The sequence below is a fragment of the Anopheles ziemanni genome, chromosome 3 (assembly GCF_943734765.1).
Source record: "Anopheles ziemanni chromosome 3, idAnoZiCoDA_A2_x.2, whole genome shotgun sequence".
In the NCBI taxonomy this organism is placed as follows: Eukaryota; Metazoa; Arthropoda; class Insecta; order Diptera; family Culicidae; genus Anopheles; species Anopheles ziemanni.
In genome coordinates this window covers 38,682,544-38,826,722 of record NC_080706.1, presented here as the reverse complement: position 1 = coordinate 38,826,722, position 144,179 = coordinate 38,682,544, and the positions used below count along the sequence as shown (strand labels likewise).

At 46.3% G+C, this 144,179-nt stretch overlaps 1 protein-coding gene across 1 annotated transcript; it reads right to left on the bottom strand.

The window, feature by feature from the left end:
* Nucleotides 1–27,384: 27,384 nt before the first annotated feature.
* LOC131286975 (GATA-binding factor C) lies at nucleotides 27,385–114,848 on the bottom strand. Its single transcript, XM_058315986.1, has 9 exons — nucleotides 114,662–114,848; nucleotides 75,639–75,952; nucleotides 75,482–75,578; nucleotides 60,905–61,050; nucleotides 49,649–49,657; nucleotides 36,114–36,248; nucleotides 27,876–28,059; nucleotides 27,560–27,747; nucleotides 27,385–27,408 (listed from the first exon to the last, which is right to left on the bottom strand). Exons 1-9 carry the CDS (start codon nucleotides 114,846–114,848, stop codon nucleotides 27,385–27,387), a joined length of 1,284 nt encoding a protein of 427 aa, XP_058171969.1.
* Between the last annotated feature and the right edge of the window lie 29,331 nt (nucleotides 114,849–144,179).

Here is a 144,179-nt window from a genome sequence, read left to right as displayed (position 1 = left end):
ATAAATTTCCGTACTAATTATAGTAAATTAGGCAGGTTTTAGCAAAAAATTAACTAGAGTGAGTAATTACCAATACTCACATACCAATATTTCTATTAAAAATGGTGAAAACCAAGGTGGTCTTATAGCAACTGGACAGAGTGTATAGTAGATTTTTATTGAAACTTTCATTTTAGCAAATTATAATATTTACATCAGTGATTTAAATTTATAGGCAATAATTTTTTTATTCCACCTTAAAATAGCTTCAGTAAAATCATATCCTAGCTTCCACCGGTAGATTTCAGTCCAGCAATGGTGGAAAACACTTGATACGAACTTCATGGCCTCTTTCTTTTAACCATTAGGAGTTGTTTTATATCGGTCTTAAAACACTACATTCAAAAAGCGCACAAGCAGTGCATCTCACAACATGCAGTATCGAACGGCTTGAAACGAAAACGTAACAACCCTAACTGCTATTGTCTTCGGTGATCATAATTTCTCGTCGGGTGTTTCTTTTAACGACACCACGGGTGAACTCATCCCAGCTTTAGCTTCACGAAAACCGTGCCTGGATGTAGATGATTAGCAAGTCAATTTCTCACCCGAGCCGAGATATTAAAATGTTTGCCATCGATAAAATAAATGCACCGCGAGGCAGCAAATCATATGTTTTAACACTCCAAGCGCGGGTCGTTTGAAAGATAAAAGAATTCCCCCTCCCCACAAGACGCCTGGCGGGGAGGGGAGGTTAGAAGGGAAAGAAAAAGTGTACCAAACAAAAATCTTGTCTTATCTTTATGGCGCATATACCATTCGCCATCGGAATGGAAAGTGAATAAACGGGCCGGTATCATCATCCATGTTTACACGAGTGTGAACAGAGGCAATATTTTATGCAGGTGAACATTAAGCATTTTTCTTTGTTAGGGAAAAATTTAATCTATTACACCGTGCCGCGGAACCTTGCGATGAACAGAGGGTAATGGACGCATTTGCTCCAAAGGTGGTCAATTTTTACGACGAAAGCGCCTATAAAACGTCCACCCCGTCCTGCGATAGTAAATACCTCCAATTAATAGACCCTCGTTTAGAGGTTCAAGTGCGGAAAAAAGCGAAACCCACGGGCTTCCGGGAGTGAGTTCGAGCTTTTTTCTAAAAAAAAAAAAAATCCTTCAACAGATAACATTTACGGTTACCTTCGCACATCTTCCGTGAACGATTACGCTCGGCTCGTGGGAGCGGGTGTGGGGTGATTTGCACTGGAAATTAGTGGCCCAGAAGGCCATTCCATGAGCTTGGCTTTGAAAACCATCGTAAAACAACCGCACTCCGAACGCCAAGTTGTCTGCAAAAACAAATTTGTTCAAATGCACAACCCCGAAGCACCCCTGGGTTCAACTTTGTGACTGTGCGTTTCGTTGGTGGTCCCAAGGGAGAGGGGGTGGCGGCACCAAGGAGGGGGGGAGCGTCTTAGATGATCTAGATTTGTGTCCCATCTTTTCCACCTGCGGCCAGCAGCTTCTTTCCGGTTGGTGACGACTGCGGGGATTACGCTTTGTTTACGAGTGAGTTGATCCTTTTCATTCCGGGCAAATAATAACTAAAGCATACAACAGATAATCTTTATATCATTTCAGAAGCTCGTATAAAACTCGCCAGCGGTGGGCAAATAAAAATTTGCAACCGAAATAAAACCGAGCAAATCCTTCCGAGCGTGCACGGAATGGACCGAGCGGGGCAATAAAAAAGGGGCAAAAATAAAGAAGAAAATAAAATCGAAATGCAAAGAAGGCAAAATAAATCTGTACCGTATACAACAGGAACAAAAAAAACTTCGCTTATTCACACACACACATACATACTCGCTGAGTTTCATTATACACCTCGGTTGCGGTGCCAAGGCAACGAAAAAGGCAGGGAAAATCTTTTTTCCTTCTCCTCCGGGAATGTTGCTTATCAGCGCCGACTGAGGGTTTACGACTGTCCAGTGAAGGGAAAAATGCAGAACAAGACAGCTCGTCCGGAAAACAGACAGAGATAGGCAGAGAGAGAAAGGGAAAGAACGAGTGAGAAGCTCGGAAAAGGTCGTATAATTTCTAAGAAAATGAAATATACGACTTTTATTCATCACATTTTCTACACCCGGCACCGCTGCGCCAGTGTCTCCCGTGCCGTTCTTTTTATATCCCGGAGGTCCTCGGTGGCGCGGACCGTGTCCTGGTGATATGGGCGGGGTACCACCAAGGGGGGGTGGGGGGAAAGGGCCAATGAAACGGGGGAAAGGTCCGTACGATGGTCATCGTATAAATCACTCCATGGATACGACGTGCGATTTCAGTTTTATTACCTTTTTCCCGAGTTATAGTCGCCGTAGTTATTAAAATCAGAGCCGTAAAAAAAGGAGAAGCTCGGCCGCAACCCGGGGAGCTTAGTTTCAAGATTCAGCCCACCATGATCACCGCCCCACACCGCTTCTCCCCTCCCCGCCCGTCCCAGTGTGTGGGAGTGAAAATGAAAAATTCATACTATTTTCATCATCACCCATCGGCCATCGTTCCCGCCGCCGTACACACTCGCTGGGCGGTTCCTGCGCTCCTAGAACGTCCTTCGCATTCGCGTCAGATTTCTGCACGCCATGGGACGCGCCAGGAACGCGGGCCCAGCCCTCCACCGGCCGCCATGCGCCGTGGACGGGAAATGAAACGACGACGATGCGCCACGACGCTGGGGACAGGTGATGAATGGTCCAGTTTAGAGGTAGTCATGTTTATTCGTGTGTTTTATTACTCCCAACCCGGGGCGCCCGGTCCGTTTTCGCTACTTCCCACCCTGCCACCATTATGCCCGCGCTACGAGAGTAAGCTCCTCCGAGCACGTAGAATGTTGTCTAGTTGTCCAGTTGTCAGAGTCCAATTAATTTACTATCACCCGGGTGTTTGGTGGAGGGAGGGAGGGAGGGGGGAATGGGCAAACGCAAGAGGAGGAGCCAGTGGCATTTGACTGAAATTGTCAATCTATCGGCAACAATGTGCTGCCACGGCACAATGGCATGCACGGGCGCATTGGGGTCAATTTTGCCACCGATGCAGAAAACTCCAGCCCACGCTGGACCAATTAAAAGATACTGATTTGGTGATTGGGAGGTTTTCGGAATTTCCGACGACTAAATAGAAATTGTTGCAGAAGAACGAATCCTTCTTTGGAATATTCATACTCTCATTTAGATAACGATATAAAGCTATATTTTTTTGACTAAATCGGTAAACATTTATTTATAATGATTAGTTTTAATTGTATATAATCATTTTTTGAATGATCATAGAAGCTGGTTTCAGTTGTTAGTGGAATATTATTTTTATGAAAAAACCTTACAAGTAGTAACAACAACAACTTCAAAAATTATAATTGATAGTTATTGAACAATAAGTTAGTGAACAGTAATTTTTACAGCATCAATTCATTGTATCTGTTGTTGGTTATTTGTTTAACATGTATAAATAATGGAATTTATCATAACACTGTTAGAAGAAGTTCTTAGCTGCTTGGATAGAATGTATAAACTGAGTTTCTGAATCTTTACTTTAACTGAAGCTTACAGCATTTTCACTAAGATTGAAATCGTTTATTTCAAGTGTACCTGCTTCGAAATCACGTTCTTATGTGTTTGTAAACTTTTATTCATATATTTCATTTTATACATATGTTTGACACTAACCGATGCAATTGAACAAAAGTTTTACTTCTTCTTTTTCTTCTTGGCGTAACGACCTCTTGGTCATGCCTGCCCGTTAAGGGCTTACGAGCCTTGTTTCCCTGTTGTAGTACGTGGATAGTCAGTCCTCTCGTACAGGGAAGGGTCCGGTCGCGAACCCATGCCGTCGAGATGGTGAGCCCCGGCGCTCATGGACCGATTTTCTAACCGGCGCTACCGCTCGGCTGTCGCGGACCCCTTTTAAGTTTTTCTTATTTTATGCAATTTATTGCTGATTCAAGCTGACCATCATTTTATCAATAAAATTCAATTTTTTTACGAAATTATTGTTTTTTCAAAAACAATACAAAAAAGAAAAAAAAAATTTTGAGCCATTTTCTCAAATTGGTAGGACTGTGAAGGGGTTAAAGAGTAGAAAGTATACCGTCTTTACTTTTGAGATTGTCAATACTAAAATTTCAAATATCAAATTGAATCAAATATATATGTACCATTTTTTCTCATAAATATTTGATTTAAAATGTAATGATACAGAATCTTTCCCAAACATGCAAGAATAAGTGACACTAAACGGGAAATTTAACTAGGTAAATTGCCTTCTGTGTGATGTGTACACTAATCCTGATTGATAAGTAAACGCACAAAGCGATTTGAAATAATTAATTTATTACAAAGTAGCATTATTCCTGTATTATGGGAACATTCGGGAAACTTATAATGTTCCTACTTTTCGAATCCGTTGTTCGCACTTGTAGAACACCAGGCAAGCACCTTCAGAGGTGAAGCAATTTAAATCGCATAATGACAAAATAACAAGCATACGCTTGCCGTTTCTGATAAGCGTTGTTTTGAAATCTTGACTGATCCCAATTTGACACACCGTTTCCGGTCACACACACAAGCGTTGTGGCCTGGCGAATGGAAACCCCGTGAACTCTCTAGGTTAGGTGCGTGACACGGGACCTTCCAGAAGCCTACACACTGCATTGTTTCACATGCATAAGCTTTTCCCGCTCTTGCGTACCTTTCCCCCGCGTGTGCTCCCGGGCCTTGCTTCCAGTTCCCAAAAATGCACAGCCCACCCGGCCTAAAGGACCCCGAGCCGACCGTTGGCCACCTAGAACAATCTACACTCAATTTCCGAGCATAAATTTGCTTGTCACCACAGCGCTGGCCGGTGCATGACATCGACACAATGTTTAATATACTGCAACCATGCAATCACCCCGCTCCCGACCCTTCCTCTGGACCGTGGCCACTCTCACGTTTGTGTGTTTTCCCCTCCCGTGCATCTTCGGACGGAAGCGGATGCCAGTGATGAGGTTCGACACGTCGCACAACAACGCCGGGTGTCGGGGTCCGGCCAATGTTTGCGTATGTGATTTGGTCAAGGCCAGCGTGTGAATTACATTTTGAGGCGTACGAAAGCAGAAACAAAAAAAATGAAACTTTGCTACATGAAACCCCACCGCGGAAAACTCTTCTCTCCCACCCGAACGAACGGACGGAGCGATGCTGCAGCTGTACGCTTCAGTCGTCCGGGTTTGATGGCAATCAGTGAAGGAAAATCATTTTCCACACACGAACGGGCGGGCGCCTCCGGGTGTGGCAAGCAAGCTGACGCGATTGTTTCGCGAAACGGATATGCAATTATAATCCCCCACCCGCCAACCAACCTCACCCTCCCCCCACGCAGTTCCCGCCAATCGGACAATCACATTGACTGCCAGCACACATCCCGCCATTTGCTAAATTTAGCGGCCATTTTGCTACCGGCTCGCGGGATGCGCGTTAGTGGGAAGACCCCCTGGCCGGCTACCTGCTAATTAAAACTGACCTACAATAACGCACCCCGCACGCCAACACTCTATGATTGCGCGATAATTAAACGGTTGCCGCGCCGATGATGATGTGGCCGATGGTGTTGCACTTTCGACACCCATCGGCCCCGGTCACCCTCCCGCTCGCCAGTGGGTCCCTTATCCGCCGACGCCGATGCGATAGGATCGTTGCAAGATTTCCTTTTTTTGCTTTGACATCGGATGAAAACATGCAAACAATAAAAATTGAACAATAACAAATACAGCAAAAACATGCTTAGAAAAAAACGCAGTCTTACAGCAGCTGCGCGCGGCGAGTTGATGATTGGTGCGGATGGATTGAGATCCTTATCCAAACCATCCGTTCGGAAAGCGTGTTAATTACGCCCGGTAACTCCTGGTTTATGATTTCAACTTCCCGTATGGCGATGCCGTTGGAGGTTGGGAAAATATTAACAGGTGGATAGCATATCTCCTCTCCACTTGTTATTACTTTCCCACCTTCAACGGTATCGTAATGATGTGTAGTGTTTTAAGATCTCTAAACAACTGTGATATAGAATGATGATTGAACATTTATATTTATTATAATAAAATGTCGTCGGTTATTTTTACAGCATTTTCACAGTCAATTCGTTGGATTGAATCTGTTTTATTGTATAATCAAATTTATTGTCACATGATTTGATTTTGTATTTAGTTTGCGAGATGTTGCTGTTTGCACGTAGGGAAATTTTAAACCACACCATTGAACACAATATTTATACGGATAATTCACTTATTGATAGGGACAAACTAACTGGTTAACACCGGCATATTAAAATATATTCCATATTTAAAATACAATACAAATCATTAAGGGTCCTTTGGTCAACTTTGATATGCGGTACAGTAGATTACTTGAGTCTCATATTTCATTTAATAAAAGATTGCAAAACATAAATAGAGATTAAAATGTACATATCGGCTAAATTTATTGACTAGTTGAGTACTTATTCCTCCTGAATAAGAATGAAGTGTAAACAATTATAAGTGAATGTTTCCAGTTATGGGCGGGGCCTTTTTGTAGGCCACGCTAAGTAACTTTTGAACTTTAACACATACGGCTAATTTAAATGGTGTCAAACTTGTACTTCACGAGTAATCAGACCAAATACCAAGCAAACACTCTCATTTGATTTTTTGTGAGAAGCTTCTGATTTTTTCAGCTTAAAGTGTGTGTTAGGCCATAAAACGGTAAAATATTGTTGTTGCTTTTTTTTTCTTTCAAAATTTAACACTATCACGGAATCCTTGTTCTCATAGATTTTTAGATTTAAAAATAACTAACAGATTAAAAAATTTATTGAACCTGTTTCTAGATTTCAAAAACTAATAATTCGTTACTTGAACAATTCGTTAAATATAAAATTTTGTGTTCGTGTAAAATAATAAAGCTATTTCACAGAACAATTAGGTAAAGTCTACAGCTTTCCATTGGTGTTCATAACATTGCATAATGTTGATTAGGTTGTCCCAAAACCGAATACATTTCAATGTGTTAAACAGTTATGGACGGGTTATTATTTTTAGAATTTCTTGCCTCAAACTTTCTAGCAAATTAAATTATATTTAATGCCAAAAAGTAAACCAAAGATCTAAAACTACAATCTTCTGTTTATATTAATTAGATATGCAAGGATCTGTACATAAATATCACTCCTCGACATCTTGTTGTTTGGTATCGATTTAATTCGAAAATTATCCATGCTGCAATAATTAATGAACCGCATTTTCGTTTCCTTTCAGTTTGCTTAGCATATTTAATATTTAATGATTTTTGTTTCCAGAGCGTCTGTTTAATGGTTCGCTGGAAATTATTCACCTTCAGCACATTCCACTGGCATCCGTTTGTGTGATTTCATCTCAAATTGATAGTTCAATCTGTAAATTTCTCCTTGCAGCTCCAGCCCCCGTACAGCTCCAATGAAGCTAATCAAGTGTGAATGACTTCCTAATCCTAATTCTATTCTCTATTTTATGTGATCTCGTTCTCGGGCGTTTTGTCTTACCACGCTCCCAATCGCCCGAAGCGACCGCTCGTCATTCGTTGTTTCGTGGGTTCAATTTAATGCTCTTCAGGAAGGTAGAATGCTTCTAAATATGGTACCAACATCGAGCAATCCTTACGAGTGCCCTCCGAACACAGCCAGTGTGATAAATGAAATATCAATATAGTCCCGTGATTGTCCGTTTATTAGCCCTCGTAAATGTGTTGTTTGCTGATTAATAGATTAACGATGACTTGCACCCGGGAAGGTGTGTTCCGTTTAGTGTTCCGAGACGATCCATCGGCTCTCCAGGAACTCTGCCGGGCGTAGATTGCATGCCGTCTGATGTCGTTGTCTAGTTGTCTCTCTTCCATTCCTGTTTGTGATTCGACGGAACGATCGTCGTCGAGACGAACGCTAGGATCGTTTTGGGTTTCATAATTTTTCATTTCCATACCGTGTGGCAGGTTCCTTGGCTTTCGCTGCTTGTGACATCGTACACATTCGTTATTACGATTTCTCTACACAGGATATTCCCAAGAGTTAAGAGTCCCTGGAGAACAGACGCCCTCAACTCGGACCTTTGAATGCATCTCGGGTAAAAGAGAGAAGTGCTGCTCAAGAAATCTTTGCAATCCATGTGTTGGAGTCTTTTTCGGCTTGTTTCCCTCCAACCGAACTCCATATAAAAGCCGATTAGAATAAAATGCTCATTTTATGAGAAAGAGGTCGCTTTTTATTGGCCATCGATGATTCTCCAGATGTTACCCCTCGTGCACGGATTGCCTTGTTCCTTCTTCGGTTCCTCGCAGGTCATAACATAGCCCCTTTCCAAAGGAATTGGTATGTTTTGATGGGTTTGAGAGGAAATACTAGACAATCAAGGTCTCCAACTCTAGCGGAACGTGTTCAACAGTATTTCCATTTCGTTTCTCGAATCTCATCGCGAAGGATCCCCTCGGTACCAATCAGTGTGAATCTTCTCGCAGAGCCACGATATTCATCAGCCGCTACATACTGAGGCTCCTGCCCCGTCTTTCCTCATCCTCTGCCCGCACACGACCCACAACGGGGCCCGATTCGATTAGCTTCAGTCCGCGCAGTCCCATTTTCCCCCTTCCGAGCAATTGTCCGTTTCCTTTATTCGGTAATTATAAATCTCGTAATCAGCTTCATTCCCGATCGGTTTCGCCATTTGTTCGGGCGCAATGGACATGTGCAGGGCCGCACGAACATATGTATGCTCATCGATCGGACGATCGATCGATCGATTGATCGAGTGAGAGCCGATCGGTTTCATCGATTTCACCGATGTGTCCGATGTCGGGACGGCCGCTGCTGGTGGGGCGCAAATGAATCGTATCGGACCCGCGAGGGCCGCATTGTATCACCAGCATAGATCACCGATGCCCGCCCCCACCTTTTTCCCCTGATACCCGGGACGGTTTTTGGGACGCCATCCACCCCGCTGTGCGCCGAGGGGGAGAGAAAACGCTCTCCACCGCGGACTTGACGGCGACCGTGGCGCTTTTGTTCGAACGGCTTTTCCGGCCGTTGTTTGGGCCGCGGTTTTCTTCCCCCGGGGTCGCATGTGCCGACGGCTGGGAACCGTGGAATCCCGCGGACCCATGGGAAGATTGGAATTTGCTTATATCATTGTACCGTAATTCAGTGTCGGTACAATACCGGGGCTTTAACGTATCGCCCGGGGAAAGTGGAGAATCATTTCGAGGGTACATTGTAGTTTGCGAGGATCGTGGCTTAGTCGGACATGTTGATGATGGAGCGGGAGGAAAACACTTGTCATGGCATTGATGGTGGTTATGTTTCTTTCAGCTAAGCAATGATGCGGTGACTATAAACAAGACACAATAAAACATCGATATATTTCTAAATCACTGTACGAAGAATAGATTTCGTCCTACCAGATTTTGGTTATGAGTTTAAAATATTTCAAACAGGGTTAGTGAGGGAGTTTTGGCCTATTAGAAAGGAGATCAATTATTACACTGATTTCAAACAATAATGCGCCCTAACCTTTTTTATAGTGTTACTATGGATTTAATCTAGTTAAATACCAAATTTGGGAGCGATTGTATAAATATATTTCGAGAAAATCATGAAAACCTACGAAGCTGTCTATTTGTCAACATATCATGCTGTAACCAGTTAGATTGCCTTCTTTGAGATATAAGCAACCACTGCGTAAAATAATCGGAATTAACGTTTTTCTTAAGGAATTGTTTTTTCTTAGGAATTATCAACAAGTTACTTGAATTGTTTGTGCACGAGAAATAATTTTAATTTTGATGTAAAAGTGGGCCAACATAGTTGCAAAAAAATCTGATTTCGACTGAAACGAAATTGTATCGATTCTGACGTTGACAGCTGATTGTCTAAAACATTCTAAACGAAAACAATTAAAACATTCTAAACCCTAGAATTGTGAATATTGACCACAGAAATGAGCTTAAAACTTATTCATTGTACGTGATAATGTTAATTGTATGGAGTTTCATACCCTGTCATTTTAACTTACGAAATCATAGAGTTAGTTTTCTCCTCAAGTATGTAAATAAGCCAGTTTTTGCATCTGTTTTTTTGCACCTGAATGTGATCGCTCTATGTTCATTCTTGTCAATGATGATACAATGGTTTTTTACGAGTTTTATTTTTAAGATTGCACAGGATAACCATATTAGTTGCTAACTCATATTCTTCTGGATGTCCTGGAAAAACATAATAAAAATGAGGATGAAAACCATTATGAATGATGATTTCAGAAGTCGAAAGCGTACATACGGAAGTTAACACCAGGATGTTAAGAAAGTATGTTCTTATGGTCTGCAGTTAAATGATATATTTAATAATATGACGAACCGTACCATACCTCGGTCTGTACTCAGAACTGGTTGCAAAACCGACTGACATTTTTGGGGAAGGAGGAAAATTGATTAAAAGCACATTTTCAAGACCTGTTGTGCGATAAACCCACGCGATAAATGTTTAACATCGTTAAAGGCTGCGAAAAACATCTCCCAAAAAAAACAAAAGAAAAACGAAAGAAACATCAAAAATAAAATCGTAGAAATTTGTTTAAATCTTTACATCACTGAATGGTGCAAACATTATCACGTATACGGTTATTCTGAAATTATGACACAAGAACAGATTATTAGCAAAAAATCGTATATTTTTATGAAACGTTCACTTTCAGAATATTTTTAATTGCAATTGGTAAATGATACCAGTGATTTTCAAATAACACATTTTTCGGATTTAACCACGACCTCTTAAACTATTGTTGATACTGATATTTAGCAGAAAGATATAACATTTGGAATCTGATTCCTAACAAACAATTACTGCAATATCGCTCAATTTTATATGTATAATTTTGATGAAATATTGCTTGATAGAACACATTTCGTGTTGGTTCTTTTTCTTAGTGTCAAAAATGGTGTAGCAACTCTAAGGAAACAAATAAAGTCCACGGCGTCTAGGTCTAAACAGCATCAAAGCCAACACAGCAATGCACAAGACCCTATCTGGCTCCATGTCAGGACCCATGTGTAAGTGCATACCGATGCACCGGGCTGGATTTACCACCACCACCACCGGAAAACCCCACACGGCGTACCAATCAGCCCCAGTCACAATAGTGCGATGGGTGAAAAAGTAAATTACTGGATTCTGCACGCTTGCTTGGCCGCTGCTTCTGCTTCGTCAACTCCTGAATGGCATTATGCACTTCAGCTCCTGTGCACGTGAGTGCACGGCCGGGAGAACAATAGAACTGCAGGCTGCCTCATTCCCCGTTCGTTGCGTCGCTAGTGACAACCGTTTGCAGGCCAACCCCGCACGAACGCCATTGCGGTGCAGTACAGTTTCCTCATCGATCGTCTGATCGCTGCATCGGGGAAATGCAGGGAAAATGGAGAATCCATGGGTTTTTTCAGCCCCTATTCGTGCACCCACTCTCCAACCTACCGGGTTGGCAACCGTTGCTGAATCTTCGAGCATCGCCGGTCATATCGGTGGATGACAATGAACATTTCGAAACATAGACAAAAACGAAGTATGTGCAACGCGAAATTTATGAATACCACCAACGAACGCGACGGTACATCGGGCGGTCGGAGCTGGTTGCTATTTTGTTGCAGGCGCGGGAAAAGGATTTTCCTAACCACCACCAGCCGTGTCCGTGTGTTCGATGCCAGCGCCAAGCTAACGCTGTAGGGACGATGCTTGGGGAAAATGTATCAAAACAGCCGGTAATAATAAAAACGCACACTCGCAACGGGTGCGAGATGCATCATCATCGTCATAAGCTCGGTACGCACCACACTCGGTGTACGGGTTTGCCGATGCAGAATGCGAACTCGACTGAACAATTCTTTTGTGTTTGACAATTTGTGCGAAAATGAACTGATGCACCCGTTTTGATAATCGTAAATATTATGTTTTTATGAAAATAATGAGTATTCTGCCCTTTTATCACACCACCAGCCCTTCGGGCGGACTTTCTGGGCTGTGGTTGCCAACGGAATGTGGCAGGAATGGCTCGACTTTGGTTTTGGATATTTGAGGGCAAACGCATCGTTGCACCTGCTGCATTCGACCACGGTGCGAACGATAGTCGACGTTGGTGGATTCGATTGGATTAAGGTTCTTTTTCCATTTAAATAATTTTTGTGTTCTAATTTCATTATTTTTGTTACGATATCTTTCAACGCAACACACTATGAGTGACGCTGTATGGTTTCCATCGTGAAAATAAAGCTCGCCTTATCGGTTATTCGACCCAGCATTTGAAAATCAATTGTTTAGTTTGATAATATTCTTTGCACATGAACAAACATTTCAACTATTTGGAATGAAAAAGAGGACACACTGTCTGTAGTTAAAGGAGAAACTGATGGTCGGTTGTAGTTTTACATTGTTATTCATAATTTCGGTATTAAAAATATACTTTTACACTTTTGTAAATGTCTGCATTTTCAACACAAAAATAATCGTTTCAAAAACTCGGTTGATCGTACCTACTTGAAGGAACAATACACTAGTTACAATAAAAACTTTCAACTAAAGTATCGCCTGCCATCTTTTAGATGCTGAAGATGCATCATTTGTTATATTTTTAGTTCTCTTTTACTTCGTTAAGTACAGCATTTTTAAATTTGAGATGACTTTCTCCTATTCTCTATGAACTGAAAAAAAAGAAAAACTAATTTAACAATGTTTCCAGTGTGGTTTAATCAATGATACATTTTTTCCCAAATTATGCAAAATTATGTTATTTTTATTCGTGTGTTTTTGCGTACTATTTTGCATATATGGTATGATCTCCTCCAATAATCTGTTGCTGTTAAGTACATCTCATTTTTGTTACATTTGATAATATAAAACTTCATCGGGACAATTTTACACAAATCACCATCATCAAAATCCTTGTTAATTGTAACATCTTGTTGTATATAGTAGTTGATTCAATAACGATATTAGTCTTTAAAAAAAGGCACGTGCATTCTGGCTCATAAGAATGAACAATAAGACCAAACCATCTTGGCACAGAACACACGACCACCTCGAGTCAATAATAGCATAGCAAATAGCCCACTAATGATTCTTGTCATCGACTCCATCATCGACTCCGATGTACATCGAGCATCACCGTTTGCATCGTGATTGCACTGCGATAGGTGTCATGTTTGATGCGGGGTTCCTTACTCCCAAAATTGGTCAACGGTGGTGCAAGGAAACGAAAACAAGACGAAACAACGGCGTCGCGTGTGGCAAACACAATGCTCAATCGATCGTCGCCGGTTTGCGGCCAGGCAAAGTTCGCTCACAAACGTCACAAACCATTTTATCGTCAACCGTTCCTGTTGTGATGGAGCTGCCTGTTGTTTCTGGTGTCGCTCGGTTGCCGATGTAGCGATATGCTAAAATCATAAGCTAACATGACCGCAACACCGATCGCACACGCTAAATAAGGACGTTCTTTTGGATGCACGCAGCTGCATTGGGTCGTGTATTGGATCGGTTCTTTCATAAATTATGCACCGTAGCATCGCTCGATGTTGCCCCTCCAGCAACATAGTCATCTGGAGGATTTTTTCAAACGCGCTCTCATTTATTCTGTATGAAAATGTGCGTTCATTTCGAGCTATCCATAAATTGTGCAGCGTGAGCCATCGATCAGGATATCAAAACCACTGGCACTGTAGAAGATTGTAGCTCGATCGAAGAGGTGAAGCGAGCAGTTTACATGACCAAAAATCTGTGTCCGTTCCTCTTCGGGAACCGTCTCCGATCATCGGTCAATTACGGACGACGTGTGAGAATACCATCAGCCCTACATGACTAGCAACACATTGGCTTATCAGGCGTGCTATCCACGGCAAACGACAACACGGAACACCTTACGAAATGGGTAGAACTAGCCAAGTGGCAGAATCGCCACTCACCTAGCGCTCGATGGTATCTCTTACTTACTTCGGAGGAGGCTTCGCCCGAGGCACCCGGTATCCAGATTCAGTTGTTTCGACCGTGGCCCGCGTGCCGGGCAGCGTGAAGCATGCGGTTATTGCTGGCAAATCTTTACGGAGCAATAAATATTACTTATCAACTACATTTTTCAAGCTCATCTCTTCCCCGCGTGGCGCAACTTCCTTGCGTCCTCAGGGCAGGGCCCGCTCGCTAGCGGCTCGCCAAGAATAAGTCGTCCCGCATGTCGCCCGTGGAAACCGTGCGCGCTAATTAATTATTCATTTCTGAAGTGATAAAAGTCACCGATATATAAATGGAAAACGCAGCCGCAGAAAAATGGTGGCCCTTCTGCGGGCCGGGGGTGGCTGTTTTTCTCGTTTGTTTCAACAAGTTACGGTAAGTTTTACGATGTCAATCCATCACTTTTTTATAGCACCTACCGGAAGGAAAATGTACTGGAACTGATATTTCTATTTCCATTGCCGGGCCGCTCGAGCCGGGCGCTGCGATTGATAGCCGCCCCCTTCCGTGTATTTGTGTACGTGTTCATATTCATATTCACGATTATTTTGCTGCATTATTCCGCGTTTTACCGACGTTGATAGTGGACGCTTCAGTCCACCTTACGGCCCACGGGGGAATGTGCTATTTTTATGAGATTTTAACCTGTACCGATTGCTGCCGTTGTTCTGCGGCGACTCGTTCGTACGATGGGGTAAGTCGCTGTGTTCTCGTCATTTGTGAGCCAAATAAAAATTAAGAGCAAAAGCTCAACCGGCTAAGAATGATGTTGTAATGGGCGGTTAAATTTCTTTAAGTACTTCATTAAATCTTCCCGAGGGATGGACGGTAGGTTTGTGGGTTTGCTAAGTGTTCTTTCGGAACATCTTAACTCTTGCCGATTCTTCTCACGGCAACGAAGTTAAAACTTATTATTATGGTACTGGACATTCTTTCATGCTCACTCATTTGATGCAACAAACAACGATTTACGTTGTAAATAAAATAGTTTTTCACTTATATTGCACAGTTTAGTTTAAGTTTATTTTTAATTCACTTTATTTTAAATTAATTTTATATAAGAATAAACTAAAGGGGAAGTTCAATATATCTTTACAGGTTTGAATGCACTTTTTACGAATATTTGATTGCATTCAATTGTCATCAGCTGTGTTAAATCCTTCTTCCTTTTTTAAATAAATGCTTGCTTGAAAGTTTTTAGCTTAAATTTTCGAAGAGAAAAGCTTATTAGTTATTAGTTTTTCTTCTGTATCGTTTTAAAATCATATTAAATTAGAGAATGTCCAAACCTGGTTCAGATAGCACATCAGCATAACATTATATAAACTGCTGGAGTCGGATTTTCGACCTATAATCAAATCTACAATCCAAACACTAAGCTTTACTTCACGATGCAAGGATCATGCAAAATTTATTCGTGTAAAATAATGTCAGTTTTTGTGTCGTTGTGAAGGAAATAGAAGTTTTATTAGTTTTTAATTAAATTATACCATTACAAATTATTACTACTATCTAACTATCGATCTAATTGTTTAGGCCAATGAACTTGAAAGGATAATTGTTATTGGTTTTTTTTTTAAATTACAAATCCCCACACTCGCCAAAAGAGGATTACTTTTACAACACTATCATATAAATTTTGAAAACAAATGGGAAAATCATACCGTACACACACTTCCACCGCAACGGACATTTGCATTCCTTGCTTCATTCCGACGGTTGAGCAATTTCCGGTCGTTGTCCTCGAATGCATCCCTTCGCAGAAGACGTACGTGCGTCGCTAGTGGTCCGATGAATATTCGGGAGTTTCCGGTCGAGCTTGTACGCAGCCGAACGCAACATGACAACATAAATCCCTCACCTGCCCGAAAAGCCAACTGCAGCCCTCCCCTAGGGCAAAGCCCTAACGTCTTCCCCGATTTTATTATGCCAAGAATGCGTCGCTAGCGGAGCGACCGGATAGGCCCGGCGGGTTTCGGCGGGGCCGGACAAGATGTTTTCGGGCTGCGGCTGTCCGCTGCCACCTTTTCTTTTTTTCCGTCTGGCTCTTAATGCATGGAGTGTAAATTTTATGGCTTCATTAAAATTAATTTTAAATAAATAATTGGTAAATAAAGAAGCATTATCGCTATAAATTGGAGTTTTCGTGGCGTTGCGCGCGCCGGGCGTCCTTCATTCGTCACATTTTCTGGAAAACAGGGACCCCGGGAAATGGTCTACGCTGTTAGAACGCGCTCGTACCCCTTTCTTGGAAAATGTCGTTGCGATCACACGCACCACGGGTTGGGTACGCTTTCCCAGCGACCAGGCAACAGCTTACCTGGACACCCTCCATTGTGGGCCGAAGAAAATATTTCGGTTTGTTCGACCCCATCTGGTGACAGGGGTTTCTCAGGCGGCGGGCCGAAAGGGCTAGTTAATCCATCCACCGGCAGTCAAACCGACGACAAAGCACACATAAAACCCCTCGTAAAATGAACCACCAACGCAAAAAACAAAAAAATGCAGCCCCAAGTGTGTGCAGGCCTCCCTACTGCGGAGGGACAATTTTCATCCGTTTCCATTCGTCAGGGTTCGTCGCCTAAAGTCGGCGGGTTTTTCGTTTTTCCTTCCAGCGAAACAATACACACTTCCGCTTCGGGGTTGCAAATGGCAGATTTCGTTGCGAAATGTTCGCAAATTCGCGATGCATTCAGCTTCACCGTGTTTTTGCTTGTACTCTCCACCGTTTACCTTTCTCTTCGAAGCGTCGGGACTTCGGGCGGGAGCGAATGTGGGAACGGGTGGCAGGCGGGAGACGCTTCGTTGCAAATGAGCATAATTTTAATTTATGTACGAACAAATTTTTATAACGTATGCATACATATGTAGGACTGTAAGGGCATTCGCAAGGCGTCATGTTGCTCGAGGGGCCAGTTTCGTGGAAATTGTTTGTGCGTGTGTGTGTGCGTGTGTGTGTGTATGTTCGTGGTTTTTTTCTATCTCTCCGGTGGTATTCTTGCTGTCCGTTGTACTTGCCATTGCTGGGGCCGCCGTTGTTTTGTTTTGTTTTCTAATTTGAATGTGTTAAACCGCACATGTCTCCTCACGAGGGGAGGGTGTGGAATGGGGGGAGGTACAAGGGGGCCGCGACAGCCGAGCGGTAGCGCCGGTTAGAAAATCGGCCCATGAGCGCCGAGGCTCAGCACCTCGACGGCGTGGGTTCGAATCCCAACCGAGACCGGACCCTCCCCTGTACGAGAGGACTGACTATCCACGTACAACAGGGAAACAAGTCTCGTAAGCCCTTAACGGGCAGGCATGACCAAGAGGTCGTTACGCCAAGAAGAAGACAAGGGGGCGCTGGTGCATGCACACACATATTTTATGCGAGCCGTTGATCGGACGGGTCGGTTTTTGGTCGGACGCAAGGGTGTAAAAGGCGCAAAACATAAAGAAACATAAAACCAATTCCGAGCCACACGCGCCGGACGAAAAAAAAACACACAGGCGTGAGGAAAAAGCGGCGCTCGTCGCGGAAACGCAGTATGCAAACGCAAAACGCACGCACACACACACACACATGGTGTGGGGTGAAGGATTGTCCCTAATCGGGCCCGGGAAGCGAAAGAAGGCAGCACGGAAGAGCGCAGAGTTCAAGTGTTTGTCCACGGGCGCTTCGAAAGGGCGGACAAACGGAGCTCTATGTTGAAGTATTTCCATCGCCACACTGCACCGCCGCTTCTTAAGCCGCCCCCCTACCCACCAAAATTACTCACAGATAGTTACTCACCACATACAGACACACAAAAACCCCTTATCGGGACAATCTTCTCGCTCCGCTGGAACCCAAGCCGAACGGAGGCTATTCTAGGCGTAGGAATACGCGCGTCGGTACCGTTTGGCCGTTTGTACGGTTTTCGCCGTTTTTCTTCGGCCCGTCTGGTTTCTACAACTGGCCGCTGCTGACGTTGCTTTTTCCAGGGCTTCGTTTTTGGTAGCAACTCCTCTCACTGGCGTCCGCAACGTTCCGCCCTTCCCCCAACGCGTTCTATTTCACTAATTACCATAGACTTTAATTTTCGTTTAGTGCATTACAAAGAGAGCCCCCCAAACAGGGGGGAAAAGTGCGCCAGGCGGGAGGAAGGAACACCGCGAGGGATGACGATAAAAACAGAAAATCAAGCAAACGCAAAAAAAAGCAACAAACCCAACGTTTGCATCTGTCCCTCGGAAGGCGGTGCGATTTTTCCATCCGGTGCCGTTTTGCAGCAGAAGGCGAAGAGATTTTCGCGCTACACCCCCAAGGTCGGCCGTGGGCGTGCGGGTCGCGGAGGAAATTTGCATCCACCGTTGCCGACGAAAACGCACCGTGTGCACTCCTACCTAATCTAACCACCGAAAGGGAGAGATTGGGGGCGATAATCAGCGATGGCGATGCACATCGAATTAATTTTCACCGTGGCCTCGACACACTGTCGTAAATTATGCTTGAATAATTAAAAATAAACCGAAGGTATTTCTGCATGAAGGTTCTCCCTGTCGCTGCTGCTGGTGTGCACGGGGAAAACTCGTTTCTGCTAGATGCTATGCTGCCGGGTTTGTTTTCTTACGGTTTTCCCGCTGTTGGAAAATAATAAAAGATCCACAAGCAGAGGAAAGCCTAAAGCTGGTTAATGGTTTTTAGAAGTGCAGGAATGTTGGATGGTGCTTAATGAGTAACGATTAACATTTATCTCGGTTCGGGGTACCACGGATTTAAAGATTGAGATCTTCTGACCTACTTCAATGATACTGTTCCGCTTTGGTATGGAAAATTGCTATTATTTACCATAGATTAATTCCAAGAACCATTTGAAACTCCTTCTACAAACCTGTCTCTTAAGAAGATATTTTAAAACGTCATAATATGTGCAAAAAAGTTCATAATATATTCAACGTGAGTTTTAAAAAACACTTCATGTTGTAGAAGCGTATGCATTTTCTTATGTATGTTCCATGACCTATTGCTTGCAAATATTCCGATAAAATTAGTTTGAAGACCTCACATGATCAAGTTTTTTTGTGACTTATTTTTAACATTTTAAAATTAATTCATAACTTATCCGACAACATCAAAAAATATTTAAATTCATTACTATTGTACGCAAAACTAACTATCACAATATCATAGCAAAAAATATCATTTATGTTCTAGTCTAAACTTTCGGTCAAAATTCAATCGTTTATTCTATAATCATTATTGCAAAAGTGAATTTCATAATATTTACCTTGTTTGTTACTTTTATTTATAATGTTGTGTTTACTTTCCTTTTGTATGCATGTTTTCTATTGTAATCAAGATGGCAGTTATTGAAGGACTTTCTATAAATATTTCGTATAATATTCAATTGATAAATCATATATCTTCAATTTAACTTTTATATTTAACAGTTGGAAATGGTGAGATTTAGCTATTTATGCTATACCTGAACGGTAGTCGTCGTTCAAGTATAGCATAAATAACTAAATCCATCGAAAGCAAAGTTTCTTTATCAAATTTGTTATATTTATGCTAATGAACTTGTCATGTTTATGATTTCAAATAATTTTATAAATTTTCTAGTGGTCTTTCAAATGATGGAATGATTTAGAAACGTAGAATGATATAAAAGGCTATGCATGTTTTGCTTTTCAAGTATATCAATTTATTGAATTGCCACAACCTAGTTAGCAGTAAATTAAAATCCTTCATTTTACTTGAGTTTGTTTTGAATTCTGGTTTGTTTTGTTTGTCCTAGCGTTCGATGAAACTCAAAATTTCCTTTTGATACTGACCGTAGACGGTTGTTTACCGATTAACAAGCGCATATTTACTTAAAAACAAGCTTTATTCTATAACAAAACTGTCGTTTAAAAGTCATTATGTGCCACCAAGATTAATGAGCGACACCCGCCCCGGCCGTGGTCTCATCTCACTTTCATTTCCGGTAATTGTCTGCGTGTAAAACAAGTTAGTCGTTTGGTTGGTTTGGTATTCATTTTCCCTGTTCAGTTTTAGGTAACTGCCAAACCAGACCCAACGCTCACAGAACACTGATTAGTTCAAGTGGTAGAGACGCTTCGTTGCACCCGTGTGATTTCGTATTATATCACCCTGATCGCCTGCATCATCATCATCATCATCACCAACAGCATTGCCCGGAGTCGTTACTGCCGTCTTTGTAACGTAACGTCATCCGTCAAGGTATCACTATTCAAAACGCCCATCCCGGTCTCGTTTCCGGAAACCCGCCCGTTCGACTAACAAGATAGACAGGATTAGAAATCACTCCATTGCCATTCAAAACGAACGCAGTGTTAGGGATCGCTAGCGTCGGCGGTAGTAGAACTGAATCCTAGCGGGAGTCGCCAAGAAAGGCACTCTTCGGCAGAGCGATGGCCATTCACGGTCGCCCCGAAAGTCACCCCTGCGGAAAATCAGATTTTTAACTTATCCACCAGCCATGTGGAAAATTGTCTTTTTATTATATTTTTTCAATCAAACATATCTCGCCTCGGTTCTGGTGATCCCGGGCCGAATCCATCTCGTCTCGTGCCCGGACCGGTGCGTGCGTGCTCGGGCACGAGTCCTTGATAACATCCCCGGTACCCCTCCCGGGATCGACCCGAGAGAACGCCAGGAATCGTTGATGGTTGATAGAAAATTTGATGCGGGCCGGGACCGCTCCGATGTTAAGTGGTGTGGAAACGCCGGTAATGGTTTGGCCTGCGTTTGACTCTGCTTGCGATAACGATATGTTTTGCTGCTTGCTTCCGACACCCTTTTGCGCCCTCCACCCGAAGTGGATTCTCTTTCTGGTTTAGCCATGCATCAAGACGAACGATCACATCAAAGTGTTTCTGTTCGGAAGATGCAAAGACCGATGCGGACGTTCGGTGTTATGGATGTTAGTTTTGAGTCTTTTGTAGAGTAGATCACTCACCGTTAGGCACGTGATGTTGGATGGATGGTACAGTTCGATGGATTGCGATCTAGAAATCAACCCAAAATGGTGTCTATGATGAAAGCGATGTTGATGATGATGATGATGAGCGTGTTGGTATCACGCAGTATCTAAAAATCCGACGACATTCATTGAGAGATAAATTACTCATTTTCAGGCATATTTTGTCTCGAACCAGCTTATAATGAGATATTTGGTTGATTAAATATAACATTGTGTTGGCTTATACCAACATTATCAACAAAATCGTCGGTCATTGTTTGTTGAAATATTATTCTTTCACACTCTTATTTCATTTCAAACGTTTCAAACAGGTATGAAACTCCTTGAAATTTTCTTCCTCTCTCCAATAGTGGATTCTTACGCAAGAACGCACATTCTTTTTAAGATTTCTTACGTATTTCATGCAAATCACTCAGTAAAATCCCTCCAATCCATGGTTAAATCGTGCAATAACTTGTTCTAATCTCTTCGATCGATATCCGCACTCCGTTTGTTCAATGGCATCAAATACACCCTCAGGTCCGGTTAAGACTTCACTTGTCCCAACCGGCGGTGGAAAGCCCTAAATTTTCCAGTATATCCTATCGTAAAAATAATATCACCAAAGTTCCAAAATCTATTCCACTGGACAAGGGTCAGCCGGGTTTTGGCGATTCGGTGCGCTTTGCAGCGTCCACCGAAGGGTCGCCCTATTTCATGCTTGATTAGAGGCTTCACGCCAAAAGTATCATCATTTACGCCAGGGATAGAGTTAAGTTGAAGAAAATAAGTAATCAATTCAGATTTATGGCCTTGCGGATGAAGAAAAAAAAGTTCAAGAAATATGATTACGGTTTGCTTTGGCGAAATCTTTGCAGAAAAATTTTAAAAATAAACGTGTTTATAAATCGTCCAGCTTCTTGAGGTCAGAATAAAATTGAATCAGTGTATTTGTAGCCCATTTGTACCGCAATCGAATACAATATGGTGATGCAATAAGCCGCAAAGAAAGGCAAATACTTACGGCTTTCGATATTGAAGGCTCAGCAAACTGTTTCGACAAATGATTGTCAAATAAAAATCGTAATACAATGGTGTGCAAGAATGCATGTTTTATGCACATTTTTAATGCATCGGCTGCCTTCACGGAACCGCAGCCAGGATCATTTTATTATGATTTCCCTTTCGTTGCTGCTTCCACTCACGACAGAAGCAGGTGAAAACTCTCCAGCCGCTCGTTACAAACGGTTTCTTCCGTTTGTGTGTGTTCCGAGTAAGGAAGTCCATGAATTCCGGGGCCCAGAATAAGGCTCGGAAGAAGGGCCAGGCAACAAGAATTATGATGAATGTTTGTAGCAACATAAATGAAAAATGGGCCATGGTTGTAAAGAAGTGGTTTCAAAAAAAACCGTAGCAACAAACGATAGGTACAGGATCGTTGCTTTGTGAAGTTTATTTTACCGGGGTCTCTGCGCTTGCGATGGGTTCACGTGTACCGTGGACAGTTGCACCGGCCTCCAGTGGCACGTGGTCATCCAAAACTGACCTGGGTGCGTTGCACAACACCGGGCCGCAATCACAAGCGAACAGGTTGACGTACGGATTAAGGTCGCTTGTAAAAATACCTCTCCGCTGGTTGTAGCTTTGCGTGTCGTCTCCGTTAAAAAGACGCGCCGTCAAGCGACCTCGTAAAGTTGGTTAGGTTCTGCCAGATGAAGCCTTCTTACTGTGTACGGCTCGCTTCGGCTCGTGCCAGGGTGCACGGTGCTTAATTATGACGAATCGCGCTACGTTACTACGGGAGAACGAGACCATTGCGTGATTTGATGAAGCGTGCGCTAAAGATCGTACTAAGACAACGAATTGTGCTCACGCCAAACGATCAGCTGGTGAGTTTCGGGATTCCTTTTTCCTTGCCACACTTCGGGAAGCTCCTTGTGGCGGCAAGGAACTGTCGGCTTTGAGCAGGCGTTTGCTTACGGCCCGAGGGTACATGAGCCCCTTCCGAAGAGTCGAACCGAAAGCGGGTATCCTGCCGGCAGAGGTCCGCACACCTGCCAAATTATGATATATCTTCAACGTTTAAAGCCTTACCATTCGCGTTCGAAGACGGGACAGCGAACGGTGCGATCCGTTTCAATGCCTGGCTCTTCCGGAGAGGTTGGATAGTTTTTAACGTCCTTCCTGAAACGAGACGATACGACAAACCAAACGGGCACGTTGTGCTCCATTCAGTCGTAAAGAATTACCCCGGCATGACATAACTTTGCTTCATATGTACAGGTGGTTATCTTCTTTTCATTCTAGCTTTACAAAACGTAAAAATAAAAACGTTGCCTTAACCCCCGCCACGTTTTCGAAAGTGGTTCATTTTAAATTTAATTTACAAGATAAACGAAGAAACAGATCAGCAGATGCAGCACTTGCCTACGCATCCAAACGAAGAAGAAATGCATCGGTGCATGCTGCAACCGAATAGATGCACACGTCGTTCATTAGGAGCCCATATCGCACTCGACAATCGGAATACGGAAATATGCATCCGTTCCCTTCAGGCACGTTTGGACCCGTGCCAGATTTTAAAGCTAATGTGATATTAATCAAGCTACTACATTGTACGATACTTACACGAGAGTTGCTGAAATGTGTTTAAGAAAACCGAACCTTTTTTGGTGAACATATTTCAAATTTTGTAATATTTTGGATGTAGTTTCTTGACACGCAACACCTTGGAAATATGTATGTATTTTTGTACATTTGTATTTTTTTATTAATATTTTTTTTCGTAATATTACATTCTTTCTTCCATTTTTCTGATATTAATTACAATACTTTGTTTGTTTTGCGCCAAATGCCGATGTTTCACCTCACAATAACGTTTTTCGGCACACGATTCTACAACGGGTTCGGTCTTACGCCTAAATGTCTCCCTTACCTGCGTGATCTCTTTTTATATAATTTACACATTTATATTTATACTGTTTTTTCCATATACGACTATACGCCTATTTATAGAGACCGTTTCATTGTTTGCTTGTACGAGGTGTAGAGTAAAGGGGAAGGTGGGGGCTCGGGTACGAGGATGAGGATTGGGTGCGGAAGTGGATGTACGGGAGTTTTGTTTGCTTGTGTTGTGCCGCGGTGCTCCAATCTTCTTACCACAAAAGTACACAGTAATACTATTGTATAGTAGTCAACACATCAAAAAAGACATTGTGTAATGAATGTTACTATGTGCGTTATCAACATTAATCAGCGATGGCTGAGTTGAGCTTTGTGTGTTTAATTTCTTGTTTTTTTTTGTTACTTTTGCTCGCTCATATTGGTTGCTTTTTTCCGTTTTTCTCAGCTTGGCGGGTATCATGTCGTCTTCGGTTTAGCAGGATTTTTTGCCAAGTTTCGCTTCACCTTACGGTGTAAATCAATTTCGCTTACTGCTCGTTTGGTTTCAAACGCTCCACTGTTTTACTTATTAAATACGCTTTTCTGTTTGCTCTTGTTTTGCTTGTCTTATCATCGCTACCATTGATTCCCTTAGCAACTAGTATTTACAATAATTTGCGCTAAAAGTTTTTGTGGCCTTAGAATAGGTGTAATATAACCCTTTCACAAACTTTCTTACCCTCTTTCTTTGTTTGCTGGTTTTGTGTTCATCTGTGAATTTGTTTTTGTTGATCACTTTCACATCACTGCCTTTGCTTCTGCAGTTTTTTTTTTTCTTTATCGTGGGCTTTCCCTTACTTTTTCCTCAACTCGTCATTTACATACACAACAAACAAACTTCCTTGCCATTAAAGGTATAGTTTTTGTTCTTTTTCTCATTCATTCAATTTAATGGTGTGTCTGTACATAACATTGTCCGAATGTTGCGCTCCCCCACCCAAGACGAACGTTTGCAAATTTTGTTTTTGTTTTTGCCGATCTATTCGATCATAAATTTTACAGTCTACTTATTTATATGGCATCTGCTTCTGTATTTTTTATGGTTGATTTTTTCCTTTTTTTTAATTCCACTATTACAGTATGAAATTTGGTTTGCACCAGTGAAGATGCAGCGTAATGCAACGTGCGTTGCATGTTGCACTATGTTTTCAAAAAATAAATTTTAAAGAAACACATAAATCGTACCGAATGGCTCCCTCTTCGTTCTTGGAATCGGTATTACAACCAGCTGCTTTGATGTCTAGCAAGTTGGGTTCCATTTTGCAATAACTTTTGCGTGCGTTTTTGCAACTCATCGAGAGCGGTAAGGTGTCCGCAAAACAACGACTGGTAATAAAATAATGTCGATAGATAAATAAATAAAACTAACTTAAACGAGGCGATCGCCCGGTTCATGCCACACGTTTCCAGTTCAGCCCGTGAAGCTTCCTTCCTGCTGGCTAGAATACGTCAACCGGGCAGTATAAGAATAAAGCAATACTTATGCCGGTTTACGATGTTACTGAACTGGTTTTCTTCTACATAATTCAAACTAAGAAAATTGCACTTTTCTCCACGTTCTGGTTTGCGGTTTGGCTCCTCTCGCGCCCGGGACAGATTTGGTTGGCATTGTGTTTTTGTTTTGTATCGGTTGAAATCATCCGTTGAAATTTGTTGTTTGTTGAACTCCTTGAGGCCACTACAGGCATGTTTACTGGTTGAGTTGGAAGGTCTATTTTGAGTGTGTCGATAGATAGTGTTGCAGTTTTCTGCACCGTTTGTAACTGCTCGGTTATTGATTTTGTTTTCTTTGCTCGTTGAAACATGACTTGCCTTCTTTCTTCGCTTGAAATTTGTTCGACTCTGAAATATTTAATTTCACTATTTCCTTACCGCTAATCAATTGTTACTTACATCACTGTTTGTTTGTTGTGTTGTTGTTTTCCATCTTTTTTCTTTAACTTTCGCGAACCCAAGCCATCTCAATCCAAACGAGGAATGTACAGTTGTTTTGCATGTTTTTTTTTTTGCTCCTTCACCATACCATTCCATTGCTTTCTGCCCCATATCTTCCGATCATTTCCCAGTATTCTTACAAAACCCCGTTTTTTTCTGTTGTTGCTTCCTTTCTTGATATTTTTTGTTGCTACTTTCGGTTTGCGCCCCTGGACCGCGTGCTTCCCGTGCGCCAACTGGTGCACATTGGTAATTTATCTGATTTCAAATCTTATTTACAAGCCACGGAACCTTCAACCGCTGCAGGCTGCTCGTTCCCAGCACACACTCAAACACACACACACACACAGTTTCGCTCATTTCACTACTGACTGTTTTTTCTTGTTTGTTTGTTTGTTTGTTTCCGCCATCCCGTTTGTTTACACTCGTGTTCATCTTCATCCTGCGCTCCAGCTCTCGTAGCGATCGGTTCCACCTTCGCCACGTTACCGGCATTAAATTCGTTTTGCTTGCGCCCTATGGCTTCCAATGGCCACTGGAACCACCGGTGGGAGGGGGTGGAGAGGGAACCTTGGTTTCGCATCGTCCAACAAGTGAAATAGGCGTCATTCGCACCCGCCCGTGGGGTTCCAAACCTCCCCTATTCACCCGAACGTTTCCTAGCACCTTTCCGCGACACGTATGCGTACGCCTAGCCTATGAAAATCATGAATAATACTGAACCGGTGCACGATCGTCCTTCTTTGTATGTTTTTTTTGTTTGTTCGTTTGAAAAGGTGTAGCGCTCCATGAACAAAAAACTTTGCAGAACGCTTGCAATCGTCAGCTGACGTGACGTAAATTCCTTGTCAGGTTGTACTATTTCACTCGGACACTTATGAGAAGCTTGCACCATGCGATCGCTGTGCAAAAGAAAAACAATCCCAAAAAGCTGTGAAATGGTAGGATTTGGTGATCGCAACCAAAGGTAATCGGTGTTAGCGGGCGGGGGGGCCCTAAGCAGTCACCGACGCTCGCAAGTATGACTAGTATGACTGACGCATATGCAGAGCGTTCGGTGCTGGCTCCGGTGCTGCTGCGTGGTGGATAACGGGAGCTAGGGGATATTAGATTTGTACTTGACTTGCGGTCGCTAAATGCAGCTGATGCGGATGAAGGTGCAGCTGGCTGGCGGCGGACTCGTGGTGATGGTCGTGCAGCTGATGCAGCGACCCCAGGTGATGCTGTTCCAGCAGGGAGGCCGCATTCGCTATCGACGACAAGGACGAGCTGGACGATGGTGACTGCTGCTGTTGCTGCAGCTGATGGTGGGTTTGCTGATGCTGTTGCTGCAGAAGCTGTTGTTGCTGCTGCTGCTGTTGTTGCTGCTGATGTTGCTGCTGCTGCTGTTGCTGTTGGTGTTGCTGGGATTGCTGCTGTTGGTGCTGTTGATGCTGTTGCTGAAGCTTCGGCGATGTGCTGAACTCGAAGAGGTTGGTGTTGAAGTTGCTAGCACTCCATCACGTGTACTCCGAGCGCCAACTCTGTTCGACGCAAACAAAAATGAACAAGAATCAAACAGAGGATATATGAGAAATTATATATTTCGAGTTTTTTTTCTAAATCTTCCTACGAATAATTTTACCAAAATATGCAGTTATCTACTCCTGAATGTAATTGAACCATAAGACTTACCATTGAATTTAGTCCTAGATGGTAGGATTGCGAATGCGGGACGACACCGCCACCTAGCGAGCCAGCTCCGCCGAACCCGTTCTGGAGTCCACCGGAACTTCCGAGGGCTCCCATGCCGGTCGTGTACCAACCGCCGTGCATATGCGTATGGGCCGGATGCAGTCCACCGGAAAGATGACTATGTTGTCCTGTTCGATACAAAAAAAAAGCGACGAGAGAAAAAATAATCAAAGCAATTAGTAAGAATATTCAACTCACTGGCATGAACTCTGTAAAGTGCAATATAAATGAACTCCACAGTGGGAGGTTAACTTACCCATAGAGCCGGGGAATCCGCCGGGGAAGGAGGGCTTGTGGTCTAACGGTTTCATGAGGTCCCCAAGATGGCTGCCGAGCGGAAGACACGAGCCGGGGATTCCTTTCTTCTTTTTCGACTTCGACGAGAGCTTGCGGTTTCGCGTCTGGATGCCTTCCTTCTTCATCGTGAGCGGTCGATTAACCTGCGGGGAGAGGGAGGGAAGAAGGACACATACACACATTAGCAAAAACGGACAAGAATATGGCGCACATAATGGGTCTGTCTATACGCGCGTTAATCATATGAACTTTTATGAAGAAATTGTGGGATATTTTGGTTCCTTGTTAACAGCGGCTTACGCGAAATGCAAAATTAACCAGATCCCATAAAGATTCGTCTCTCCATCGTTCCTATATCGACAGCGTCGGGCGGGACCTCCGAAGTGGACCACATCGGTCGGCTCGGCAAAAAGGGCACGTGTGTCCCGGGTCGCTGTAGCGGCACGGCGCGTTCCGCTCGATTTAGCCGGACGAAGGGCCCCCATTTCGTACGAGCGAGCGCGTGCTAGGAATGGGTGCACGCGCCACACAGATGCATCGCTTTATCCGCATCCGCCGAAGGTCCACCGCGGTGCAAATGTGGCGTAAACCGTACAACGTCTATGACGAGAGATCGTTGTTGCTGTTGCGGGCGAATTCTGGGAAATCTCAGCACTCGCTTCTCAATCGGGTCGATTCTTTCAACTATCGCGCCACACGCAAATTCGCGCCCCGCCTTGCCAACGTCCCACCGGGGCCGGGGGTGAAGGGGTGGGTGTCCCGGGAGTCATAATTAGCCGCAGTAGCAGCCGTTCAAAACCCGGCCGACCATCCCCGTTAACGGGCCGCCCAGGCCGACGCAAGGCAGGCGAAATAAATCTTGATGCAAATCAGCATTCCGCCGAATGCGAATATTCCCGAAACCAACCCTCCCCCCCACTTCCCACCTCTCCCTACAAACCCGGCTCCATCGCGGGTGAAATCGAGCGAAGTTATTAAAGCGTTAATTGGCGTTCTGTACGCCACATCTAACTTCATTACCAGAATCGGTCTCGGTGCACTTTCGGAGTTCTGGTGGCGGTGACTTTCTCCATCTGGAAGCAGGGGGCCACCGAAAGAGGGCGGAGGGCTGCAGATGGCACCGCAGCGGGATAAATGGTTCTGATGATTTTCCGAAGATAAATTGAATCATTAAAAATTTCTTTAATTACGAAAACCTTCCGCCCGAAAATAGCCGCCAAGAGTTTGCCCGGAGCGATGTTTGCCGAATGTCGCAAGCTTATTATCGAGTTTACACTCGTCCCTAAAACACCCTCCCTTCTTTCCCATGAGCCTCCTTCAGCCGATTGTGGTCACATTTTTCGTCGGCAGCGTAATGCAACTCCTCGATCGCGATCGGATAGGGCCTTCGGATAACGATCTACAACCCGCGGAGTCGCCAATCTCCATCGCATCTCGCTACTGCACAAATGCACTCCTTTTCGACGCTGGAGTTTCAGTTTTCCTTCCCCTCCCCCCTCTTTCGCTCCCACTCACCGTGGTGGCGCGTCAGGTTCAGATTTCACCGGGCCAACCTGGGCAGGATGGCGACAAATCCCCGATTTGCTTAATTTTCGGTCATTTGCTGTTGTGCAAGTGCATTTTGTAAGCGGTTGTGGAGCGGGTTTTTTTCTTTATTTTGTTTTATTGTACCACCCGATTGGGGGCATTGGGCAGAGCGAAAAATGGAACCATCCGCAAGGGATCCATTTTTAAACATTTGATCTATAAGAAGTCCGTTCCAAACCTGCACCGGGCAAAGGTGAACCCCATAACGTGTACCTTTCTCGGAGGGAACCCACTCTGAGCCGGTGCGATTGCAATCTTCTGCAATTCTTCATTTCCTGCCGTCTTCAGTCAATCGTCAAACGCAACGATCGCAAATTTGCTTGATCTTTTTTTTCCTTTATTTATATTTTGCGTTGCTTACTTTCGTTCTCCCTTTCCCTCGACGCCGGGTAGATCCCTCTATTGACGGATTGGTTTGTGCGAAAAAGGAACCGTTCCCGCCTGTTTTGGGCGGGTTTTTCCGGATGAAACTTAACGTGAGGGGTTGTATTATGTTTGTTTAACAAAACCGAAAAAAAATCCCATACCCACACACACAGACACGGACATGGCCATTAATGAATGGTTGAACAGGTAGGGATCGCTCGAGAGGTGAATGAATTGAAACCACTTATCGATGTCACGGGAACAAGCGCGGCTTAAGCGAGAGGCAGCGAGTCCTTCCGCTTTCCGAAAAGGGGATTGCCGGATAATACCGTTTGCAATTGAAACTGTTTCTGTTCCGAGGGAGAAAAGTCCGATGTGTCCCTTCCGTTCCCTCCGTGGATCGAGCCGCTTTTGTTGCCAAAAATTGTCATTTTCCTTTTCTTTTCCTAAGGATTTCGTTACCACCACAAAGGCATCGGGTTCGTTTGCGCAAGGGTATCAATTACATTGGCGAGTCACTTACTACTGCACTGCGCCACTGTGCGCTCTGGGAGGGCTCTTCCAAAAGACCGGAGGATTTGCTTTTGCAGAGATTATAGGTTTCGTCATTTCAGAGCGATTTTTTCATTGGCCAATTATATATTTGAATCGTTTTTGATTGTTTATTTCTATCACATTATACATTTGAATCGTTTCTGGTTGTTTGTTTTTATCGCTGTTATAGCAATTGGAAGTTTGTCTTCAAATTTGAAAGGAAAAGAAATTTAAAGGGAATCATATTAAAATCATAGTTAAATTGCATATTTATGTTTAAAGCAATATGTTTAAATGGCGGAAAAGAACCAAATGCACAAAACTCACTGCAATTTTCTACTTGTCCTCTTTTGTGCGCTTCGGGTTGAAAATAACATCTAGATTGCAATGACTGCGCTTCTGGAGTCTGGCACCGAGTGTTGGCGTGACATTTCGCAGTCTTGAATCCAACAACCACACACAAACACACACACACCCTTGGCAGACGGCGGAGAAGAATCCCGCCGATCGCTATCGGATTTGTCATTCAAATTAAGTTCGTTCGCGCCGAGCGGGTGGAAAATGTTTGATAGCTATCGCACGTGCATTATCCGACCAGGGTTTGGCCACCGTCGGCTGCACACGGGGCCCCCCATTCATCCGTGGGCGGTCACATTCCGACCGAACCGACCCAATCAACGCCACATTGACAGCTGTCATTCTAATCAGATTGCACAAGAGCATCACCGATCCGGATGGCGTTTCCCGGACGACCGCCCGGATCGCGAGCGCGTTGCACTCAAACCGACGTCGAAAATACACCGAAATCTTGGGAGGCAACTCTTGGAAACAGCCGATACGAGGCTACTGGATGGTGCGCCATAAAACGCGCGGGACACAATCGCGGGCCAATAAAGTCCCTATAAAGATGCGTTATCGGTTAGGTGTTACCGGTGGTAATAAAGACGCACGTAGGCTGATCGAACCCATCGTGCCGTTCCCACTCGGCGCTATCTATCGGCTGCCCGAACCGTGCAAGTGCCCTTCAGATTGGGTCATTTTTTGGCGGACGCTTTGGCTGGAAGCTTATCGGTTCGTTCGGGTGTGTGTGCATTTTAATGCTCGTGACTCGTGCTCCTTTCAATCGATGATTTGAACATAAAAAGAGTTATCGGAAGAAAGCTATTTTGGAACCGTTTTATAATCGCCCAAATGGCCTGTTGTAGGATTGCGATAAGATCGCAGCAAGTGATCGCGACGTGCCGCGATAAGCCGCCGACCTGACGAATCCCTAATCGGATCCGAGTCTTGATCAGCTTTAATTGTGGCTGGTTGATTTCTTTTAACAGCCACGTTACGGAAAGCCGGTTCGGCTTTAATCAGCACAGTTGGACACAATCCGAAGACGTGACAGATTTTATCAAAAAATCAAGAAATAACAAATCATCAGAGGAAGCACCTCTGAGTCATAGCGTGGTGTATGACGATTGTTTCGCGATATCTCCGTTCATTTGGGGTCGAAAACGGGCAAGAGGCCCCGTTACCGAGCAAATGTAAAAAGAAGAGTGCCACTTTTTGTGACCTCCGTCGGACCGGAATGAAAGTTTATTTTCCATGGTCATGCCATGCGTCCTGGGTGTGCGTGCTTGTGTGTGTTTGTGTGTGCAAAACAAACATGTAACTACGAGCACATTTTAAAAATCGTTATGGGGTAATTTTCCCCCGAAACAACCCATATTATCAGCCACCTCAGGCGAGCGCCACGGGTGGAGCTGGCGCCGTTTTTGGGTTTGCTTTAATTCACTTCCACGTTCCCGCTTTTGCGGCGGGAGGGACGGATGGGGGGCGGGTGGGTTGGCGGGTGCTTGGGAAAATGATACTTCCTCAAATCTAGCCAAACATTTCATTAACCAGCCGAGCCAGCCCGAGGTTGATCCGCTTCGTCCAATCTAAAATCCTCAAACAACCAAACCGGCGAGCACACACACACATACATTTTAATGATAATTACTATTATTACGGCCATAACAATTCATTTATGCTGTGCTAGGCACATCATGGTAATATTTCAATATCACTCTACACTTTCAGTGCTAGCTCGCTCGTTCTCTCCAGTTTTCTCTCTCATCCTCTCCGTTCTTCTCTTGCACACACCGGTGTGTGTGTGTGTTTTTTTTCCGCTTAAACTCGTGCCGAAAAGAGGAACGCTGTTGTTGCTATCAAGAGTTAAAGAGCTTTTCCCCATTTTCCGCCAGGCAAAGCCGGCGAGCCCGTTATCACCGGAAAATAGTGACGAGTTCACGCAGACACTCGCTGTAGGCTTGTTTTTTCCCTCCTCAGCTGCATTCCTTTTCCTCGCTTGGGTACTCATTAAGTTGGACGCGAGGTTGAAGAGTTGGAACCCCCCCCCCCCCCCCCCCCCCCCCCCAAGGGGGAGGTTGATTAGAAGTTGATGTAGTTTTAATTTTTTAATGCGTTTTTTCCTACCACTTTGAAGCTAGTTTTTATTTTTAACCGCTCCAAACGTCCCCAATCCCCCCCCCCTCCCACGCTGGGAAAAAACAGTGCGGAAAGGGGGTAGCTTCATATTCAGCTCTTTTTGAGAATTGTTTTTCTATCCCAAAACCATCCAAAAACGTTCCTTTCTCCTTGCTTCCCTGCAACAACCCCCCTATGCCACTATTTCGGTTTTCGTGCAGTCCTCTCCCCCTCAGCAAACTAAAATCGGCCAACCCTGCACGCAGCCAGTTTTGCATAAATTTGAATAATGTATATTTCATTTTCTTTCGATTTCCATTTCACCGACGCTGGGCTTGGGGTAGAACGGGGGGTTTTTCCATCAGCAACAGCATTTGTTGACCATTGTCCAGGGTTCCCTGCTTCGTTTTGGTGGAAAGTAGAAGGGGGTAGGATGGAGGGAATTATTCGAATGAATGTTCATTTCTTGCGCTAATAATTGTTATATTTACGGGATTAAATTTTCCTTTCTCCCCCATTGACGATCATCCACCGGAAAATTACCCACATGGCGTTGGCAGGGGAAACGACGCTCCGTTAGATGTTGGACCGGGAATTACGATAATGCATTTTTATGAACGATAAGTTAAATGTTTGCGATTGGAGATACAATTTTGCGCTCCTTGTCAACTTTTATGTAAACATTTCTAACTACCTGCGAAGCGTTTGTCCAACGGACCTTTAATGGTTGATCAGGTTGTAGGTTAACGCAACCCTGCCCGGTGGGAGATTCGGCCTCGGGAAAGTTGACGTCGAACCGAATGGAAACCTGAAACTGGCCCTTGTCAATGTGAAACAAAGCGCAGTACGGCGCAGGAAAAAATGACGAAACCTCTTTAACCTGTGGAAAAAAGGGGGTCCCAGCGCCGTCCAAGCGAATGGTCCAATTTCCTCGCAATGTCCCATCGCCGTTTTTCCCGCTTGGGTCCCCCTCCCCCATCCCCCTAGGCACTACTTGACACTGACGTGCTGCCGAGTGGCGTTTCGGCGTTTGGTGGTGGCGTTTCGAATGCCTCTCCATCCGATCCGTCTTTAATTTTTCTTCTACGCTTTGTTAAAGCCCTGGCAAAACATACACACACACACACACACAAACTCGCGTGTCCGTGGCCGTCTTTTCTCGGCCGTCTTTTCAACTGTCATTCAAAGAACGGGCGGGCCTGACGGACAAAAGCCCCGACAGTGCTGCAGAGCACCCGGTGCGGTATCATTATGCTTTCGCTTTTCCCAGCGTCACTCGCGGTTGGCGCAGGCGACAGGTTGACAATTCGCTCGCGAGATGAATGACTTGTGTGGCCGATGACGATGACGATGATGATGATGGTGGTGGTTGTCCGAAAGGTGCGCTACCTTCTTGTCGCATGGGTTTGGTGTCAATCGGTGACCACCTCAATCGGATGCGCCGGCTTGGCTTTTCCGTATCCCTTGCGCCCTTTAATGAGCAGAACATTCCTTTCCAGCGATTTTCGCGGGGCGATTTTCCTTCGATCGATTCGGTTCTTCCCCCGACGTGACGCAACCTTCTGCCCTCAACTCTGATACAATTCCAGCCCCTTTAACGTGTGCTTCTTTTCTTCAATCAAATGACAGCAGTTTTCCCTCGATAGCCCACCACCCGTGGCTGCAACACATCCTGTGACAAAACCCCATACGGAGCGGCAAGTTACTGGCTCCTAGCACGAGACCAGATCCAGTCAAGTACCGGCCAAATCCCCTCGCGTGCTTCACTTCACCGTTCATTGCACGAAGAACAAAGGTTGTACCGCAAGGGATGGCTTCACGAATCCCTTAAAATATTCATCGCACCATCCACCCAGGAATCGGAGGGATTCCACCCACCCCTCCCCACGGGGTGGGTAGCTATCATACAAACAAAAAGAAAAACATCACGGCCAAACACATCCAAACGGTCGCGAATCGGGAGTAAATCAATCTTATCTCACTTCCCAAACCATTTACACTCTATTATCGTTCGGTTAGGGAGGGACCACGGGGAGGAACCCAGTGGGGGAGGAAGGCTGTATGAGATTGATTATCCTGCTGCATGCTTCGGAGGGGGTGGTGGAAAATCTTTTCCAAATTTTCCCCCTACGCAGGGGATGAAGTGGCCGGATGCTGGAAATTGTTCGGACTAAATCAATTCACACTCTTCTGTCCAGGGGAGGGGGGTTCTCACTTCCGACACTCGCGCAGAGGGCACGTTTTGATCGATCCACTCCCCCTACGACCAGGGAATAGATACAACGGCACATGTGTGTGTGTGTGTGATTTTTTGGGCTTTTCGCCGAGGGAAATTGCGTCCCGACACGTGCCGAAATATGAGCGCGTCATAGGATTTTCCCCGAGGGAGGGTGATTTTCCCGAACCGATCGCTCTTTTCCCTATCAGTGACGGTGGCACTGTGGCTGATGATGGCTGATTAGAGGATGAAGTTAATTTCCTGTTCAAAGATTTGAGTGGGTTGGTTGGTTGGGTGTTTTTTTTTGCGTCATTTCCAATTTTTTATCCGTTAATCGGCCAAGGGTGGTTTAGATTTAACTCTCCCCGCTTCCCATTTCATAAATATGCCACTTGCTTTCAATTAAAAGATAGCTACAAAATACCATATTTATGACTGTTTGTCTTTGCCCCGTTGCAAGATGGAGAGATGGCATTTGTGCCACACTTCCTTCACCCTCGTTCGTTCATCTGGATGGAAAAGCGGGGAAACCAGCACGGGAAACGTATAAATATCTATATAGTGTCCGTCCGTGCGCTAAGTTATGCACGCCGGAGCCGGCATCATTAACGCTCATGTCACGCTACCGTGGACACAAATCGTCCTCCCGGATATCCTTCATCACACGCGCACGAATATTAATCGCTTCCGTGTCCCATTTGCGTGCGAAATCTTCATCTTGCCGAGCCGAGGGGGAAGGAATACTCCCCCGGCGACCCCCGATTTCCATTCGCTCGCCTCCCATTAATGGGTCATTACTTTCCCACCCCTTTTCCTCTCGCTTCTCTGCGGGTTTTCCCACTGGCGTCGATGCAGTTTCGGTATCGGAATACATTTTATTGCCCAGTCTTCGAAGATGACGTCCTCACCGGTGGGGAGGACGGGGGAAGGACGGGATTGATTAAGTTCTTCGGACCGTAATTTATGGCGCTCGCATGAGAAGATCTTTCTCTTCCGTGCTGATCCCCGGGTGCGCATCCGCGTGGATTTACTTACATTGTGCAGCTTGTAGTAGAGTCCGCAGGCGTTGCAAACGGGTTCGCCGCCCTGATTCCGTCGCCACAGGGTGGTGGTGGTCGTTTTGCAGTTGGCGCACGAGGTTCCCGCTCGTCGGGCGGCACTTTGAAGCGACTGTGGAAAGGGAGAGGAGGGAAAAATTAGCAATCATACATCAAACATTATCGGGACGGCTGAAAACTTCTGTGCGTTGCAGGGGCTGTTGTGGTTGCGATCGGTAATTGTTGACATTGAGGAGGTTTTTCTCTGCGGTCCGAAAGTGTTCTACCCACCCGCGGGCCGGACGCACGGGACGGTGAGGTGAGCCCACCTTCTGAGGAAACCCGGTCCGGTTTTTGTTTTCTGGCCCCCTTCGGCGAAGAAGACCGCACCGGGCGTTAGGCGCACCTTTTCGACTTTGTGTCTATTATGTGATCGTTCGGCGATTATTGGATAATACGCTTGTGTGTTGGTGTGTGTCTATGGGACAGTTGTTGATCTGCACCACGGGCGGGAAGGTTGCAGTACCGCGTAATCTACATGACATTTATTAAATTCTGGAATTTTACCGCCCCGAAGCGACGCGAAAACCGGCTGCCACCGCTCGCGGAGGAGGACGGGAGGGGACACTGGTCCGGAAAAGTGTCCGCCGCAGCCGGGTCGGTTCGCCTCGGGAAAACAATTACGTCTGAAATTGATTTATTACGCCACGCCACGCAGAGATCGATCTGCGCCGCGCTGAGGGGCTTGGAGCTCGGGAAGCGACTTTGATTTGAGCCGACCGACACGGTCGCTCGCGCTCCTGCGGTTGCTGGGCCCGCTTTTCCCCGAGGCCATCAATTTCAGGTCGTTGCGGGACGATCGGACGGTGCCGGTTCAACGCCACCTCGGTCGCTCGGGTGTCTAATTTTGCTCAATTTTAGCCGCGAACGATGATTCGAGTGAGTAATGTTCGTTTGGACGGCAAACGGACGGAACGGGCGGAGTACGATCGGGATCGGGCTTCTTGTCGTTCGGCTTGTACGACATGCAGCTGGCACCTCGAGCATCCGTTGATCCGACCGGTTTGACATTGTTGCCTTCCGCCGCACGCACCCAACGTCACAAACAATTCCTATGTTCGAAATTCGTTTCAAAACACATGTCAAAGTTTGGCGCTATTTTGGTGAATGGTAAAACATCAAACGAATTAGCTTTATTTCCCAGCGACAGAGGCTTATTACGGCGAATTCGTTGCCCATTTAATGAGCACTCGTCAGCCGCACGAGACCATCCGCCTCGATGGCCAAACCGTAAATCGGTTCGTTAGTCATCGCATTTTCCAAACCACGAAGAAATATGGCATCGCTGACAGTCACCAACAAACACACGCGCGAAACATTTTTTTTTTAACTCCTAGACTGATGGACGCTTTTTGGAGGAAAAAAAAACACTGAATTGAAGAAAATACGCAATTCAATCAAACCAGAAACAGACGGAAAATGAAAAATTACTTCATACTCGAGTTTCCATTTGTTTGAGAAACGGACCAACCATTTTGGTTTTAAAGAAAGGAGCTTGATGAACGGAGTTAAACTCAAATGGGCGGCTTGTCTTTTTTCACTCGTTTCAATTAATTCTGGACCAAGATGATAAATTCAATTTTCTTGTGAAGCTTACGGGAAACTGGAGTGAACGTCAACTACTCTCTCGCTCTCTTTCTCTGTTCATAAAAAAAGAATGTTGAACTATCATCATGACTATTTCGCGTGTGCTAAGGTTAAACGTAGCTGAATTAATTATTATTCTGTTGTTTTGGGCTCTCTGTTTTCCAGTTGGGACGGAAACATACTAATCACTTCATAAATGCAGGTTCGTTTTTTGTTTGCTGTTTGTTTCCTTCCTCCATGCCACGGATGATGGATGAGTGTAATGCTTTAAATTTCCACATTTTTTCCCTAAACTTTCGTACATCTATAACAAATGACCATCGAAAAAGACTAATGAGCTGTTGTTGCGTAAACTTGCTTTGTTTGAAGGTGTTTAAAAAGCAACAAACTGTTCGTGGTTCATAAATTCTAGCTTTGAAATAATTGCTTCTATTTGTTGCAGTATGTTTAGTTTTCTGTTTTCAATCCTCAAAACAAAAGTTTCCATTTTGCTGATCAAACTTCATTACAACTTTCCATGGAAGAACGAAAGTAAACCACACCCTGCTGGTCGCCTAGAAGGGGCATGCACTGTGTCTTGATTACAATATAAATCCCATTTCCGTGACGCCGACTATTTATTCAAATGTTGTCCTGTGACGTTAGCCTCACCTTCGCCGCCTCGTTGGGCCACCCTTTTTCGGAAAACACGCACTGGGAATCCATCGAGCAGCCGAAAATACATACAGGAATGTAATGTGCCCGGGATCAATATGGTCCCGCGAGGAATGGCTTTTCGGATCATTTCCGTTCAACGCATTCCGATGGTAATATCATTCCCATTACGGTCGTTTTGACCTTCCCCGTTTCGCCACACTCTCTTTCACTCTGCCACCAACAACACCCAGCAACAGAAAGGGGTAATTTCCTGGAAACACGGGAAAATGGCGGAATGTAGCGCGTCCCCATAAATTCACGATTTCCCGAGCTCATCGTGATGGCATTAATTATAACCAAATTAAATGTGTTCCACCGTGGAAATGGGACCGGCGAGGGGGGCGAGGAATTTCCACCGCACACCATTGTCAAATCGTTGGCCGGGACTACGGTCGGGAGGAAAAGTGCCATTCAATTTTGAATCCCAAAGCTCAACCATAAACCACGACGCGTCGAATTGAAGTCAAAGGGAGGAAGAAAAAAAACGGCCGAAAACACCCCAGACACCCTCGTTTGGTGAACGTGGTGGAAAATCGATAAAATCCATTTTGTTTTTCCCGCGCCCAGCACCACCCACCGTTGGGGTTGCCCTGAAATACTCCCACCCACCCCGTGCTGGTGGGGGCTGCAAGCGCGACAGACAATCGGAATGGATTGACGCCGTCGGAGGAGTACGGGATGTGGAGGGTAGAAGCAAGGAAAACCGGCTGCGAAGCGAGCGCATTTCCACGCCTACTTTTCTCCGTGTCACGCGAGAGCAGCGTAAAAGAAGCGAGCGAGAGATGCGACCGCCGGGAGTGAACGAGAGCAAGAGAGGCACGGAGAGTTGGACAGAGTTGGCGTGTTTTTCAAGCGGCTGCTGCATGCTTTGTGCATCGCACATCTACTCCGGAGTTGCAGCTCGCGAAGGTTGAGATACATCGCAGAATTCGCTTGGCGTCTGCTGCTGGAGTTTGGAGCCTCGTTGCCTACTTGCATTCGTCCCCCTATGGCGCATTATGCTTTCTGCTGGCGGATTGTTTAGTGGTGGTGGTGACGATGTTTTGACAGCTTTGTGCGTCGAGAGCGTGAGCATATGCGAACCGAGTTGCTATGACAACGTCGAAAGCCCAAACATGGACCTAAAGGAGAGAGGGAGAGAGTCCAGTGTCCTTTCTGTCAAAAACCGCTCCGCTACAGTTGAGAGCTTGAATAATGGATGAACTCCGATCGGGTTTCGGGTGGCAACTCTGGTCCACTTCCGTCTGCAGCGACAGACGGCGGAAGCGTTGCAGGTGGTCAATCAATGCCCCATCCCTCCCCCTGGACAACAGTCGCCACCGAAACAAGTTGTTCATCAATGCTGTAGCCCCAGAACCGGCGAGTCTATCGTTGAACGAAAACAGAACCGAGGAAAAAAGATGGATGGCGATATTGCCTGTTTGGTCACAATCGCATGACCTCCGGCTCTGGGAACGAGCGAACCGAAGAAGCGCGGGGAAGAAGTGGGGAAGAAACAGGTAAGCAACAGCCTGACAATAACAGAACCTAGCGCGGGCAGGAACACACAACAACACCACGACGCCACCGAGAACCAGCGCGCGCCTGTCAAACTGACATTAACCCAATTAAAACCATAACCCTCTCGGTCGTCGGACGTCATCGTGCCACCGGTTCCTGAATCCATTTCACGCATGTCACTCCTCGAGTGTACGCGCCTGTGTGGGTTTGCCCCCCTCACTAGGTGTGTGTGTGTGTGTGTGTGTGTGTGTGTGCGTTTGCATTAGAAAATCCGATCCAATCCAATTCCAATCCATCAATCCGGTAATTGTTGTTGCTTTCGTGCTCGGTCCGATGGTTGCTTTCGGGGTTCTTCAGCTGTCAAACAGACTCTTCAAAGGTGAGCTTTAACCGAGCGGGGAGCATGAAGATGGAAACCCGGCGAGGGGAATTCATAAAAACAAGAAGTATTTATATAAACGGAACAGCCAAACTGGCTCTCTGGGGGGAGCCCTACGCACTTCGTGCCGTGTGTCGCGTGGTAGAGGACAGTTTACGGAATCCTTGTCCATAAAACGCGCTCTATCCGGAACCGGTTCCGGTGTCAAATTCGGTGCTAGATGCGGGTGTGTCCGGTCTCTCCGTGTTTCGCCCACCCACCACCCCCCGGGCGCCCGCAAATCGATTCGCGGCGATTCGAACTCCAATGTTTCCGAAACCGAACGAAAACCGAGCCACGGAGGAGGCAAACTGTCAACAAAGGTGTTATTAATTGGTTTTTATCTGTGACCGAGTATCGATTTCCAAAATCTGCTTTAATTAAACGTGGGCACCTCGGTCGGTGGAGGGGAATGCGGCGGACGGGAAAATACGGAAATCAACACACTCAAACACAGAAAACGGAAAAAAGGAAAGCCAAAACCTGGATCCCGTGTGTGTGTGCGGCGAGCCGGTTGGCGTTCTGGTGTTCTTTGCCGATGGAGGAAACTGGTTCCTCCGGTTCGATTGCCGTTTGAGACGGCTAGACCACTAGTGCCCTCCCCTGGGCCCTCCCCTGCAAGGCCTGCCCTTGTTCGTTTGTCATATTCGTTGTCCGAGGCAATATTTTCTCGTCGATTTTTACCACCACCTTCCCCCCCCCCCAACATCCGCCAGGTGAGGTGCTATTTAAACGGTTCAAATTGATCCATTCCGAATCGCTAGATGATCAATTCCACCTCGCTTCACCTACTCCCATCCCCATTCTCGTCGGACACTTCGCCTCGAAACCAGTGGTGAGCTTTCGGGTCTTATTTTTTTTTCGAGCCCTCCGGAACCGGAGCGCGTGGGAAACACATTAAGATTGAGTGGCATAAAACAGGCTTGACAATGTTGATTGGGTGCGAAAATGATACCGTACCGGGCCGCGATGTGAGGTACGATCGATTTCGATCGGTTATTTAAGGTAGCACAAATCCGTTGTTTCGTTAGTGAACGATGCTTGAGCTTTAATTTTTAATCGTATTATTAAATTCCACGCTCGATAGGATTACACTTTCATCGTGTTGTACTCTATTTAGATTCAGTTTATTACAATGAATTTAATTCTTACATTCCTGATACCAATGCAACCCTTATTTCGGTATTGAGCAAATTATGTCTTGCAGAAAACAGTTCCGATTATCTACCCCAAAACACCATCTTCCACTTCCAATTGAGTAGAAAAAGGTAGCTCGCCTCATCATTCCGATGCAAAGGCCACCCAACAACACGCCCAGAAACCCTCCGGGGCCCTCCTGGAGCCGTGCCAGGTAGGAAGGAAATGATTCGAAATGAGACATAAACGAAATGAGACAACGACGACGAAACGGTTAAGAAGCGTTTTTCTTCCGCCTAACGGCAGCCTCTCCTTGGGCCCGCGGGGCCTGTAGTATATGTGCGTGTATAAATTAGAATCGAAATAACTTGCTATCTGCCCGGTAGGATCTGGCTACCAATTAAAGTTGACAGCTGGGTCACTTGTACGTGCATGCACACCCGGCCGGAACTTCGCCTCGGGACGAGCCAAGATGTCGGCTGGGCGACATGGGTTGAGTTGTGGGTGGAAATGGGATGGGTTTTGGGTGGCTCACATGCGCGTACACGATGGGTTTGCGGAGGGTGGGTTTGTATATCTGCGTGCAAAGGATTGGAAGGATTTTCCCTCCAATCTTGGGTTTTGCTTTGTTCTTCGCAGCCTGACTTTGTGAACACGTTCTAAGACAATCGTTGCCGGGAGTCCTTTTCCCAAATCAAGTGTATGTGTGTGTCTGTGTGTCTGCGCAGGGTCAAAATAAAATGAAACCAGATCCGAAAATCCCCCAGAAGCATCTTACAATCCCATCCAAGCAGGAGAGATGTGCAAGACTTTGCCCACTTTGGGATGAAATTGTATCGTTGATTATTTGAAGCACAATCTCACTCAGTATGTGTGTGTGTGTGTGTGTGTGGGCTGTGATAACGATGACAATCTCGACCCAAAACCTCTGTGGCTCTGCGCGCCCTCTATCCAGCTTTAATCGCACACTTGGCTTGCTTGGAATCAGAATAGATCCTCCTGCCGCTCAATTTTCTTTCTTCTTCGGAAGCGCCCGTGCGCTTTTCACTCGTGCGATCCTTGTTCTTGTCCGTCGAAGAAACTAGGGATCCCTACCGCCTAAGGCGAGAACCCCAACCAGTGGTGCGGAGACGGGGCCCGCGGCCACCCGGAGGACATTTGCCAACCGTTCGTGGATGGAAAGTTTTCCACCGCCCGGGTGGGCGGGCGGGCAGGGAAACCCGATGCGAGAAAAGGATTCCCCAAACGATATAAATTATTCATGCTGCAGACATGTTTGGAGAACAAACAATTTCCACACCCAGCAGCATCAAGATAAGCAGTGCCAGATATTTCGCCCCGGAAAAGTCAAAGGAAAGTAGAATACGGCTGACGTGAAGGAAAACGAGATGAGTGGGGGGAGGATGACTAGGGAAAACTAGGGTGTCCCTCCGGAGGTTCGCTGGTCCCATGTCGGTGTTGGTGTTGGTGTTCGTGGTGGTTGTGGGAAAACTTTACCACTGTGTGCGTCTTGTCGTCCTCGTCGTCCTCCGGGGGGAACGGGAAAAAACGGAATCTTCTCAATCCCTCGCGTCTTTTGAGATGGGGAAAAATCCCCGTCAGAAAGTTTATCTTATTTCCCCCGCGGCCCCCTCCAACCGAAGCTGCCACCTACTAGCTGCACGTCACTTTCGGGTTGAGTTATTTCTCTCGTGAGGGAGTCCTTTCCCTGCGCGTGTGTGTATGTGTGTGTGTGTGAGCTCGTTAACCAGGGTAGGAAACTTACCCGCGCGACAACGTCCCAAATACCGACGGCATTTTCCACCCGCTCGAAACAACAGGACAACAGGAGGGGAGTAGCAAAGGAAATAGAAAGAAAACAACGCACCGGGAATAAAATGTTGCCCATTACGTAAACCCTTCGGAAGGTTGGCCAACCCACCCCTTCGGGCGACGTGCTTCGGGGTTCTGCTTCTCCTGGCGTCCAAACGCAGCATCACAGACACACAGCGCAGCATCTTGATTGGGAAGGAACACACATTCACTGAGAACACAAGGTGGGGAGAGTTGGAAAAAAAGCATCCCAACAAAGTGTAAGATACGCGCATGCCCCGCAGCGTTCCACCAGGCGATGGTAGTTGTTTGGGTACGCACGCAGTTGCGCAAAAATTCCCTCCACAGTGCGAATCGCGATTCCAATGCGGGGTGAGATTTATTTTACCCAACGTTCGAGCCTACGCATCAAGATGGGGACCGATTTCATCTGGCTACCATTTTGTGCTGTCCCCCAGGGGGTGGTGGTGGTGGAAAAATTGTCCGACCGATGTGGTGGAAAGCGTTAGAAGGAAGGAAGCGGTGGCAAACAAGTTGAGAATACCGTCGGAAAAATCCTACTTTGCTTCATATGCTTCTAATCATAAAGCGTATAGTTGCGAGTTATAGGAAAAGAATATATAAAATTCGAATTTAGTAGCATTCGACGTCGGTTCGTAACGGGTCATGTTGACACGCGGCGGCTCGTTCGGCAAGCATAATGGCTTTTAATTTGACTCATGGCTTGATGGACATAAATCAGCTTCCATTAGTGAAATTTCCCTTTGATTGATACGCGGTCTGCGCTCGCGCAAAGGTTTGATAAAGGTTCGCCCGGGCAGGAAAGACAACCCGAAAGCGGCTGCGGGAAAAAGAAATCGAATCGAGACGCAAAGAGGACGGCAGGAATCCGGGGACGGACTGCGGCCCGACGGGCGGTAGTCAAAAGTTTTAGCTACCGAAAACGTTGACGCCATTCCCAAAACCCCTTCGCCGAGGCCAAGGAACCACACCCAGGTTTCCCCGTCTACCCGGTTTCTTCTTCGCGGCGGGGAAAACTCGGTGGCTCGGTAGCCAGCAAAGCGTGGCCGTACGAGGTCCATGCCACTCACCCGCCCACTCTCCCCCCGCTACCCGCCCCGGGAGACACAAAAACAATAAAGAAAATCAAAATCCATCACCATTCCGGTGTAACTAACAGCATCGCTAGCGTGTGTTTGTGTGTGTTTGTTGCCGGCTGGACTCCCATTTTTTTTCGTTTCCATGCGCTATAGCTGCCCCGTCTAAGGCGGGAGGGTCAGTTCGGGGCCCCGGAACGGACGTCTTCAAAACGTCAAAATTCTTGACATACCATTTTTCGTGTTCGCCACGAAAACTCGGCGCTGCTTGCTGACCGACTGGCCGGCCCGGTGGCATTTTATTAATGAAAACGCCCTGCCACGGACGACTAGATCCGTTCGCCAACCATCCACTCCTTCGCCCTCACCCCTCTCCCCCGTCACCATCGTGCCAGCGTGACTATGCAGCTGATGGGTTCGTGGTTGTGGCCACGAGTTTCCAAAAAAAAAGAAAGCAAAAAGTTGTAGCAAGTGTGCCGCCGATGGGAGTGGGAGTTTCGCCGAAAGGAAAATGTTCTGCGCCCAGGCCGGTGCTGGTGGCCGCCTTTAAATTGGGCTATCGGGTGCGAGCGTTTATTTTGTTTCCCATTATTGCCACCCGCCACAAAATATGTATATGTATAGCGGGCTTGCGCTTCTGGCCGGTCCGTCCGTAGGAAATTCATCACCTACATAATTTATGTCCGTCCGCGCCACGGCCACGGCGGTGGAGCGCACAACGGCACTTTATAAATTTTGTTTCGACTTTAATGGATTGTCGGCTGCTGCTCGTGACGCACAAAACCGAACGGAACAGGAAAAGAAAACACGACACCTAAACAAGGAGGAGAAAAAACTGGGTGCGTGAAGTTAGAAAGGAAAATTGTGCCATTGTTTTACATGGTTCGAACGTGTCTGTTGGCAGTTTTAAGTGACTTTGCATACTTTTTAATACATACTGTTTATTCATTAAGGACTTTTAGATTATTTACAACAGTACTACTCTATGAAACAAGATGAAATATTAGGTTTTAGATACAGTTCTATTGATCTGTTAAATAAATATGCATATGAACAAATCGGAAAATCTTGCAAAAGCACATATTATGTTAAAATAAAAAATTAAAATCAATATAATTTTAATGCAATAAAAACAATCGTTTACAATAGAAAAAGATGCAACCAAAATAGATGAATTCCACTCCAACCGGCAAAAGGAGAAAAATGATTTGCCCTCGGAGGGCAGAAACAAAACAAACCCCCGGCCCAAACGGCGAGAACATGATATATGCTGTTGCGTATCGATTAATATAGTATTTTAAATCGAAAAGAGGCGTGACAATTGCACCGTTCGCTCGATCGCTTCCCAAGTTGGTGAATTTCCTTTTTTCTGTTTTTTGTTTCATTTCACACCCAATCCCCTTACCGCACCCGCAACTGATCGCGCGGTACGATCGATTGCTTGCTGTGTGTGTTACTTTATTCGTTGCACTTCTGTTTATTTCATGTTTTCTTTTCGCGCGCTTCTCCTTAAAATTTGCTCCTCACCTTATTTCTCATAGCGGGTTTGGTTTCTTCTTCGATTTGCTGAATCAGTTGTCCGGTGAGAGATTTTGTGTTATGTTTTTTTTTATTTGTATGGTCCGCTTGCTTGCCTTACATTTCTTTCCCAAGGGCTTCTCAAAGGGAAGGAATGTGCTGTTTCTGCAGTTTGCAATTCCATATTTTGCCAGTTGTGCCTGTTCCTATCCCCCACACACACGCACACTTGCTCGACGCGGACAAGATGCAATAAGTTTCGCGCTCGCCTGCCTGGGACATACCGATATTCTTGAGCGCTGTCGTCCGTTTGTCTCACCGTTTTGTATTTGTTACTCCTTACCGGTCTGCTTCCCCGGACCGGCCGTTCCCTTACCGAGGGCTATTATTTTCCCGAGTGTCCCTCTCGACGTTTCTTCTCCTCCCGGTCGCTATAAATGGACGATTTTTTGTTCGGTTTCTATTCGCCTCATTCGACTTATGGTTTATTTTTCTGTATGTCAACCTTCTGAGGGTTTCTCCCCGTACACAAACAGCATCCCGCTTATAAAACCTCATGTGCAGCCCGCTGGTGAAATACCGACGCAACGCAATCCCAGCGGGACAATCGAATGCGCTAAGCGGGATTTCCGGGAGACTTCTTGGCCTTTTAATTGAATCGGCCAAATCGGATTATCGGCGAACGAAACCACCACGGAGGTGCTCGGCCCGGTGAATAGTGAGGATTAGCTTTGGGGCAGAGATTTGTCATTCGATTGCAATTGCCTTGACTGCAGCCTGCCAGTTTTGTACACTTTAATTTTTCTTCCAACAAACTCGAAATGCAACCGAAAAACGGAATCCTTCAAAGTTTTCATCCCCGACCGAAGGGGCCCCAACCCCGTTGTCGACCGGTCCCGTTTGCGTTTCATTTAATTTCCGCAATTTCGTGTTGACCTTCCGTCGCGGGTCGTTTGCCGGGATTATCTCCCGGGTATCGGTAGCATTCGGGCCCCTTGCTCGCCAGCTTCCGCAGGGAATGAGGTTAACCGAAGGTTTCAAGGCCATGCCTGCAACGCCATCGGTACACCGTCGGTCCAATCGTGCTCCTTATTTGTCTTCGGTCGCGTAATTTCACCGGCAATTTATTGAGAGCTCGACGTACGTGAGCTCGCGCAGAAAGCAGCCCATCGTCGACACGAAACGGTGCGGGATTGTATCGGTAGGTTTTCCTACGCCAATACGGGTCGAAAAGTACCCTTTCTCCGCCGGGGCGGGTGGATAACGAGTCAATGTGGCGCAGGTCGCATGGACGCGACGTCTGGGGATAGTAAAATTAATAAGGTGCGTGGCTTGGGGTTACGGCCTGCTGCTTTTTTATTTACTTTTTCTTTTGCGCTCACGGAGGAGCATACCCACCCTGGGCTGAAACAATAACAATCGTTGTTCATATAAAAATCACCTATAATCTAATAAATTGATAAAGAACGGGCCACGAGCAGACTTTGAAAATGATGATGACAACAACGACGACGACGACGACGATGTACACGAAAAGAGCACGGCTGGGTCGTCGGATTTACGCTACGACTCCCAATACCTTCCGATGAGCATAAAGGAAATGGGATCTGCCGGCAGTGGGGCTCAACCCGGGCTAGCTATCCGAGGGGGAAAGGAGAGGGCCATACGGTTGGAGATTGCATTCGATCCGCGAACGGAGGTTCTCGTTCCGTGGCGTCTTGCGCTTGAGCGGTACAAATTCCATTACCGCTCGGTTTGTTCCCAAACGATCGCACGGGGTTTCCAAACTTCTGTGTTTTCCGCTGCTAGTGTTGCTGGTTATGTTATTATTGTAGTAATTTACCCAACCCAACCACCATTCCCCACCCAGCCGTCGACAGGACGCGTGGCCCGGTACGAAAGTTGGCCCATGCGAAGTTTCACTTAGCGCTCGGGGGAAACAGGGAAAAGATAAAGGTTCCCCTGTCCCCCATGAACGCCTCCTCTTTTGCCCTACCCGCCAGCTTACGTTGGGCTGAAGCGAAACGGTGTTTTACCTCCTACTTCTTCGCATTCGAGCTGGGAGTCTTCGATTTTCAACGAGCTCCCGAGCAATATCGGTTATGCCGAGCTAACGCGAATTTATGATACACAAAGTGTAATTTTATTATAACCATTTGTTTCTAGTCACGACGATGGTAGAAAGGCGGTGGAGAGGGAGAGGATGGGGCAGAGGATGGCACTGGGGATCAACCATATTCCTGGTAGACAATGGGCCAAAGTGGGTTCGCGTGTCATAGTCGCAGATTATACGTGAAGCAAACACTGAACCGAAGCAACTCCATGGTAAAGGCTAATATGGTCGTATGTTCTTTTCGCTCGTATGACTTTTTTCGATTTTTTACAAAAGCCTCGTTTGGGGGATTGGTTTTCCTCTATTTTTCTACGAAATGGTGAGCATTACTTCCTGTGTAAGGAATATCCGATCCAACACCATAGGAAATTTTTTTCAAATAGTTCCGTATTGTATCGACTATCTCAATGATTTGAAAAATCATATCTGGTTTCCTCAACACTGAAGTCATATCGGAACAAAACTGTCGAATTTAGAACTAAAATACTATTTTATTCCAGATTGCAATTAATATTCATGACTTGGTATTTTTATTTTAGATTAAATTTATTATACATAATGAATTCATTTACTTCATTACAAAATAACGTGTAAAAACAGTTCGATAACGAATGAAAAATAAGAAAAATTCAAAGAGTCAAAATCTTTAGTTGTGAACACAACTGTTGTAAGGCACAACAATTAAATTATTATTCTTACTGTAATCTCTTGTCGTGTGAACAATGACAGCCGATGGCAAACATAATACACTTGCACAGGACAAAATGTTTCATGCTGTGCTGGTTTCAATTTTCCTAGCTTGAACTGAAGATGGGCAAGCAGGATACATCTTCATCCAGCATACTCACAAAAGGTTCAATGAGTTCTATTCACGATATTTCTTTGCTTTGTGAAACACTTAAATGAACCTTTTCACCAGTGGAACACCCATATAGGATTGATTTATGCTGCTACCATGCCGGAGCAATGTTGCATTTATTTCATATGCACCCATCATCACATCTTTCATTTCGAGTTTGTTATTGTTGACCTCAAATTTCAATTGATTTGTTACATTCTACCCCCAAAGACCAGTATAATGCAAAAAACATAAAAAATGTTTTTTTTATATAATAACCACAAATAATCTCGAAAGACATAAATACCTAGACAGCAAACTTTTCAGGCTTTCTGCATCGCGAATCAAAACAAATGGAAGATGAGGTGTGAAGAAAAACTTTGGTCATCTTGATACAAAACAGGCGAAACTCCAAACCAAACGAATTGAAAAAAAAAAAAAAAACAAAAGCCAGCTCTACCCAAAGCTAAACATTATCACTGCGCGAGGGATGAACAAGAGCCTTCGGGAAATTCTACTACCCTACCATCCTCGACCTGGTGTGGTTTTGGGGTTTGTCTTTTCGTTCTTTCTCTTGCCTCGAGGGATCAGGGCGCACCAAGTGGCAGTAGTTAAATTATGGTGTTAAAATATATGTTACATAAAGTTTTATAAATTTATAAAGTTCATGCCCAACTCCACGCCGTTGCCTTCGGGTAGAGGCGGTTTTCTTTGTTCGCACCCTCTCGATCTTCTTTCCGGAGCGATGGTGTGCGACTTGTTTCGTCTTCCGCAAAACGCAGCAGCATTACACGGCTCGCCGGCTAGTGTGCAAACAGGCATTCCGAAAGGTGTTTTCTTGATCGAGGAATTTGCCTGACACCCCCGAGGACAAACTCTGGATAAGCCAGCCCGTGCTTAGTGCGCAGCGATTTCCTTCTGGAACGGCTCGAAAAATGTAGCAATATATTTTGCATGAAAATTGCAACAGCTTGCCTTGCTGGGAGCATGCCTTTCCCGACACTACCATATATCACCGATGTTCCACTGGACCGGCTTATCGTGGAATGAGGCTTCGTATGCGCCGTAAAGCTCGTACCATCCATCTCCAGCCGCCCGGTGACAAAATACCGGCGATGGCCTAACACCGCATCCCTCCAACCTCGCTGACAACTATATTAGCAACAACGGGGATGAACCGATTTTTTCGCGCACACACACACAGACATCTCCTTTCCCAATCGGGTGTTTTCGAACTAAAAAAGGATTCCCTCGGCACCGGATCGAAACGAACCGTTTGGTTTAGGTTCTAATTTATTGGTCCCATCGGTGTTTGCACCGCAAAAATCCAATCGAAGGTGGTGCCGCTGATGGTTGCACACCACGCCACCATACCGCTCGGGTATCCACCAGCGATGGCCGAGGATCATCGTCACCATCAGCATCGTCAAACGCCATGTGTACACCGAGTCACCAGAAATGCTAATTGGAATGTATCGCGTTTCAATTTCGCTGGAAATTCGCGTGCTCCATCGGTTTCCCTCCTCGGCTGGGTGATCGACCAGCGCTCGGCATCGAGGGGACGAGCCTGGCCTTCGGGGTTCGAGGTTGACGATCAGGATTTTCGGGGAAAAAAGGAGCCTTTCGATCGTCTGCCCGCTTCTCTCACGACGCTGTTTGAACGTTTTGTTTTCCGGACGACGGCAAATTTTATGTTCGGAAATTAATTAAATTACTTTTTTATCTCATTCTCCCGTTCCGTTTCGGTAGGCTTTTGGTTACCGGACGACGACAACGACGACGACGACGCCTTCATCGATTCATGACTTCGTCCGATCCGTTCGGAAGATGCACGGCCGAACTCACGATCATCTCCAATTGAACTCCCGGAGCCCGGAGTCTTTCTCCGCAGTGTGCAGCCGTTGGGGATCTCGTTCGTAGTTTGAAGTGGTCGTTTAAAACGTGTTCGACACAATTAAAACCACATAAAAACCGTGTCCCCGGACACGCCATAGCGCGGGGCAGACATAACCCCCCACCTGAGGGCCGGCCAAACTAATGAATTCCCCGAATTAGTAAAAGGAAATCTTAAGGGAAACAAAAAAAAACGCACCCAACAACGTCATGCTTCCCGAGGCCAAGAAAAAGGTAGATAAAGACGTCAGCCCGGGTTTTCGGCCGGGAAGGCGGGGAGCGCGGGGTTTAAAATATTCATCCCGAATTTACCGCAGTGAGCACGAACGACGTACAGAACTCGAACTCCCCGGGCAACTATTTCTCCGACCTTGCGGGGCAGCCGTGGCTAAACTTCGGCTGACCCGATTGCTATGCTAATAACTTCGCTTCAATTGATGATAAACATGTCAGCCGGTTCCGTCCGTCGACTGTCATCGGGTGGAAGACCTACTTCCGGAAGCAATACATTCACCAAACGGCTCACTCAGCGGGTCTTCAAGTTTGAGTCGGTTCTTTGTTCCAGACGAACTGGTTGCTTTGCCAGCGACTCTTCTTCATTAGAAAGAACCAACCGCTAACCGGAGCCCTTACGATGGGTGCTGACGATCCATTTCAGCCAGCCAGTAAGTCAGCCGGGTAGTCCGACGCGCTACGAATTCCCCCGAATGATGAGCAAAGAACTGATTTATCGATAAATTTTATAACCCAATAATTAACCCATCATTAACATAACGGAACGTCCGCACCACGAACGGCAATGATGATGATGGCGATGAGTACGAGACCTACGGTGAGGTAAACAGAAACCGAAACGTTCACGCTCCACTGAGCCCACCACCCACCCGACGCGACCTTGCGACCTCCGGAACGGTTATAGGAGGAATTGCGAAAAAGGGCTTCAGGTGCACCACAATCGAGCGAAGGGCTAAACTGTGGCACGAAATCTTTCCGGGGACTAGCAAAAATAAGTTATCCTCCCGCGGTGGACTTCCTTTCACTTTCCACACCACGCTCCTCCGCGCGGGATTCGTATTCCGAAGGCAGTATTTATTCAAACGAAGCAAACGGACTCATCGGTGTAATATGCAAATGAATTCCGGGAAGCGACCTGGCCCGGAATCCTTGTCAACCCGCGCGGAGGAGGGGCGGGGGGAAATTGTAAAACTTTTTCCCTTGCTTCGGTGGAAATTGCGCATTTAAAAAAAAAGCGGAGCGGAAGCACGGGAGGACAAGTTGAATCAATTACCGTGCGCCCCGGATGACATGATTCCGCTTCGAGTTGGAAAGATTAGGAAGTTGTCTGTGAGTCGTTATTTGGTTTTCGTTGGTTTTTGCCCAGTTTTCCCCCGGCTTCTTAATCAGCTTTTTTGCCGTATTTAGGTAACCCCGTGCGCACCGTTTCAAGTTCAAAATGGCGATCGGCGACATTTGGATGGTTCTGTTCCACTTCCTCCGGCCCCGATTGAGGTTTTGCCCGTTGTGTACTATTTAAACCTGTTTTTTTGGTTTGTTTACTCGCCCGGATAATTATGATTTCTGGATAGAAAACCCGGTAGCAGAAGGAGTTTGTCAGACGTCGTTTCAGTCCGAACCTGTCCGGGAAGTTTAACTATAACTCCTCCAAAATGCCACATCGAAGTGCGCCGCCGGAAACTTCGTCTCGGACCGAAAGGGAAACGGTACAGATCAGATCCGTCAGCGGGTGACGAAGATAGATCCCCATCGAGCTCCCCGGGATCGGTCAGAAGGGGGGGGGGGGGGGATTCGCTAGCCGAACATTCCCGGTGTCTACGCAAGACGGCAGCCAGATGGAATCGTGATTATCTCAATGTCATTTGCGGCTCATTCATGCCACACCACATGGCGGTTGACTGACTGACGGACGTGGCTGGCGTAGACGACTGCCTGCCGGAGGCCCGGGGTGCGGGAGACGGGAAGGGCTCGATTGTTCAAGTCCATGGCCGCGCGACTCACACAAAGGTTGCAGAACGGCAGAACGGACGAACGCAGGGGGGGGGGGGAGAGAGGAACCAAGAGGCCCACCAATGACCCTTTGAGGTCCCGCGCGCGCTCGACTCCGCACCGTTTCATCGGAGGCGGACGGTGGGAATTATTGTTTCGCGCGGTAATTTATGCACTTTTGCACACAATTATTAACCATCACGAAGGAGTTCGTCCCGTCCCGTGAAGACATGCGCGGTCTAATGAACGCATCATGGGGCGCTCGCGAAAAACCAAACACACACGACTAATTTACGATCGTGCCGATTTAATCGGGCTTGTAATAGATTGAATTAAACAGATCCAACGCTCGTGCCCAACCGGGAGCCTCGCCTGTGCACTCCCGACGGTGTCCTTTCCCTCACGGCCGGGCACGACCACGCGCACGGGAAGCCATGACGAAATGAGCAAGCTCTGTTCGTTTCGGAACCTACGATCGGGCGCCACACACCGGGGCAGATTATGATGACTGGCCGGCGAGAACCGGTTTGCCCGCAACCGGTGTCTGTTAGCCCGGAACGGCGACCCCGGGGACACGGAGACAACCGTGCAACACCTGTACGGCTACGGTTCAAGTGCATCATACGCGAGACGGTATGCGATCATATGCACCGTCGATCGTTCAGGAATGCCGCCTCGCAGCTCTTCATCACATCATCCCTGGGTGAGGTGTGGCAGCAGTGAGCTCAGACTCTTCGGAACTCCCTTCTATGGCTGGCTCGAAAAAACGAAACATCTTTCGTGGAGTACCAAACCAACGCTTCAGCGTACCGGGTCGGCATACTTTACCCCAAACACGGGGAGAACATTCCGGCGTAGGAATTCAGGCCCAGGATAATAAACGTTCGTCCTGAGCGACTGCGCGTCGGAGAGATTTTAATGCTACCCAGCGTAAACATTGCGAAACACTAACCGGAGGCCAATGCGATTAGCATATATTTATCATCGATTGCGTCCAAGGCCTCGAGGTGGAGACCTACTACCTGAACATGCCGTCCAGATACGGAGACGGTTCTCGGTGCATCCTTCGGTTTCACCTCGATTGTTCGACGCCGTTTGGCCCCGAGCACTAGAGGGCAGCATCTCTGCTGCTGCTGGTGTGGCTCTGTTCGATGGACCATTTCCCGGCCAAGCGGACGATTATTACCCATCGGGAGGGTAGGGAAACCATTGACGAGTCTCTGACGGTGCCCTGCCATGTTGTACGAGCTTTGAAAATTGCCCTCCAATTTACCGTAATCAGTTCCGCGTCGATTTGTACGCCGTTTGTGATCCACCCAGACACCCGGTGTCGTCGTCCCTCACCGTATCCGAAACGCTTGTACGCTTTAGAAAACCGTGTCAAGCCCCGAAATGGGACACTGATAGCTCTCCGTTTCCCCCTCGCGAGTTCACCTCGGATGCAAATCCCCGCGGTGGTTCGTTGAACACCGCCCGAACCCAGCGTGCTCTTTGTTTTTTCAGCCGTTGTCGCTGTCAATTAAGACCGAAAACTAACCCTGCGCCGAGTAATTAGTGGATAATTGAGCACTTCCAGCTGGGAAGATGGCGCTGCCACGCTCTAGGCTCCCTAGTAGGAGATCCCTGGTGGAAGTACAAAGTATTCACGAAACTCATCCGGGCTAAGTTTTTTCGATGAGCTGCACCCGATGGGACCATGATGAGGCATTTCATCGCGGATTAGTGAGACCCCCGAGAGACTTGCTAAGGATCGGAAGATCCTCCTTTGTTGCCTCCCATTTTGCAGGTCCCAACAAGTGACCGCCGCAAGCTGCAGGCGTGCACATTCTGCCTCAGTTTGCTAATTAAAACTTCCCCCCTTTCTTTCTTCATGATTTGTTCACCACAGGGGAGTGGGCCCCGGAACCTGCTACCCAAACGGAAGCTTATAACCCACCCGTCGTCACTGTTTGGACAGGGACTTGCCTTTCCCGAGCACACGAGAATGGGTTTGTGGACCTCTCGATGGCGACGTACTCCGATGTCCACATATTGGGCTCCTCCTGCCCATTGGGCCGATGAGAAATTAATTTAAATTAGTCAATAAACTCAGGCAAAAGGTACATCGCGCCACTGGGGCTTCGTTCTTCGTCCAGTCCAGAGCTTTCGTGCGACTCCGAAGGCAAATGAGCGGCAACGGAGAGTCGGGTGCGAGGTACCAGCGATCCTGAGAACCGATCCCGGGGAACACTACACCGTTGTGTTGTCTGGCGCCCCGCAGAGCGTGGGTACCTTTGGATTCGATTCGCCTCGCCGTTCCTGCTTCACCCTTGGAGCGGGAAGGCACGTCCGACGATGACGAAGACGTTGTCGACGATACTAATATAGCATGAATCATGGTTTATTGTACGCGCCCGGACAAGTCAAGAGTTCTTGTTTGATCGTCCAAATGTTTGGGACTTATGTATGTGCATGGTTGTTGGTCTCTGCCTCCGTCCTTCCATTCGGTCACTTCCCGAACGTCTGGATCTGAGGTTCTGTGAAATGTTGTCACTCACCTTGCACCACATCCACTTCCACCTTCATCCACCTATCCTAACTTGAAAAAAATATAATTCTTTTCTTTTTATTAGGATCTTTATCCACCGTGGACCGAAATCCTACGGGTCCGCAAAGATATGAGTGAGGCATGAATGATCGAAGAAAAACGAGGATATGGGCACAGATACAGGGTCCAGAACGGTTGTGCTCTGAGGTAAGGTTGCTTGCAAATTCCGTAGAACCGCGAACCATTTCGTCTTCGTGCACGCTTTATAAATTTGTATCACAGCCAAATTCTCTATATTTGGTGAAAAGTAAATTCATTCATTCTGGACAATGAGTCCTCTGCGGAGTGTGTCGTTCATAAATTTGTATAGTCAAGAGTCGGTTTTTGTCTATAGTTGTTGTTTTGACTATAGCTTTAGATAAACTGAGTGTACCAAGTATTTGTGTTTAAACTACTCGGGGTTTAGTTAAACTCCGTAGTTGTAAAGAATGTGAATAACACAATTTTCAACAAAAAGGAACTTCCTCATCCACAAGTTTCTGTTGATTGATCATCTTTTCGCACGCTCTCTGAAAAGGATGTAATTTATAAAACCACTACAAAGAATCAATTTGCTTGAATATTAATTACCGTTGTAGATCTCGAATGTCTATGACTATCGTCTACATACGTTTAGTTCTCAAACCCACTGACTGACAGGCAAGTAAATAATCCTAAAACCGACAGGAAAATGCAATTTCATACGACATTTGATTCAATTCCGTGTGACCCTCTCAAACTCACCAGAGCATGGACATCTCCATTTATTTCTCCTCTAATTGTGACAAAAGTACGCACTCCGCTGCTCGTACTATTTGCGTTGTCAAAAAAACAAATGACCTTCTCATAATACATTCAACCGGGCACCGTTGCAACTCACTTCCGCCCAGTTTTCCACATTGCTTTCCTCCCTTTCTTCCCCGCAGTGGAAGTGGTGCGTGGGTCTTCGAGTGCCGACTCCTCCGCCACACCACTCAGACATTGACTGACTTGTCTGACCGAAGGGTTACGGAAGTGAGGGGAGAGGTTTGGCCCGTTTAGGGTCGGCGGAGGACTCTCTTGTAGCTCACCAAAAACTGCTGCTCGCGGTGATAATAATTACACATTCGCCCATTCATGTCACCGGTACATGAACCTGGCCGGGGCGGGAAGTGCCAGAGCAACGACACGACAGAGACCCCACATGCGCCTCGCCCGGCAACACCCTTGGTTCCACATGAGGGGTACATTGGCCCCACGATGTGTCCTCCCGGTGGTGGTGGTGATGGTGGTTTTCATTTTTTACTCTCCACTTTTCGGCATCGGCAGAGTTCGGTCCGTCGGCCCTGGGGTTCGTCGCTTTGGATGCTATTCTCAATTATTAAGTGAAGATCTATGTAGCTGATAAGGCGCCGTTACCGTCGGCTTGTCGGGCCCCTGTCCGAGCGGTCAAGAAGGGAAGGCGTAAAAGATGCGCCGTGGAGGCTTTACACACAGCCACACACACACACACGCACACACGCTGGCGACGCGTCTGCTCTAGTTGTCAAGTTGAGACCTTGTCAAGCAGGACGACGCAACAGTTGCTGGCCGCCGGGTGGCGGCTGGCAGCGGGGTGAGCAGTGAACAAGGTGTATCTAGTTTGAACAGAACGTCGTCGTTGCCTTGACCCACCGGTCGGTCTGTTTGTACTGGTTGCTTGTAACACTGTGTTTTAATTTTTGATAGACACTTCGGTCAGGCCAATAGCCTCCAAAAACCAACGTCTTAGTATGAGTTCATTGTGGAAGAAGTTGTTCAAACTAGACTACGATGATGGGTTTAGAATTAAAAAGTATTCAAAAGCCTTATTAAGCTCTTGTGAAAATCATCTCTAACGTTACAATTACGCTCAAGAAACATCGGACAAAACAAAGATCGGACAGACGGACAGAAAACACCAAAACTGCATGCTACGTAACATTTCCCCCTGTTGGGTCATAACAACCTGCTTCGGAAACGACCATTAGCACGAAGCAGGTGTAAAAGGACAAGCTTCACCCAGACCTAAAGTTGACCCCAGACGCGCCGGTATTCGTTTTACGCGCGCGTTCCTACAGCTGCCCTTAGAAGTTACCTCGAGCCATTTACCAGACGGACATCAGCCACAACTTTTTTTCAGGGTTTTACTTCAATTGCCATCCCTTTTGAAATTAGTTAATCGCCGAAAAGTGATGTCTGCAAAGGTTAGGCAATGTTGGGTCACAGCAAAAAAAAAGACTCGCTGAACGAAGGAACGGAGCGTTTTCGGGCTTTCTTATCACGCGGGTTTCCTTCCCGGTGGTTGGTCCGGGGATCAAACACCGACTCACATCACATTCCTGCCGGCATTCGTACTGACAATTTGCGATCGAACAGCCGAAACGGGCGGTTTTTTATTGTAATTTAATTTGAATACGCAAATTTGCTTCGAGGATCAAAAGGCAAAAGGCCTCTTCCGAGGAACGATTCCGACGAAAGGCCGGGAGCCAGTACGCGATTGTCAATTGTGTAGTCCCGAAATCTGCACCCTCCATTTCCCCCCTGGCCGGAGGTCGAAAAATTACCGTACCACCAAACGGCAGCAAGCGAGAGCGCAAGAGATCAGCGGTTGGCGATAAGCGGAGGATCTCGTAAGATCTTCCCGAGAGCAACCGACCGAGCCGGACGCCGTAGCGCCAGCGCTTGTTATCGCTTGTTTGCCGCGTGTACGCACACGAACGGCGGAAAGCCTAACCAAAGGCTGAGCCGTAGGAGCATTGAAATAAATTAAATCACTTCCTTATTTATATCGGATGTAAACTAATTAAATCGGGGAACATACGGAGAGAACAACCTGTCCGTGCGACCGTCGTCGTCGGCGTCGTCGTCTAGACTCCCGGGATTGAAGTTCCCAGACCGTGGAGCCGGCGAACCGATGAACCGTTCGTTCAGCTCCAAAAGGAAATTTGATTTTTTTTACGCAAGTGTGGCCTTACTTCACGGTCACGGGGATCTTCGTTAGATTGGTTCGCTTTTATGGGATTTTAGCTCCGTTGTTTTATTCGTTCGTCGTTCTTTTCCTGGGGCAGGATGCACTTCGGGTGTGCATGGGAAAAACTGCACTCCCCAGAGCGTCCCAAACCCATGGCATATTGTTTGTCCGCTGGGAGAATCCTTCCTGGAGGATCGCAGCACAACCCTACAATTTGCTTCGCCGCACGTCGCACAAAACCGATCCCATTCTGGGGCGATTCGATGCGAAAGAATGGGTTTGGCCTGGCTTGGCGATGTGGCTTTGATTGATCTCTCGATCGATCGATAGCAATTAAAAGTGGGGCGCCCCCATTTAGAGGAGTTGAGACGCGCATCCTTCAGATTGAAGACGGGTTTGGGGATTGATTTCAGGATGCTTCAATTGTCACAACCTGCAAGGATCGAGTTGCTTTTCTCTCACGGTTTTTGGTTTTGGAGAGACGATCGGATGTGTTTCATTAATTGTAGCTTATTTTGATTAACCTTGGATCAGTTTCCATCTTACCAGGTTTTCCCAGGATAGTTTTTCAATCTTTGTCTTGACTTAGTTTTATTTATCCAGGTATGCGTAAGCTTGGTACGCTACTTCCATTGCTTAAGAGGCAATGTTTTTCTGTTTTTATTCCATAGACTTTAAACGTTAGTACCTGAGCTGGCCCCTTTCATGCATCACTTTGATTTATGCAAGTTTGATAATAATTCTCACACATGGTGCCCTTGTCAGCCCATCCCCAAAAACCGAACCCGTTCCAGCCCACTCGGGTGAGCTTCGGCTTTTTGTGGAGGCCGCGTACATCCATCCTTTGGCAGCGCTCGCGCCTTCTCACAGGCAAGGTAAAAATCGAAGTAGAAAATTAATCTCCAGCTCCTATGGGAAAACGGTCGAGCGAGGGTAAAACGTGCACCGAGTCGAGAACATCGGACGGACAATAATCGGACAACACGCCTTTCGATCGGGCATGCGGAAAACACCATTAAGTAAAAGTCAAACTGCCGCGCGCAAAAGAAAGCAAAAGTAATGCGAAATGCCAGCACGGGACGACGGGTATCGTCTAGAACTGGGAAACTGAACAGAAGGAAGGAGAGTAGTGCAAGAGTTTTCTTGGAAAGTGGGCTAAACCTCGTTAAAATTGAAACCAATATTGATACGCACGTTCTGGTCGAATCCGTTCCGGGACCGCATTGAATTAACGATACGAAAGATTCAGGGTCGCCGCTCATAAGAGACTCCTTTCTGTCGGTACTTGTAAGTTCCCACGGAATAAAAGGTCCTTGCGATGCTACCTCACTTTCCCGGTGGGTCGATGACCGCTGTAGGATTATGATTATTATTTAAATTTACGCACGGCGTGTTTTCGGGTGTTCTAACTGGCTTGCGATCGGTATCGATCAACCCAATTAGCAGCAGTACAAACAGAACACTTGTCACCATCTTCGGTTATTTTTCGCGGTTGGCAACATTCCTCCACCACCCCTGTTCGGCCGGTCGTAGGACCAGTGAAGAAAAAATAAAATAAAGCTAATAAAACATCCACCGAAGAAATATTAAGAAAGGAAAATAAAACGATCCTGCCGACAATCAAGATCATCTTGACCGATCTCGCGCTTCTCTGCGCATCCCTTTCCCACCTTCAAGCCGTGTTTGGTTGGCTACCGAAGTCAGTGGATGCCACCCCAAAACCGATCCTCCACATCGCGTCATCCGTAAGACGCGAAGGATCTCGGCCGTCGGAAAACGAGATGCAAAAATTATCTTGTCGTTTTGATGATACTCATCGATATTGCTACTTACAATTAAAAATTATCATAAATATAGCGTGTTTATGAACAGCGAGCAGCGTGCTCTTTCGCGCTCATCGTGGGTTTTGGGGCTTTATCTTACTTTTGTCTCACGCACCAGCTCGTCGTACATTCTTCCCCCGGGATCGAAAGTGATCAACGGCGCTGATGGACTGGACTTGCGCCGTTCGCTTGTGAGGCTGATAGAAATATACCCAACAATTGGAGGAATTGCTGGCCCGGCTCTCTTGAGCCCCAGCTCAGCGGGCGGTCTTACCGAAGGAGGGAGGGCATATCAATGTTGGAGATAAAAATTTTGATTGACACGTCGATACCGAAGTGGTGTGTGAACGTGTGAAAAATCAACCAAATGCTGGTCGCTGCAACAGTAGATGATGATCGTTTGAGGCTTGAAACGACACTCGTTAGACCTTCGTCCGGGAATGCATATTAAATAGGAGTTTATGTTTTCGTGTGTGTGTGTGTAAAAATGACCGCATTCGCTTGGTTGTGCGAATGAAGTAATCGTATCCCGCAAGCCACATTTATGGGCTCGTAAAATCATATTTTATTGTACGGCAGTTATTTTTCAGAACGGATTTTCTGTTCCGAATGAATAACTTGCTGGTATTTGATCACTAACCAGCTCGAATCATAAGACACTTGTTTTACCGATTGCTAACAAGCTCGCCAAACGCAACGCATCTATAACAACCGTCGGACATGGATACACTTCTCGGATAGGATACTTACGCTAACCAGTCTTCGTTTCGGTTTGATCAGGGGTCGATTCTGGCCGTTCATTTTGTAGTAGAGTCCGCAGGCGTTACACAAGTAGTGGCCGGTACCGTCCCGTCGCCATAGAGGCGTCGACGTTGCACCACAGTTGACACATTCTCGGCCCTCTGGAATGGGAAGCAAAGGGAAGGGAAAAATAAATAGAATGCAGAGTGGAAAAACAATATAACAATATCAATCTTATCGACCCGGTTCTAGTCGTCGGCGGGTGATGAATTTCCTTCCCGTTTTCTTCCTAGTCAAAACTCAATCCCTTCCACGATGGCGTTATACCACCTTCTTACCAGGAAATGTGGTGAAAATACCTGCGACGAGAAAAGAAAACCAGAATGGAAAAACATCATGCCCCACGCGTTAAACAACAAGGTCACTTAATTGAAGGGCATTTTTCACCGTTCCTTCCTCAACGTTTTGGCCCGAAGCTAAACATGACTATTGATATTAATTAAATTAGTTCGGCAGCAACATTAATTTCAATTTGACGTTGATAAATTAGGGAATGAAACCACGGACATTTATTCGTAAGTGTGTGTGTGTGTCTGTGCTCGTTTGTTTCCCTCGCTGGAGCCTCTTTGCGACATTTCTCTGTGCTGGCGTTTGAAGAGCCAACGACAAAAGATGAAAAACGCTAGAAATATGTCTCCAAAACATTCCGAAGCTCGAAACGCGCGAGGGCGGAAATAGAAGGCGCTGACGATGAATGGGCAAGGTGGCCGAAGACAAGACACGCAGGACGCCAATGAACGAGAATGAGGCGCGGATCGAAAAAGAGTATCGGGGAAGCGTTTTTTGTTTCCGTTCGGTTTGGGGTTTGTTAACGCTACCCTCGACCAGACACGACAAGGACGAACGAGCCCCGGATAGTGTTGCTTTGGGTTTGGTTATTTTGGTTCGTCTAGCGTTCAACCCTCCCAAGCAAAGCTCGATCCATCGATCGCTCGGGAGAGGTTTTCCCACATCCCATGGGCCCGGCTGGAGTTACTTCAACACTCCGATAGTTCGCGGGAAGGAAGAGAGAGAGTTAGTCAGCGTGTTTGGTGCCTTCTGCCCACTATCAAATATTAGTTAACCGTTTAACAAGTTATGGAATAAATTAGTCTCGATTTCGCTTTCGACAGTTCAACAAACACACACTCACACACACATCGATTGCGCATTCGATCCGAGTGACGTCCTCCGCGAGGTACGACGGCTTCCGCTGGTATCATTCGCACGCCATCCAGCGCGACCCGGGGTTTGTGTCCTCCCTCCTTCCCCTCCTCCCGCCAGCTCTCCCCTCACCACCCAGCGAACCAGCCGTGGTTCTCGGGGGGGGCAGGTTAATTTTATTCAGAGAGAACAACATTTTTACTTCGATATTTATGTGATTTTTTTTTTCCGTGGCCAAAGGCGGAAACGAGGGGCAGAGGAGGGGTCGCGCTCCGGTTGGCTTTTAAGTATCTTGTTCTTGTTAATTTTTATAAGACATTGTTTGTTTCTTCCCGGGGCTCTCCCGGTCGCCATGGCACGGCATGGTAGCCGGTTTTCGATGGGACAGGAATCTATTAAGCGGAATGTTATTTCCCCGATCATTGGCTACCCTCGGCTTTCGGGGTGGTAGGTTGTTCGATTTTGGTTTCGTTTTTTTTTTTTTGTTTTGGGCTGAACGTGTTCCCGGTGTTGACATTTGATTTTTTTTCCCAGCCGCGTGTGAGCATAGGTTACCTTTGTTTTTTGTTTTGATTTCAATTTCCCACAGCGAACCAGAAGTCACACGACGGCTTCTTCCTACACCCGATGCAAAATCTTGCCAAAAATTCAGTGAGACTTTTGCGTTCTTCCACCCTCCAAAAACGGTCAGCGTATCGTCCACCGCCGGGAGTGACGATGATCTACCCACGTGCATTTCTCTCTCCGCGTTCTGCGCTATCCGATTTCGCTTCCCATCGTTAAGGACGCGGCGGCTGACCTTGGGTCGAACCGGGGTGGGAACGGAAACGGAATCGATTCCTTTTAATAATCATCATCCATAACATCATAATCACCGGTATGTGCCATATATCATCCCACCGCAGCGGTCTCCACTCGTAGACGGGGGCTCCCTATTAGCGGCGGGCGAACCCCCCATGGGAACTAATTGGGATCCCGTGGGTCCCGAACGCCTTGATAAATTGCGAATGGAGAAGCAGCAAGCAAACCCCTGCCCGCCCGGGGAAGGGAAGCGTTCGGGTGTAATATCAGGTGCAGAATAGGCGATCGGTCCCGACTCTCGGTAACGGTTCCGTTACGCGAAACAGCCGGGATTGAAGATGCACACCGCTTCGGGACCTTCATTAGGCCATCCGGAGTGGAACCTTAATTTTTCCTCCGCGCGGTTTTGTCTCCGGGATGGGTGAACAAAGTAGGGCTAATAGGACGGGAAGCGGGGTGAAATATTTCACCGCTCAGGAGCGGACAAAATTATGAACCTTATTAGCCTCGCCGATATAAATAGTGCTTCCATGTTCGTTCCGTCCGCTTGGGGGACGACAGACTTTAACCGGCTTAATTTGGGCGCCGAAAGCTTAACCAATTTGTTAGGAGTTTATTTAACGGTTTGTGATGTCACCGGGACCGGAAGCGCGTCGTAAAGTGATCGGTGTTATTCAATTCGTGCATGTTGTGTGCCAAAAACTGGTCAAGGTATTCGCAAAACGACTTTTTTAAATATTCGTTTTATTCACCTTCGTTCATGGTTAAAAGTGTTTATTTTTGTGCTTTGGCTGTCACTTGAAAACCGTTCATAAAATCAATCTCAAAACGAACAAGTTGGCCAAACGAAGTGTGTTCCAGGAACAGAAGCTGCGAGGAACAAACCTGAACCATCTTCTCGATCTCATTGATTCCACACAAAAGGTGTGTGTTAAAACCTCCGAAAATAGCCTGTTTGTTGAACGGAAAATCGTCTATCCATAAATCGCGCTGTCTATTGGGCAGTTTTGTCTTTCTACTTTTCGTTCGCACCGGACCGGCCAGATCGAATGCTGCCCAATTATGCTATGCTACGAAATAGGATCGTTGTGTTTTGGGAGACCTGCGGAGAGGCTGGAGCAGAGACGATCGTCATTTTTCACCCGCTTCTGGAACCCTACCGGAGGCGTACATATTTTCGGTAGCGATGATATAAATTAAAAATTTTATTCATTTATATTTCGAAGCTTTCCGTCGGCTGCCCCTCCCCACCCCTGTCGCGCGGGTCGCTTCACTCCCCGTGGGGAGACACACTCGTCCCAGGATTCCCGTTCGCTGAGGATGGCTTTTCCTCCCGTTTTTTTTTTTGATCGTTATGTTTTTTGACCCTTTTGTTTGGTTGTTCGCTTCTGTTTCTGAGAAAAAATAAACCACCAGAAATAGACCGTAAGGTATCAGGCTAACGGCCGGGGCAGATGATCACGGTTCTGGATGATCTTGCTTCACCACAACGACGACAACGAGTGAATCGTCGTTCGAGTGGCAAGGGTTTTCCATGGTTCGACGCGAAGACGCTGCCCAAAAACGCCATCCGAACGACAAAACGTTGCTGGCCAACAGCCCAAAAGCTGCTGCAGCGCAGTGTTGCTGCCCGGTGACCGATAATAAATCAGTTACTTAATGATCTTTCCTAAATAAATCGCTACGCCAGTGCGCTGCCACCGTGCGTTGTCCGTTGGGGTTTTGAAAGGACTCGCAGGCAAAAGGGCGCAGGAGTAGAAGTAGAACGGCGAATGGGAGAACTCCTGCTCGACGTACGACGCGAGAGGATCGTTGTCGTTTCTCGGTGGTACTCGTGTTGCGCCACCGCGACCCTTCTCGGTTGGGATTACGCCGTGTTTATCCACAGCCAGAGGCTCGAGGAAAAGGCTTGACGGAGGAAACTGTCGTCGTCTTGAGCCCGGGGAGGTGTTCCCAATTCGATCCGGAAGGGGTTTTGCGACCACTGGGCAGGAGGGAGCCGTCCGATTGACTAATGTTTTGTTTAACTCGTATAAACAATGTGTCGAGGACAAGTTACAGGTATTTAAACATTCCGTTTTTCCATCTCCTTGCCAACACCGATCGTCTTCCGATCGCCGCAGGTGAGATGGGAACTCGGCAAATGGCGTGGCGTGAGCGGGGTGGGTCCTCTCGATTTCAATCCTCGCCTGGGACGGGCAGGTAAGCCCATCTCGGACAGGGACAAGATAAGAAGAAGGAACGAAACGATCCGAAAATCCCAACGAGCTGCAGAAACGATCGGAGACGTTGCCGTTCGGAGTGTTCTGCGCTTGCGAGATCTAAATTATGGGAAAAATCCTACCGTGAAGGTACTTCTTGCCCGGTTTCCGTTGCATCTCCGATCGTTGGTTTGCTACTCGATCTACAGTTCTACTTGCGGAAAACATTTGGTCCTACTTGTCTTCAAGATCGTTTTTTTTTCCTAAGTTTCCTTAGTTCTGCCCCTGCAATAAAACCATTGCGAACGTAGGCAAGGGCGAGCCGAACGGTGCACAACCGTGCGGTGAAAGGACAGATTTTCCGCATTCATGCACCTTGTACAGCATCGGCTGCGGAATGCGGGAAACTTGCGAAGTACACTAGTTTTGCCGTTAGAAACACATAATAAACTTGTTCTCTTGATGGTTGTTGTGGCGTGTGTTGTGACATTTCCTAGTGACGTTTACTAGTCTGCTGTAAGGTGTTTGTTTCTTTATTTACTTCTATAGTGTTAATTTACCATCTTCAATCGTTGAGATAAATGTGGAAGCGTCTATTTTTCCTAACATTTTGTGCCAACGATATGACAACTGAAAGGAATGTTTGGTGGTACAATTCAATCTAGCTAATCGATGCCATGGGAAACGAAAACAACTGAAATTAGCTACCTCGTGCTACCTTCCTTCAATCGCCATCCGGCGGACGTCCTTGGCAGTGAACTCGTGCGTTAATTTTATGCAAAACTCTTAATTAGCTGCACCACCTCGCAGGCAAGCGCGTTAACCGGGCCGAGCGTTCTGTGCTGCATGCAATATGGCACGCGGCCGCGACTCAGACAACCCACCCCAGTTTGATGAGTTAATTCTCGGCTAATCAAGCGGATCAATGTTCCGTTTAACCGGCGAGTGACGTAGCGTAACGACGTTTCGACTTCAAAACGGGCCTCACCGAGGTGATGGCATAATTCTGGTGATTTTTGGAAGGTCAAAGCGCCGGTGCATAATCTGCACACCGAGCTATGCAAGTTGGCCAGCGTATGACACTCCTCCGCCCGGGTTGTGGGTTGAATTGTTTCGGAACGATTATCAAACAGGTGCTCCCATGACCTTCGCCCGCGAACGCACGCGAAAGTAGCTTCCCGGTTGGGGTTGGGGTTGGCGTTGGCGAAGGTTTACGATCACCTCGCATTCACGCACGTGTGGTTGGGTTCTTTTTTTTATGGAGCACGGGAAGCAAAAAACCACACACAACTCGAGCGCTAGAGCCCGAAACCGAAACGCAAAGGCCAACTTTTTGGTGGCAGTATGACACGCGAACACGCAGTACGAACCGGCGAAATGTTTTATTTCAGGCACGAGGATGAATAATTTTCCCCCCGCGTTCGGTTTTATATGCTTCACCGTAAGGGTTTTCATGCGTTTTTTAACACTTGCGCCGTGGCACAGTATTTTGTGGTCCATTTGGTTTTCCTTTTCTTTCGCTCGGTCTAGGTTGAGGTGCAGGTGCTTGCGAACGTATCATGTATCGCACTTTGATTAATTATAATGTACTAAAGAGAGCTCTAAACAGCTCCCATAAAACAACAGTAATGAATGGTTATTGCATGGATCGTGGTTTGATAAGATTGTTTCGAGTTTGCATACGGCGGTTATGAGTTTTAATCGATCAACAAACAAACGACGACTGAAACAATCACTTCTACAATGGTTATTTGCGTTGGAAGGCAAACACACACACGGCTTCCAAGTAAGACATAGACACGCTGTGTAGTGGTGAGAAACAAAAGCATACACAACAATATTAATATTAAAGAAAACGATCAACATAAAATCATTCTAAGGCGGTGAATAAAATGAACAGAAGAAAAAGAAACAAAGCAAAGCTCGCCTAACCGAGTTTCCCTGGGGAAAGGTACCTTTCCTCGGAGCGCCAGGATCGCAGGTAAAGCCACAAGGTGCCATAAGGAATTGTCATCCGAATGGCACTTGTGTTGCTGGAGAGTTTCTTGCGTAGAACGCGTCCTTGTCCTGGCTTGCACAAAGCGACACTTGTGTGCCTTTATTTTATTTTTTTTCATCTCTCAGGAATCTTTTAGTTAAATTTATTGCGCAATAAATTTGACCTTTTTTTCTCGTTTATGTTCCTCAAGTTGCATGTTTGTTTCCCCCGCGCCCCTGTGGGTTCCATTTTCCCTCTTTCTCCACTTGCTTCTCAAATTTTTATTCCTTGCCTTATGCCCTGGCCGACCTGTGTTCGTGGGTTGTAGCATCGTCCCACGAATTTTCCTTTCTTCTGGTGCAACATAAGGGGTACAGTATGCTCTTCTCGGTGAGCATATCTCCCACGATTTCTTCGCTTTCGTCCCCGGTGCGGAATCTCGTGTACCTTTCCTTGTTGTACGATATCTTTCAAGCACACAAGACGTACACTCGAGCCGTTCGGTGTGTGTATGTGTCCACTTCTAAACCAATTACTTCGCATCGGACAGTGTGAAGGGTTCACCGTGGTCCAGATTCTCCGGTGCGGCCACGGTGGCTGCCATAAACAACCGATCACCTGGGCGAAAAACCCTTGGCCAGCGCTAACAAGCAGTCCGAGGTTCTGGTGACTCCTGCACGTTCGATCGTACGTATCGTTGGATGAAGTGCGAGGGAGCTTAAAACAAAACCCAAAAGAACGGACCCCGAAATCCGATGGCAACATTTAAGAAGACAAAAGAAAAAGGAAAACAGACAACCCAAAAGCCTGCAGCAGCTTCGTGATGCGTTGATTTTGTTTTGTCTCTTGCTCGTTAGATGCTACCCAAAACAAATTCTTAGACTCGCTTCCTTCGGAGGCCACCTCCCAGCACGCAGGGCACGACAATGCGGGAGTGTAACGGCAAAACAAGGGGACAAGCGAACGACAGCGCCGAAAATTCCCAAAACTGTCACACCGTGGAAAATATATGGATTTTAGGAATCCGTTTTCCTTCTGTCGTTCCACCCCGAATCCTTTTTCTCGTGAACGAACGCTTTTGGTGGAAGACGATGGTGACGATGGTCGATGATGATGCTGGTGAGAGCACGCAGGTCTACGGCCAAGAGGACGAACCGTCCGCCGGTGCCAATAGGTTAGGTAGAAGTAGTTCAGCACCTCACAGGCGCATATGTTTGTTTAGATTTATGCTGTTCTCTTCAGGTTCCCGCTCTCGGTCTCGTCGTTTTGCTGCTCCTTTTCCCGAAACTTTTCGCACCGTCAGCATTTGGGTTTCCGAAACTCAGGTGGCTAATTGGACCGAGCTCGGGAGCGAGAAGAATCTCTTCAGGCCCAAAGGAGACGGGAAGCGAGCCACACTCGAACGGGGCGCCAGCATAAATAATTTCAACAAAACAGTCCCAACGAACGGCTTGACAGTTGGTTGACGCCTGAAACCGTTTCTTTCCAGGATCAGCTCCTTCCGGCCAATATTCTGTTTATAACATTCTGTTAAAACCTATCGGAAAACCCACCGAGGAAACAACTTTGTGGATAACTTTTCCACGGCTATCGGTTTACGTACACTAAACTCCTCTTATGTTGCAATATCCTAAAATGTCACGTCTGCGAGGCATATAGACGGGGTCGTCGTTCAAACGGGGGTATTGTAAATAATTGCAATTTTCCTCCGCACCCGAGTTCCCAGTTTTCGCAAACGTGCTTTTCAGCCCAAGTGGCTTTTTAATTAACTTCCCAAACTGGATCGAGTGATGGCGGGGGACGATGAGCAAGCGACGAACCCGCTCGAAATATGAAAACAATCACCACAAACAACAGAGCGTCCCGTGTGCTCGTACATAAGCACCATGTTTGTTCCTGTGCCTCACACTCTGTAAAATATGCTCTTCACGTCGAGAGGCCACTATGCTGCCCGCCCGGACCAGCTTTTATTATGCTCTCGATGGTGCTTCATCCGCTCTGCCCTGTGACATCATTTGCCAACATTGGTTGGTGAACCTTCCGAACTAGGCGCTACTAGCTTCAGTGCATCATGCACTCACACTATGTGTGTAGTAGTATTTTTCCAACCCCAAACTCACGGCATTATGCCAGCCGAAGGCGAACGGAAAAAAAAGACCGCTACAAAAACGCTACATGTGTTAAACGAAACGCCACTTCCGCCCCACGGTTTCGATTCTGCCCTTGCTCATGCTACCCCTTCGCGCCCTCCCTGAGGGCCAACCCGGTTGCGGGGACGGGATCGATTCGATGCGGGGAGGCGGTACTCCCATTGCGGCGAACTGTTTTTCAACAATTAACTTCGTGTTCAAGTTTGAATTTCCTATTATGAATGTGTGAACGTGCACGCTGATGACGGTGATGGTCTTAACCGTGAAAATGCAACCGCACGGTTTCCCGTACCCCGTACCTCAGCTCACCTCCCTCCGCGAGTCAGCGGATTCGCCAATGGAGCATTGAGATTTAATTTATGGTTGTGAGAGAGTTAGCTACCCTCCACCACCACCACCCCTCAGTAAACCACCCTACGCAATCTTTCAAAGCGGTTTCGTTGTTGTGCTACACTGACTCAAGTTCCCGTACATAGGTTAAGATGCTTGTGAGGTTGTGAGTGCTCGTGTGGATGTACTAGATTTTTTCTCCTCCTTTCTTTTCTGATCTCCAACCCCCCTCTCCTTCCTCCTGCTGGATTTCTGTGCACCTTGCGTTCGCCGCATCTCAGCGCGTGTGCCCGGCAACTCTCATCTTAATTTATGCGAAACTTCAATTGCTTCCAAACGTGAGTGTGCAGGTTGCCTCGGATGCTTCACAGATGGGCGCTTGTTTTTCACCCTCTGCCACCTCTCTCGCTCTATCTTTTTATGAGTCTTTAGGGACACTATTACTTCGCCTGGGTAGTGTATCCTCTTGTAGCCGAGGCCGGGGAGCGAGTGCAATTCGGTCTCGTGCACTTCGAGTCCGGCGAGGCGGTAGCAAACAATTTTGTAGATTTTGTTGCCCCAACAACAACGTGAACGCGGGGCCCCAGTTTGGTGGTGACGCAGCGAGCCGGAACGGCGGCTTCTTTGCTTTGGCGCGGCAGGGTTTGATTGGGCGTTAAGGTTAAGAGTGTGTTTCTTTTTCCTATTGCCGTTCTAAGCGGACTTTGATATGATTACATTTTCCGGCCACTGGCCACTCGAGTTTACCGTCCAGTTCAAAGGCTATACTCCTCGATGACGTGAGTGCGATCAAGCGAGTCTCAAAACGCGCAACGATCTACGTCCATCACGATCGATTTGCTCTACGGATTTATTGATTCACAAGTTCTTTTTACATAAGTATACATTGTGAATAAATCAAGAAGTCTCTCAACCGTCTAGTGCGAAGGGTAATATAAAACAAAACTGTACAACCGTCCGGATTGTGCAAGCCAACGCTACCTCACGTGAGTCATCGCCTTTCGTCCGGTAAAAGTTGGGCACCCCTTCGTAAGGTGACTTGATAAATGAGCTTTACAGGCACAAAATGTTAACTCTACCTGAACCGCAAATGACCAACTTCCCCTGACAAAAACCACCGCCAAATGTGGCGCAACATTTTGGTGCAACGAAGATGCAAACGTACCGACCGGGGTCTTATGCAAAGGCAAAACAAAAACCCATTTCTGTCTGCACCCATTTCTGCAGCGTTATCGAGCCGAGTGCATCGCAAAGTCTTGAGGTCCCGCTGCCCGGGAAATACACTTGACCAACGCGCAACGGCTCGGTGCACCGGTGGTTCGAAATTATAAAATCACATAAATCTAGTTTATTTGTGTACCGACCACATTGCGGAGGGTGCTTCTGCCATTCTGCAAGTTCTCATTAACATTCGCCTGCCTCCGAGTGCCCGGGAGTGCCTCCCGGAAGCGGAGGAGACCGAGTGTACCGAGTGGCTTGCTTTGTGGTACGTAATTCTTCACTAGGAGAAGCAGGTTCAAGTATGGAAGCAGTTGGCGAAAAGGATTCCGGTGCGTTTCCACCTGACCTATTTTGAAATTCCCCACAAAAGTCAAGGGTGGGTTCAGTTATAGTGATCAGGAGCGTGTCTCAAGTTTGTGTATCAAATCTCGGGAACTCTGGCTCTCTTTAATTAACGCCTAACGCCCTGCCTTCAAACTCTACCAAACAATTCGCAAACTACCGGTTTTCACCCGGATGCCCCGAAACTACGCGATGACATAATCCCAAACGGCTCCAACGAACTTTCGACCGTCTTCCAGCGAGTGGTTCCAAGAATACTAAACCCAACGCGCTTCTGGAGCTGCCGAAATTCGTTGACCTCATTAAAAGCCGGAGAAATCAAACCCTTGGAAGCTCTCGACAGCTCCAGCGCTACCGTGCGTGTATAGCCATGATGTGTTTTGTTTAGGATGTGGTGCTTTTTTCCTATTTCTTCTAGACCAAAATAGACACTGCAAAAGGCTTCAGTCCGCTGAGGCCGCGTCAAAGCCAGAAAGCCGCCAGTGTAGGCAGTGACTGGCGGCAAAACCCCGCTGGCAAAGTGTACTCGACGCGACTCAGAGTGTGTCCTTGAGCGAACGTGCAAGTGGCAACTCTTGGCTACCAGTCTTCTTGGATCAACGGGTTCCTACCATGGCTAAGAGTTCGTGGCTATGGCGCGAAGAAGAGACCTCCGAAAACGGCCGAAGGAACAAGTCCTCAAGAGTCCCGGTGTGTGTGTGTCTATGTGCACTTGGTGTGTTTAAGATCATTCTCTTTACGCCTTCTTACAACCGTTTGGCTTCTCTTTCCTCTTCCACTGTGCCCATTCGCTTTATGAGTTCCGAAAAGTCGGACATCAAAGATCAAATCAATCGTCAGCCGTTACACAATCCGCTTCCACCTTCCACGCCGGGTCTATCCCTCGGGGAGGATGATTCCAGCGACTCACACGTCGATTTGCGGTGGCAGGTGGCTAACCCCGATACCTGCCATTGGTTCTACCAACAGTTGGCCAACTCTCTTCCTAGCATAGCGTTAACGTTAGAAACTCTTAAGTGGTCCTAATAAATTGCGCTTGCCGAAAAGTTCAAATCACGCGCCAGGAACGTGCCTTTTGCGTACGCGAAACCTTTGGCCACCCCATCGCTTCACCCCCCGCCAGTTCCGTGGCCGGTCCTTGGCGGGGTGTGGTCAACTAGAACCACCCGGTGGCCAACCGATGGTCCGCTACCGCTTTATTGTTTTACGAGCGTGTTCCATTAACGTTGCCGCTCTAAATCAAATCGCGCACACTTTCTGGAGGTTCCCGTTGGGGCTGTGGCGTGATTGATGCGCGCCGAGAGAAGATGCCAAACATTCTAATGGTGGCCGGGCCAGAGCCGGGGCTGTGTGTGTGTGTGCACCGTGTTTGTGTGCCAGTGCAGTTATTGCTTTTTGTGGCGAGTTCTCCGCGGTCCGCAGGCGGCCATTACTGGGTACCGTTTATTATTGGATGCCATATAACCTCGCAGCAAGAACAATAGAATGCGAATAACATACACACACACACACGCACGCACACACCTACACATACGGGGTACACTTTCGATTGAGCCAGTAAACGAGCGAATGCGCGAAGGGCATTATGCACCTTCCGAACGAGGAAGGGAATGCAATAAATAATGTGTTGCTTATATAACAGCGACCAACGCCACTGAACTGAAATGCGCCAAACGTAACGCCCGGCCTCAGCTCCCCCGGCACTCTGCCCCTTTGTCAGATGGAATGGCGATGGAATAAAATAGCCTATTTTCCTATTTCGTGCAAAATCTTTTATTTGAAACATATTTATTTTGAAATTATTATAAACATGAAATCAAACGATGGAATTATTGACTTCATTTACGAGATCTTAGAAGTCAATTGGAGCAAGACCTTAAACCTCTTACCTTCAACGTAAAATGGAGCTAAATCTAAGCCTTTTGTTCACCGAAGATTAGGCTCGGGAAAACAGTTGTCAGTACCTCTGGTGGAACTTTATCTTCCCATTCAACGCGCACGGGTGGCCATTTGTTTGTTTAATTATATAAAACTCTTTGCCCATTTTGAGCCTGAATGCCTGAACCTGAACCCATTCAACATGGGGCCAATAAAATCCTCTGGAAAAAAGGCAACTGCAACATCAGGAAAGCATGTTAATGGATATACACACACACGCTTACCCGAAAAAGAAAATGTCTACAAATTCATTTTGTACCAAAGAAAACTGCTGCCCTGTCCGTTAGTGCGTTCCACATTTTTTTTTTTATGGAGAGGGGAGGGGGAGGAGGGGTTTCTGTAATGTGCCCTCCATTTGTTGGTCTTTCTTTTCCTTCCCACTTCCCTTGCTTTCGCAAATGCGCGGGCGAGTGTGTATGTTGGTTTCATTTTGTTTAATTGTGGCAATTTTTTATTACTCTGTGGAAAGGGCGGGGGTGGAAAAAACGCTGGGGTGGACCATTTTTGCCATTGTCCAGCGTTTGGTTTCCATTTTCCCCCATTGTTGTTGTGTGGTGTGGTGCAGTAGCATCACCATCCCCGGGGATGTGCGACTTCAGCTTAGGGCGAACGAATGGCTTGAAGTTGGTTGCGTTTATATTTTTTTCTTGCTCTCTCGCTCCTTAGCTCCATTTTTCAACCCACTCCCTCAGGGCCTCCCTCCTTCCTTGGCGTGGACGTCATGCGCTCCGTTGTTTTTCTTAACGTTTTTTTTTTCGTTTCCCTATTGTTGCCGGTTTTGTTGCCCTTGGTGCATAAACTCATCGGCCGCTCGCCCGCCACCCTCACCCTCCTGGGGGGGTATTTTTTCCCACCCACAGCAACGAACCAGAGGAAGGCGTCATCCGGATCGTTTGTAAAGCGTTTGCCTTCTGGAGGTAACGCATCGGTAATGAGAAGATGCAAATCGATGAGCGAGCAGGGGCGAGCGTGCACACGACGGGTCGTTGTTGCATTTTCGTTCCGTGAGCGTTTTTATTTGCTTTGCTGTTGCCTCAGAGGAAAGAGCTTGCGAGATGCCGGCAACAACGGGGCAGAAAACCCGAAAGCACCTCTCGCTAGAGAGGAAGTGTAAGCACGCGTTTCGCTGTGTTTGGTTTATGTAACTAAAACAATGCATCTGCTGCGCTTCGCGATGGCGCTTTGCATTCAATGTGCACCGCCAAGGAAGTGCACCGCGAGTTTGTTGTGGTTTCATTTTTTTTTTGCGTAAGTTATCGAGCCTAGTAACACGAGTAAAGGAACAACTACACATGTAAATAGCGAACCCGTTAAGGAAACAGCTTAGAATCGATTGCCTTGAGGAAGACGAGCACAACCCCCGGGAGAAGCAATAATAAATGCCAATAATTGTCCAGTTGGAAGGCGTTTGTTTATGTTCGCACTTTTATGGCGTTTTTCTTTTACAAATCTGATTTTGTTTTGTTTTATGCAATGAACATTTTGCATCTTTGGTATTTATAATTCTTGCCTTTCTTCTGGTGTTTATAATTCTTCCCTATGAAAGCTAAGCTTGATCTACGCACGTACATTTCGTACCACAGTTTTACGTAAAGCTTTGCGGTGTGTGCGCACACTCCCAAAAAGGACTCCTGTTTGTGGCAGAATTGTGCGGAAACATTTTACACACTGACCATCGAGACATGGTGCGTGGTGATCTAACGAAAACGCATGTTTTGTGTGCTTGGTGTTGGAGTTACATCGACACACATATTTTCACTATGAAGTGTTGTTCTTTTTTTTAACATAAAATGTTGCAATATAAAAGCACAAAAACACACCGTTTTCTTCTGCGTTGAAGAATGTTGATACCATTTAAGAGTATTATGTTTGGTGCATTGCCGCATTTTGGTGGGCATTTAGGTATTTTCTAACCACGTTTTGCTTTGCTGAACGCAAAAGTATAAAAAAACTGAAAAAGCATTTAAATGATGAAAGTAACAACGTAAACGTAAAACTATATTAAGGGAACTGAAAACGACACAAAAGCATACAACTTAGGCTAGAACGAAGGAAAACCGCCACCAACACCACCGTGTCCATATCTTACCGGCACTCGTGCGCGCTTTCGTCCGCTGCGGCTTCATGTGCGGGCTGTTCATGGCGGGGCGCGGGTTGGACTGTCCGAAGGAGGCCCCGCTGTGCTGGTGGTGGCCGTAACCGTACCCCCCCGCGTCGTACCCCCCGTACGCCGCCTGGCCTGCCCCGTCGAACAGTCCGCCGGCTCCTCCGCCTCCGCCTCCACCGCCGCCGGAAGTGTGTCCCGTCGCGTTGTTCTGGCCACCGTGCACGCCCCCGCCGTGCACTCCCCCGGCGCCGGTCGGCTGGCCGAGCCCGTTGGAGTGCTGGCCGGCACCACTGCCACCCGCCGTCCCGCTGCTGCCCGTACCTTCTCGCTGCTTTGGTTGGTTCTGGCCTCCGCTGGCACCCGCCCCGTTGCCCCCGGTCAGGCACGGCTTCACGTCCAGCCCGCAGCTGTCCGCCGTCTGGCCCTGCCCGCCCCCTCCACCACCGCCGCCTCCGCCGCCACCGCCCACACCGCCGACGGTGTTGTTCGAGCTGACCTGCGCCTGGTGCATGAACGCGTTGATCGTGGCCTGGTACTCGGCGGGCGCCGTCTGCACCGAGTCGGGCGTCGAGTCCTTGGGCGGGGTCGGCGGGAACGAGAACAGGTGCTGGCCGGCCTGGCCGCCCTGCACCTGGCTCAGCTTGTCCTGGGGGTCCTGCGGGCAGGCGAACGGGCTGCCCCACGGGTTGCCGGACGCGATCGGCTTCGGCGGGTCGCTCAGCCAGGAGAGGGGCCCGTGGAAGTGCGGCCGGCAGACTTGCGGTGAGACGTGTGACGAGGCCATCCGGGATGCTGCAAAGAAAAAAAAGAAAAGAACCGATAAGACACACCGAACATATTTTGGGGGGCAAAAGTGCAACACAACACAAAACGATTTCGAACACCGTCTTTTCCACCGTCGACGACCCCTTCCTTCCTTCCCACCCGGAACCCCCCAGCTCGCGCGTAAATTATTACCCCAACCCGGTGGAACCGAAACAGCGTCCTTTGCGCCCTCGGGCACCGTCTTTGGTCTTTGGTCGACGCAAGTGAGAGTAAGCCGATTTATGGACAACTGCCTCGATGATGCGACAGGTTCCCTAACTGGGACGTCCACCCGAACACACCGAACAGTGACTTCATTCACTCGCCACTCGCCCCAGCGTGTGACAGCGTGGAAAGTATAATTTTTCGCCATAACAGTACGGCCTAATGGGTGGAATTATGAAAAATGCTGCACCTTTCTGGGGGTCGTTTTCTCCCCGGTTTCTACGCTCCGAGCGACGCAATGGCGACGGTGCATCGGGTATTCCTCCTTTCTCGACCCACCGATGCTTCGAAGATCGGCCGTGCAGTCCACCGAGCGTCGAAGCGGGACGGAAAAAAGCCCACAGGGTTTTTGTCTTAACGGTCGGGAACGGAACGAGCAAGAAGCGATCGCGTCGGCCACTATGAGACGGTGACTCCATTGAGGCCGAGTGACCCATACATCACCACCAAGGACCGGGAGTGCCCGGAGGGAAGTTATGCGCTCAGTTTCGTTCCAATACGGCCCGTTTCTTCCTGACCTTCCTCGACAACTCCCCCCTGAGTGGCATGCAGTTTGCAAATATTTCCACTGCACCGTTCCTTCGCGCTTGTTGATCATAAACCTGCCACACACTGACAGCTTTTTGCCCCCGTCCGCCCGGCCCCTGTCAATTGGGTTTTTTTGGGCCAGAAAAACCACAGCCTCCATTTCTCCCGTAGGGGGAAATTCAAACGGATTGCGGGAGAAGGGAAAAAAAATGCAAAGAAAAGCGAAGAAAAGTCACCCCGGCCGGGTGGAGCGAAAATAGTTTGAAATAAAAATTTATGTTCAATAATAATAAATGATTATAATTATTAGCGGCGCGTACACCTTGCAAACGCGCGGCGACGTTAAAGCAGCGCTTAAAACTGAAGCGACAGACAGGCGAAAGGTTTCGCCCCGTACTCGTCGCCGATTGATCGGTAGGAAAATGTAATAAATTCCGACACCACCAACACTTTCCACGGCAGGGCGGTTGTTTCCTTTTTCTTTCTCCTCGACGCAAGTGTGCGCAATCGGTGGAACTTGTCAAAATAGAGTGATTGAAATTTATCTTACTGCCAATGCGATAGGGATCACAGTATTGCGATCCGAGGGACCCGTTACACGCACACATAAATACCACGCTAAATGAATGGAAAACTTTTCCGAAAGGGGGTTTCATTTAAATATCATAATCCACTCTACTTACAATCGGAACAACGAGAAGATATCAAAGAACCGGTACGCGTATTGATCGATCGAGGCAGAGTTTGATGTTTAAGGAAACCAAAGCGATCGCTTGTGGCTCGTGATGATCGGATTAGAGATGTTTCACGGAATGCCTCAGGTGTGTAAGTCGATAAAAGTTTAGGATGCCGTGCTTTTGTGACGGAATATGAAAAGCATAGAACGTTTCGAAAAGCAGATTGATCGGTTTGGAATGACATTTGCTGATTTTAAGGATCGTCAAAAATATTGCATGTGTTTTATAATACATTATTTTTTATTGTTAATCTATTCTTTATCATTTTTATCTTTAGTATTTTAAATCATCAATGGTTTTTTGAGCTGTTTTTTCTTTTCAAATACTCTGCGACTTTACACTCCGCCAGCAAATCAATGTTTCGTTAAATTTTATGTTGTCTTCGATTTTTGTGCCTGCTTATCGAACAAATATGCTCCCGCAAACAAATCACCTTCCTTTTTTTCCTTCCCGCTCAGTGCCGGGCAGGGGGAAAACAGGTCTGCGATTACTTCCTCAACCGTACGGCGGGTGAACCTTTCGAGGGAAAACGTGACGACCCCGGCGAAATATATCTCGTGCCCCGGGAGATGCATTTGTCGAGGAGCGGGGCTTTTCACCCAGCAAGGCCATCGCAAAACATTGCAGAAGAATACAAAAAAACAACAGACAAGCGGACTCCGATAATAATAAATAATAAATAATTATCATAATAACAATAATAATATTGCGAACCGTATGCCGTTCCCGGTCGGTAGTTGGCCCCATGCCAAGCCCAAGCCGGTCGGTTCGGTTGACGACCGGAAGGGATTCGCCCAAGATTGCCCCCGATCTTCGTGTACCACCCCCTTCCTTTCGTCCCTCAGTGACGCCTTCTTGTGTATTCTCGTATGACGGATCCGTCAAGCCGAGTCAACTTAACTCCTCGTCAGTGCGAGGTGGATTTTTATATTTCCCCTTTTCGTAACACCCCCGAACCGCGACTTGCCCCCCCCGGGTCCCCGGAAAGAAAAAGAGTAGCGCAGGATCCGTTCTACCCAAAACGACGCGCCCGGGCGTAAGAATTATGACCGATCGATCCCGGATCGACGGATGTGGATGGATGATGGAGAGTGTGCGAGATTCGTTTCGGATTCGGGCTTGCCATGCTGGAGCCGCTTGCGCCCATGTGTTGCGTTCGTTCATGTTTTCTTTCCTATTCTTTTCTTTCCTTCTCGTCCCGAACCATTTCTTGGCGTGATTCATTGATTTATGTGCGTTAAGATGATCGATCGATCGCGCGCTGGATCTGGGTGGATTAAAAGTCCGCTGGTGCTTCTGCTACCCATCCGGAGAACGTGTGACCTTATGAGTGAGTATGTGAGTATGGTTTTTAGATAGTCCTCAACGAAACATGCCTTCGGGGGCGGTTGCGCTGCAAGTAGCTCGGAATGAAAGTTGTTTTTTAATAATGCGTCGCTTCTCGATTTTCCACCAGTCGAGGTGATCGATCATCTGCGAGGGACATGTTTTCTGTTTTTTTTTGTTCCGAGGCTGTACTCTTAAAAATGCACCGGACATGCGTATGGACAATTCGTTGAAAAGGGTAAAGACCAGATAGGAAAAGAGAGAGTCCTATTCTAAAACCATGGGGAGGGTGAAAAAATGTTTAATTTATTGAACTTAGTGCTAGCTTCAAAGCACACATGCATTTGAAATAAATTCCTCAATGAAACGCTTGCATCGGGACCAACCTTGCGAACGATCAAGAAGCCCGGGCAACAGAACCTCTTTCAACCAAGAGAACCGATTCCGTTTTTCCTTCTCCGTTTTCCCTCTTTTTTCCCGCCTAGAATCACTTGCGCCGATGCGCGATACAATGCAACACATATTTTACAGCATCACATCATGTCTAACAAGCACAAACAACAATGAAATCATAAAATTTATAATGCTCACACAGCGAGCACTCCCCCCTCGTTCCTCCATCGCATGTCGAGTGTGCGATGAGCCTAGAAACGGAATGGATAAACATAACGAGTCGGACATGATGCTGCGGGATGGGGTGGTGGGTAATAGAAGAAAACAAATGATAAATACCTGTAATAACATTAATACAACGCAGTACGGACGATGGAGCGAACGGGCGCACGAGAGCACGAGCTCGAAACACGGCGGACCAACCGTCCAAAGGAGCTGAAAGTACACACAGCTCGACTCGACCAACTAGAGCCGCCCTGTCAGCGTCGTCATCGTCGTCGTGGCTCCAATCGGGGAGCCCTTCGAAAGAGTTTTCCTCGGAAATGGGAAGAGTGCGAGGGGGGGGGGGGGGGGGCAGAGTTGAGGGACATCTCTCCCCGCGCGCGCGCGCTGAAGACACTCTGATTTGATTCAGAGCACGAACGAACCATTCCCGGGGCCGTATCTCTTTTTATTCTTTTACGTTGCTGCTTTGGGAGATGCCTTTGCCACAGACTCCCTTCGGGCTTGTTAGTCTCCCCCCGAACTCCACCCCCAACGCGGACTCACACGTGTACGTGCGGGCTCGCAGTTATGATTTATCCCGCCAACAACCAACGGTCACCCATCCCCCGAGAGCTCCTTATGCTCTCGATCCTTCCGATGCTCGGGGAACACGTACTCGTACAATTTATTACTATCAGCATCCTTTGCCTTTAGACGATCAGATCATCCCCGGGGCCCGGGGGGTTAGATTTTATTTCCACGTTCCACCCGAAAAATGTTTATCATTGTTTTTTCGTCGAAACATCTGAAAGGATGGCGAGCGAAATTGGGTTACGCCACGGTTTGGGCCGAGGAGTTCAACCCTGCTACGTGCGACTGATGAAAACGACCTCCCTTCTCGTCGTCTTCTGGACGGGGTTGGTTGGTATCGCGCTTGTTAGATCGACGTCCCGATCGGAACCGGCATTGCCGTGAAATTTGCGCGATCGGGAACGGCTGCCGATACTCGGATCGCCGTGGTGATAAAGGGACTGGCCCCGTCGGAATTGTCGAGCACGCTCGGATTAGAGTGGATATGGTTGGGTATTGATTGACTCCTTGGTCGCATTGGTTCGCGTCTCATGCTTATCATTATTTTTGATTGCAATCTCCCAACGATGGTATTGTTGATGTTGGAATGCGCCTCCAAAGTCAGGATGCGTTTGAAAGATGTTCGACAAATTATGTTCGGTTTTATTACACTCGAGAAACCGTGCAGAATATGCGCCAGAACAGTCCCCGTATTGAAGGGAATTTTGCGGAAGTCCTCAATTCCATGTGGTTGGAAAATGTACAGCATGTGGCTGGTATCATCTTTCGACCGGCTGTTCAGATTTCAGCATTATCGAACAAAGAGCAACCAGTAACAAGCCGTCGAACAAAACGTTTCATCGCGTTTCGTCGCGCATCACCCCGGGGCTCCGATTTCCCGCCGAGCAGGAAGCTGCCTATGGCTGTGTTAACAGCGAACTTCTTCATCATCGCTGACCAACGGCATGACCACGAAAGGCTCTTCCACAAAGTGTCAACGATTAATTTGGAAGCGAGATCGCGGTGTCCGATCTGGATCTCGAGCCCCGGAGATCGAGGCCCCCGGATCACTTATCGCCGTATCGCGCTCGCGGGTTCGTCGCCGTAGTTCCCGGCGTTCCTATCGGCGCGATTACGATCGAAATCTATAAATCTACGCACCGTTTCGACGACGATGACGAAGGTGGAGGACACGGGGTTCGGAACCCGGGCCTTCGATTCCTTCGCTTTCCCGCGTGTATCGAGTGGCAAGACGGTGGCGTTCGGCTCACTCTCGGTCGCTCTATCCGGCGAAATTGTTTAATTAATTCAATGTTTTCTTTTTCATCCCCGTTTGCTTCGGGGGGACGTGGAGATGGATGCTTCGAGCGCGGAGTGCGCACTCATCGCGCCCGGGAGATCAGATTACGGCGGGGCGAACAAGTTGTTCTAATCGCGAGCAGTGCTGGCCCCCGGGAAACGGGTTCGGACGACGGACGCGATGAAACGTGACGTGGAGGAACCCGTGCGCCCAACGTTACGGACGCACGAGGGCAGCATTAATGTTTCTCGAAAACCGTTCCGACGAGAGTCATGGATTTCTTGGAAAAAATAATGTTCTAAAAGTGGACCAGAGCGGCAACATTTATCCGAGTCCCGGAAGGGAATGGTCTCAAAAAATTCTCTTAATTGGTGAGTGTTTTGATATTTTGATATTGTATGAACTAATGTAACTTGTTTTATTTCAAACGCCGTTAGTAAATAAATTGTATTTCCAATAAAAAAATTTGTTTTCTAGATAGTATTTAGTTTCATAAAATAAATCTTATCAAAGACAGGTGTCCGTCATAAACAAAATTCCTCAAATTTAACGCGATGAGTACCAAGCGTTTTTAGCACCATTTTTTAGCACAATCTTTTTAATTAAAATTTGTTTTAATATTTGTCAAACCCATGGTTTTCGAAGGCCAACCAAAAACTTTGCTTCCCAAATTACTTAATTTTAATATTACTATAGTTTTTATGTTCAATTTTCATTTATTTATGGTCATAAACTTTTTAGAATTAGCTGCTGCTGTCTCCCACTTTTGGATGACGTGGTACTCAACGTGTTAAAATAAAATGTTTGAAAAACACGGTAAAATTATTTTGATTGCTCATCTTTAGATCGAAGATTCTCATTTGGTCCACCGTGTGCCGATTATTTATTTCGAAAAATTGCTCAATGGACGCTCGGGAGCGCCTAGCCTTATCTCGACAGGACCGCGATTGGAAAGCGCCACCAGCGCCACCCAGAAGCCACACTCCCATACAAAGGGTCATTGAAAGAGGGGGAAAAAACTAAACCCCGAACGACCATAGCAGCTCGGCCCATGCGAATGCATTCCGGCCGATCATTAAAACATACTTTCCGCTGTATACAATGTGATCTTTGTCAAATTCCTCCAGATTGTCCGCTCGCCGAGGCGATGGTACGGTATCACTTTCGGGCCGCAACAGCAAAGACCGACGTTCACGGACCGGAGCGCAAGAAAATGGCCCCGGGATTTCGGTGTTCTGAAGCTGGCAAAAACATTGTTAACCATTCCGATCGACCAACGAGGGACCTCGTGCTGGAAAAAAAACGGTCCTCGTTCCAATCGCCGAAAGTCCGAACTGTCAAACTGTGTAAATTCAATTCATTGCCCTTCTTCAATGGTGGGAAAAGAATCAATGTTGCGGACCCTCGCAGCCGGGAGCCTTTCGTCAAGCGCAGGAAACGAGTGGATTGCATTTTGGGGGAGGCAACAGTAAGCGCAGCGACCATTCAATTCAATTGATCGGTTGAATTTTGGGGGCTTTTTGTCAGCATATCCCTTTTAAGGCTCCACGCGAACGGCCGGTGTGCGGGTAGTTGAGTAGAGCATCCGGTTTGACGAGCTCGGCAAGGATCGGAATCAACCTCCGGGGCCATGGAGTCTTACGCGCGCGGCCCGCGGGTGGACATTCAATCAATGGATTATCCCTGAAAGGCTGGGCCTTTTCTTGACGGACATCGGGGAGGGCATTGTTTGGGTCCACGTTTAACGATATGTCTCGTTTGTTCCGTCGCGGTTCGGCGGAGTAGTTCTTTTTTATTTGGCCCCACTTGAGGTCCTTCAAGCCATCCAGCAAAGGTTTTCGGTTGCCTTTCCCTTTGTTTATCTTGGTCCCTTGCGCTTTGCGCTTGCAAATGTGACGATTTTTCACCTGCAGCTGGGAGCAACCCTTCTTTCGTTTGTGGTGCGTCTGGATGGTTTTTTTCGTTCCAAAGTTCGTTTTCACTCTCCTTTCTTTACTCGGGGCCCTCGACCGGATGGTCGTCAAAGCGCCGATGCAATCCGGGCAGGGGGAAAGGGAGCTGGAATTTGAGACAAAAAGAATTACACCCCGCATTGTGTAGGGCAGCATAAAAAACGGAAGATGAGGCAACGCCAACAAAAAAAAAATGAAGGCCTCATTACCGTTGCATTTTCCCCCGCAAAATGTGCACAAAAAGGAGCTGCTTTCCAAGCAGCTGGAGCTGCATCGTTCGGGTGTGCGTTTTCCGGTCCGGTTTCGTCCGGCAAACAATATAATTGAAGCATTAAAAACGTGTAATTGACCTCGATTAGAATGCTCGGAAGGGATCAGTTGCTGTTTTTTTTTTTGTTTTGTGGTGGATCATCGGTTCGGCATCCTGTGCTTTGATTGATCACAGCCGAATCGGATGAAAGTATAAACGGGGTTGGTTTTTGGAGCGGGACTTTGATATCGATTCGACTGTTTCGAAAGCAGTGACGGCATGTTGTTTTTGATTCCAACCGAATTGATTGTTAAACGAGTGAAAATGAACGCCAGAAGCAGAGGTGATACTGAAAAACACCTGATCTTGCTCGATAAAAAAAGCTTGCCTACTTTCTTGCCTTGTTCCGCATTGTATTTTAATTAACCCATCCAATTAGATGCTACTGGAAATAGCTTCATAAGGTGCAAGGCACAGGCGTTTACGTGCCCCAGGTCCAAAAGTCCATAAACGTAGTCCAATCCCGCCGAGCCCGAGAAAGCCTGCCCATGGTATGCAGAATGCAGCAGCCACGCATCGATCAAACCTCCGATTTTACCATACGAGGAAGCATGCCACACTCCTGCTCGATCCCGCGTCCAATATGGCGCGATGCCCTTGTGCAAAAACCAAGGTGTGAAAATGGATTAATTAAGTGTTGATCACCAAAAACTGCAGCTAGCGAAGGGCAATAAAAGGAGCTAGCGATTGGAGCCTCGAACATATTATTAATTAACACACGCGCACACCCGTTTCCCCGTATGCGTACGTTTCCGATTGCCGTCTGGGAAATGGAGAAAAATGTGGCCAGTGGAGGGGGAAAAAACCCGGCAAGGATCGTTCACGCACTTCCAATTAAAGGATGCTTTCCATTCCAACTGCGGGACCGATCGGGTCAGAATGCACCACTTAGTGGGGAAGGGAAAATGGATGGGGTTGGGTGGGGATTTTTCGCATACTTTCCCCGTGCATTCTTCCCTCCTCTCACTCGGACTACTTGACCTTTTTCTCCATCCTCGCGCCAGGTTTCATCTACGGTGCTCCGAACCGGTAATCGATGAAGATCGCACGACATTAACGTGATTGCTATGCCGGAGCATGCAATTGGTCGCGTTGCGTTGCTCGGTATGGTTTTATTTTTCCTCGCCCCTACCCTTTGCCGGGCAGCGCTGGTTGCGCAGTGAAAATAGGGACACAAAAAGGCCCACACCGGAGACCTTCGCGAGTGGTTATGATGAATGTTAATTAAAAAATGGTGATGCCATTTTTCGCCGAAGACGCAAAAAAACAACCGGACGGTTCCGCATACCTCGCTGGGTTTCTTTTTTTGCACAAACGTGGCACGGAGCCGCGACTCATCACGTATGAGAGATGCGTCTAGGCAAGTGTAGGTTGGAAATAAAAAAAACAATTTAAAAGCCGCCCGCTTGCGAGCAAGGATAGACAACTGTTGCACGGTGCAACAATAAAGCGAAACCGTTTCGAAATGCAGTTAATTTCTTCATTTATGGTCAATCGATCTGGCTGGCGAGATTCATCCATCTATCCACCGAGCTGGTTTGATAGATGAGGCTGGAGGTCGTTTTTCTCTCTACGCATCTCGCCCCATTCTTGACTTTCTTCGGTCCTCAATTTACACCTTACTTGCGCCAGCAAACAAATCATCAACAGAACCAATTCGCAGGGTGCAAAAATGGAAACAAACAAGAGCAATACTAATCCGTTTGTGCATAAAATTTAAATTTTCCAATTTACCGAAGTTGGAAGTGGAAGGACCTTTTTAAGCTGAGAGATCTTTATACCCCAAACTTTCACTTTCTAAAATTGTTAAACAACAATTACCTTTCACCTAGTAAATCTAACCTTCATCTTGTCACTCTTTATTGATATTCATATTCAAATTTAATTATGACTTTTGCACATATTTACACTTGTGCACATATATCCACTTCAAGTAACTTGCACATGTGGATTTACACTTTTACCCATTTTTTGTAAAACAATAACTATTTTTTGTAAAATAAGCCTGTAATTATGTTGGCCTGTAAAGTATTTGTATAACAAAAAATGCCCGTTTTTCTTTTCCTGTGATCAAATCCAAAGTGCCGTAGGACATGTCGATGTCAAAACAACACTGATAAAATGCTCACAACGACATCAGGTGAAACAACAAATAAACCGTGGCTTTCCTCGTGTGACTTAAGCCATCAAAACATATCGCTGATCAACAGAAATTTTAATACGCCAGAAATACACCGTCAGGCACAGGGCTGTCTTAAAACTCTGTCAACTTCGAAAAATATTTCTACACACATTACAACACTTCGGCCAGACCCTCAAGCGCCCTCTCACAGCAGAACACCTTTAGCAGCCCATCGATGGTTCGGCGTTCAAATCACCTGCCTTCACCTGTCCGAAAGGGACGCACTAAATCGTGAGGATCGAAACAAATATCAAACGGAAAGCAAAGGCAAGACGAAAGAAAACGTTTGCCCCAAAATACGCGCGCACACCCGTGGTATAAAGTGGACGGCAGGTTTTTAACCCCCGTGCGTTTTTGTCCTTAATTTATGACCGGTCCTTCTTGGCGGCCACGCTAAGGACTACCGATCCTTTCCGAAGAAGCGGAATCGAAAAGTCAGTGATCCTTGGACGCCGCACATTGTTTGGTGTTTTTTTTTGGTTCCTTTCTTTGTAATCATACATTTCGTCTCGCTTCACTCTTCGTTTGCGCGATCAAAACCGAACCTGTTACATTGCAAGAACACGACGGTCCGAGAGGGACCGTTCCGTGTGGAGCTTAAAAGTTTTATTAAACACAAAAAATCCTCACTTCCGAGGCGGGCACCAAACGCTAGCCCCAGCCGACGTCGAGACGGCTACACCGGTCACGTCCTTAGGGGCAGACTTTAAAGCACGGAAATATGTATTTATTATCAGCTGAGGCGCATTAGGCCTGAGCAGGTGAATGTCTCTCCCTCTGCGGCCGGTTTCGTGCCACACGGAGGCATCTTCGCCTGGCACGCTTCGCTATTCTGGATGGATAATTTACTTGTTGGACTGTGTTGTCGGTGGTTGTAGTTTTCCTTTTATTATTGAACATTGCGTTGGTTGTTAGAGCACCTTGCAAACCGCAGGCGATGACAAATCAATTTCGAAAATAGGATACAAATGATAAAGCACAAGCTCAATATTTTAATTATGGCGACATAATTCCATATTGATGAAGATTTTCATTTTAATTTAACTCTACTGCAATTTAAATGGAGGAGAATACCACATTTTTTCTCTTACAATTTAATCGTGTTGAATAGTTTACTTCTAATAATTTTTTTTCCCGTACCCAAATTTTGTAAATCTCTCTGGTAGTTTCTTTATAGTTAAAGTATTGTTGCTTTCTCATAAATTACTTTTACATTTTCCTACAGTCTGAGTTCAATTTATTTATTTCCTTATCTAATAAACATTCTCTTACACTATTTAGAAAAGTTATTCACAAACAAATTTGATCGCACACTATTGATCTATTACCTCTTTTGTTTCGGTAGCCATTTGCATTTAGACGCTTTGAAAACTTCCTTTTTTTTGTTGGATGGCTTGAATGTTATTGGATTTGAGGCTCCTAACGAAACCGAACTGGACATGCGTAGTTGTTGAAATTTATATCAAACCACACACGAAATAACGATGTGTATGTGTATGTTCTTTGCTTTCTAAAAATACCTCACATTATTTGAGGCATCGAACCGACACATGAGAACTATCCTTCCAGGACATAGGAATGGAATAAAACAGAAGCGAAGAAACGAAAACATCATTACCGCCTTTAATCATTATCCTGTGGGTTTGTTTTTTTCCCGTCGTTTCCCCATCCGAGAGGGTTTATTTCCCCTTCGGTCGTCTATTATTTAGTCACTCCTACCTTTGATAGGGACACATAAAAATATAAACCTAAACAGCCTTCCAGGACAACGTTCGCGTCATCCGGAATGGCCTTTATTTAATGGACGGGACGGGAAAAGTACGTTTGGTGTAACAACAGTGTACGAGTGACGCAACGGAAAAACAATACACACACACACACACAGAAACTCATCAACGCACATGGAGAGCCATCATCCAGATTGGTCATGAAAACTGACAGCTGCCCCATAGCGCCATTTTGCCCACGTCCAGAGGACTGTCGGTTAGAGAAGGATTTTCGAGCCCCTTGCAGGAGCTGCTGATGTGAAAAAAGAAAACGGACCCGTTCCGATAAGGATCTGCCACTGGATTCTTTGTCCAGGAAGTGGGTTTTTTTGTGTGTGAAGAAGTTCCCTGTTTTAAACGGTTCATTTTTCATCCGTTGGTTAAAAATGGGGCGCGAACAAAGAATCACTTTCGATTGGATGCATATGCCATTTTTAAAGAGGCGCAAAGAAAAATCCAATGACCCCTCAAAGCTAACATACTCTTCCTATATCCTGTCCCCCCCTCTCCTGAACAATTCCAATTGGTTTATTCTGTCGGCGTTCGTTGTGAAGTGGTTGACATTTAACAGAAACTCATCCTTTTCGGTTCCGAAAAAAAAAATGTACCACAAATGCAGAAGGGTGAATTGCATTAATACAACACGTACCCTACTAAGCATTTTCTTTATTCACTCAAATAAATGTCCACCCTATACGGGTGGCACTCAACGATCCGTCCGACACCCGGCGGCGCCATTTCCCTTGCCGCTCCATTCCGGGCGTCGTTAAGCCGATTGACAAACTCGGATCGGACCGGGTGAGATAAGCGATCCGAAATCGTCGTTTAGCGAATCGGAAATCGAAAACCACCCGAGGATTTTTCGGCCCACCCTAGGAGCAGCAGGACTTTTCCCTGCACGCCAGGGGTTGGTTTTCTCTTTCGCTTGCGAGTGAAACCTCGGCCAACGGCTTCCTGTAGCGGGGATTCAATTCCTGTAAACTATTTTTCCGCTCTGGCACTGAGAAGTCATCCGTTTCGTTTACGCTGTGGTTACATTTCCGTGCGTGAAAATCGTGGAAGATGGCGCCGTCGGGTACATGCCTAATTTATGTAGTACAATAACACTTCCAACGGGGCCACAATCTGGATAGCGGCGGCTCAAGCTGTGAAAAGTGGGTAGACTTGCTCCCGCGTATCTTTTTTTTGCTGTTCCTCTTCTCCCGGTAGAACAACGACATCCCTCAAATGTTTCTATTCGATTGTACCGGTAGAGATAAGCATAAAATCGAAACGCATCGTTTCCCGCTTGTGATGGTCCGATAAGGCATAAGGGCTTTACCAGCACCGGGGGTTATATGTTCTTGGAGAAAGGAGATGAGAAAAATAGTTTATTGAGGAGTGCGACAGGGATGGGATTAAGATTGTCGATCTAGATCGGAAACACCGGTTGGGTGCACTATTAGTTTAAGGGATAATGGGTTAAATGAACCGTTTGAAGGTGGGGTGGTACACAGTGAAAAGTATATTACAATCAACTAAATGAAAAATATGGTAAAAAACTGTTCGAAACTTTAGCATATGTCAATATATAAAATAATAATAACACGATGTTTCAACACTTCGGTTTAACGCTTTCCTCTACAGATTAATAATTTTGCTATCAGGAAAATTCAAACCAACGAAATGGTTGTGTGGAATAATAGGAATAATGAATTTAATTACTTAAAAACGAAATCCCCGTATCCAACCCCAGTGATTTCTCTGTCTGTCGGGTGGACAAACCGGGCGAAAAAAAAACACTATGGCATGTGATAAATGAATGGTTGTTTGTTTGTTTTAGTTTAAATTTTCCACCCCTTTGGGGTGTAGGAAAAAAACTTGTACAAGCCTCTTACACTCCCACAGGACGCCAAACGGCAGCTACAAACAACCGGCCGGCGACACGAAAGCCGGGTAGCTCTATCTGCGGTGCGATTGCAAAGTGTTGCGTATAGCATGTTGCACAAAATTGTGGCCCATTTCCTACACCAAGCTCCCGGGAGTAAGATTAATAGTATATGAATATTCGGAATACAACGGAGCAACGGACGGGAAAACGAAAACGGGTACGCACGCAATGGAAAACTGGCATCGTGTTTGGCTTCCGTGTGACGGAGAAAAACTGGGCCATCGGCCAACGTCAAGCCAAAGAACCTTGGATTGGGTGGAGGGAGGGTGGCATGGGTAAATCGAACCCGATATCCGTTGCATTATTTAATGTAATTTATGTTAATGGCCAACCCGCGAACGAGGGTGATGGAATCAAAACAAATGTCAGGTGGGTAAAAAGTCCTGTAACATTTAACACAAAAAAGATTGTGTTTTAATTTGATCTTACATTTAGAAAACTCCTATAAACTTCTACTCCAACGCACTCGGAAGACCTTAGCTTAGCGGAGCTTTGTGATGATTGTTACAATTAGTACCGGAAAGGGTCACCGGTTGGATAGAAAAATTAAGGGTCAACCCTTGTGACTGTCTGCGTGGGTTCAAAAAGCTGAACATATCAGAGTGTGTGTGTGTGTATCGGTGGAGTAATTATCGCCATTTGCCTATTGCCTTGCAAGGACCGACCCCGAACCATGCGACCGCCAAACGGGATCACGAACGCAAAGTTACTCGAGCGTTACGTCGAAACCGCCAAAGTAGGGCCTTTGTGCCGGCCCTGGGAGGACAAGAGGGACCGATCGTTGCATGTGTTGGTGGCGTTCGAAGCACAACCAAAACATAAAAAATGACCTACCGGATGGAGGAAGACTCCACGGTTGTCCAGCTGGCTGGGAGTAGGGTAGGAAAATTTGAAAAAAAAATGATAAAGAAAGGAAAAGTCACGCACAAAGCATGGAAATTGTACTATGGAAGCCCAGTTACCTTATGGGAAGGGTGGCCGTTTTTTTTTCGTTTCTTCACTTCTGGTTCATCCATTTTCGCCGGGGGTTCGTCTCCTGTGGCTTGTTTTTTTTTTTTGTTGTTTTCCAGCTTAATTTCGTTACATTGTTGTCCGCGGCGTGGCGGACCCGTCCATCATTGGTTCGTTCCCGGGTTCGGGTACGGTTTTGGGGCCTGTTTTCCATACACCTTCGTTTCACCGCCAGCGATCGTCGACAACCGACCGAACCAATGGCCACCACAACAAATACCGCAAAGTATCAATTTGTAATAGGTTATGTTTTACTCAAACCTCAATGGTGTGTGATGGCGATGGTGGTATTTCCATTTGTTTCCCTCCCCCGGCCGCCCGTCCCTTTCTCCGGGGCGATCCCCGAGAGGGTTGAAAAATGGCGCCAGTCTTGTCGTTTGCTGCCCTCCCCTGCCCTCTCCACCACTGCCACCAAAACGAATGGGAAAGAGATTTTTCTTTTCGCTTGTTGTTATTCCTCCCGTTTTGTTACTCGACATTTCCACCGACAAATAAATGATGTGATAGTGGTCGTTCACCCACTGTCCCCCCGCTGGGTCGCGTTTCCACCGTGAGGTGTGCGAGGGAAGGTGTTTTTGTTTCCTTCGGTGGGGATTATTACCGAAATATGCTGATGAAATCGTATCGCACCAGAGACTGCTGTCGAACATGCGATACGCCGGCGGGAGAATGGTCATTGTTTTCTTCCGCTTCTGTCCGTGCAGGCCGGATTATGGATCCTTTGGAAATCCCTGGTCCGTTTGTTGAATTGGTGGTGGACGAAGGAACCGAACAGGGCTCCGGTAGACCGGTATCGTGTTCCGTTCCGGCGATTGGAGCCGCAAACCGGAGCTCGTAATGGAAGGATATTTAACGCATTTTTAAGATAACTGTCGCTGCCTGTGTACAAACAAATTGATGTGCGCATGGAGCCGTGGCCATTGCCATTGTTTTCAAGCAGAAGGGATTACCTTTTATTTTGGGTCTAATTGATACTTTCAGAGGCTAGAATATTCTGTTGCTTTGTTTGCCACAATCAAAGGCAATTAAAAAAAGATAACTCATTTTACGTTTTGTTATTTTTACTGTAAGCTCTTACTGTAGCTCTAGAAATCTTTTGGGTTTCAAAATACTAAAAATTTAAAAATTAATTTGAATTAAATTCGTACTGAAGCACATTGTTGAAAATATGTCAATTCTTCCTTCGCGAGTAGCAAATCGGGTGGAAAGCGAAGACGAAAATCAATCGCACCGATCTGCGTGTCATCCCGACGCCATTTCGTGATGCGTCAGTTTGGGCACCTCTTCTTCAGGGCCGGCATTTAAAAATGCGACACACACCGCGTCTTCGCGTTCCGGAGCAAAATGAAAACATGATTTTTAATAAAGCGGGCAATTTTTCCCTTTTTTCTTGCTGCCTTCCCAAAATCGCACCTTCAAATTGGTTCTCGAATTGATCGAATTTATTCCACGTCAGTCTGCAACAAAAAATTTTGAGGCATCATGTTCCCGAACCGCACTTCGAATGGACTTTGAAGACCGTGAATGAAAAGAATTCATAAATGTTCCCAATCACACTTCCCCGAGATGGTGTACGAGTGCTCGGTTACGTTTTGAAATATTGTCAAAATGCAGCGAACATCCTGTTGTTTGCTGGACAAAACTCGGACAACGTTTCTGCAGCGAGAAAAAGATTCTTTCAACTCCACTTTTCGCGACTCCGAAGTCTCCGGTCAAACATCGTACAATTTGCTTGTAGCTTTTCGAACGATCACGAGCTTTTTATTTCGCTGTTGGTCAGAAATGTACCGTTTTTGGTCAACGCTGAAAGCAACACCGAAACGGATAAAATATTTGTTAGCACAAAAAGCCACCTCTTCTTCCCTGTTTTCCCACCATTTCGTAGAGCTCACAGGAGTAAGTCCGCGATGGCGCAAATATTTTTATCATCGAAATGTGTGCACAAGCGTGTGTTTGTTTGTTTTTTTTTGTTCGTTATGAATTAAATGTAAGGTTGCGCCAGAATAACTTCGCATGCCTTCGCAAGTCGCAGAACGATGAGTTGAAATAGGAAACCGCCACTCGGTCTTGGTCCCTTTTTTTTCCTGTGCCCGATGATAAATGAACTACGATTGACTGCAAATCTTTATTTATACAACGCACTTCAGCATGCTTTTCACCACCTCCTTGGACGCCCCACGCCGGTCTCCCAGGATCAACAGGAATGCGAAAGCCCATCACCTCGATCGTCACCCGAGTCACGGCTTCTGTGCTTCGATACCGATCGCAGCGAAGCCTCTCGTAAGATCATCTACCTGAAAGGGAGGAGTAGGAGGCAACAACACGAGAGAAAAAAGAAGGTGATGCCAACCCTACAGTACCTTGCACGATATCGCAAAGCTGTCTCGTTAACAATAAACCCTATCTCTTACACATGTATTATGTGCGATGAGATCGATTCCGATCTGCGCGAGTGATCGAGCATCAAACCGCGCGATGGTTGTGTGTTTTCCTTACGGTTGCTTCTTTCCCACCCGTCGGTTTTTCATCTTCACTTCCACGCCGGCCGGGCGGCACGCGGAAAAGTCGCATCATAAATTGTGCCGCATAATTCCTCAGAATTTTGGGGCCTCCGCACATACGGGCCCCAAGAAAGGGGGTGTGATGCAGCATCACTTCATCATTGCGAGCCAACCCTTTGAAGATGGGCTGACGGAGTCGTCCGGAGCATCCCCGGTTCGTACCTCATCCTGCGAGAATGAAACTCCTTCGGAATCACATCAAAAATTCATCTCGTTGGAGGTTTTTGTTGTATGCTTTGTGGCATAAGAAACCCCCCAAGGAACCAGCGTCTTGCAGTGCGAAAACGCGACAAGGATTGTCCCCCTGCTGCATGGTTTTGTGTTTGTTTTATATTTCTTTTTCCTCGTTTGTTTCGCCGTTGTTTCGCAGCAGAAGTGTCGTTATCATTGTATTTTTGATGCCTGCTTTACTGTCCCGTTCGTGTTCCTTTTTTCTCCCATCCCCATTTCCCCTAGCAACCCACCACTTATGCTCGTCCCCTGGAGCTCGCGATGGCGGCGTCGGCGGTCAGTTATTTAATTTATTATTTATTTATTACAGTTTATATGATTCGCGCGACTGCATTGTTGTTTATTCGTTTGTGAATCCGTTTTTTTTGCTCTCGTGCGTGTGTGTGAAACATTTTGCTGCCCTTGTTGAAGCATGCATCGCTGTACGTTTTTGTTTTAGCCCAAGTTTTCCCTTCGTTTTTTTCTTATGCTGCGCCTGAGCTTGTCTTCCTGTTACGCTCTCGTCCGGTTGGGATTATTGGTCCGAATTGTTTCGGTTTGTCATTTCTGTTGTTTCCGCTTAATGTTTGTCCGGTTCACTTTGGCCAACCTGCAGACCCCCCCCCTCTTCGATCCACTTCGATCCCCAAAACGGTGAGGTTAAGGGCAGAGCCAACCACACCTCGCCACAATGTCTGGCTCCGGATTTATGAGTTGAGCAGACCGGGCCCGAAACAGTCCGAGCAGTTCCGAGGCCATGGCAGCCGGTGCGTCGCCTGCGTCAGAAGGCCCACCCTCCCTCCTCCCCCTCCACCCCTTGCACCACAAAAGGATGCTGCGAGGACGCCTGCGGTAGTGTTGACAAAGCCGCCGTTGCGGTGCGCAAACCCAACTGCCTTTTCTCGCCCGCTTTCCCGTGCGCCGAAGATGGAGACGGCAAGCTGGACCTCCTGGAATTCTTGAATTTATTACATTATGATTTCTCGATGCCCACGGGAGGCGCATTCGCACAAAGAGGAGTGGGAGGGGTGGAGAGGTGGAAGGCAAAAAAAGATATAACACTCTGCACGCAGCACGAGAGAGCTGCTGCTGCTGCTGCTGCGGCGAAGATTTCACCGATTCGCAGATTTATTGATTTTATTTATGAATTATTAAAATCCAATAAATAATGGAACTCGCTCGGGATTGATGATACGAAGGGGGTGGAAGGGAGGGAAGGGGTTGGACAACCGACCGATTCCTTCCATTGACAAACGGACGTCGCGATGCGGCTCGCGCAGCCAGTTGCAGTTTTGTGAGATGCTGGCTCCTTCTTTCACTTTATGTTTTTCGTCGGGGGAAACGCGTTGCTCAAATGAGGCACAAACACAAAAAGAACGGGTGTACGGGAACTCGCTGGCGTTGCCGCGAATTTTGATTGATGCGATCGCACCGATCGCCGGAACCCGATAGCTCTGCGCGTATCGCCGGGACGGTGCGCTTGACTGATTTGAATTGAATTAGATTTATGCACTCTGGTGGGCCAGAACCCGAAGGAAGGAAGCTGCGTGAGTGTGTGTGTGTTTGTGGCAAGTTGTTTGTCACCGCAGGACAAGGTGTGATGTGTTTTATGCCCTTGGTCGAGTCTTCGGTGTGGTCCTGCGGAAATGTCCAGTTTTCGGGGTGTCGTTTGCAGACAGAGAGTCCGAGAATTGATTTCGTTTGAATAATTTACGAACTCCGCCGCTGGAGGAAGCAAAACTTTGATTGAGAGCAAGCGAACCACGCAGACGATTACTTTGCATTTAACGTGTTGATTTAAACAAGAATAAATGCCATACGATTCAGTTATTTCCAGCCAGGATATGCTCCAATTTTGGTATAATGCTGTCGCTCGCATAATTTCTCATAAATGGCACCGAGACCCAACGCTGTACTTTTCCCGCAGCACTCCGCCTTACATCTGTCAGGGTGTTTCCGGTGCATGACTCGGCATCTAGCTTCAATTAGGTTCAATTTTTCCTCTTTACGCAATATTTCCTAGGAGTTGGTTGAAAAACGTAAGAACCTGGCAGCAGCTGACACGGAATACAGCTTTTTTTTATTGAAGGTCACTTTTATTTCATTCCAGACTTCCTGGCTCTAAGCATATCCCGAGCTTACACCGGTGAGGAATTTTTCACCCCACAGAAGTAATTTGACTTCTCGTAAGACGTCACTTATGTCTCGGTACAATTTGTGGCCTTGTCGAACGAACCTGTCGACCAAAGGGAAGTCTAATAATTGGACAGAATCTGGCTCAATTGCCTGGAAGTCGTACGGTGAACGCCCTGAAGCAGCTTCCGTAGACCCGGATGGATTTTTCCCGTTTGTCGAAAGGGTTGCCATTGATCGCCACTTCTTAATCGTCGTGGTGTCGAGAAAATAAGAGTACAGAACCGCAATCCAGACGCACCGGACTCAGTCGTCGATCTCGTGCCGAACTGTGGGGCGTTAGAGGGCAAAACCGCAATAACCGAAAAACCCAAACATCGCCACAAATTATATGGTGCGCCGGAAAACGAGAAAGAAAAGCCGATCAAGTAAGGTGTAGATGGCTACTTGCGATGGGTGCGTCAATTATTTAATGATACTTAACCACGTGGCTGCCTTAACCAATGTGTGTGTGTGTGTGTGTGTGTGTGGGATGCGCAAAACGCACCACACGATTCGAAGCTCCTTGCGACTTGGAGTCTGGCGTGTCTGGCGAACTCAAATCCGACTCCCTCAGAACCGCAAACCCCTCGTCCGGGAAAAGAGTTCCGTGTCAAGCAGCTCACGGGTAATCAAATTAGCGCTGGAAACGAATCGAAATGCCTTCCCAAACCACGCAACCGAACCGAAATTCGATGAATGAATTTCTGTTCCATCTTACTCCGGCCTTTTTCTGCTTCCCTTTTATTGACAACCCACCTCCCCGCCTCCCCCCATCGTGTCTGGGAGAAGCCAACTAAAGAAGACGTTCGTGGCGTACGCGCCTCGGAAGAAACCATTTAATCGTCTTACAATTTAAATCAATTACCACCTCAAATCAGGCTCAATTATCACATCTGGCTTTTTGGGACTCCGGGAGAAATCAATCGACCGGGCGGAACGGAGCCTCTTCCCGCCCGTCCGCTTCCCGTCCGTTGGAGCATTTTTCCATCTCTGATTCATTCATAAGTAGCTTATAATAATAGCAATAATCTTTCGGAATGTTTCGTCCAGCGGAGCGAGGAGAGTGTAAGCGAGTGGAATATCGGAACCGGGCGCACCATGAACGATACGATAATGATGAATAATTATCGTTTGCTCGCGAGTCCGCCGGTGCGCACCTTCGCGTCCATTTCGTTCGTCTTTGCGAGCGCTGGAAGAAGTTAAGGTTTTTGTATTTCGGTCTCGGGCCCAGGATTCGATGATTTAAGTCTCCTCCTGGCGCGGGCATGCACCCTGTATGATGGTTTTAATGTGCTCAGTTCAACGCTCCAATTGGAGTCGAAGGAAAAACCCCCCGATGCAGAAGCTCGCAACAACAGCCGCGAGAACGGAACACAAAACGCGACGAGGGATGCGAAGAATTTCAGTTTTCCAGCATCCCGTTCCGTCCGGGCTCGCGCACAGGGTGGCGTGTGTCTCACGTGATAATCACTTTAATCAGCTTGATTTCATCGAGATCGAATCGATTTGATTTATTTATTTACCTTTTTTCCCCATTCCATTCTTTTTCTTCTCGCGTGCTCCGGGGAAGCCGGATTCCGCCGTTTTTATTTCCCATCCATTCTTATCCGTGCCTCTCCCGGAGGTTCCGTCCGTTGGCAAGGCAAGATCTTTCCCCCCGTTTATGCTTGCGGAACCAACGGGAGATCGAGAGGGACGAACAGTGCTGCACTTGGGAGCCCTTTTTTCCACCGAGCGCAGGCGGGCCGGACGGAAGCAGGTCACAATTCAGACATCAAATCAACATAACAGGAGGATGTCGTTTGTTCATAAGCATAAATAATCCATTCGCCGTTTCGCCGCCACCGCTTCACCCGGCGTTCGGGGAGGGGGCGAGCATAACGAAATGAAACCACCATTCGGAGCCGTTTAACGGTGGCCGCTCCTTCGTCCCCATCATCATCATCATCTTCGTCATCGTCATCAGCATAAGCAGTTTCTATCGACTGCCGTGGGATCGAAGCGTTCTTTCCGAACGGTCATAAATTGGTCTCGCTGGCGCTTGAAGGCTTTGAGTTGGTCGTAAATGTGTCCTTGGTTGGCGAAGGTTTAGACGGTGTGCTTCCTCGCGCTCTCCCGCTCTCGCTCTTCTAATGTTGCAGGATAAATTGAGGTGTGCCATGACGTGGCGAGCATGCGCATTAGACAATTTTTCTAGTAAATATAATTGCTAGGCAATTGAACCATATGTCTCAATAATTGGTTCAATTATGGATGTTTTAGTTGCGGCATCGAAGTGCGACAGTTTTGCTGACCATTTTGTATTTTGCAACAAACACACATTCTTGTGTCACATTTTACGAAAACTTTTGTAGCTTTTTGAATTTTGCAATAAGATTATTTGATTTTCTTCACGGAACAATTTTTCCAACTCCGTGCAACCTTTAAAGGTTTTCAAATGAATTGGTTTTACTAACATTTACTTTGTATGTGGTGTTGAAATATCTGTGTAATCAAACAAAATACACTTTCGCTCTTCATGCATGCCTAAAAACCAAACCAAAACCAACTGTTCAACGATGCCTCTGTCCGTGTGCCTCGGCATTTGAACCATATGTGTCAACAATTGGTTCAATTACAGGTGTTTTGATAGTATGTTGTTGTTTTGTTGTGTGTATCGAAGTACGACAGTTTTGCTGTACAGTCTGTTCTTTGCAACAAATTTTCCTCTATTATACTTTATGAACAATGTTGTAGCTTTCTGTATTTTATACTACCATTTTTAAGCTTTTCTTCTTGGATTAATTTTTCCAACTCCGAGCAACTTTAAAAGATTTTGAAATGTATTGTTTTCATTTACATTTGCTCTGTATATGGTGTTGAAATGTCTATTTAATCAAACAAAATATTAAAATTCTGTTTACTCATCCATGGATGCCTGAAAACCAAAACCAACTGTTCAATGATGCCTCCGTCCGTGTGCCGTTATCTAATTAAACAATAACTCATCGCCTCCAAACATGTTTCGCAATGAGAACCGACCGCATCGTGCAACCACACCCTACAGTTGCAACATCCCAATCTCTAAACGACTCCCAACGGGCCCCGAATTGTCCATTGCAAATAGGAATATTTGCCCCGCAACCAACAGCATTTGCTGCCCGAAGCAAATCAACAAACTCGAACCGACACATCCCCGAAACATCGAACGACGCCACCCTTCGGCCCCCGGAGCGAAGAGTGCCATTTTGCGAGCCTTTTGCGAAAGACAACAGTGCAATGTGCAACGGTTTTGGGTCCAGCGCCCACACGGTCAACACAACGGTACGCTGCAATGGCCGCGAGATTAAGTAATAAAAACGGGCTGCCTAGTAATAGACGACGAACGGCGGCCTCGAACGCTGGCCCTTGATGCCCCGGGGGGAGAAAAGAAGGCCGGTTTCATCCGGTCGCTCCTAAAGGTTCGTTTTCGGGAGGGCACTATTATTTGCCAACCCACCGCAGTGCCTTCCTTTTCCCCCTGGAGGGAGTTTTTGCTGCCCACTCCGGTTGACCGATGTCGAATGGCCCTAGGCTGGGTTTTCGGAAAGGTTCGCTTGCGGAATTTGCAACGCCACTTGTCCACAACTCCGATGGCTTCCGATGGCCGAGAGGAAAAGGCCGAGTGGGAGAAGCAGGTGTGCAAATGTGGTTGCAAAATGCCATCGCATGCAGTTCGAAAATCAAACACCTCTCCAAACATTCATTATAATTAAACGTACACTCGGCGTTCGGAAGCGAACGAAAGCGAGAACGTTTACGTCGAGAATAGGCGACAAAAATGGAGCTGACGGTTTGCGTTTCATTTTAGTGGTTTGGTTGGGTCGTTTTTTTTTCTTTTGCTTACATTATTTTTGCCACTCGGAAGGAGTGGGATACGCTCCAAATGCACTCGTGAATCGTTACGCAACCATTATAAAACGCAAGGTATATATAGGGGGAAACTGAAAGAGCGCGAGTCAAGTCCAATCCATAATGCAGAAGGAAAAAAAAGCAACAATAATAATGGTGCACTCGGTCGAGCTAAACGACTCCTGTGCTACGCTTTCTATCGCCGACCAAGGTGCAAGTGCAACTGCAGCAAGTACAACCGCAAATTCGTACGATGCCAACGCAACGGGAGTGAAATGAGCGGTTTGATTCATTACCCGCACCTGTATTTGGTATGGAAAATGACCGGTCAATCTTAAACACGCATTTTGTACACATACACACACACACATACACACCTATGTGCCACCTCTCATGGGGGTTGTTTCCAGCTCCAGTTAGTACTTTTTGAGGGAATGGAAAACCGCAACAAAACACCCAAACAAGCGTTAAGCGGTGCGAGGTCGAAGAGGTGTGAAATAGCGTGCCGATCAATTCTCGGCGTAAACGCCGTTTAAGGCTTCATTATCCCGCCATCCCCGGGCGCATAAGGATGTTTCCTTGGCCCGTCAACCTTGCCGCTTCTCGCGTTCGGTAGCGCGAAACGGTCGGAAACCGCACACCGATTGCGAAGTTCGGTATGAGCGTGAATGGACCAGATTTAAAGATTTCCGAACCATTCGATGGAGCGTTGAGAGTGTGTTTGAAAGAAAATACTGTCAAATTAGTTTATTAGCAATACAAGCAATTTAAACCGATCACTAAGACAAGTAAAGCCAAATAAGTCATGATCTTAGACCTATTCAACAACATTAAGTGCTGTAGAAAGTCACAATCTGAAAGTTTTTCATAAGATAGACTTTCTCAATAAATAGAAGTTCTACAAATGAGCAACATCCATCCTAAGGTCTCAGAGGAAATTTCCTTCCATGAAAGTGAAATTTTATCTGAAAATATTAACCCAAACATGATTTGGTTAAAATATGCGATTAAATTAACACAAAACATTTCGTCATATCAATTTAAAAAGAACATCCTTTCATACCAGAATATAAAAACGATATTCATTAATTGGTAGATATTGCAAGTTTTGCTATAAGTTTATATTTATCTCTTCGCAATGCAGATAGAAAGGGTTCTTTGTTTATTAAGATTTAATTAAAATTATTTTAAATGTTTAAAAAAGGATTGGATTTTATTTTTCTGGTCCATTAAATGGTTATTCCTTTTTTTTGAATGATGTTTTCCTAGCTATGAAAATCTTCGCACTTTTATTTACTACGCTAGGTTTCATGCTAACTGCAACTCTATGTTTCTTTTCCGCTTTAATACGCAATTTTGCATGACGTTCTTCTATATGTGTGTGTGAATGCATGTGGTCATACCCGCGCCAAAACAATTGACAATTACAACACCGCAAGTGCGAAGTGACGCTTCGTCTTCCGAGATGCACTGGAATTTGCAACCACCCGACGTTCACACTTGAGTGCAATTTTATGCTGTGTTTCATGGTTTGTCCGATTGCGTGAGGATGTGCGCAGGGTAGAGGGTGCCTTAAGGAAAACGCATAACTCGCGCGTGAAAACTTTAATTTTCGCCAACACCGGACGGAAAAACCGCGCGTCACGCCATCGAACGATCCGTTCCCCGTTTGTTTTCCCCTTTTGCGCCGCGGCCGTTAGGTGCCGGCTACCCACACGGCCCCAAACCGAAGCCCACCATTAAGCAATAAACATTCGTATATATTATTATAAAATGAATACCCAAAATGAAGCTAATAAAATAATAGGCACCGCCGCAGCTAATGCACATGCAATTTGCAACCGGGCGGGAGGTCACAGCGAATGCACCGCGATGCATGGCGGCCATGAGCGTTCGACCCGCGACCCATTCGCAGTGGTGTGCGCGTGCACGTTCCGTTCTGTGGCGTTCCGCGATGCGCCCCGCAATTGCGACGATGGTCACCAACCGGGCGATGCAATGCGCCGACCAAGCGCCAGGCCCACGAGCAAGCCGCCCGGTGACGGTGCGTGCACAAATGGCGCAGCAGATGCATCGCGGTGGAGGAACGGGGAGGAGGGCAGGAGAGGGGGTGGCTTGGAGACGGTGGCGATGCATTCTTTCGCCGGATGGCGCAACAATGCCCGCGCACCCGCGGCCAGCCACTCTGGCAGGCAAGTGGTATTATGTAAATATTTAATGAATTAATTGAGCGCCAGACATCTAGAGATTATGTTCTGTCGCTTTGTCGGTGGCCCGTTCGGTTTCGCTTCGTTCTGGTTTTCATTCCGTGTGTTTTTTTTTTTTCTTCTGTGCGGTTTGTTTTGTTTGCCTCTGTTTTGTCCCTTCCGTGCCGTTATGGTGACGTGCATGGCGTGGCTTATGCGTCGGCAGCATGGGACTAATTAATAAAAATGAAAAATGAGAGCGCAACCCTTCAAAGTTCCTTTGCATTCCCTGAGTTCCTTTTTTTTGCGACTTTTTGCAATCGTTTCGTAGAAATGTTCGAAACTAACCCTTTAGTGATCCTTTAGCATCCATTCAATTGTGTTTTAGTTGATTTTCTCTTCAAACTATATCATGTTGAAAACTTGCGAATAATCAATTTGTTTCAATAACAATTCCTTTTTATTGAATTGAAAAACAAGTGAACACATTTTTTAAATGTCCCCATTGCAGGTTAAAATCCACTTGCTCAAGCGACGCATGCTCGCAAGACGATTCGCGTTTCAAAGCGGCCGAAAGTTTCCCAGAACCTTCGCCTTTGAAGTGGAATTTTCCGGCCTCCCCCGCCCCAGCAGGATCGTTTTCAATTAATGACTTTTTAATTCGCTTTCCACGAACGCAATGTTCCGCCGGCATTCGCGCGGATACGCGCATTATTATGACAGCTGTCAAAACGAAACGGACCGCGAACGGAGAGTTCGGTTGGTTCTGCGGAAAAGTAACTGTTCGGTGTGGCTTGAAGTTCCCGGATGGGCGTTTGCCCCGGGCATCTGGCCGCGTCAGAATGATACATTGGCAGCACGATGGGCATTTCGGCGTTCTACCGGGTTCTCATTAAAATTCATGACCAAAAACGTCAATTGACACCTTCACGAACGTGGACGCGCGCGCGCTCCAAACGACTTCGCCAGTCGCACGGTTCCGCCTCAAAGGATGCCCAGCTAGCCAGAGATTTGTCGGTGGCTCCGGTGGATGTTGGCCGTTGGTTCCCCCTTTTGGCGATTTATTTTAAATTCGACAACGATCGTCACCTAAAGCTCGCCTACTTCAGCCTTTTCCGCCACAGGATTGTCCCACGTGCGAAAGGGAGGAGCCTAACCGTACGTGTGTGTATGTATGCGCCTGTATGTATGTACTTGCAAGAGGGGCGGACAGGCTTAAGAATTATGAGTTGCCGGTTTTGCCAGGGGAAACCGCGGGCAAATTTATTCCGTTCGACATTTTGCGCGTCCCAGGCCTAGGAGAGTTTTGGCCAGGTTCCCATCCCAGCATCGGACCCCCTTCGACTCTCCCACTCCCCCCACCCGGGCAAGAACGGGAGGGCGAACGGTACGCGAGGCCAATAATAAATTATTGATAAATTATGAGAACCTCCTGGCGAACCTGGCCGGGCTAACGTGTGTAGTCAATGTGTGCGTAGCTCCTCCGTTTTCCCTTTTGTACTCCTTTGCCGTGGAAAATGTGCTGCAAAAAAAACCCCCCGAATCCACCCCGGACCCTTCCACCCTTTACACGGTGACTTATGGCATTTTTTCTTCTTCCGACTTCGCGCCGCCCCATTGGAGCAGGACTTTAACAGCTCGTAGGTGCCAAATATTACAACTTCGATGTCGGCATTCGGTTGCAGACGAAACGAAGGAGGAACAAGGCAACACAACCGAAGGACACGAGGAAAAGCCAGACCAGGCCAACCAAATAAACATAAAAGCTGAAGACCAATTCCCAGCCGGGCTTTGTTGAGAATTCATTACGTGTGCTTGATTTATGAATTATGTTTCCTCTTTTTTTCTGGTTTTCGCTGCGCTTTTTTAACGTCCCTTCTAGGCTGAAACCCGCCTGATTTGCGAACCTTTCGAGTCGGCAGATTTTGCCCACCGATTGCCGATGGAGAAGGCAAAGACGAACTAAAGTAAGAAGTTTTTGGTGAGGAAGAGAGTATTTGGTGGGTGACCCCCCCCCCCTCGAGGGGGAGATGTAGCGAGAAGCGTGAGAAAAGCAAACCAAAATATCACCAAACCAAACCATAACGACCAAAGGTGGGGGTCCATTTCGGAAGTCTCCCGCATGTCAATGACTTTCGTGCAAAATGGCGTCCACATTGGTTGGATTTGAGGTTCCCTTTTTTCTCAAGCCAACGTACTTTTTTAGAGGTCTTTTCTCGAGGTGTCCTTTCCCCCACCGTCTCGGTATCATTCGATATCCTTTGCGTTGCCTTTGGTTGATGAAACGCCCAAACCACCCAAACAGTCACAACTCATTTCGTCCTTCGTTGCGCTGCCGAACGACGAAAGATGAATTTCGACGCTTATTAATAACCGTACGGAGGGGGATCTGTTTACCCGAAAGCAACTGCTCACTTGTTAAGCAAACCGGGTTGATTGTGAAAAACAACGCAAACGGCAGCTCAACACGCGGAAACTGCGACGAGGGAATGGGGGAAAAGAGTAGAAATAACGATAAATTTCTCAATATAATACGATCGCAGCGTGAGGCCCGATCGAGCGTCTGGTTGTCGCATGCGGAAGGCTGAGGCACTCCCAGCATTCGAAACCACCGGGCCCGAACCCCCAACGGGGTTGACAGTAGTACCACATTGGCCACAGTATCCAGTGGCCTTCCGTTTCGTTTCTTCACTTCCAAACCTTCCCCCTTTTCCCGCTCGGTTTCTCGCTGGATAATGATCTCAAGGAGCTGAGCGTCGCTTCCAACTCCTTCCATTTCGAAACCGGCGTCCGGTATTAATCCCAGCTGGGAAGCCAGCGGTGGTGGTGATTGCAGCGTAGCACCTGGTTCTGACCAGGTCGTTTCGACGCCGCCCAGGGGTCCGGACCCGAATGGCGGAAATCTAAACACTCGTTCTTACGTCGTCCGGCTTGGTTTCGCGCAGTTGGCAAAGTTCGTAAAGCTTTCCACAACATGCACTAATTTATTATTCAGATCGACGATCGAAGGGGTTTTTAAACGGAGGAACGCTTGCGGCAGGGATTCGCCAAGGGCATTGGGTGTGTGGTTTTGTTTTCCCTTTTCCCTTCTTTTGCTTTGTGCGTTCTGCAAATGGTCAACAAAAAAATTTACTGCTCTCCAAGAAATGGTTAAAACTATGTCCTTGTTCTTGGGCTTTTTTCAAACCCGCGTCGATGGACGTGGTGTATGATGTGTCAATCGTTAACGACCTCGCTGACTCTTATGACGCTCTCCCACGACAATGGAGCAACGCCCCAAACAGGGCTTTGTCACACTATTGTCTGAAAAGGGTTTTTTTTTGTTGGCTTTGAACCCTTTTGCTCCGTCTAGAAAAGTCTTACACACTTTCAAACCTTTCTTGTTCGAAAACGCACCTTCGAGTGATCTTGTTTCTTTTCATTGACACTTCCTTTGTGTCCCACAACACACACATTTCCCTCCGGCCGCCTTAACCCTAGTCCAGAAAAATCCGCATCTTTCTGATTTATTCACTGGACGGCTGGGCTTTTGTTCGGATCGGTGGTGAGCTCATCTCGTTTTCCCGAGTTTCCTAACTCCTTCCCGGGAAGCACCCCTGTTCGGAACGCCCCGTTAAAAATCTTACCGTTTTGCAGCCCGACCACCGGAGCTTCTTTTTCGGCGGTTGCCCATTGTTCGGACGCATAAGGGACGTTTACGCTTGCCTCCAGTGTGTTCCAACACTTTATTATCATTGAAATTGGATACTGCCGTTTGTTGTTCCCAGCGCTAAGGTTTGTATTTTCTCTCCCAGGTGTCAGAAGACCTTTTGCTCCTATCCCGGATGACAGTTATTGAGAATCGAACGGTAGAGAACGATTTCGTTTTCGCTTTTTTAGCCGTGTCACAAAACGGTGGCGCAATGGAAACATTTGAAAGTAAAATTTAAACCACCCGAAAAATGTATGTAGCAAAGGACTATGGAGACTCTGTAGGCCAAGAATAACGCCGTGTTTTGTCCCAATTCCCGGGACGTTGCACTATCTGATCCTAGGAGTTTCAAATCATTTAAAATTATCCTTTCAAAATGGGAGAAAAAGGAAAGATTGTGAACGAGATTGCTTCTGCTGAAAACAAAACTCGCTGCCCCCCCTCCCCCCCCCCCCCTTCTCCAAGCTCCTTCCCGTCTTTGTAGTGTGATTGGAAAATTAAATTAATTTTTTTCTACACTCCACACATTACCGTACCACCTTGTAATCACTTCCGCAAGTTGCACGGGCACAATTTGTTTTGCTGGCTCGTAATCGAAATTGTCCAGCCTAACGAAGAGGGAAGCCGTACTTTAATCGTGATAAGCCCTCGCAAATAACAAGGGAAAAAGGTGTTTTTTTTCCTCAAATTTCGTATGCCTTGCAGTGACTTTTCTTTGCGGAGCCCTTAGCTTACCTTCTAATTTACCTTCTTGGGAGCCCTTGGGCCCTTGTCAGCAACGGGGGAAGATAAAAAAAACTGTATATCTGCTCCAATTTTCCGCCCGAAAGCGAGAGTTGTTTAGGAAAGCAACGACACAAAAAAAAGCCACCAGAATCCACTTCAACCTTATCTCGGCCGCATCGGGAACTTGGATGTAATTATTATTTATAATAATCATTTTACATAATTACAACCAATTTCACCTGAGCTCGCACGCTCCCACCGAACCGGCCGAGTTCCTTTCCCCGAGGACCCTAGCCCTCATAGGGCGATCCGTTTTCCGTGGACCGTGCCCTCCGGGCCAGCTTTCCAGCGCGTGTTGCCTTTCCTCTTGCGAGCCTATTTCGGAAGTGTTCCGCTCTTCCGGATGTCTCTCCGCGTGTTCTTTGCGGCACCCGTCCTCTTGCTTGCTGCGTTTCCTTCGTGTGCCTTCGGGGCGGAAAACTAGGCCCAACCTTGCCACGCAACGAGACGGCGCCACTTGGCAGCTGCCGGGGATGAATGATGGGTTCATTTTGTTAATATTTTCCAGCGGTCGAGGTTCTTCTGATTGAATGTCTTCCTCGAGAGGGCTTTTTCGGTGTTTCGTCCCACTCAGCACCTGCGTTTGCAAAATAGGACATCAAATTACTTCGAATAGCCTACTTAAAAAAACTGTTGGTCAATTATAAGCTAGTTGTACATCGTAAGTAAGTATTAAAAATTTAAAATGGGTTCCACACTCAAAAAGGAAAACATGCAAATGAGAAGAAAAAAGCCTCAAGCCTTTTGGAATGAGCTGGATTGCTGGAAAAATGGATTGAGCTTATATGAACTCAGTCTTGCATAAACCTGAGCTGGAAGGAAACATACAAAGAAACAAAAAAAAAAGCGGAACATCATCACGTTACGAGCACGGAGATCATGTTTACAGGCGAAGACAGCGTCCGCCCAGCGTCCAAGAACCGAGAGTGAGAACCGAGTTGTATCGAGCTTGTTTTATAACTTCATATTTAAATCATTCGTGTACGTGGTTCGTGGTTCGTGATTCACGCTAGTTGACCATCTGGTAGACAAAATGGGAGGGATCCCGATCGGACAACGATCCAAAGCAGAAGGGATGAAATATGCAAATTATGGTCTATGCGATCGAAATTCACTCTTAACTGGCTGTTTTAAGCCCCATTTTAAATGGATTAAATGTCTACAATTTACTACAACTATTTATCTGACTGTTGCTTAAACTAACCTTTTTAATAAATCACTAAATTTGAAGATACCAAGGAAAGTGTTTACTCCTTCCCTAGAAAACTTGTTTTAGCATGTAGTGAAATTATCTTTCAATGGTAAACCTTTACTTTGGACCATCCCTCTTGAGTTGAGAACTGAAGAAATTCCTGATTTTCCGGTTTCACCGTACGCCATTGCGAATTTCACGTACCTCCTCTGGACATGGTGTAGAACTCTCTTTCTCTCTCTCTCTCCTTCGCTCTTGGACTCGGAAACAAGTTCCCTTTTTGCATGTTCATTCTTGGCATCGCCCGTTAATGGTCAAAACAAATCGTAAAATCTCAAGTGCATCAAAGTGCAGGCAACTTCCAGGTACTACCCGGGAGGGTGATCCCTGGAGATGACGAAGGGAAACAAGGGTGAGGCACATAAATACACATAAGCCACCCCACCGCTAGCCGATCCTCGGCTCGTCAATCCTTTCGCGCGTCGCACTCCAAAATCCACACCCGATGCTTACCGAACCCCGATGATGTGCGATCCGGCTTCTCCTTCGGAAGACTTTGCCGATTGGCTCAGTCGGGGATCAGTTCGGGGCCACTTGAGCGCGGGTAGCCAAAACGGTCCAGCCAGACGAGTGGCGCCAGCTCCGGTCAGGGATAGAGCGCTAGCTTATAGGGACGAGGGTCCCGGAGGACTACCGGCGAGGGTTAAGCTTACCGTGACAAGCGCAGCTGAGCTTAAGTTCCCGGCCTCCCGGTAAGGGATACATCCGATCCCGGTGAACTCGGGAGGGGATTAGCTTACACACGGATAGCCTCAAGTGGCTCTCGTTTACATCCCAGGGGTACAAGGAAGGCGCCCGTGGCTTCAGTTTCCGGTGCTACCGAGCGAACATGCGAACCCATTGACAGCTTCAGTGAACTTCCAGCGTGCACGCATCGTAAGGCAAATTTGCGACCCGGGTCGGCCCTCGATGTAAAATGCAACCGCTATGAGCGCGTTCGATTCATTACAATCTCATTAACCGCGGAGAACGCGATGCATCTCGCTACGGCACACACACACACACACACTGCCAGGACGGAACAGTATCAGTTGTTAACCGTCGTTTCGTCGTCGTTTTCCGAAGGACCATGTCTTGTTTGTTCCCTGCTCATGCGCGGCCACGTTCCGTACGCACGTTTCTTGCGATCGTTATCGTTCGCATACGATCCCGACATAGTGTTTTACCTCTTGCAGCTCACATACGTACGCACAGAGAGAGCACGCGATCAATCAGGCGCTTGATTCCACCTTGAGTGTAGTGTGTCCACTACGAACATTTTAGGGGGGTTTAGTTTAGTGTTATGCTTTAAGAATCTTTCTGCAAGATTTATTCATATGAATCTTTCATCTAAGATTCATTCAGATGGATTCATGAATCTTTTGGGATTCGAATCTCCAAACGATTCTGAATCCTTCGAAGCCTTGATGCATCTGCATGAATCTTTCATGAATCTTTCATGAAGCTCCATGATTCTTTTATTGGCACAGTTCATGAAAAGATTCATGAATCTCTAAAACGTAGAGAATCATTCAGATTAATGAATCTGAATCTGAACTACACAACTCTAGTTTAGTTCCCTTCAACTTCCGCCTCAAAATGTTCTACCATCGACGAATTTGAACTAATTTGATGTAAGTTTCCGTTTACATGAAACCGGACGGACACCAATCCTCCTTTTGGCTTCAGGTGAGGCCTTTTTTTAAGCAATCGATGGGTGAAGTAATACTTTCTTTAGTAGATTTCACCAGCATTTAATCTTGTGAAGAAGCTTCGTTTGTTTTATTGTTTTGTGAATGCCGGCCAAGAAGTTTTTACCGTTCTTGGGGTTTGATTTCAATTTAATGTACAACGGGTGGTTTGCTAACATTAGCTAGCGTTCCTAACGCTCCTCGCCTCACACTACCGGCGCTCTCGGGAGACATCTTTTACGCGCCACGTTAAAAACAACCCAAATGGCACCGAAAAATCACTTTCCTCCACAGTTTCGTCCGGATCGGTGGCTCGTTAATAGCGGAGCAGGTTTCCTAACGGCCCACCGAAAGGGGGGGTTGGGCAGGGTTAATTAACGAGCTTTCGTCAATCCGCTGACTTGTCCGAGTCCCACCAACGGTGAGGGTAACGTAAGATTTACGGAAAAAAAAACAAACAACCAACCGGGTGGAGCAAAAACTTGGTAAATAAAAATGAAAACCTAGGACCCGTCCGGGAAAATGGCTCGTGGCCGTGCCGAGCCCGTCGTTAGGCGATTGATTTTTATTGGCCATCTTAAGTGGTCGCAATCAATCGCGATAACGCTTGTCGATTCCTAGAACACCTTAAGCGAAGGAATGAGTGTGTGGCCCCGGCAGTGTTATGGTGATTGGAAGCTCCTCCGGCCGAAAACCCGCGGGATGAAGCTCGGCCCAAAGTCGAGAAAAGGGCATCCCCTTCCTACGGTGTTTGGGCGAACCAAACACGCTCGGCTCGTAAAACAAACACTCCCCGCACACACACAAACTGGGCCAATAAAATGGTTACCGGAATCAACAGGCAACCGGGTTGATCGAGAATGAATATACCATTCCGTTCGAAAACTGTTTCGGTGCGGAAAAATCGTGTCCAGCAATTGTACGTAGTCTACTCGGAGAGGAATGTGTTTTGGCGTTTTTCGGCGCCAACCACTCACTGGCGTGCGGAACAAGACTGTGCACCACATTCGGGAAACATTTCAAAATATTTTCCCCTCACTTAAGACCCTCACCCAGACCCTCTTGTAGGCCGTTTTCCCTCCGAGTCCTCGGATTCCTCGAAATTTCTTCCGACACACGGGTTTTTTTTCCTCGAGTGCCTCACATCACCACGCACATGCCACAGATGTCGGGACACGGTAAGACGACAGGCTCACGCCGGTCCCTTCCAACGCCGCCCCGCTCACATCCCTCTCACCCCCCGACTCGGCGGGTGCGGGTGAATGTTGTAACATAATTTGATTTTATTTAGCGTGAGCTTGCAATTTTAAACCACGAGTGAACGGCAGAGATAAGTAGGAAGAGAAAATAAGATCACCCCTCCCCCAATCCCTCCCGGGATTCGTCTCGTTCTTAAGGAAGCTCAAGGCGGGCGGGCGCGTGGAAGGATGTCTTGCTATCCGTACTTAACAACATCATCAACCGCCGAGGGAAGGCTGACACGCAGGGAGCGTTAAACCCTCACCAGTGCGGGCTTGCGTGATAAAGAGAGTGAGAACGAAGCGATAAAGAGAGATCCTGGACTGCGATCACCAAAATAAGACGAAGAAGAACATGTATGCGTGGCCAGCAGCAAGAAGAAAACCAACAAAAAAATGAAACATACAATCAGTCCACAGCGAAACTCCTGCGTAACATTCACCCCCGAAATCGTGCTGCTTTCCAACACCTACTAGTGAAAGAGAGAGAGAGGAGGGAAAACCTTTTAATGGATTAACCTGTGACCGTGGCGGCGTTTTCCCTTAATGGCCTCGTCGTCTGGTTACATTTAGAGCACATCGGATCTTTAACTAGAGAAGCGCCCACCATCCCGAGTGTGAGTGGGCAGGGAAAACCCCCTTTGCGCGGCCAAAGCTGATGGTCATCTTCTTCGGCGCTCAGGGCCAGTGGAAAAGGATAAGCAGAGAGGGGGCCAAAACAACAGAGGGAAAAAAACATATTGCCGCATAAAATCAAACGGGGCGAAAAAGGAGCACCTATTTGTTTTAATGTGTTTATTAAGAAAAGCCTTTAATTTAGGCCTCGCCAGCTCCTTCGGTTCCACTTTGGCTCGCCTTTCTTTGCGCGACTCCGACGGAGTAAAGTGGCCAAAGGTGCGATCAGCGAAATGTGATCGTCCTATGAAAACAAAAAAAATACGGAGAAAAATAAAAATCAGGCCGATCCGCCGCCGCCGCCGACGATGACGTTTGTTTGTTGCCGCCGGTTTGGAGGCCGCCCCATCGGCACGGCATGGCCTGGCGCTCCGCATGTGTTTCGGATCAGCGTTCGGATCGCAGAAACCAGAAGCCTACTTGGTAGCCGGAACGCTAAATTGAATTATGACAGTTTGATGTTATGTTTTGGGCCGCCACCGGACTCCAAACTCCGGACAAAACCGGGAGGGGGGAATGGGGTGAAGCGTGAAGAAAGCACATGTGTGTGAGGTCAAATGCTTACGCGATCGACGGAACACACGGCACACATATCGGACCCGATGGATGGATGGATGGATGGATGGAATTTTAAGTGGCGCTGGGCTGGAAGGCGTTCCAGGCGGCTGCTCCAGCACCGGGAGTCAGCAGCTGCGCCAAAGGATTTTAATGCAGTTTCTCGCAGCGACAGCGATTCAAGGGAATGGGCGAGAGGGAGTGAGAGTGTCCGCGCCGGCCGACACAAATGTGGTAATTAGCTTCAATTAAGACATCAGTCCGAGATGACAGATTAATTTTTGCAGATTAATGCCCCCGGCTGCCGTGACCACGACCGCACGGAAAGTAGCAATTAATTGCATACTCTAGCAATTGAAAGCTCTCTTTTCATTGTGGAGGTGTTTTTTTCTTCTTTCGTTTGGACTTTGGTCTCGCTAGCCTTTCGTTTTATTTTGACGTATACATTCCTCGTGCGCGGCCCATCCTTTTGTCTCCGTCCAATTTCTTCCAAGGCGCCTTGGATTGTTCCTTGAGCTGGCGCTCTCCAAACAAGGAGCACATTCGAGGCGCGCGATCGAGATTTTTGCGACACTTTGCCACTTCGCGGCGTCTCTAGCGGCCTCATTATGCTGCGGTCTGGCGCGCTAGACGGAGGGCTGATTGAATTAGGCCCCGCTAACGACCGGGGGAAAGGGGTTTGGAACCCGGTTCCCGGGTGGATGGGGGGAGAAGGAGTTTCCAGCGCCCAGTCCTAAAGTGTCACGACGTGCACGAAGTCAATCTTCGTGGCATTCAGTCGCATTTCTGGTATGCACCCCGATCCCTTCCAAGTAGGAATGGTTTCATACAAGCGCGTCGTTAAAATGGTTTCAAAATTGTAGTCTATAATAAAGCGACTGGGGTTCGATTCCTAGTGAGCGGGTTGGACGAAAGCTCCGTTCGACCTTGTCCACCGGCCAAATGCCTCAAACCGGCGGAAACTCACGGAAGCCTAATCCACCCCGAATGCTAATGCTCGACGAACGCCGGGACGTGCGTATCGTGCTATCGATTATTTTACGACCAGCAGCGGAGGCTGGACACTTTTATTTTTCCATGTCTGCTTTACGGTCGCTTTAGCTCTCTCGTTTTCGGGCTGTGTTTTGGCATTAAAAATTCGGTAGAATGATGAGATATCAATCAATCACTCGCTGGTGACCCGCACCCTTTTTTTGGGTGCTCCACGCAACCCGGGGAAAGGTGGGAGCACGAGGGGTCGAAAAGATGTTACAGGTGACACACTTCGTCGTTTGTTTTCTACTCCCTCCCTTAGCACGGTGGATCATTTGCGTTGCGTCTTCGGATTTCGTTGATTTGTTTTTATCATTTTTATAGCCACCCGTGCGCACCCGGGGTTTGGCTTGGTTCGAAAATCAGAAGCAGTAAAAAATTTACCACCTCCTAGGAACGATTAAATGCTGGTTAGGAACAAATGGCCGGTTGCGGAAAGGTAACTCTTCAAGAAACTCCAAGAAGATACCCGCCGGGGGCTTTCACAGCGAAATGACGAACTACTCGCCCAACGCGCCAACGAATATACCTTCCCCGGTTTCGACCGTTAACCGATTCGGCAGCGGTTTTTGGGTAAATGTGCGTCTGGTAGCGGGAAGTAAATCAAATATTTAAATTAAAAATCCTCCCCGATCGGAACGGGGGAGCCATTAACCGACCGGGAACGAACACCCCGCTGGTGATTGCGAATGAAACACGATCGTGATATTTATTGCGCATCAAAGCCAATCAAATGGTAGTAGAATTTTTCGTCTAGGATGGGTTCAAATTTGGAGTCGCATTTAATTTCATTTTCGCTGCTGACAAAAAAAAAAACACACAGTGTTAATCAGAACCGGGAACGAAACTGCACGACTCCGATCAAATAACCCCCCGCTCTAAAACGGAACAGCGTGAGGCTCGCTCCTTAAAAATAGCCTCTTGGAAGATAGCTTAGAATTGAACATTTAGATTAATGTCTACCGCTCGTCTTCGCTTCATTAAACTGACATGATTTTCTCGTCCAACGGAATCAGCCAGGAAAGAGGGTTTCTCGACTTACCCCAACCTTGCAACATGCACCCAAGCACAAGCAGCACCTCATCAAAAACTTTTGCCAACCACGGCGTATCTTTCCCGCTTTCCCGTCCGACTCCGGTGCTAGAACTTTCCCAAACCAGCGCTGCCAAATTACCAACATTTTGGCCACAATCGCAACGAAGCGCTGTTACTCGCGGCCAGATTAAGCATCTTTTAATTACACACCACACGGATGGTGCATGCCGAACGAAGCACCACGCGTCCGCTAGCTATTTTCCCTATCGTTAGCCAAACCCGCGGTGGGACATGGCAACTTTAGCATGCACACATACGAAAAAGCGAGAAGTTAAAATTAAAAAAAAAGAAACGATTCCGTTTTCCCATCCGCGAAGAACAGCAAAAAGTGCACGGGGAGGGGGGGGAAGGGTAAGAAGCGTGTGGAGTGAGACCCATTGAAGGCGGATGAATTGCATTCAGGCACGAAAAGCGTCTTCATTTTCGACATGCAACGCCCGGAGACGAAAAACTTCAACGGCCCATCAAGCGACGAACCTTCCCAAGTGTTGTCGCGTTCGGTTGGAACGTAATGGAACCCTCCGGTTTTTTGTTTTCGGTGGGCCCGGTCTTTCGGTATGATGCGAAATGCGTACGGTCGCTTGTCGCCAAATACGCCGATCCATCCAATGCTGGTCGCGGTGGTCGAGGAAAAAACAAAATAAAATTCAATGATAAAGTAATTACCGTTGAATCTGCTCGTAGCGCCGCCGCATTGTGTGTTGCGTCCAAGTTAATGTTTTTTTTTTTGTTTTTTTCTCTTTTCGGGTGCCCCTCGTCACAAACGGCCACCTCAAATTAGGTTGGACGTACGGTAGTGTGCCGCGGTTGGAGGTACAGCACACGTTTTTGGCGTGCGATAATTACATTTCCGCGACGCGTTCAAGCGTCTCGGCTGTTCTTGATGGAAATCTCAATTGCAGTTTTCCTGCGCCACCGTCAGTTAGTTTACCCTGCCCGCGCCCCCGCCGACAACCTTCACGTGCATTAGCCACTGCACGTACCCTGTGTGGCCCCCACCTCCCCAGCCGCGAAGGGTGAGCCAGCGAACGAACCTCTTCTGGTTGGACTGTAATTATTGTTAATTACTTTTTTTGATGTAATTGAAATTGAAACAACGCCAACAATGGGACACCGGGTTCTGTCGAAGGTTTTTGACGTCGATGTTTGAGGCTTCGAAAACCCGGGGGGAAGAGTACGACGTGGTACACTCTTTGAGAACCCCGTTAGAGATTGCGGTGTACCGTCGTCTTCTTGAGGCCCACCGATTGTTTCAACAAGGACTTACCGTGCGGTCCGTAGCTAGTCGGGTAGTACCGGCGATGGGAGCTATTCTCGAGCGGATAGAACGGGTTCATCTCGGACGGATCGACGGCGGCCGTCTGGTGACCGAGGGCGGCCGACGTTCCCGGCGACCCACCGAGCCGCTGGTTGTCGTACCAGCTCCGTGCCTCCGCTGCTGATGTCATATCCATTGTGCTGCTGGTGGTGGTTGCCGATTGTTTCACACAGTTTTCACTTCACAAACCCCGTACACACACCCACACACACGCACACATACACACACTGACACGGACACTTTGCCGAACGGTCGGCCACAGGTACGAGGAAAGCTTCCTCTTCTTATAACTCGCCGAATTGGTGATCTTTGTCGAAAACTTAGAAGAAATCGCTGTTGTCCTAAGTTCGTTACGATGCGCGGGACTTTATTTCTCGATGTTCCCGCCGTTCAGACAGTTTTTCCCAGTGACATTTTCACCACATACTCATACACGCAAGCGGGGCGAGCGGGCGTTCGCGCAATGTTCGGCCGATCGATCCGCGAATCTGATCTGATCTCGCCTTCGAAGCCCTTCCGTTCTCGTCCGCCTCACAGCGAACCCGGTCCAGCTGATCTGCCTTTCCGCTCCGGCACGATCATGTCACCGCGCACACAACCGCGCAGCACAATCTCCTGGACGCATACAACAACTGCATACGCACCGTGTCTTGCGCGCGCGCGCGCTCGAAGCTCGTACAAAATGGTGGATCGCAATTGTCCCTTTCTGCTCAACGCAAACAAAAAGTAGAAAACACCGCGCACTCGGGAACTCAAGCACGACCGAATTCCGATTCGCCGATACACACAAACACACACACGCGTGCAGCCGCAGACGGAGAGAAGGACACCAGCAGGAGGCGTGGAGTATGAACGAGCGAGAAAGCGAGTCCGGCGGAGGATTTATCTGCGAAAACCCGTACGCGGATCACGGAATCATACTCTTATTTATCACGCTGCCCTCCTTTTGTTCATTCGTCATCGAAACGAAATAATAATAAACGATAAATATCGTCCTCCCCACCCCGTGGGGTTTCCTTTCGCGTTCGCGTGCTCCCGGGGGGGTTTTCCGGAGGCCCGCGCTTTCTTCCCGCGAGTTGGGCTGATGATGATTTCGGGGGTTGTAATTTATACACAAATTTTGCTGTTCATTCAGTGAAACAAATTATTTCTCCCCGCTCGTCCTTCCTTTCGGGTTGGGCTTTTTGGGCGTGTGGCGTGAAAAATCGGTGGGCTGGTAGAATTTCCACTTCCACGACGTCTTTGGCGGCTGTCAACGTGTTTCTATTCAAGCTGTTGGTAAATGAGAAAGAAAAAGAGGGAGAAAAAAATGAGAAATAGTAAGAAAATTATTATCTATCATTAGTTATGAAGTTGGTTGGAAAATTAAGCTCTTACGGAGCATACAGGTAGCATATATTCATATTTAAACGCAGGCTCTCGATGGGAGATCGGTCACCTGCAGTTAACCATCTTGTCACAAGAAGAAACAGTCCTTATCTACCGTGCGAGGTGATATTGTTATCACTTTAAATTTCACATCTCCTATGACCACAAGTTGGACTTAAATTTCGATAACAAAAAGGCCGCCTCGAAACGTTCTAAAATACATCCACTCGCCCGCAGATCGATCCCCCAATCGACACTGATTGCTTGTCCGATGGTAAACGCTCCTTTTTGCAGCTTCCTTCTTTTTCCTCGGTCGACGAAAATGAAGACTTATGTCCGCGGCTGGATCTCTACCTCAAAACCATTTTGTGGCGCCTCACCGACAAGGAAAAAATAAATGCGGATGCTATCAGCGTGTACTACCAACCCGATAACTGGTGATTGCCATCCGCTATCAACGTGCGCATCGCCCCCTGCCCATTCCCTACCCCTTCACTCGCGAGCGTTTGTTCACGTAATTTATGACATTGAAATGATGTCCACGTCCCTTCCAAGCGGACACCGGGGGGTGAGTGGACGTCGGCTGGCGTTGCTTTTACATTGAAGAGGTGCTGATGTATTTAAAATGGTGTCAGTCCACTTTTGCCAACTGTACTTCGGGCAAATTATCAGAAAAGGAACACAAATACGGGGAAAGAAGGAAGAATCATTCGACACGTGATAAACAAATCTAATTAATTAGAAAGAGGAATGAATTCAAATAGTACACAAATGGTTGTTATGTAATTGTAACGAAGAAATAAAAAGCTACTCGAAGCAACACGAGCTCTCCATCGTTTGAGTCCCCGTTTTGCGCCATTGAAACGTTCTTCTAGTGCGCAACGTGCTTGACAGTACAATCAACAAACGGTTGCTCTCGAGCAATCGATCGACAATAAAACGATAAGCGCCAGTTGGGAAAGGCAACGAGAGCCGTCTTTTCAAACAACAAAATGGCGCTCACACGGCAGTCGTACGTCATGCGTATAAATCCGTCGATGGGTGCAAAAAAAACAACCTTCATCCAGTAAAGTATCAATCTGGCAGTTGATAGTTTCCCTGTGTGTCGATGTCAACTTTTTTCCGGCCCCGCGCAACAATGTAGCCAATGTGGTGGGAAAGCAATCCCTGCAGCCGGGAACGTCCCCGGGTAGCAACACGCCTCTCGAAGAGATTTTCCTACCCGAGCACCCGCTTCCTAATTCGGTGGGCTCGGCTGGATGACGGCGCTCTCAAGGCTTTTTTTCCGTTCCTCCACTCCTCACGCGAAACAATGTCCCGACGCAACAATGAAGCTGTTTAAGAGACGCGTTGTAAGTGCGCGTTCGGGTTCCGGCGACGTAATCGATACACCCGGGGAGGGTTCCGATCTTCTCGTAAGCGATCTGCCAGCGGGATAACGTTTTCCCAAGGTTAAGAGTGAAGTGCGGCCCCGTTTTGGGCCCCTTGTCGAGTGAGGGCTCGAAAGGGCGGGCACTGGCTAGCAGTTCTGCCTTTTGCCTCTCGATTCGTCATCCTCGTTGAGGTACCGTGCGATTTGGAGCGGTACAATGTGAACGATATCATATTTCTGTCGTCATATCGCACCGGGCCTTCACCATGGATGATACATTGTTACAGGCCTGTTGCAAGTGAAGCTACTTTATTTACGTCGGATTAGTTACGTTAGGTGAATTGTGCCGAAAATACTTCAAACATTGCTTATTTTCACAAATTGCCTATAGATTACAACAATTTTTATAACAATACTGAACAAAGTGTTTTGTTTGAACCAAATTTATGCAGATAATTTATTCTTATTACTCACAAATGAGTTAAAGAGCTCTGCGATTAACACCCTCCAAATACCAAACCAATAAAACCAAGGGTAAAAGAACGATCGCGCACCGAAAAGACACCTCCATCGACACCTAATCGATGAAATTGGAAGTCGTATTCAATTGAATAATTTAATTTTATGGCCGGTTCTTCGGCTGGCGTCGTCGTTTGCGTGCTTCTAAACCCTTTTCCCTATTTCAGTTTTCCTTTGCCAACTTCCGTTTGGGGACATTTCCTGCCAACAACGCAGCCAACTCACAACAGCTAGGCGAGGGACCATTTCTATCTTTATCTATGGAAGTCGCTATTTGTGTCTCGGTGTTTCGTGTGTGTGTATGTGTGTTTATTTTCGATAGGAGGAAGGTGGGGGAGTTGAGTAAAAAAAAAAGGCACAACCAACAACGATTGACAACGCTAGTCGGTTTTCTTCCGAGCGCCATGTTTTCCGCGCCGGGCGGGGTGTCGCTTGCCAATTTTACACAATTCAACATGGCGCTGCCCTTTTGGTTGCCGCCGTGCGCGACACGAACGCATGGTGAGTGTAATTAAATCACCAGTCAGTTGAAAACGATACCGCGATGAGTGATCCACACATTCGGAGGTCGCCGGGTGGAAAAGGAAGCGAAAGGAAGAAGGCTTCTAATGTTGGTCTTATCAACCAGTCAGTCAACTCGACGGTGTCTCAACTGAAGGAAGCAGCGCAACGCTGTAACCTTTGTGAGGAAGCACATTTGTTGGAGTCGCAATAGCTTCAGGAAAATCAGATAATTTTCCGCACACTTCCTACGGCAGTTCTCTTTGAAGCGGCGTAGATATATTAGCATCGGCCATCATTAACCTCCAGTAAAAGAAGGTTACTGTCACCAGGGCAGCTACCGTAGATCATATACATAGATGGAGATTTTAAGGAACCCCCCTGATCTTGGACGAAAAAAGTGTCAACAACACTATAAAATGCGCTTGATATCCTGGCATTTCTGGCCCCAAAGGACGGTCGCCATTTTGTGCCTTTTCCTGACCACGGACCCACCTCAACTTCCAAGAACACTGCCCGCTTCTGCTGATTAAAAGAAAATCATGTGCCTTCCAGTGTGTCAGCAGATCCATTTCTTTCTTTCTCTCTCCCTCTCTCTCCCTCACTCTCTTGTGCGCGCTATGTTTTGTCAGTTTTACGACGACAATTGGTACTGTAATTTTATAGTACCCTTCGTTTTACGACGGCCTCCGGTTTTCCGGGGGCCACAGTTTCCCGTTTGCTTCTGGTTCGAGAGCAGGGATTTTCTGTTGCCCGGCAAGCTTAGGAATAGTTCCACCCCAAACACTCGCCCCTTGGCCGGTCTTTTCCAACACTCATTAATGGTTTTTTTTTGCGACTCGTCCGAGTCCAGAAACAGTAGTAAGTGAAATAATAACATTAATGGCGGCCGAAGCCAGCCCTCCCGCGTGGTACACCGGCACTCGCACTCGTGGGTACTATTGTTGGCAATCTTGGATCGGTGGCTCGTAAAGTGAGTGGAAACTTAAGAAGTACCAGCAGCAGCAGCAAGAAAAAAAACTATATGAATAAAACTTGCAATAAAAATGAAACATCGTGAAGTTCAACAATAAAAAAACTCCACGCAACTGTACCACGCCGAACGAAAGTGGTATCGTCCGGCCGAACCGGGGTGTGGGGGGTAGGCGCAGGGATGGTGTCAGCCCTAATAGGGACCCCATTTGTGCATGTTATATGTCCCATCAAAATCATGACGGTGTCGTAAAAGAAATGAAACGCACACCAAAAATATATAGGCTTTATAAAAAGGGGCAAAACAAGTGAACTCCAAGCATTGAGAACATCATCAGAATAGCGCCAAGCCGAAAAGGATGCCACAATCATCACCAATGAAGGATTGGACGTCCGTGGGATAGGAGATGGCAGATTCTAAATTAAAACACTAACAGTGTTAGGATACTGATTTATTAAAAAATCGAAAAAAGAAACAATTCTTCGTTAAAACTCTTCTTTTTTTTAAAACTATTTATTTTTTGTAATGCTTGGTCTACACGAAGCGCAAAGCAACCTTTGCAAACGGCAAAATGCTGTGAGTTAGCGGTAAAATGCTGTCAGATGGGCAGTCAACTGTCAAAGTAAGCGAAAATCTGTTTTTCGGTCGCCGAGTGAAAAATAGATTTGCAAAAATTTGCGCACCTGGTATAGAGTGCCAGTGGATGGAAAATAGTTGTTTGTGATGATGTACAGTAGTTGTTGATGAGATTTCGGTGTACACAATACCTTTGTGCTGTTTTTTTTTACTGTTAAACAATCAAATCAACATTGAATGTACTTACATCTGCATCGGCTCACGAATAGGAACGTCTACACGAAGCGAAAAAAAGTGACAGAAAAATGATATTTTCGCCTGTATTTTCACAGTTTTGCGCGTCGTGTAAACTAAGCATAAGAATCAAACCCCATGTCAATGGCATTCGGAAAACCCGTTGCTTCGGTACTGGAGGTAATGATAGCATGGAAAATTGATGAAAAGCTACTACGAGGAGGCAGCACCAATCGCAATTAGTCGACCAGTTCCAGTTGGTCAGCGTGGTTTTATGTTTTACATTAAGTTTAGTACGTCTTGCGTATTACATTTTTTCTTTAAATCTCTCTTGCTTGCCCATGTCTTCTCCACGTTGGAGGCGCAATTCTTAATTTCCTCCCATTCGCTCTCGCCCCCTTTTTCGCTTCGTCCGCGCACGGCCTGCTCGTTCGTTAAATCATTTTGTTCGTTACTGTCGTTAATTCGTATTATACGATTGTAGTACAGTTTTATGAGAGTGAAGAAAACAACCGATCGTTAAAAGTAGTTACAAATGACTAACAACTACAGCGAGCGGCTGCAGATGCTTTCCGATACTCTCTTCCTTCCATCCTGTCCGCGTCCACCACGGGCTGGATTGGATTGGATTGACCAGGAGTACGGTTGCCTCCACGGGATGCCCGCCGTGCGTTCGTCTAACGATGGAAAACTACCGATAAAAATGACCACGGACGATGGTGCGCTGATGACGATGATGATGGAAACCACACCGATGACGATGACGTCCGCCGGAGAAGGTGGTAAATTTCCCACCCGTGGTGGCCACACATCCTCTGGAACCGTTCCCCTTCCCCCACATTGGGTTGTTTTAATTTTTTGCCTTCTATCTCTTCTGTTGTTTGTGTGTCGATTTATCCGAGCAGGTTGCCGGATGTTAATTTAAACTCGACTCCCTCGTGAAACACACACTCACACACACCTAGGGCTGCCCATATCAGAAAACGGGAGTCCACACCGATTCCGATGGCGATTTATAGCGATGTTGCGGTGCGCGCGAACGATTCCGACGCTTCCGATGGATGGAGGTTTCCCTGGAAGCGCTACACATTAAAATCGTGTAATGTTACGGAAGGACACACTGTTCTTTCCACCAATTAAAAGCGCGCACCGAGAAGGGACTAATTGTTGTTCTTCTTTTGGTGCTATACGATTTGTAGTGACTTCTTGTTCCCATCCCCAAGCGAGTAGCATTGTTCATTTCCTCGTGGTTTAAACTCTTGTTCTTTGTTGCCTTTTTATATTTCTCTATAATTTCACAACAGACTTTTGCTTTTATGGCCCAATTATATTAATTTTGTAAATCATAGCAAATGTGCTTTCAAAAAGCGCCTTTCCAAATTTTGGAAAAAGCTTTTCCTTCAAATAACCAACTTTGCCAAATTACTCAACCATTTTCCCAACCAAACGTTTTGCATACCGAATCCATTCGTAACCCATTTGTTCCTTATCTTCCCCCACAATATCACTTCGCAAATCGTTTTTGTTTTTGTTTGGTTTTATGTCTTTGATCTTTATTTATGTGCGTTGAATGCTTCAAGAAGAAAATGTGACCGAGGCCCACCTCCAACTAGGCAAAAATATGAAAGTGAGTGTTAAATGTTTTTCATTTGCATAACTTTTTAAGGTGCCCCATTGACACGACACAGAAACAATGAAGAGCCGGTGAATTCAACGTTTATGTTTGATCCACGATGGTGATCATCATGAATTTATTTTAATAACAGCCACCATTTTTTAATGCACTGAAAACTCACCAAATCGTCGTAATTCACGTTCCACGCTCACCCAAAATTAATAAAGAGGCAAACCAACCGAAAACCAAAATTATCGAACTATGATAATCTTAAAAGCACCTCATGGGGATGTGTCTATGTGTGTGTGTGTTTGTCAAGCTCAAACATCGCGCCGTCTTGGATGGGTCGGAGTCTTTTGTCGGTAGGAAAAATTTGGGGAAAACTCTACCACCAACCATCTCATTTGTGAGATGTGTCTCGTGGAAAGGGTTGAAAACTAAAATCACCCATTATTTGCGTACGAGCGCTGAGCGCGCCTGTGTTTATTCCACTTTTGTTATTGTCTGGTGGTTTTGCTTTTCGGTGGCAAATCACTTGACCGAATCGTGCGCACAAATCACGAGCCGCTCGCACACAGTGACAACTTATTTGCGCAACCAAGTGCACCGAAAGGGTCCACCGGCCGAACGGTGGACAGTGTGGCATGGGGGAGGATCGGAGCAAACTCCCGAATCTTACCATCGAGCTGCCGTTCACGTGGGTGGATTTGGTAGCCACGGCTTCGCACCACACGCGCCCTTCCTCCGACCACCGAGCTACGAGGTGAGGCCCCATAAAATGCCGCGCCCGTCTTAATCGTTGGCTGACAGGTCGGGAAAGGTTTTGGGATTTATGTCGACTGTGTGGGCCTTGTGAGTGTGTAGTTTATTTTATTTTATTTTTCCTACCTCCACTGTCTTCTCGAGGGTTTAGTTGGTGCCGTTTGTGTCTTTTATTTTTTCGGGGTGGCTTTTCGGGTCTTTCAAAAAAGCAAAACCCACAAGCTCTCGAGCGTTAGTTAAGGGAAGGCGGATTTTTTTTTTGTTTTATGCATTCGGCACTGGGAACTGCCTCGCAGTTTTTTGGTGCTTCTTTTTCCTACTGGAGAGATTTTAGGTTTCTTTTACGGTTATTGTTTTTTTTTTAAATTCCCCGTCTGCTCCATGATTCGAATCCGTTACGGTGGACGATTTTTGAGGTGACGATTGAGGGAAAAATGGTCTTGCGCTCCAGCAAACCCATCACCATGGGACCCAAACAAACCCATCTGGCGGCAAAGAAAAGGATAAGATAAAAGATCATGTGAATGGGCAAGAAAAAAAAAAATAAAAGCGACAAACAATGCAAACAAAATGCTCGCTTAAATCAGAAGCACAACCTCGAATGTGCATCGCAACGTTAGATTGATTTGAATAATTGTTCGGGGCGTGAAATCGGTTTGCCGGTGGCCTTTGATTCGCTTTTCTTCCCTTTTTGGGGTTTGTTTGGGGAAAAACTAAGTTTTAAATGTAATAAAATTAATTTTCTTTTTCGCTGTTGCTAGTAAGTGACTCTTTTTAAATTTATTTGATTTGTTTCGGTAATTGCGTGGAAAGAAGAAACAGTGAGTGTTTTGTGTGAGAAGAAAATAATATGCCTAATGGTCTTTCCCTCCCGCAGCGGTCCGGCGATCGGCAGTCAATAAATCTCAATCACTTATCACATCACTCAGCCGCAGCCTCCTATTGTGTTCGGCCACCCGAATCGGCCCCACCATCGAACAGTTTTCGCCTTTCGGACGCCTATCTTTCACACGATCACGGCCCGGCCGTAAGACAAATGCACGCACGCGACCACATTCCGTTCGGCAAGGACCTCCGATGGGCGCGAAAAAATAATTCCCCCCCTCTTTCGCTCTCCCTCCCCCTCTCTCTCTCTCTCTCTCTCGCTACCTGTCCCTTGGCAACACTTTTCCATCGATCATACGAATCGATTCCGGTGTGCGTTTTTTTTTCTCCACCCCCCCCCCCCCCCTCTCCCTTCCCGCCCGAAACGGCCCCGGTTATGATTTTACTTCGCTTTTATTGTTCGTCCAGCATTCGGCATAATTGCGCGCCCGCCATCGCGCTCGCCGTGCGGCCAATTTATGGTGATAAATTGTTTTATCTCGCACCCAACGCGGACTCGCACCACCCAGCGGGACTCGGCACTCGGCGCGGCCGAAGACAGCTTCAACAACCGGTGGCACCGTCCCAAGATCGAGGCACGGGGCTCGTCCACGGAGGTAGGAAAGAAAAACACATCCCAAATTGAAGGAAATCTTCATGCAACCACCTCCACCACCAACACACGCACCGAAACAATCAATAACTTTCTTTCCAGCATTCCCAGCCGGGACCATCTTGCGTTCGGAATAGATGTGTTTGAGTAATTAATTAATACACCCCACCGGGGGCCCGCGGAACGGCTGTGGAAAGCCCACTACCCCCAGTCGGGTCGGACGACAGGCTAGAATTTCTCGGAACGGGCACGACGACCTCCGGAGAAGCGGGATGGCATCGATCGAGGTCTATTAGGACGATGATAAATGGACGATGCCCCGTCCGGCGTGGAACGATCCGAGCCAAAGTCAAACAAGAGGCACCACCAGGCGAAGCGTCAAAATGTTAAATTAAAATTATCGATTTCAAACCCACAGAACAACAACGAGGCAAATCCTCGAATCTCTGCCATCGTTTGGCTTCCCGATCCCGGGTGGGATTCTGTTGTTGTTTCCACCATTTCCACTCGTCCGATTGTGGTTTGTTTTAGCTCCTAATAGTGTACCGTCCGCACGGTCCGCGTTGGTTCACCGGAGGTCACAGCCTATTTTGAAAACTCCGGGAGTCCCAAGAAATCGGTTCGGCCTCGTTAATGCATCACTCTCCGTACCGGTGAGCGTGTGGTAAGAAATAAGGGAAACGTGCTACGGAGAGCATTGTTTGTGTGCCCTACACTTGGCGGATAATTTGCTTCGTGGCTCTAAGTGAATCCCTCCGGGGTCAATCCCGCTTCTTCCCAGTCTGGTCCGCAGGAGGGGTGTGAAGGAGTCATTTTTCTTGCCACCACCTTCCCCGTGAACCATGGACCGTTCTTCCCGTTTCCTTCGTTTGTGTCTTTTTTTATTTTATTCAACGAAACCAATTTTGCACCGTCCGAAAGGGCAACCCGAACGGACCCAAATGAGGGAATTGTTCGCCGTTCCGTATGGGAAGCTTGCTGCTCTTTCCCGTCGAACGATCAATCGATCGATCGATGGCAAAACCCCGGATCTGCGGCGAGTTTTGGGGTGATGTTTTGATTTATTGATTCGTTTCCTCCTTCCGTTGCCACTTGCTCGCTTGGTCTTATCGAAGAAATCCCTTTAGCTTCCTCATCCTCCCGGGGCTGAGCACATCCTCCAAGAAATCCATCGCAGGAAAGATCTTTTTTTGGTGGACAATGTTGCCACGGAACCGTGCGGAACTCTCCGGTAAAAGAAAGAGTCAAAGGGAAAAGATCACGTATGCTTCCTCGGCAAACAAAAAATCTAAAGCGGCGAAAAGTGCAATGAGTCAGAAAGCCGACGGCACCGAATCCCTCCGTTCGGAAACAAATCATGGTCAATTAAGAGAATTAATTAAATTTTAATTCTTCATCCCAACCCACACAAACGATACAAGGGACGTTGGAAGATTGAGCTCGAGCTAGTGATTCCAGTTATTTTTTCCTCAAGAACTTTCTTATATGAACAGCAACTGTGTTTCCCATGGTTGGAACAAATACACGGTGGGAAGAGGTTTCAAACTAAATGATAACGTATTTTTCACCATTGGTAACTTCTGTACGAAATTATTTCCGACATTCTTCACCGTAAATGAAAGCGACGAAGCTCGAAAACACGCATCGAAAAAATCCTGCAGCAAATCGTTGGTGTTTGCTTCTCACCAAGAAGTAATTTCCTATATTTTGATCACGCGTAATCACTGCTCATTTGTTGTTGTTTTTTGCTTTTTGCCATCTTTTGCATCATTTGATGATGCACCGATCCTTCGAGCGAGCCAAAGCGCTAATGAGATGAGAGTGTACAAATCAACAAATTTGTTTCACAAAACGAACCTGCCGATCCGGACGAAGGTGGGTAAGGGTGTTGGTGCCTAATTTAAATCCATTAATTTGATTGCACAAGCAGAAGCAAACAGAAGGGGGGAAAACGACGATCGATAACTCCTTTCGGTGGCAGGCTTGGTGGGCGGTACGGAGAGGTGTCTTCACAGTCGTGGTAGATTTCCTTCCTAAGGTGCCCTTATCTCGTCAAACCGGGCGTCATGTGCCGAGGTGAGAAGGGGAATGGGGGGGTCCCTACACGCACGGCACAACAAGCGAACGCATTGTTTGCGGCAGAATTGGGCGCATCAAGTTCGACAAGTCCCGACAAGAAGTCGGTCAGTTTGGTGTTGCTTGCTAAAAATATAAAAAAGCCTAGGAAGAGCGCCCATAAACGACAACACATATTGACAAACGGCCCAAAACGGCTGTCTCGTCTGGACAATCACACATCACCTCAAGCGCACCACCGAACGGTACGCACAATTTCCCTCCACCCGAAACGAAATGCCGAACAAGTGCCGTCGGTCGAACTGGAAAAGGTAAAATAACACTTCCCTGACGGAAGGAGGGTGAAGGAAATCAATGCCCCGAAAGGCAAACACGGTCCACTTTAGGGGTCCTCCGCTGGGCCGCGCGGACAGGGCACACCTGATACATCTTAGGCGCGATAGGCTATTTGATAACGGAAGTGTGATACAAGACAAAAATCGACACTCTTGTCAACCTTTCTAGCGCTCGATTTTTTGATCGATAAGCGACCGTTTTGGGTGTGTTTTCTTCTTCCCATACTGCTTGCGGTTTGCTTTATTGTTTTCTCGGAGAGATTCTTGCTGTCTTCTAGGTTTTCAGTTTTATTTTTCCCAACACTTGGACTCGGACATTGCGCCATCCTTTACGACGTTGGAGGGCACCTTATTGCATGTTATTGGAGGTGGTCTTATTTTACTTTTTAATTGTACTTCGAATGATAAGACGTTCGGGCGCAGGGAATGCAGGTGCATAACAACCAGTTCATACGGAGCATAAGCACAAATTTATTCGATCGTATTTCAAACCTCAGCTAAATTCCTATTCTTCATCCTAGTTAGGATGCACGCACTCCATTCATGGTCAATTGACTAAACCGAAGTTCACACGCTCCGAGACGTATGCAAATCACACGCTTCCGTCCCGAATCACATCAATTATACAATTAGGAGCCGGTTGGTACATTATCAAAAATTAGTTTCCGATAAGGCCAATACAACACGGTGCACATTATGGTGCTGGCCGAAGAGAGGAAAAAAAAGGGAAGAAGAACTTCCCGCACCGAGGGTTCGAACGCTCTCGTTCGTTCCAATGATTAATTTGTTATCGAGGGCACTTGGCTGTCAAAATTTTTAAATTTATTACCAATTTACGACGCCGATAACAAGCTTGATAACGTACGCTGCGCACCGGGAGACGTTGTTTGCACGGTGTGTACGTGTGTGTGGTTGTGTGTGCGTGTGTCTAGCTGAAAAGTGACCAAGTCTAGCACGCACAGAGATGAACGAATCGAATTCGAAGTACATTTCTTTCCTACGCCGAACGCACCATAAACCACCTCAGTCAACTACCGTGAAAGAAAAGGGTTTTCTTCAATTCTTCCCGGGCCTCACTCGTGAGTTTTCAACTTTGTTTATGGTACTTGTCCTCTTGATTTGTTGTTCGATTGCCGTTCGATTGCTTTTAACCGTTTTATGACCCCAGGCCCTCCCGAATTATTGAAGCCTCCCGGCTCCGACCTTCATACAGCAAGCCACTTGCACCGTCAGCGTTCCGGAAACCCCCGTGTAACCGGGGTTCCGTTTATTTTTGTTTTCTCTAAGATTGTGATCCACTGCCCTTCTCCTTGCACAACAAAACCCGCCCGTTCCGCTCACCTGCGATAGTATCACGAGTGAAACTCTGTTTGCTAACTCCGGCGCAATGCGATTCTGGTTGCGGAAAACCTCCAGCACGGGTTGTTGATCAACGCGACAGACGCGCGCACAAACACACAGGGACGGTAGTGGCCGTCAGTACTAGGATTATCCTTTTTTCACACGAACACAAACTGGGTTAGCACAATTCCAGCGATTTTTCTTCACGCAGTGATAATGATTAAATTCCACTCTGCAACACTTTTAATCCTAGTTATTGTTTAACTATTCGATTCTATGTGTATTCGGCACTTTTGATGGTATATTTTTCTCCACTCTATTTCTCTGTCAAAAACTGATGATTTTAATTTTTCTTTTCACTATTTTTTCACTATTTTTCGCATCGGATGCGTTTGCTTCACCTTCCAGTACATCACGCAAATCCTGCTTAGTCCTGTTGCGACTAAGGATGCTCAAGTTGTTGTTTTCTTTCCACCCTTAGTGATGTTTTTTTGTTTTCCACTGGGGTTTCAAACTTTTCTTCGTTCAAATAAACGAAACAGCACGTTCCAATCTTTTGCACAGATATTTTTACACAAAGTTTAACATTCGTCGATGGGAGTAGTCAGGATAACGAACGCACGACGGACCTGCAGCACCGCTGAATGCGGAAAAACACACGGCGGCACACAAACGGAACGGGAAACGGACCCCGCGCGCACAACGGAACAGGAAACGTCAAAAACGCGCAACCACGCCAACGGTCTTCGACCAACTGACGAGGCGCCCCGTGTACGTCGAACTCGACGCGGCCTGCTTGCGCTGGTGTGTGTGTGAGGGAGAGGCACTATCTGTTGCCGATGTCTTCTTTCCCTCGCAAGCACAGGCACGCCGCTTCTCGCTCTTGGTTGCGCGATCTCGCCGTTTCGTTTCACCTTTTCGCGTGGGTTCTCTTTCGTTCTCGCTACGGAAGGCGGAGTCTGCGTGACGGGAATTTGTGGTCTCTTTCGCACCAAGGGGGATTGGTACAGGTACTCTTTGTCTTGCTACCGGTTTGGGTCGCTTAGCGAATCAGAAGCACCAAACACCATCGTGGGTGGGGATTGTAAAATGAGCATTAATGAGCGATAGGACAGAGACAAAAAGAAGGCGACAGAAAGAGATCGAAGATGTGCTCTCTTGGTGGTGCGTCTGGGAAAGCGATTTTCCCTGGCACACGCTACACGGTTTCCCAAAACCGGACAGAACGCCACAATACACCGAAACTACAGCCAGCACGAACGAATACGCTTGTAAGGACGCTATTTCGACAGGACACGGTCAGCGTTTGTTCGCGTTGCTTGCGCGGGAAAGGGGTGTAAGGATTTTATGGCCGTTAATTTCGATGACTATTGCCGAAACCATCTCGCCAACCGTCTCCGTCGTGAAAAAAAATGTCCACAAATCCGACAAATGCGAACGGAAGGTTTCAATCGTTCGCTTCGGCTTAAAGCTGTCAATCGTGGAAAACCCGCACGCAGTTTTCGCGTAACGGGAAACCGAAAATCTCTCCAACCGAACGCCGATTGTCAGCCCGCTTGGCGAATAAAATAATTTCCACCTAATGTCCAGCCATTAAACGGTGGGTAGGGGGTTTTTTTTCTTCCCCCTCCCCTCCCCGAAGTCTCACAGCCCAGGCGAAGCAGGCAGCGAAGCGTCCCATATTGAACGGTGCGCGAGGTTGTCGGACTCTCCGGTGGTTGAGATTTCATCGCACGATTGTCACTCGAAACTGTGCGGCGCAGATGCCGAGCGATTAGAACGCCCGAATCCCGCACCCAAGCAGTTCGGTGGGTTTTCCTTCCGTTTTCCTCCGGGGCTTGCCCCGTCCAAAAGGCGGACTGAATGTGCGATTTGCGCCGATTTTATCTTACGGCCGATTAACAGATGTTCCACTGACACATTACCGCTTGGCCGCAGCATTGTTTGGATTTTGGGTGGTTTGAACTATGTTTTTTAGCCGTGTATGTCTGTGTGTGTGTGTGAGTTTTGTTGTTGTTGTTTTGTTGCGATGGGGTTTTCCTACATGGCATTAGTGGTCGGAGATGTGTGCTTTGCCTCTATTATTTGACATGCAATATGGAGGGTTATTCGTTTTGGTTCAACAGCTTGCCACGGGATTAGGAATTTAGTTTTACGAGAAAGATGTATTGCAATTCTAATGTACGAGATTGTCGCCGCATCACATTAATCATATTCAAATAGCATAAATTTGAAAATAACTTATATGTAAAGATTATTATTTCAGAGAAAAATGTTCCAATCTTTCAATTTATATTGTTGTGAGTGAAGTAGCATCTCATTTTAACACTAATTTATTTCAAGCAACTATTTTTTTTTAACGAAAAATTAGCTTATGTTTTTGAATGTTAACAGAAAGATTCGTTCAACCGGTATTTTCTTACCCAGCATTTTGTTTTAACGTTTTGTGTTTTAAAGATTTTTTTTAGAGCTTAGAGTTTTAGAGGAATTTTCTAAAACTGGTTTGAATGACTTGAACTGAAAATTTTTTTATACTGCTTCGACTACATTTTTCCACATTATTGATAGAGATCTCATATTTTCAATTTAAATCCTATAAAAAATGTTTTTATGTTTTGTTTGTTTGTGTTTTAATGCTCACATAGTCCAGAGCTATTTTTGAATGATACAACCTTTAAAAAAAGTTTAAAAATGCTTTTAGTAATTGATCTTGCTGTTTTGTTGACTTGCAATTAGGCACCTAGAAAAACCTACACTCAGAAAAACTTCCAACCTGCTATGTAAAGCTATAAATGGTAAAAGGTAGTGCTCATCTGACATTCTCCTGAATAGTAGCTTTACCATTTAAAGAAGTATATTACCTGAAGACATCCATTTCTTTAATGAAGGATTGAAAATTGCTATATAATGATTAATTAGTATATGATTGAAATTACAACATTATGAGCAAATGGCTTAAGAATTATTGCATTAAGACCATTTACACGAAAATATCATCTAGAATTTTAATAACCAAAATAGGTTTGGGTTTATGAAAAAGTTTAAGATTATGCAAACCATACAATGTTTTGTAGTGTCACACTTGTAGGGAAAAATGTCGGCTCAAAGACATTGTCCCGAAGACTCGTACTGAACCACACAACTCCTCTGCTTAGCCAACACCGTTATGTGAGGGATGAAAACGTGCCCAGGGAAATTCCGCACCGTTTGCTGGGAAAACTGGCTGACAACACCCGACCCCGCTCCCCTACTTCGTCTATCCAGTTTTTAAAGGGCATCTAGTTTCCCATCCGAACGGCGACCCCCGACGTTTAGTGGATTGTGTTGGAAGATGTTTTTTTAACCATTTCCATTCTTTTCCTTTTCCCTTTTTTCTGCTGTTTTGTTCCATCGATGTTTTTCACTTCCCGGAACTGACCAGCGCACTCCACCGGAACCACGACGCGGCGGTGGACGTCGACGACGGCGACGGCGACGAAGACGAAAGGCGAGGAAAAAGTCGAGCACCACCACCACCAATACCAGAACAAGGCCGCGAGCCCAACGACGAGACGCCGAGGTTTTCGCGGTGGTGAGCGCTGTCTTGCGCTGCTGAAATGTGCTGAAAGGTGCATGCCAAAGGGTAATTCATTATTTTCATGACCTAATTTGCATAATTAAAGCATTGCCGAAGCCCGCCTAAATCAGGTCCGGCTGAGCTTTCGAGCTTCGGGCATCGTTCCAGCGGCTAAATCTGCTCGGCCACCGTGGTGTGGAAAGATGTGCATTAGAATGGAAAGAGTGCGGGGCTGGAGGGAACGGAAGTGGGAGCTTTGGGAGGGAAATATAGAGCATGCCACACAGAAGGGAGGAAAAAAGGAACCCATCGAAACGAAAGCCGGGAAGAATATGCACCGAAAAATGTTTATGATTGCCTCGTTGTGCTTTTGACGTGGTACTAAATTATTGCGAAACTGCAAGCCATGCCCGGCACCATGCCACCCACACCCGCTTCCGTATCATCCGAAAGCCATCGGTTCACTTCCGGCCACACGGTACGCCAGGGAGGGGCCCGGGGCAGATCCCGTGTCCGATGGAGAAAGGAAGTTAAGCATTCGCACGAGCGACCGAGCACCAAATCATGGCCGGGTCCGTTGTCGAAGGTTGGCAAGGGAAAAATGGCATCAGCCAGTGCGATGATGTCAAAAGCATTCTGGCCGGATGTGGATGCTCTTTTCCCTTCACTTGCACCCTGTTTTACTCTAACCCCCGAGTAGAGGACGTTGCTGTACTTACTTTGCAATGCTTGGAATAATGTTTGAAATCAGAAGCAAAAGTCCAGTGGCTCGGAAAAGCCATCAGGGAACTGTTTAGCAATAGCTTCGCTGGAGCCATTTAAACCTCCAGGGCTCGGAATGCTCTTTTATGCGGCTTTAGATTCATGCGGGCTGGATCCAAACGATCCTTGTTCGATGCGCCCAACAAAATAGCAAAGTTTACTATTTAGGAGATATTTATTTTAAAGAGGAAAAGCATTGAATACAGCAGAAATGAATAAAAAGCTAATTTTATTTCTAAGGCATTAATTTTTCTACTTCTACTAAGCAGCCGTGACATTCTGCGACTATTCTTGAACGACTAAGTGAAAACATTATACGCCCCTTAATAGTGTTTTCTTATGTATCAGGTTGTAAATTAATCTTTTCAAAGCTTCTGAATAAACAGCATATCTTGCCGTAAAGTCATAACAATTCGTAAGTCAATTCATGACATTTATCATATGAATTCTAGTGGATTGTTTTTTATGTAACCCGATAGAAATTAACTTTAATGTTATGAAAAATCAGAGTAAACATTTCAGACTTTCGTAATATAGTAGAGCATGTTTTTCTAAAAAAAAAATATAGTGAACATTTCAACAATGTATACGAGTAAGACATTTTATTTTTTATAATACTCAGTAGCAAACAATTGTTTCTGGTAATTGGTAAACAAATGTTCATAAACTAATTTGGTATACACTTGAACAATATGTAGATTCGAGGACAAAATATTGTATTGCTTCCATTACTCCCATTCGAAGAGACAACTAAATACTCAATTTAAATTGTACCATCTTCGGAAGAATTCATTATGGTTTTGCAGTTTCAATTCTCTGCTTTGTGATGAGATTTTCCGTTTTCATCGATTTCCTTCCCACCTTGACCGAATGCTTCTGTTTGGTCCGTCTTCATACCTTTGCCAGCGGATTCAAGGGATCATTAAGCGAGCACGCTAGAGTTTGTAGCGTCTAAAGCAGTCCAATGGAGATTCCGTTGTGGGTTGCGAACTGGGAGATACCAAAAACGAATCCCAAATCCTGAATGAAGCGATTTTCCACGAAATGAGACAAAAATCAACACAACACCGAAAAATTAAACTGGAAACAACTCGTGCTGGGGTGAAGCGAACCGAGGCAGGACGTGCCTACACAAATGTAACGAAATGAATTGAAAATAAGGCGAACAGTAAGGACGGTTGCAAAGGACAGTTGTGGGATGTTGTTGTTATTATTTTTTTTTTTGCAGTTCGATGGAAATTAAACCGAACGAAAATCATGCAACAATAAGCCACGGGCGAAGGAAAGAATGGTCGTTCGAGTCTGGAATGCTAGCAAGCACTTGTGCGCGGGGAAAACGTAAGTATTATTACAGAACCGACCGTGAGCCATCGAAATAATAAAAATAAATTTGCATTCGTTTCGTTGATGCTTGTGGTGCATGTTTTCATTATTATTTTCGTTCGCTTCCGTTCCGTTCGTTCGATTGTCCATCCGTAACGGGTGCCTTCAAATTGGGCATTTCTGTTTGCTTGCCGATGTTTTTTTTTTTTTTTACGTTTAATCTACAAATCTCATTATCGGATGTTGGTCAGAAGTTTGGCTAACTCGAAACATGAAAAACCTCGATTGATTCTATAGAAGTTTATATATTTAAAGCAAGCTTATAGATGCATTTCTTTAACTAAGTACAGTTTGAATTCTTCAATATTGCATAGAATAAAATGTAGGTTTTCAAATGTGCGAAATGTATTTTACTTGACACTTAGAAAACATGATCTATCTATGTATGAATATTTGTTTCAATTTATTTATTGAACGTAATATTAACAAGATTAGAGCATTCTTTCTTTGTTGCTGCAAATTTTTCTTCAAACATTTCTGAGTCTCAATGTTTCATATATGGACTATTCTCTCATATAAATAAACTTTCCTTTTGAACTGTTTCGCATTTATTTCTGCTGCTTCACATGAGCCAAAGAATATTTTGAAGATGAAGTGATGGAAGTAAACTGAACGATACCAAGAAAACAGAACGATTCATCAAAGCTATTCTTCGCTCTGATTTAACTTTTCAGTGGGTGAGAAAAAAAGAGAAGCCTTGTGAAAAAGTAGGGACCTAGAGATGAATTTATGGAACCGCAAGAGTTGCAAGTACAAGTTGGCAAAGAAAGGCAAATTTCAACTGCAGTGGTGCAAAGAGAATTTTAAATGTCATCGCACATAACAGGTGCATAGGGTAGAGTAATTGCGGTCTGGAATATCAAACGGAATAGTCAATTGCATGATGAGTGAGCTTTGAATTTTCCACTCAGACCTTTGCTTTCCATTCGAATCACCTCTTTACCTCCCGTTACGAAACCTGGTTTCTCGTCATAGACTGTGCAAATGTCGTCCAATGAATAACAAAAATGCAAATGAAATCTTTTGCCTGAGAAAAGTATGTCTGGATGAAAGGTTAAGTCAGCTCAGTTAGATATTTCGTATTAAGTAGCTTCAAACCGAATGTTTTTTTTTCGACTCTTTATCAACTAGGACAAAATGATTACTAAATATAGCTATAGTTTTTTATTTTGTTAAATTTGGTATTAAAACACGGATAGAATTAGTTTTTAGACGGCACACTTTTTTAAGTTTAAATATTTATTAAAAAATATTAAGATGAAGCAATATAAAAGCACATTTTTACTTCGGATGTATAGCTTTGAAAAAAATACTTTTGTTCTTATTTTAGTATTCAACAGTCCTATATCGCATGCTACGAACCCATTGCCGTCAGTGTCCCGTACCAAGGATGGCTAAATACCTTCACAAAAACCATATAAAACCCCTTCTTGGCTGGGTTATGACTACCAGCAGGTTCATTGAACCGATTTCGGCACCAACCGTCTCACGTCTTGCACGTCGGAACTCAGACACTTTTATCGCCTTAAAGTTGCCGATCCTTCAACGGGGATATATATCTTTTCACGATATCTATATGTTTTCTCTCTCCCTCTTTGCCTATTTTCTTTTTAGCTGGCCAGTGGCATGGTGCCATGCCGTCCTGTATGCTCCTCATTACGAGACGCTAGTACAATGTGTCCAAAATTCAACGCTCCTGGATAAAAGGACCTTCCGCAAGGCTAGCGAAAAAGGGTCCTTTCTTTCTGGGGAAGCCCACCCACTAAGGCACGCTCACGCACACACATACACACATATACAGACAAAAGCACACTTACGATGTATCTCTAATTCATTGAAGGCGATGAAAAGCGTGAAACGAGACCGTAAGCTTTTAAAGTGATTATGTGCCAGCACCACGTCCGGTTATAAAGACATCCTTATGGGCGGCCAATAAAAGCGGCTCGATCGTCTGTGCATATGAGTGTATTGGGTCTGCCCACCCTACAGTGCGCTCTCCGGACGGTCGGGTGTTAAGTAAATCGATTCCGTGGTGTGCGTTCGCTTCGCTTAAACACTCCAAAACACTACCGAAGAACAGACTTTTCGCAGGCACGTCTCTGATGTCCTGGGTACGTGCCTGTGGCAACGCCTCTGTATGAGTGTTTGTATTCGCAAATACACACACACACACGCATTCACCGGACTCCATTGCCGGTGGAGGGAAAATCGATAATTTCAAGCGTCGGTTGGTTGCGTAGAATGCGACATCGAAGGAACGTTCCAAAAGCTGTACGAGCCAAGGTTTTACTACGTCCGTTTGTGGGGAAAAATGTGCTGAGCAATGGGAATAGGGGCCGGGGCGGAGGGTACAGCGGACGGTGAGAAAGGAGGTTTGAAAAATGGGCTCTGTCGAAAAGTTTAGTTTTGAAGGGTGACAAAGTTTTCCCCCTTTTCCACGCGGGCCAAATGGAGCTGCCTGGCTAGTGATGTGTACTCGAGGGGGCGATTCAAGTTTTAGAATATATTGATTCCACAGAGCTACATAATTATCTCGTTTTTAATAACTAATTTTGCTATGTACTGTATTTGGTCAGTTTTCCTAATGCTTGATAAACATGCCGTTGCTACAAAATTTGTACTTTTATTTTCTTCAAATCTCAAAGTTTTTTCTTTTAATTTAACAACTTAAAATACATGGATTATTCCTAGAATTCTCGTTTGCGCCATCCGACACGGTTTATGTTATGCGACTAATGCAATCGATTGCATCCCCTTACTACAGTCACGCCGTTTACAGATGCAATTTTCGACTACAAACAATTGCATTGTTACGCTCGCACTGATCCGTTTGTGACTCACAAACATAACTTTTACAGTCTTTGTCGTTATGCTCGCATGTGCATTTGCGTGTCGGGCAATGCGGCGCGTGTATTGGTGTAAGTTGCGTATGGGTTAGTGACCAACACACAGCACGTCGTGCTGTGATAGGCTAGCCGAACCGGTATTCACAATGTTGTTTTCCCAGCGGTGAAGGTTGGTGAACCGGTAACTGTAGCTCGAATGACAGAGCGAACGCTGGCTCCGCCTGTTTTGAAAATGGCGTTTCGCAGAAGGCAAGAGCATAGAAAAGGATAGCGTCTCAGCATCCAGCATGCTGCATGCACAGTTCTCGCGAAAAACGTTCTCCAAAGAGCCGTGAGGCTCGGAAAATGGTACTCGTTTTCCGTTTCCAGGCAACTCTTGGTCCACTGCTTCGCTTTTCTCACCCGAGTTGAAACTCAAACGAAGCAAGCCGTGTGAGAACGCATGCGTGGGATGAATCCAATTTTATAATTTGTGCTGGAAAATCGTCTCCGAGATTGTGAAAATTGTGGCCGTACCTTTTCCGCAGCTTCGCTCGTAGCGTAACGAGCGGCTGGTTATGGCTGCCGGGAAACAGTGGAGTTGAAAATCCGTTGCAAAAACCGTGTTGTTTATGTGTGTATATATTTTTTCCTCCCTGCAAAGTTGCGTTAATTTTTGCACTTTTTGTAATGTCTTGCTGCTGTGCTCGCTTTCTTCATCCACACTGGGCGCGCGTTTGATGATCCAATTTTCTCGCTTTATCTTGCCAACGTCTTTTCCCGCCCGCTTCCTGCGCTTCCAACGCCACGGTTGATGTATGGAGTCGCTGGAAAAGCACACCGTAACGGGCGCATGTTTTCGGTGTCAAATTGATGAATGAAGAAATCCCAAGATGGCACTCGGGATGGTGGAAAATCCGAAATCATGCGTCTTAACATTTTCCGATTCGCCAAAGAATGTATTTCGTGCCGGTGCTCTTGCTCTTCGACAAACGGAGAGTGGGATGACGTTTCGTCGCCCGTGTAGCGGGCGGGCTTTCTTTGTTACCTTATGTTTTTGCGTTGGGGTTTGGAGAATCTAAAAAAAAAAAGGAAGCTGCGCGATGGTGACTAGGAAATGGCTAATGGCGTTTTCCATCAAGAGCGACAACTTACTGCTCGCTGGATAAGATTATCATCGTTCAACGCAAGGCAATGGTGGCAGATCGGCATCGAAGATGATTGGGCGATATTTTTCTACAAAGAAGTTGAAGTTTAACTCATGACTAGGTTTTGCTGAGATGGTTTAAAATTTCGGCTTCAATTGCCTACACATACAGTAAAACATGGAGTTTTTATGTGTTTTTTAAATGTACCAACCCTTTTTAATCGTACTGCCTAGATGTTTGAGCATAAATTTAAGAGTTTTTTAATGTAATTCTGCGGTGCAGCATTCTATATTGTAATGCTACTTTAATAATTGTAATTTCTGGACGGTGAATTTCTTAATTTTTACAAATTCCATTCATAATTCTAAACACTCTTTGTGGCACAATCGATGCTGATACTACTCTAAATCTCATCAGCACATTCGGCCGTATTAATGAGAAGTTATTACATTTTACATTTTGTCATTACACATTTTTAACTGATATAGCAATCGTGCCTCGTACCAATTATGATATAGTTGTTTCGTTTTTTAACAAACCCTTCATTAGTTACAAAGAATCTCATAACCATTGTACACTTAACTAATAATAAATCAATGTTTAACACTTGGTGTACCATTGGAAACATTTTTTGTGGGTTGAAAAGATGAAGTAACATGGGAAAATGTGTCGGTTAAAAACTGCATTCATGTTTCAGGAATCTCTGTTCAGATAGAATTTTCATTCTGTTTGTTATGCTTTCTGTTATGATGAAATAATCCTGCAAACCAGTATCATATCTACCCGTGAAATATAATCGCCAGAAACATGATGCACAATAAATAGTTCGTGCTAAAACAAAAACCAAACAGGGCTTTATTCGTTCCATTTAAAAAGGCAACCGATACGCGTGGCCTACAAATCAAATGACTCAAAATATACTTCAGCCATAGAATAGCGTTCCGCGAATTCGTGGTAATAAACGATCCACCAGGATAGATTTCAGTTTTCTAAGTGGATAGGTGGACATTAACAAACTTGGGTTTCCTTTTTTCTTATAAGTTCTCTTCACTCTTCCTCCGGTCAAACGGTAAAATCATTTTTCCATCCATCTCCGCTCGATCACGCACAATCGACCGATGCTATCGGGCACCACCATTTAATGTCCACCCATTGAGGCCGGAAAATAGTTGGACGCACGCTTGCTGGCACGCTTGGCGAAAGACAAAAGCCCAAAAACCTTGCCTCAAAATGTGGCGACCGATTCGATCAACGCAAAACTAAATACCCCACGGGCAGAGCCAAAAATTACGACGAAACAAATTAACGGGCCCATAAAATCTTCAATTTTTCGACTCAATACAGCTTCCAGCGGCCCGAATGTCCAATAATACCTTGGCTGGTGGCCCGAGAACACTTTACGACTTTTGGTGTCTTTTTACGGGAATGAAGGAGTTTCATGGTTCAAGTTAGTTTTTTTGCGTTGGGTTCGGAGGTTCTTTATTTGGAGGTTTCAACTTCACATTTATATGGCACATACTTTACTTAAGCAAAAACATTTATGATGATTAATTGCCTTTTTTCCTAAAAGTCGTTGATAAAATTGTATTTAATTTTATTATTTTTAGTTTGCGAGCTGACGAAAAATTAAGGTAACTATAATTCAACGATTGAATCTCGTTACAGACTAGAACCGAATTTCGAAACATATCATCAATATAAACTCCTTCATTAAGTAAAAGCAACTTTATTTCATACCATCAGCTTTGCACCAAACAAACAGTTATCTTCTAGATTGCAAAGACTTTGCTGACAAATCGAACTGCAACCCGTGCCGAGTGTGGAGAAAATGCTTATTTTTTAAATCGCCCCTCAACAGCTCCAACTCCTCCATCGATTGCTGACGCTTGCAGACGCCATTTCAATTCTCCCCCGCCCTTGCGATGGGGAAACATTTTGTCTTCGATAAAATTTACCAAACCGTCCCTCGATTGCGAATCGAAAACCTAATTCCGGCACCATTCTTAGCCTCCATCTCCCTCCCCCTTACCTCCCTCACCCAGTCTGTCACTTTACGAGGGCCACTGTTTAGCTCCCCGGGTTGGTGTTTCGTTCGAATTCGAATCCTAAATCCCCGATTGAAGCTCATCTCGCTTCGTACCGCCACCCGACGGTGGAAAACGCATGGCGAAGGAAAAACCGGGTGGGTGCGAGCATGGTGGGAGGAAAAAAGGGAAAATAAAATTTATATCCTGCCTTATCTGCGATCATTAAACATCGTGTCATGTTGGTGTGTGTGTATGGGTGTATGTGTTCAATAGGGGTGAGGTGTGGAACTGGGATGCGACGGAAAAAATGGAAGAAAAATGGCAAGTTCAGGGATGCGCGCGAGAACCGACGAGGAAAGGAAAAGCGGGAAAAGATGGCAAGAAGCAAATAAAACGAGAGCAACAAAAAAGGTTTGCGCCACAAACGGGCATACACGCTCACATATACACATACACGTACACAGCGCAAACGCCCGCGTAGAAATAAAGCAGCATAAAATAGCATAAAATAGTACCGAAAGCATAAGAAGTCGAAATCAAACGGATAGGAAACGGATCCTGCGAGAGAAGAGCCATGCACCGCCTCGCTTCCATTTTCCCGTGTCCATGGGCGAGGGTTGGGGAAAACGGGTGGTGCAGATTACCCATCGCTTCTTCCACCACCACCTCCATCACCACTTGCCGTCCGCTCGCAAGCCGCTGAAGAAGATCCGTGTCGTTTGTTTTCCACTTCGGAACCAGAGGTCTTTGGCGGTTCTGCTTCTATGTTGGGGCTTTCCGTAAGTTGTGTGTTTGAGTGTATGTGTGTGTGTGTATGTGTGTGTATTTGAGTTCCTTTGTGTCCTGCCAAACTGTGGGTAGGTAACGGTGCGATGAGAATGGAGGATGGATAAAGTTTTCCTAGGTTTTTCTTTTTGTTCCTTCAGGAAAGAAAGCCCACCAACTCGGGTAAAAGTATAAAGATGCTCTGCTGATATTGATGCTGCGCTTGACAGCAAGGCGGTGGAAAATTTATGCCTTTCCCAGCCGAAAATCGCATGATTTACCTTCGTCTTAGCGTTTGTCTGGTGGAAGCCGTCAGGAGGATAGGGTGGTGGAGGGGTGACAAGAAAAGGAAAAGCCCAACCGAAGAAATCCCCAGCCGTTCATCTGGTGCCTTCCGTGCCAACGTTCAACCGAAATGAGAATTAAATGGATGAGGCGGTTACTGGATTCGTCTTTTGCCAGGAAAGAGATTGGTGGAATCGAAAAGAAAATTCCCCACCGAAGGAAAAGGCAGCGAGTGGAGCGGGAAGAGGGTTGGGAGATTCGCACAGATTTTAAATTTCCCAGCCCCGGAACCGACCAAACGCCGGGAGGCCGTTTGAGGCCTCCCCGCACGAGAAGCAAGCTGTCACGGAAAGCGTGTGACATGATATATTTGCTTTTGAAGTTGTTTAAAATGGCGACTGAGGATCGGTTTCTGAATGCGATCCACACGTAAATCCAACGAGATAAGGGTCGACCCCATGTCCTTGAGACAACATGTTCATCATGTTGGGTTCTGCGGGGCCCAATTGTCCAGATATTACGTGTACGTGACAAATTGGAGGCAAACGTTCGCTGGATGGCAGCAACGGACCGAGGTAGTGACGTTTGCGTGGGGATTACGTTGCTTGTTTCTCTTCTGTATTTTTTTTTTTCGATTTCGAGGTTAAGTGTCCATAAAACAAATACGCCATCAAATGGAACATTTTATGTGAAGGATCACTGGGAGTTTAAGTTCTTTTCCCATTTTATTAGAATTGGAGGCTTGGTCGCATTGTCTTTTGTGATAGATTTTATGTTTTGTTGTGTGTCCAAGCTTCAGGTTTTTTGAATTAAAAATAACACACTTTTATACCATAGTATCATTTCAAATAGGTTGATTTGTTTTGGATTTTTGTTTTTATTTCTACGACTACTAAAATACGAGCATTTCTTCGTTGAGAGTTTTGCTTTGTTGGGGTTTTCTCATTTTTCTCGTGTTTATAACAGGGCGAAGGAAAAATGTTAGTCTTTAATAAAATACTCTTACAACTCTTTTTGAATAAAATCTTATGTCTATGTTTGACAAATCACGTCACGAATATAGACCTTAATGCTAGAACTATCAGACGAACCATTTTTTCTGGTACTTTTGAACCGCAATTTTTTGGTGAAACTATTCCAGTGAGTCATGCATCAATACTTTTGCATATTTACCATTTCAATGAATTCAAAAGAATCAAATTTCTTTCAGTATTGAAAAAAAAAGTATTTTTCGCCACTCTAACGGGACTGGTTTAATTAAATACGAAATCAACAAAACTAAAAACTAAATAAAACTTGAACATAGCTACATTTTGTTCTAGCATCATCTTATTTTCGTAAAAATTATGAATTAACAAAAACATGATAAACAAAGTTTAAGCATGAATATTATTTAGATGTTTTGCTGCTTCTCCGCAAAATTTTAATCAATTACATTGTCAAAGATTAAGAAGTTATTTAAATATGTATATTTTTATATTAGATATTTAATTTTATATTTCTATTTTATTCTGATTTCACTTTCTACTGTTGGCTCAGATTCTGATGTGTTTCTATAATGCGTAAATATTTAAAGTTGATCCAAAACGTTAGTAGATTTCAAACCCCCGTTTTCAAGTTGTCATTGCCATTGGCATTTGCATGCTTTAATAATATCTTCATTTATATTTTTGTTGTTCTCATTTCTTTGCCACAAAGTTGTTCTTGATCAATTCGTTTTTATACGAATTCTTTAAAAACTGAAACACTATTGAGTTGTTAAATCATGATTAGAATAGAATTCAATTTCATTTTCATTAGAGCTGGAATATTTTGATTCACAATGTCTTTATTTGTGATGTTTTTCTATCTTTTTTTAAATTGTGGTATTGTTTTTTGAAATTCAAGAGAATCGTTACCATTGATGCATTTACTAATCCAATTGTTCAACTCGCTCCAAGTTATCAAATGCTATATGAAGGATAAAAAATACAATACAAACTTTGAGTTGGTGTCATCCAGTCCGATAGCTGTGTATAAGTGTAAAGTAAAGTGTCGGGTCGCTTTGATATCTCAAGTTTGTTGCAATCCTTTGAACTTTCTAAGCTTTATCGGCATCTGTGACGTTTGAAGCCCTTTTGCTTGTCCTTTCACTTGCATTGTACTTAAGGAAAATCATTACGCATCGGTGGAAATCGAAGTGCCCGAGCCCTACCATGTTCCTGCCGATCCCTACTCCACACACATTCTACCCACTTTTGCACGATTCCTTCGAGTTGTTCTCACGCATGTTCGCCACTTTCCCAGGAGCCTTTTATGTCGGGCAGTTTACTTTGATTTATCTGGTGCAGTAAATTGTCTCTCGGAAGCTTCGCAAATCGGAAACCCCCGTAAACGTCCCGGTCGTGTGGCTGGCGGATCTCGGTTACCAGCCGATGCCCCGTCGTTGCCGCTCGTAAACTGCACTTTTTGCATACGCGCGCCCAATTTTATGTCCCAATATTATTGCAAATAAACCGACCATGTCGCAATTAACACAGCCCTTCCCTCTCGGAGTGCCACTCGTTGCGAACCCCTTGGCCGGGCCGCGTGACGAAGGAACCTGTCAAAACAACTCCACAGTGTCGCCCTGCAAGGGTCTTTAGATGCAGGAGCACCAACATTGCTCCTACACCGATGTCTTCTCCCTGGTTGAGACTTGAGCCAGCGTTGACTGGACACTGACGTGGTGTGCTGAAACGATTTAATTACCTACTTGCGCCGTGGCCACCGCTTTCACGGCAATAAACCGGAAATCGATTAGTTGCGGTTTCTCGGGAACTCCCGCCGAGGTTCGGGTGAGCGCTGGTGAGAGCGGGTGAAACAGAACCAACCTCATTACATCCCCCAAACCCGACCCCGACCGCACGTTCATCCACGTTCCGCGTGTACCGAAAATTGTTTTGACAAGCGAATCTTCACGCTTTTGCCACGGGTTTCCTTTTTTCAGCCATTCCCAAGCGAATCGGTTGCGTTCGTTCGTTCGTTACCCACGCGCGTTTTGAGAAGGAAAGGACCAGTGTTTGGAAGTTAATTAGTCACGGAAAATTAGAGTATTCGTTTCGGGTGATTCTTCCACGGCTGATCTTGTTTCTGTTTTTCTATCTTCACACAGAGATGCAAAGAATAGGAAGAAATATTTTGAGGTTTGTTTTTTCTATGTGATTAAATTCTTTGATTGCATCTTCCTTCAAGCAGGATAAGAAATAATTGTGTAATTGTTTTATCATTTTTTTCCATTATTTTCGTGACACATACTAAAGTGGTTTGAAGAAATACTTTGATTCTGGATATTTTGGATAGGTATATTAACTGAATAAGGTTAATGAATACTTCAAGATTTAGACATAGTTTTAATACCTCAGTTTTTGTTTAGAAACAATTAATTTACAGTTTGTTTGTACATTAAAATCTATCACAATTTTAAATAAATTCACCGCTGTCCTAAAAGATCTATTTAAGAAAATTTAAGCAAACGCCTATTTTCATGCTGCTGAAAGCTGCAAATTGGATGCCATTCAAATGTTTCGTCTCGTTTGGCTCGTTCTT

Coding starts and splice junctions, on each gene's coding strand:
- LOC131286975 (XM_058315986.1), bottom strand. CDS start 114,848: ATGGATATGACATCAGCAGCGGAGGCACGGAGCTGGTACGACAACCAG. Junction 61,051..75,481: donor CCAACCAAAGCAGCGAGAAG/GTACGGGCAGCA, acceptor TTCCCATTCCAG/AGGGCCGAGAATGTGTCAAC. Junction 28,060..36,113: donor TCTACTACAAGCTGCACAAT/GTAAGTAAATCC, acceptor CTCTCCCCGCAG/GTTAATCGACCGCTCACGAT.